Here is a 144179-nt window from a genome sequence, read left to right on the forward strand (position 1 = left end):
GATTGCGTCATATTACTTTGGTTCGCCTTTTAAATCAATATTGATCCACCTGACCGGATGTAAAATTGCAAACAGTGTGATTTAAAAAAAGAGACTGCTTGTAAGAACATACTCTGCAAGTCAATAATAAATGGATACACACAAATATTCCTATTTGTTGTCTTTATCTATGAGACACTCTTTCTAACTTAGCATCATTTTATACTCGTTTTTAACCAGAAGTATGTTTATATAATATACGTATGCGAACACACATTCATTCGAGGATATACATACTCATGCACTAGACGAAAGAAGACAGACAGACATACAGATAGGTGAGAGCCACAAATGTTCTATAGATGCATAGTGTGTCTAACATCGATATTTCTCTAAATTGTCTACTCTAAAATTTCCAACCGTTCAGTGAAATAAAATTAAAATAATCATCAAGGAGACTCGTTCATGAAAAATATAATGAACATTAATAGAAAAGCCAAGGAAATAAATTTAAAATAATCATCAAGGAGACTCGTATATGCGCCTGTCTGTTCAAGCGTGGTTGACACTTGTGCATTTTGAAAAAACTCGAGTTATTTAATGAAAAATATAATGAACATTAACAGAAAAGCAACAGTCTAAATCAATAATAACAAATCTTAAGAAATTATAATTTTTTTCTCGTTGTCGTTCAACCTCCATTAACTGCTATGATCGAATCTGTACAAAATAAACATGTTTTCATTATTCTTCAAGCGAGATAAATTGCAAGAACTTTTTACGCAGCGATACACTTTCGCACAATCGAATAATACAAACTAGAGCATAAGATAGTAATGGAAAGATAATGAAGTTCTGAAATGGGCAGATAATATTTATTTGGAAGCTGTGAGCAGCGCAAGTTAGTGAGAGAAAAAAAGGATGTAAAAAAAATGGATCAAATATTGATAGAATTTCTTTTTAAGATAGTGAGATATCGATCCGGCTTGCATAATGTGAGCGGTCTGTCACATTTTATTGATCTACATCTGCCATCTTAACTGATTGAACTATCCGGAAGTGAGTTGCACCGATATGCTCTCTGGTGTTTTCAAGGGGAGATACTAACCGTGAAACCCCTATAGGGACAAGGGGACTCGAACATGAGTGACGTCACTGTCCTGGACACTAGGGAAAAACGGCAACAGTGCTGCAAGTGGCTGACCTCAATCAGGCGGGAATTTAGTAACGGTGTTGGAGTTAACCTGAATACACGCCACTTTAGGTAGTTTTGGAAAAGGCTATGTGAAATGGATTTATAGGGACAAGGGTTTATAAAGGGGTTTTAGGGACAAACTAAAATAAACTGGTTTTTAGGGACATACATAGACATACACAAAAAACAGATAAAACATACGAAGAAACAAATACTTAGAGAAACACAAAGACAATTATTTTCGTAGGTGGGTTATTTACTCATCATTCTATGGTTTTAGTGTGTACTAGTGGGAGAATTTATCTAAAGTTTTTATATAAAAAAAACAACAATGCACAACAATGATGGATGAACAGACTGACAATTTTTTCCCACATGCATTTCTAAATAAGTACGTGAAGGAAAACATCCCTTCCAATTAAATTTTAACTAAAACATGACCCCGTGGATTGAGAGAGGTGAAAGAACATATATTCATACACTGTCAATAAATACAAAACACACTGTACTTATTATAAAAATCAAGACAAAGAGACACTTACATTGTCTTTCTGGTATATTATCTTTTAGTTATAAAGAAATTTCACGTCACACCAAGGCTAACATATTTGCCCAGATTGTCCATTTTTCCATTTCCTTCTCTTCACTGGCACAAGTTCTTCCTCATCGTCACTTTTCTTTCTCGTCTTGTTTCCTCTATTTTTCTTTGGACACTGCCCAGTGTCATTTTTTCTGACAAGGATAACATGTATCTTGACCTTTCTATCTCTTTACTGGATGAAGCGGACATGTCGGAGACAAATGCACTAATAGGTATAATAAAATTCATCAGCACTTATAAACTTTCGTATGACTCTCATCAAATCACTGACCAGAAGGGTAAGTTTTGTTGATACTTTCGCCTGTGAATTATGCAAAGTTCGATGTTCCTAAGATCGTGTCGTACTTTAGAATGCGAGGCTTGACGTGTCTGACAAGCAATGAGCAATAGGAGTAGCGAAGGAAGTTTCCATAAATATCGGCCATTATACTTGCACTTTTTCCTTGACTTCTTTCTTATTTCGTTATGGATAATGGGAAGGTGTCAATAGGACTGCTTTACCTTCCGGAAAAGGTGTTTGAACAGAGGTGGTTTGAATCTCTTCTAACTCTTCTATGTCTTTTCCTCCTCCTTTGGAGCTGCTGCTACTAATTTTGATTTAGCAGATGTATCTTATTTATCTTAGTACAACTGAGGTTACAAATGTTCGTTTTACGTCATTAATGTTTTCAAAATCAGCTTATGTGGTTCCATTAACTTCCAAAATGAGTTCAGAGTAGTGACAGCTTTAAAAGTCACATTGAAACAAAGTGATTACGTTCCCTGCGATGGTAAACTTACAAAGACACTAAATTTGTCAACCAATCCTTTAAACAAATTTAAAAGACGACACGTACATAGGTTTTCTCCTTTGAAATTCCCGAAACTAAAGCCAGTGTCATGGAAACATTTTCAAAGAATATTGAACACATGGAAATATTTGTATGCAATAGCATACTATTAAATACACTGATATATATCACGCCTTGTGAAAGCTCAAACTCAGTTGTACCCTCGCAGTATCGAAATGCCACAGAAGTGACACCTGAAAACGAACTGTGTTTGATCTATTGTTTGAAACTTCAGAATCAAGAGAAAACGATAGCATTGCTAAACAAAAAGTATGATGTTCGCATCGAATAAACCAAACGCACGTACGTTAAAGACTATTTACCAAGCTGGACGATATTGTTTCGTATCACAGAACAATTACGTGGGCGTGATCGGTCTGTTAATAAACGGGAAGAAATGGACAGAAAAGTGTTAATATAACTTATTTTTGCCCGAGTTGCAACGAGTGACCAAGGATAATAACGACGTATACAATATCAAAATCGTTGCAAGTAAAGATTACGAAAAGTGGGGAAAAGTCGTATCCAAGAATTCAAAGTCCATTGGAAATTATATACAGTTTCAAATATTGGTTTGCAACTTCACAAGTCATTGTCTACAAAAAGAAATAGATTCTCACATTATTCGAAGAACTACCGAAACAATGGATATTGTGTGGTTAGCTTGTTTCCAAAAATCTAAATTTTGTCTCATTGAAGCAGCGGTTGATAACTCAAGTTTGCAACAAGGAGATTAAACAAATGTTGACTACTTTGTTCAGTATTTGTATTCGCTATCTACTTCCCAGTCCCTCGTTGAAATATACCGACAGTAACAACAATGGTAGCCACTCCACCGCCTGTCACAACTCTTCGATTAACCCATTGGATTGCTTGAAAAGTCCTTACTTGATATTGAATGACTCCTGGGAGGTGAGAAACATTGAACTATGAACTATAAATAATGATTAAGTTTGGAATAATGCGACAGAGCAACACATTGTCGTCGTAGAAATGCTCAAGGAACACTTGGACAAAACTTGGCTTTTGTGAAAAGCAAACGACATCCCGCCCAAAAAAGTACCAAACTAACAACTACAAAAACCAACTTCAGTCAATTCCAAACGAATATCTTTAACATGAAAATTCCTTCAGGATGTTATTTTGATGTTCTATATCTCGTCGATACCATGTCAACTATTTTCAATTGCCAGTTGGCAAAACACTCGACAAAATGAAAAAAGATGTACCGATGAGTACCATCCACCTTTTCGTCGTCTCAGATTCTTTGTTGTGTTGGGGTTTCTTTAACCAAAAAACGCTCTATCTGAACACCGAGACAAATCACTCTTTGTTCAGTTCATTGGATTTGTACTTAACAAACAGATCGGCAGAAGCGTGGAGACTTAACCTTTCCGAGGTTACAGAGGTAGTCCCCTGATATGGAAAATAATCAAAGAACACACTCCATATACTTGTCTAGTGTGGAAACCTGACACTTTGGGCGAGTTTAAGAACATAGATTTGATTGTGGACGATGATGCAGACCAAAAGACAAGATTTAGTGACCGACAAAAGAATCTCAGACAAGTGTGTAGTTTAGAAAGTATGGCCCATTTGCACTTGAACCTGTGGATGAAAGACAACTATTCGTTGAATAGGGTGAGACTGAACCTAAGTAGTGCCGTTGTCCAATGGTTATTTCATGCTAACGAGGTAAATAACACAATAATGTGAAACGACATCAATCAAGCTTTGACCAAAACTAAGTCATGTGTCCCATTCGGCGAGAGCAACATATAACCTCATCAGTAATAGTTAACTCTGATTTATTATTAATTGGCATCGTCAAGAATATAGCCCTCGACGGAACTTTTGATCAAATCCCTTTCCAGTTTGCGCTTCTACGTGTCGAAGAGATTAGTCACCTGAAACGGCTATGCGTTGTGTATCAGACCTTTGACCTCTGACTATGAGATAATATCTGACTATGTTTGAATCACATGGTAATTTGGAACCAACATTACACGTCATTTCGTAAGACCTTTCTGCAGAGGGTATTTGTTGGTGGGGGATTTCACTCCAAATCAAGGCGGGCAGGAGGGACATTTCGACACTATATAATCATGTTAATTGTGTGCAACATCCATGGATTCCTCTAGAGATGAAATGCATCAAAGATTTCTTGCTACAGAGTACCAAGACTTCCCGTTTTTCGACTTTCCGAGCGAAATCACTGTTTAGTATTAACTTTGAAGAACGTAAACAACGAATGTATGAAAACTTCATTACTTCCTTATCCATTGCTCGTACACATCTCTTTGGAATCCCGTAGTGTGTGCATACGGTAAACTTCCTCATAGTGTGTGCATAAGGTAAACTTCCTCATAGAAAACCTAAAACGTTCGAGTTTGTCATCAACACGGACGATATTCATCACCCACGAACCGTCTGTGAAGTTGTTTACTTTCCCAATGCCTAGAGCGTAGAATATTCCGATTCCTATGGATAACATTCTTTTTAAGATGACATCATATACTTTAAGGGAACAAATGATGTATCCACTATGGTGAGTGAGCATGATTGTTGTCTTCTCTTCTTCAACGTAGTCATGGATTCCCATTTTAACCTTTAGTGACTTGTAAATAACAGTTTTATCTAGAATGGATGCAAAAATATAAACGTGGCTTTGCGATCATCATGATTATTTGTTTTCTTAATCTCAGAAACGAACTGTCTAAACATGATCTTCATTGTTTCTTTGTTCACGACTGAGTGAGAAGGGTATATTTTCTTAAATGTTGATCTTGAAAAATTGTGTTGTTTGATGTTTTTGAAACAAAAATATTTGCGACATGTTCTTTCATCTTCTTGCTTTCGAATGCGATGATTAAAAAGGGATATGTCTTCATCCAGGTCTGAGGCATTAGAAGATATAAGGAGGTATGTTCGCCATTCTTGTTATCTATCATGGATTCGACAAGAATAAGTTTGCCAGTATCACTGGGAAAATTGAGTGAGGTATTGGCGCTTTTAGAAAGAGTGGAACACTTTCTGAGTCGGGTAGAGATGCGTATGAAAAATTCTATCCGAGCAAAATGAACTGATGATAGATGCAATAAATGAGAAAGTGGACAAGAATAAAAGATCATGGATTGAAGAAAAAAGTTTAAAGGAGGAAGAGCAGTAACGGTGACTATCGTAACAGTGGGAAAGGGGTCAGCAAATGCTGCACCAAAGGGCATGAAATCTAGGAACTGGTGCTGGATCAGCAGCAACATATGTGAGTACATCCCATTGTCTCTCAAGTTAAGAACTGAGTACTGGGTCCAGATTCACCTCATTTTAGGCTCTTGGTTTCCACCAACGCTTGGAGTCGAGCCTAATGGAAACACTGATGTGCTGCCTGTGGAGTCAGGCCAAGGAGGCGTGGTCACTACGACCAGTGTGACTTGTACAAACCCTAGCCCTTTTCAAGGCTTAAACCGATAGCACTTTCCTTGTCACCCATATTTATCAGATACAGATATTATACTCCAATATTGCCAAATAATATTGATATGTTCCCCTGTGTATTTGTGTGCGTGTGTGTGTGCGCGCGCACTTGTATGTTTCGTAAGGCTCTCATAACTCTGACGTACACACCACACTTTTACCCTTCTATCTTTGTTCGATTGTAAATCAGAATATGTGTGTGTGTGTGTGTGTGTGAATACTCGTATTCATTACTCTCCTTACATTCCACTTTGGGATAACATGTATGAAGTTGTGCGTGTGAAATGTCAACCTGTCTACTCTATGTGTTAATCTTCCTTCATCCGCATTCATTTTAAATACCTTCTCATGTTGTATACTGCTAAGTATATGTGGGCGTTGGTCAGTATGAGTATGGGTACTGGTCAGTCAGGTGATGTGTTGGTCAGTAGGTGTATGTGTTGGTCAGTAGTTCTGTGTGTGGTTAGTAAATGTCAGGTGTTTGTCAGCATGCTTTTAACATTTCATTTATCTATGTCCCTATACATTCTTTCAACAAGGATACCTAATGTTACTTCCCTTCCCCTTGTTCTCACACAGGTCACTAGTATTAATCCTATAGACGTTTTAAACATCATCACCACCCATCCCTTTAGGTCCAGACAGCCTTATAATATTGAATCTATAGACTTTTTAACATTTAATTCCCCCTGTTGCCATATGATCCTATTGCTGTAATATTAGGTTGTATAGTGAGTTGTCGAGCAGGAAAAAAAGACAAAAGGAAAGCATACGCTGGAGCTCTTGCTATATCTTGTGATGTTTCCAACATTATTTATGCTTTGTTGACAATTTACACGGATTTCTGAGGCTGATCAATTGCATAAAATATAAGATGTAATAAAAGATGCATCTTTTGTTTCGGTGGAATCTTCACTGGTTACTTCGGCCGCAGCACTGTTATCGACGAATCTCTACAGCTAAATTCAATTGTGTACGTGTATGTAATTCATATATGAGAGAGAGAGAGAGAGAGAGAGAGAGAGAGAGAGAGAGAGAGAATTTTTACGAACTTGGAAATATAAACCATAACCTGTGACCAAATGTTTAATATGTAAATTAAATATACAATGCAGAATGATACTGTTTATTGCAATATTTAAAGTGGACATGATATAGGATCTAATTCAGATTTAGTTGAATCTCTTCTGGCTGCTCTTTCATCCCTTGCAGATTTATGACACATCTGCCACATATGGTTTAGGCACGACATGTACAGTGGCATACCCAGTACGAAGATCACCGTCAAACATTCATTGCTGACGATTAATGGAAGAGGTCAAACGTTTCTCAACCACAGTTTTCATCATAGTAAATATTTTGTACCAGATGGAAGTTGATTATACATAATCCCAAAATTCGATTGACATGAATATGTTTTGATTAAAATCAAGCCATTTTTGTTGCTTTGTACGTCTACAAGTAACAGTTGACAAATTTGTGTACAAAGTTTCCAGGGCATATTTCTCGGAAACTCGGTGCCAACAAATAATTAAACTGAGCCAGTGAATGTGATTTTATATTTTGTTATAACTAATTAAAAAAAAGCAAATCAATCTTTTGCTCCATTTTTCAGTATTTGTTTGTCTTTGACTTGTTGTCAAACTCCAAATTAATATAATCACCCAATTATACATCTGAGATTAAATTTATTTTCTTCAGGTTCAGACATTGTTTAAATGTCTGATTCATATTTGTCTAACTTGCAAAAGTGAAATAATTTTGGGTTTTATTTCGTCCATTGTAACAGGGGATGTCATTCAATGAGTAACAGAACTAGCTCAAACTGCAAAGTTTTTATTTCAGAACTTTCATGAAGGCATTCACGTCTTTCTCTCTCACCAAAAATAATTTCACCCTTGATTTGGGGCCACCTATAAATCTGAGAAATTTTCAATGAAATATCGACAGGCTTGGTCACCACAGCCCATAAAACTGTTGCCTTTTTTCACTATATCTAAACAAGTTATCATAGTATTATTATTAACAGAAAACTCGTCCATTTTCAGTATATTATAAAAAGTCTTCCATTCCTTTATTTTTCAGTGTTGCTCTCAGTAGCTTTAGGTAAAAGACTCCTCATTTGTTCCAGTTTATCATCATTAGTATCTAAATCATTCACCAAACACGAAACCAGAGTTACCCCATTTATCTTCATCGTTGCAACTCATACTTGTTGTGTGTGTACCCCTTTTGGACTGTCAGAGAATCATTCATCGTATGAAAGACTACAATTAAGGAGGATAACTCCAATATCATCCAATATCATGTAAAGTTGTCTCTTAAGAGTTATCTCCTGTTCGACGGTTGGGTGACCATTCGTTGAACCTTGGGGCCCAGCAGAATTATCGAACTTCCTTCCACTCTGTTTAATGTAGCTAAAGGAGTAGGACCTATCACAAATCATTCGCTGAAGTACGAAAAAACACGTATATTTACAAGGTCTTATAGACAATTTTGTAAGAATATGGATATTTGCAGTTATTAGAATAAATCAATATATGTGGGGTTTTATTAAGTGTGTGTGTGTGTGTGTCTGTGTGTGTGTGAGAGAGAGAGAGAGAGAGAGTTACATACACATATAAACTTTGCTCAACACCGCTCAGTATTTTTACTAGTTTGCAGAACATCTAAGCAAACGTTCATTCGTTCAACCTTTGTTACTCCATGATTAAAATGCACGTGCTACGTAGAGGGTCAGTTAGACTTTCTGCCACTATTCTTAAATCACTCTGAGCCAAATTCAGCAAGCTCTAACCATTACCATTCATTATCGTTACCATACAACATAAAATAAATCAACAAAACAACTAAAATGTGTGTTCGGCATTTGCTTCCATACTTGTTTATACTTATGAGATACTCATCCCGTCGATTTCACTTTAACATCGGTCGGAACTATACAACTTAGTCGTCAGTAAACCTGAGATTCAGTTTTCTCGAATGGTAGTTAGGAGCCCTGGCGGCAAGCGATTTCTATTTCTGGATGTTTCTACGTAGTACCACAAAAACGAGGCAATCTTCAGGGGCATGCAAAAGGTAATAAAAGAAGGTAAGCGCCCGGAAGGACAGGGCTCGATTCCACGACGAGGGCCCAGCTGGGTTCTCTGCAGTCTCGTGACGGAGATCTTAAATGTGATTGCACATGCACAGGGCACGGTATGTTGTATTTTTATTCATTTGAACATACCATGCTCAGATATGCCTTCTGCCAATCTGTATACCGTACAAATGTGTAGAAGCGAAAACACTTATGCTTGGCTTACAAAGAAATACAGTGTAGAGTGACAAGAGCTGTACAACGGAATAATGTAAAGCACACGCTCATAAGCCTTGAACCGGAAGCAGGACTTATTCCTGTACAAAATGGGGGATTGACGTCTGAGCCAGCAACGCGCAAGGCTTGTGGGTCGCAAGCGAATTTCTGAGCCTTTCAGCAATGGATGTGGACCATATACTTAAAACGCGCATCAGGGAAACTGTAAGCTAAGACATATCTGTTTCTATTTGGCATTATATAAGCTTAATGACTTGTTCAGACTGGGATTATTGTACATGGGTCTGAACACGGTTCAGGTCTCTTATCGAGTGGCAAAACCCCGCACCACATTAAATAGGCAAACGACAAAAACCCGAGCACTCGTTCGAGCAGCAGTGCAAAATGCAAGCGCGAGAGGCCCACTCTGGCACTGTGCTGCATCATTAGTGTGAAAGACAAGTGCGACAAGCCCATCTGTCACCAAGGGCCGCACAGCTTGATAATGTTACCGACTCGTCAGTCAAACGTATTAGGGTAGCGCCTACATCACATTGGTTGATGTTACGCTTAGTGTTTGGGCTAAATCTTACAGAGAAGATGGGGTTGTGCTTACGATAAAATGCTGTGGCCCGTTATGAGCAACACGAGATTGTTACTGAGCCCTTTTTGGCAACGGACAGGCTAGCGTGGTTATAAAACTATGACACACTAGAGGTGTAGATTCTGGTCATAGTCTTCGAAAAACATGACAAAATTGCTGCTGCTTTACTGGCCAAACAAAGATCTTCGGGTAGGTGGAAAAGACCATTCCATTCCTCTGTCTATACCCAGTGGCTGCATAGCTGGCAGCAGAGTGGAACGCTTCTGAAATTCACTCCAGCCGTTGTCTGCTCAGCATCTTTTGGCCCCACACTCAAATATCGAACTCCATAGAAAGACTAAAATCAAACCTATCACCCAAGAAATCCAGATGCACAAATGGACATGTGCTCCAAATACCACCCCACATGTTTACCCAGAGTCGATATCAGATGGACCTCAGATGGTCGAGAAAAGAGATGCAGACTCAAGAGGCCTGAAGGAGGAAGTAGATAAGATGAAGGAACAAAAGTGGACCTGGGGTCACCTGGAGAGATGTGCATTAGACAGACCACGGTGGCGAGCTCTGGTTGTGGTCTTATGCGCTACTTCCTGCGAAGAAGATTAACTAATTAACAAAACAGACCCTTGAGAAACGCAGCCTAAACGCCAACCAAGATTTTACATAAGGAGGTCTGTAGAAATCGCTCACAACCGACGAATCCGACAGACCTTGGGAGATGTGCTTGGCTGACGCCGAGGTTTGGCTGCTGCGCCTTCTTGGTATTGTTTTCGACATTTTGACAACTTGTTTGTCAGTTTGATTGAGACCCTTAGGATGCCGTCACATAAAACATTGACACTAAACGAGTACCAAAGAACCAGCCGATGCTACGGCCAGGCCGTACTTACTAACATTTTCTTTCGGTCCGACGCGTGCATTCTCAGCTTAGAAACGTTGATTTCCCTTAACAGACACATTTTGGTTAGTCGGTAACCACCGATATCTCTGCCAGGGAGGAACTCTTCGCTGGGTACCAGATATCTCAGTTGTGTACGTAACATTAGACAATATCACCATGGTTAGCGGAAAGTACGGAAATGAATGTGTCTGGTTACTATTCATTGGATTCAACGCAAAACTTTAGGAACGTTAGTCATCTTAACACAGATCAACCATTTTGAGACCCTGAAAGGGAACAGCGGTTAATGGAGTCGGTGCCGTCTCCTGGCCTTACGGAGGGTTACCGGGGGCTTCTTTTTCCTATGTGTACTGGTCTGCGCAGGGGATTGGCAAACTATCGACGCATGTCAAGCTTTGAATTGCTTCGAGAAACATGACAGAACTACACGCTGTAGGGTATCGGGATTCCTATTTCCTCCAATCGAAATATATGAAGCTACGGTCTATAGACGACGCCTGGTCTGAAGTTATGGTAATGAAACAAGAGAATACAGAAAAATTACCTCACCTGCTTATATAATTTGAATTAAAAAAAAAAGAAAAAGAAAGCAAAACAACTGGATTCAGACCAAGAACGTGAACTATTGGTTTTAATTTCGGTTCTTGTAGTGATCAACTGAATGCCATAAATTAACTTTAATGTAAAATCCGATATACATCAATCATATCCATCTTACTTCCCACCTCCATTAATGTTTCAGGTTTCGTTGCTAGATATACAAGGTATTTTAAGACAGATACCGTTTTCGTTAATAACAGATGAAAAGGGTGTAGGAGCGCCATGACCTATGATCGTCGTGAGAACAAAAATAAAATAAGTTGATTGAATCAGTTGACGAAAATTGATCGTTAAGGATTTAAAACTGAATTACATATTGAATTAGGTGTAAAACATCTTGGATTTGGTGTTAGAATGATTGAGTTAGAAACGGAAATCGATACTTACATAAAGGAGTTTGATGTAAAACCATGTAGCTTTCTTCCTGGTGCATTTTTTTTAGAGAAACCAAGACAACCTCAAATTGGTAATTTTTAACATTATTATAACACACACACACACACACACCAATTCCAGTGACAATGGACCGTATAAAAATATGGTTTATTCTCAAGGTTTTCAACTGAGGAAACAGTTTACAGGAGACACAATGTATTTTTTGACGAACAACAATATCATATTGTGATTACTAAGATAAGAATCGGGAACTTTTACAATGAATTTCTTAGTATCTGGATTTATCTTAGAAGTACAGATGATAACACATTGCAGTGTAATAACAATATATTAGCCAACGTTCAACCTTCTTTTTATCTACCTACTAATCAGCAGAAAAGAAGCCGTTTATGCTCTCAAACTGTATATTTGTTTTCTGTCTGATGATCAGTTAAACATTCAAAACAATCATGTTTTATGCATAAAATAAATATACCTAACAGAGCGTCCCAATATGAAAATAATTGGTGGTGTAACTTACTGTGGAAAACAGATTTGCATTAGAGTGGACAGAGACTGGATATATATACGTTTTCGACTACATCGTTAGGGCTCGTACAAATAATTAGAAATGAGCTGGGAACAATTTTCGAAGTGGACGAACATTAGACACCAAACTTAATATCTGGGACACTGGCTGCAATATCAGTGCGTAATTTTTCTTTCTGAATCTTAAGACATTTTATCAGTGCTTTCAATCTCTAGAAAGATTCTTTATGTACACCTAATCAGTTTCAAATATTTTATTCCGGCAAAATAAACTTATTATGTACCTGTCTGGTGCGAGATAAAACTGCATGATGTCATACTTATGATATAATACTTTCTTCACTTTAATGCTATAATCTTATGGTTGTAAGACCTGAGTATTATATTCATTTCGTAGTCATTTTCAATTTGGTTAAATAGTAAATTTGTGTACATTTCGAAATTTCATCACGGATTTTTTAAAATTCCCTTCAAGATTTTCGTCTAGTTTTTGTCTGTTTTTAATGAGCAGAGCTTAATGTGAAGACCACAAAACTCATTCAAACACCATTAAGCTCATCATTGGAGAATTGTTGTTTCAATGCAGATGCTTAGCGAATCAGTATATGTTATGGGTAGCGCCATTCTATCATCACTTTTGGTTTTCAAGATATAGTAGTAAAATTTTGTATATTTGCAAGTTGCTTAAGGGAGCCACTACAGAGGCTAAGTAAACTGGTTTGGTTAATTTAATTTTCATATTTTTCAAACAGACTTATATTAAGTTATCGTAAATAATTGATTCTTTGTAAATAATTGATATTTCGGCCATTACAAATAAATACCTACATGTGCATGCACATGTAATAGTTATACGTTTCCTGATAATCTATTTACTAAATACAGCTCTTACACTATAATTAATTTGAGAAACTCTTTGTCAAAATCATTTGTTACTTTTTTGTCTCAAACTTATCACCAATTCTATGTAGAATTTTAACCAAGTTTGTTTATCAAACTAGAAATCTTTTTTTAGTTTAAGCCAAATTAATTTCAATTATATTAAAATCTTAAAGTTTCAATAGCAAAGAACATATTTCTCTTTGGTTTTCAATGCAAATAATAGTGCTGGTACAATTTTGTTTCCTTTTTGTACACGTTTATTAACTTCTGAACTGGAGATACAACATTTTTTATTTAGAAATCATTTCTCTAGAGTTAATGGGTAGTTGTAGCATAGGCTTCGCCACTAGCGCTTCGCGATTCATATACACACTTGTGTTTGAGAGAGATTTTCATTCGTGTTGAAATACAGTAGGAATTACAAAGCAAATATGTTATCAAAAACCACTGTTAGATCATACGAAGGTATAACTTTTAAACCAATTAAGATTTTATAATGAAATTAATTTTAGTTTTTATATATCTGATTCCAGAGTGTTTTACGTATTGACAATCATACCCTTAGCCCTCTGGTCAAGATCACAACTTAGAATAATCCAAGTCAGTGCAGTGTGTTCTTGTCCAGACTGTTACTGTATTACCTCAACATATATTTTGATGAGTCACAGAGTCATTGGTAGGGATAAGCCCAAATAGTTACATCACAAATTAGTACAATCTTGCGTTCCTTCTTCGGTCTCTCTGTATGGTGGTGGTGAATCATCATTGGTTCCATTACAACTTCCTACGTCGGAAAAAGTCATGTTGTCGATGCCATGGTTCTTTTTCTCCTCTTTTGCATTGTGCCAGATCACCTTTTCAGTCATTTTTGGGGATATTTCACTTGTGGCTATTTCAACGTCAAAAAATGCATCGACGTCATTCTTTTGCAAATCAAGGGCTGTATGCCGGACATCGGAGTCTGAGATCTTCATCTGAAAATTGCATATATATATATATATATATATATATATATATATATATATATATATATATATATATATATATATATATATATATACTCTTATCTGAATGGAATCGTATAGCTTTTGATAAAAGTAATGTATTTTAATTTCATCAAATCCAACTAAAAACTTATGCAAATTGTTTAATGGCTGGAAAACACCAATGAGTTTAGGATAAAACCATTCATTTAACATATCTTTGATTTAAATTTGAGAATATAATTCTCTGCATATATTTTTGCATGATTGTATGTAAGTATGGGGGGGGGTAGGTAGGTATTAGATATGAATTTATTGAAATGCAAATAACTCATCAGAAAAACTTACCAGATCATATCTGACTCCAAGCCTTAAGGGCCTGCGTATCTTTTCTGGCAGAAAGGGAAAGAATATGTCAAACAATGGAACCATCAGTTTGGGATCTAGGTCTCTAGGCTTGGTCCGACCTGTGATGGGTAAAAATGTGTATATACCTTTACCATATTTTGAAACATCCACATTTAACGAGAGATCAGAATAACTAAACTGTGAAGATTTTAAGCATATTTGTAAAATACATATGAACGAATTAGAAACTGATTAAAAACTAGATAACTATATATGCTAATTTCACATTTCAACAGATTGTAACTATTTTATATATAAAGTAAAATATATTTTAAAAAATCCTTTACAGAAGTACTATTAGTTTCGTAGAGAAATCACATCGAATATTGGAAAGTTAAGGTCACTTTTCTTTCATTGAACTTGTCATGTTTTGATAATCCAAGTTCTCGTTCTCTTTCCCACTTTATGGTTTTCTGTCTCTTTTCTTTACTTTTATCTTTTCTTCTTATTTGTATTACACCATGATGACTTCTTATATTATATAACTTGGAATCTACTAGGTTGGTATACCTTATATGAGTGTGATTTTTTGAATGCCGCTATATGGTGTGAATGTATTATGGATTTCTTAACTAAGTCTGAACTGAAATTGACTTTAATTATTTCTTGTTTGTGCGGTTTAAAACCACTTTTCAGCATGTGGTATGTTATACATGGCGGCCAGTACGTGTTTGGTGGAATAAGACATAATCGCCAACTATGCGGAAGCTACTGGCAAGCTTCCTCACGTGCCCGTTGCCCAATCTGAAAATGAATTTAACTTGGAAAGAGGTACAAAAGACTTAAAACTAAAATATGCAAAATGCATGAAGATAACATGATGTCAAATGCACTTTAATTTTGATCAAATTATAGCTTGTTAATATCACGCTTTTCATCCTAATTAGTATTCTGACGTAAGTGGCGTTATTTCCTAACATACGTGGTGTAATTTAAGTAATGCGGTCATACAAGTTTTGAGCCCAGCCTTAGTCATATCTGGGCCAACATTTGGTATGTTCATAAAAAATGCATATAAACATGAAAAACTACAAGAGGAAACATCACTTGTGTGTAGATGTATTTTTTTAATAACATAACTGATATTTGAATCGGGGCAAACTTCGAATCGTACCTGTTATTAAGCTGACAATCAACCCTATGACGACTGCTGTTAAAACTGCTGTTGCGCTATACCAGATGTAGGACAGTGTGTATAGTTTGTACAGCGGCCCGCTAAAGAAAATGAAATGAAAAAAGTGAGTAGGATTTGGCCAGACATTAAACGTGTACATGAAAAGAAAAGTATAGAAAAGCAGCAACAATAACAACTAAAAATCACAGCATGAATCATCCATTAACTTTTTTTTTATCATAATGGGCGACATATTTATATGTGCTATTTATTTTGTTCATATCTATCAGCAAACATGCAATTTTTCCGTTGACAATATGTTGGATTTGGCAAGAGAGAGAGAGAGAGAGAGAGAGAGGTATTACTTTTACCATTGTGCAAACAATGTAAATTTAACATACCAAAACACAAAATCATTGGTGAAGTGGTATGTACATTCGGTAGTGAAACAGTTTAAATTCGAAATCCGATTAAGCTAGCTTGAAGCAGACACTCTTTCTCTTGCAATTTTAAATCGTACATCCATAATTTAGAGCATTTCCGGACCACTCATAATTTTTAAAGTCAAGAATAAGCCCAGGTACTTGGAATTTAGTATACACTGGCACTGTCCTATACAGTGAAGGGCTCCAAGTGGCCTATTGGTCTAAGGTGGTCACCTTTACATATCACTCCCACATTCTATCCTCGTGAGTTCAAGTCTCGCCTCGACCAACTTGGTATGCCAGGAATGTTCCTTTATGAAATATATTTGCTTCCTTGTATCACAAGACCAAACCTCTGTACCTTGATTTGCAGAATAAAGACCATTACCTTTTTTGTATTATAATCTCGTGTAGTGATACGATGTTTCTTCGTAAAACCTCTTCTTCACTGACGACGACAATCATAGACCACTCACATTTTTGTACAATGCATCTCGTGAAGAGATACGATGTTCCTTCGGAACACTTCTTCACTGGACATAAGTAAATCACCCGACCGAAATAATAGTTAACACATTTTCAAAGGATGTAATTGTCTTCAGATTCGGTCCACTTGCCCAGAGCTAACTTGTGAAACATTTAATGAATGCCACTTAGAAATCACAGATTACATAGGTTAAATACATTCAGCTTCATCAATGCATTATTTACTTAATATTGTACTCTTAACTTCTAGTATCAACAAATAATCATCAGCAAATTATACTGAAGGGACATAATCAGTTTTCTATCAATGGGAAATAATGATCATTTCAAAGCTGAACACCTGTCAGTTCGACTGTCCCACGTTTACCCAAAGCTTCAGCTATTTATGCGTCGCTAAATTTATATGGTCGGACGATAAACCAATACCAAATACAGATCCGTTTAAAAGTCAAGCATGCTCAAACTGAGTTTTAACAGTTAAAGCCAAGAACTTTAATTTGCTCTATGATGCAGTTATTTCTTCAACATTTAATAAATGTAAAGATTTATGTCTGGAAATGTATTAGGGCATAACAAGTTTGCATACAAAAACTAGACAACTTAATATCACAGGCAAGAGACATATAAAAACGGCAACCGTATATTTTCCATTTTTTCTGATCAACAGAATCACATATCCTGACATGGGTTTTATAAATGTCTATAGGAATATTTTATCACTCGTTCTAAAATATTATAGAATTATTATAATGAAAAATGGTGTTATTACTGTCTCTGAGGAATAAAGAAAACATCCTAAAAAAGAACACAAAACAGAAAACAAATTTTAAAAAAAAATACAATCCCCCCCCCCCCCTCGACGATTTCAGTTAAATTGGCACTCTTTCTCAAAGAAATATAACTCATTGACTTCAAGGTCAATCTGCATGTACTACCTGTGTCAACGGCAGTGCATATTACATTTGTTGGAACTTGTGTTTTGTACAACGAAAGTAAGATACCATTAAACTTCTAACACTGAAAAAGCGTTACTTGACTTCGGAATTGATAATACCTACTGATCAACATCAGATGCTGCAGTAGTTATGGCCTCTGTTACGTTCTGACCAATACTCAATGTAGTGGAAATGATTGACGATGCAGTCGAAGCGCTGGATAGATCGACCAAAGATGTCACAGAAGCAACCGTTGTGCTGTTCATATTGACTAGTGATGTTAAAGAAGCAGCCGTAGTTGTCAGGTTCCAGTTACATTGAGACACATCCACAAGGGACTTGGGTATAGGTGGTTTGACAATCTGAGTTCCGATGCCAATCCAGAACATGAAGGCAAGGCTAGAGAACAAACCAGCGTAGGCACCCTGTTGTCAGACAAATTGTACATTTTTCTTTCATTGCTCTGAATGTAGGGGACTTTTTAGAACTTTGAAAAGTTTACTTCCAATATGAAAAAAAAATGCTTGTACAACTATGTGCTTGGAAAATCATTATTACAGAATTTAAAGATGGAAAGACAATCCATTAAGAACTTGCTTAATTTAAATGGAGAGACACCAGGGGATTATTGCATATTCACTTTGAAATTTGTTTACCCTAGCTCGAATGAATTATTTTCAAACAACATTCACACATTCAGTTTGAAATATTGTAGATATTAGGTGTATGAATGCATCAGCGTTCCCACCCCGCAATAAAAGTCTATGAATTTCAGTGACTAATACATATAAAATAATGAAAATTTAAGAAATATAAAACGAATTACTTACGTACGTATTCGCCCAGGGGAAGAACATCCCTAGTATGAAAGTTCCTAGGAGAGGGCCACCGATCATACCGAACAAGGACAAGGCAGCCTAAAAGTTATGAAGAAAATACAGCTCTGAAACATAACCTGTTAGTCTGGCTTTCATTAATTTATTCATTCCACCTGAGATTGTATGTTTTCGTACTGCATTCAGTAGGAACCACTCTATTAAGAAAAGCACGTCGGAAATACTTCACTTGCCCCCACTGCATATTCATGTACTTTTATTGCCAAATGACGCCACGTGCACATCACACAACATCGTAGCATTTACTATGGGCAAATCGGATGAGATGACGTATTCTTGTCCTAAATATTCACACGGTTCTTTTTAAGCCTAAAGCTCATTAGAGAACTTTATTTTACTGAACTTGTGCAAACATTGTAACCAAGGCATCATATACTTTTGATATGGTTCTATTTTACCTAACATACTTAGCATGAAAGCGAGTTCAGCCGTTTTCTGGCGATTTCCTCCGTTTTACGCCGTTTCACTATATCGAAGTTTGCAAGATTGAATTTTGTGGAAAAACCACTTGGTGTTCCGATTGTCCTGCATGCTGAGTGACGAGATTATTGCTCCATACCAGACTCACAAGATACATGCACCTCAAGTGGAATACTTTGTAAGAAATATGTTACTTGGGTTATCATTATATATATATATATATATATATATATATATATATATATATATATATATATATATATATATATATATATATATATATATATATATATATATATATATGAAATCAAGTGCATTAGTTTTAAGTTCAAATACAGAACGATTGCATTAGTTATGATAGTCATTAGCTAGGATTCAAACTGTAAAATATGTGTCAAAGATTATTTTCGTTTGATGGAAATGGTTACATTTTAATGAAACTATTCCAAATTTTGTTGTAAGTGACTTTGCAGGAACCAACAGAATCACGCTTGTTTGATTTTGCATCCTACTCAAAATACAAGAAATAGAAGTCAATAAACATTTTATTTTCTGTTGAAGACTTAGTGGTGCTTTTCATGGAATAAAAAAAAAAACAAAAAAAAAAAAAAAAAAAAAAACGTCACTGGCAAGCAGATCTCCAGAAAACTCAAAAACACAATTTTAATGATTTCATTAGGGACTACAATAGGATGCAGTACAGCTAATTGGTTCAATTAGTGTGGAGATATCTGATAGGTTAAACCACCGGGTCATTCTGTTTGGTCAATACTTTAAGGCCGAGTACGAGGAAACTACCTTTAGCCAATTGATCTCTCAGCCTACCGCGGCGACTATGAACTATAGCATAACATAAATTGTTATGGCAGGCTAACTAATTTAATCATTCAAATGTTCGTGAATGTAAGTAGTAATAGGAACTGGTGTGTGAGTCTATGGGAAATACATTAGAGACAAGGATCTATGTACTCTGAGGAGAAAGTGGAATTTGATGTGGATGAGCTACAGTGTTGTGAATGCAAAATTTTGACAGGGATAAATACTTCCAGAGAAATACACACCCTTATAAACCAATGCACAAGGAGCAAGATTTAAGTTATGGTATGATGAATAACATATACCTACAAGCCATCACAGACCTTCTTACAAAATAAAGTGTGGGAAGTGGGTATGATATGGTATGGCATGGTATGTCTAGGTACGACATACGGTTTCTCTTGAAATATTTTGCGGAAAGAAACCAAATAAGTGAGAGTCACCATAAACGGAACAATAATCATTTACTTGAAAATAGGAACAGTAGATTTAAAAGATTCCGTGATCTGCTTGTTTTAAAGTTTTTGGCTGAAGCTTAATAGATTCTCTGCGACAATAGTATATATACAACATATTTTATTTCAACGTTCATAATAAGTAAGTGTCGGTATTAAAGAATAAAACTGGAGACCATCTTCTAACTGCATAGGATTTCTTCCTCCAAAACTCAAAGAGATATTTTATGAATTTTTGTTTCCCGTATTTCAAGAAGACAAAAGTCAGCTGAATCCTGTTGAGAAATATATATTCGGGAGACGGAATGATACAAAAGACGGAATGAAGCAATTGAATAATCAAGGCAATCAAATCTTCTGTTAATCAAATAAATTACACATGGGTAAATCAAACAAATATAAATAAATATTAAAAGCAATTTGGAAAGCTGATTTCAGTACATGGATTGGGCAAAATAGTATTACTAACCGTGGAGAGAGAGAGAGAGAGAGAGGAGTGAGGGATTTCTCGACATAAAAAGGGGTGTTGTTTCCATGCTATACTTTTATTCACATTTTCATACGCACACAACATGTGCAGGAGATGCAATAACACCACAGAATTAATAAATCTATATGAGGATATTGGTGAAGAAGAAACTTGAAATAACACAAAGAACAAACAAACCTGAAGCACGCTCCCAAGAAGTGATGCAACGTATGTTAGACCAATGCATATTACACCAAATATCGCAGCTGTAAATGAAAAATACAATGGCAGTCTTAGTATATTTTTTTTTAATTCATAAACAATGACAACGTATATATTTTACCAGCGAAGCATTGTCAAGAAAGGTTGGTGTTTTCGAGTGAAACAGGTCTAAATAGCTCTAAATAGTCATAGGAAATCTGCTTGTTTTTAAAACAAGATATAACAGGAATTTACATTGTTAAATAGCTAGTGGTCACGTGAATATAATGGAATTTGACTCTGTATCTATCCTTCTATAATGTACGCCCAAATGCGGACAGGTTTGTTCAAGATCAACACCAGTAGATTAGAACAGTATCAATTAATGTGACATAAACTCATTACACATAGGTGAATATAGTATGGAGCTTATTTTAAATACAAGTACATTCAAATTCACGTAGAGTTGATACATCGGTTGAGCTAGCTTATAGCATAATATAAGCAAAGATTTGCAAGAAAATGACACCAACCTTCAGATTGCAGACGACTAAATCGTTAAATATTATTTGTATAAATCTGTTAATGGTTGTTAACAATGATTCACTTGTACTTTGAAACAAATCACATACCCTCAGAACATCGAGGAGTTCGAATTACAATTTTCGTATATAAAGTTTTATGTGTACTAGCAGAAGAACATTAAAATAATGAAAGTCATCTTAATTATTTGCATCAGCAAGTTGCACAAAATCTCTTCCAAATCTAAAGTATGCTATCTTCTTTCTTCTAAAGACAACCTGTCCTTGGAGGTCCTAAATACTGAAATGTTTTCGTCGAAGGAAATTTTAGACCCTGATCTGCCATTACATGATGCACCAGCAGATCAGATTCATTGCGGTTCGCCATCGGGTGAAACTTATAACTCAGGAACTACATCAGCTGTGGCAACTGTTTCGCCATGCATCGGTGAGCAAACGGAAACGTAATCGAAAATAACCTCATGAACTCCTTTATGTAAAATTTTCCTTCATACATAACCCTTTTTTATTCTCGGACATGATGAAAAACTGATTATTGCATTTTGGTTTCTTAGTGCTATGTATTAAAGTAAGCAGGAGTGAGTAGTATGTAAAATGTTGGTCCTAGCTCATGAAACATTACCTGTATAGTGTTTGTTTATTTCCGTGGCTCCAGATACGAGTAATACTTAGAACATTTTTGAAAAGCTCTGTACCACTAAAATGTGATTATCAACTGTTTTAATTTTTTAATTTTTTTCAAAACCCATACATGGTCTCAGACATGTGACCCTTCACTATTCCTGTTTGTAAAGCGGCTCACCGTTATACAATCATCTAACAATTTATTCTTTTAAGAAAGCTGACAAATCATCAACCTCAAGCCTGTTTAAAAAAAATTAAATGCCTTTTTAAGAAAATGTTTGGTTCGGCCTGAAAGTAGACGCAGTTCTTGTACTGTCTGCTTACGTACTTCCTTAAGTTGTTTTCCGAACAGTTTTGTCGTGCCAAAAGGTGCGGACAGCAACGCCAATGAATGATCCCGCTTTAGGGCGGACAAGCGCATGCAATAGTCTCTTCTCACGAGATCCAGGTAAGCCGAAACTATCAGGGCCTTAGCCATCGTGTGACAAGTGGCCCTGTTGAAGACGGCCGTGGATTCTCATGCACGATGGCTTCTTGCTGTTTTGGGGAGTTGAAAAATTGTTAGCGAAACCAAATCTAGAATCGAGGAAGTATCGATCATGTTTAATGTAGGTCGCGTGCAAGAATTTTTGTCCACCTTGTCAAAATATGGTTTATTTTATTGCACGCCATAACGTATTTGTACAAGAACGGTAGCTCAGTGATGATCATCTATGAGTGTGTGCGGTACCAGCGTGGAGTAGAACGAAGCTAGTGTTTAGATATCCGATAAGAAAGCAAAGCATTGAAATCGCCTGGATCCCGTTTATCGGCAAGGTGGTCAGAGATTTGCTTATCTTACAGAGGCCGTGAAAGAAAGCGGAAGGATGGCTGCTTCATGTTCGAAACTTGTAAATGACCGGTCAGGGCTCTTGGAAACCGGCAGAAAAGAAGGTTGTCCTCTTTGGGCACTAAGTTAACAGCAGAATAAAACATCCCGGACATATGAATGGTACTGTGCTTTTGTGGGGGTGGGGTGGGTGCCGGGACAGTGGCAGGGACGAAGTCGTGCCATTACTGCTGTGTACGGTTTGATATATTCTTCATTCATCTATATGTAGCATGTTTCGTCTTTCTGCGATAATTGGATTCAAGAGCTAGCTGGGCTTCTTCCTAACGTAAATATGAACTCAGGGAGTTGAATAAAAGGATATGATGTTTAGAACTTATTAGTAGTAATAATATTCAAGACGTTTGAAGAAGAAAAATATGGCGCTGGCCTGTTGGATCATGTGTTGGGGAGCTTTCTCAAAGACATTTAAATGGTAGTAAGCATCTGCTGGGAACTAAGCTAGTTATTTTATATTTTTAAAAAAAAACAATCAAAAATGGTAATGAATCAACCCAGCTATTTCCAGAAAATACACCAGTGAACTAGCATTTTCGAAAAAAAAAAAAAAAAAAAAAAACGGTGGATGGTTTTGGTCAGAAGAGCTAGCTTTCCTTAAGCAAATACAAATAGGCGTGGGCCGGATTTTTGCTAAAACATTTGGAAAAAGATATAGGCGAGTATTGGAATTAATTAAAAGTAGTGTTGACTAACGTATTAAAGGGATTTAAATAAATGTTTTGAAAGCTGGATCGAATTGCTTTGCTGAGACGGACATTTTTTTTCAAAAAGATCGTAGAGGGTAAAATGTTGGTGAGTCAACTTCTTAATGTGAATGAAGAGTCACATGTCTGAGACAGGTGAGCAAAGGACATAGGAATACCGGAAAATTTTAGATGTGGATCTTAGTGGGCATGAGCTTTTATAAAACATTTTAAAGATATTAAGCACATTGATTGCATTGGAAAATATCATAATACTGGTAATTTTCTTCGAGCTTGGATAAAAATTTGACATAATACTGAAAGGGCTCAGTTTGAATTGTCCAAAAGAAAACGACAGTATAGACCAGGATAAAGTAACTGGATTTTAGTATCACCCTTTACAATTCTGAACGCAGCATTTTTATTAAATCGTCTCTACGATTTTGTGCAAGAATGATTACATTATTCGCTTGTAAATTCAACTGTACTGGGTGCAGTTTCTTTCTGGCTATGTATTATCGAACTCAACTACACAGAGTGTGATTTCTTAGATTATGAGATCCAAATCCTAATGTCTAAAAATCGAGTTATGAAAATATATATATATATATATATATATATGTATATATATGTATATATATTGTACATTAAACAACAGCATTGTAGACAATAACAAAGTCTTAAATGAATAGTGGTCCATTGTAGTCGAGTGATCTGAGGCGCTCGCCATCATAGAACACTCACACATCTAATCACTGACCGCTTGAGTTCCTGTTTTGGCACCACCAGGAGAGAAATCTTGCCAGTGCATCAAACCACACAAGACTAAGTCTTATATGAGAATTCTTTGCCTCGAAAAGGATTGATTTGCTTGTAAAATTCGCACACAACCTTTCTCAGCCGTACATCACAGAAACGACGCATTATTATTATTATTATTATTACTGATGTTAGTTCTGATCTGCTGTAAATAATTACCCGCACATTGGCGTTTCAATCTTTCCATGGAAGTGGTTAAATAAAATCAAAATAAACAATATGATTGCAACACACTTACCTATGATCTTTGACACGAACGTTGCCCTCTCCTCTCTCATGTCCTTGAAGAAGTATGCCCTAATTACATCCTGTAACACACATGCTGCAATGGCTGTAAGACCAGATGAGATCGTGCTACAAAAGATATGACTAGGAATAACTTTGATATTCACCATTCAAATAGGTGGTCTTTCATTCTATAATTAGAGAAATTTAATGTTAAACACATCATTCGATCAGTAAAAACAAAAGATGATATCAGGGACACCTTTCGCATGAGAGGTCACTTCGAAAGCAATTGTACAAGAGAAACATCTCATTGCATCTCGGTGAGCAGAATACGAATGTTTATACAGAAAAGAAAGTAAGCAAGAAGAATATAAAATAAATACGTGACCTCAACGTTAGTCTGATAACATGTGCGGATTTTGTATAAATTCGGAGTCCCACTTTTTATAATTTTCAGCCGATTAAGGTTAGTGTTTTCTTGAGGATTTCTTTAAAAACGTTTGCAATTACTACTTCAAAGAGATTTAAGGTTGTACGTAAATATCAATAACATTTTTGATTCAATAGTATTTAAAATTTGATATACAAGAAATAAAATCGTTTACAAATTAACATGATAAAACAAAGATCCTGTCTAAAGAAATTAAAATTTAAAGGACTCCAAAAATATATTATGCTACAAGTTGGACAGCTGTTTTTGTCCCTTAAGTCTATAATTTTTAGGTTTTACCCGAAACTTCAATCGGTTTTCCAGTTGTTTTTATTTTTGTATTTCACATACTTGATGACATTTCCATACCTCAGAGCTCCGCTGAATAATGCTGCAACAAACAATCCAGGAACACCAGGGACATTCCCCATTACGTCCATCACAAACAGAGGTAGCAACTGAAATTGTGCAAAAATCAAATTCGTGTATTTAGATACAGTACAATTTTTAAAAGCCGATAGTAGATGCACATCAGGAACCTAAAAATTCATTTAATCTAATAAAAGTACTCTTCACAGATATTGCAACCAGTGTCCAAATACCTGCCTACTGATGATCCTGGTATTTATTTACATGCGCCTATGTTACTGAGTTTGCCCAGAAATGTAATATTCTCTATCGTTATAGTGAAATGTGAGGCTCTGCGTATGCTATATTTATTAAGAGAAAAACTTATTTGTGATCATTTTTGGAATTTACAATTAAGTGAGACATCTACCTTTTGATGCTTAATGTTTTTTAATATGACTTTATGAAAGAAAACTGAAAATCTCTTAAGTTTGAGGAGTAGCTATCCCTTAAGAAGCGTACTTGCAATATTCATTAAAATAGAATAATTATCAGTTCAAATATTAATAATTATTAATTAATGGTAATATTAACGATTGTGAACCAGAATCTAATGAAAAATAAAAGCAAAACACAAAAGAAACAAAAACAGGATTGACTAGAGGTTTGAGTGTCAGATGACATACTCTTTTTGAATTAAAAAGTTATTTCACTATTTACTTCGTTGATGCAAGATATAAAACGTTTTTAAAACTATTCCCATGGTAAGTATTGTTTGTTTGATTAATTTACTTTATCAAAACCTGGCATGTTTCACGTAAGATGGTTTGTTAGTGTAGTAATGGTCTTGCAGCCGTCGGACTAGATTTATGAAGCGTGTATCCACTTTTGTCCAAATTCATTTTACAAACAAAATAGTATATTTTATGCAGATGGAAAGACATACCCATATATGAACAAGGCTTCAAAGTAAGATTCATGAAACAGATTCCCTTTTAATACTGGGAATTAGTTTGTATACATGTGATCTAAAGCCTGGAACATATTTATTAACAATAATTTTGCTGTGTTGTTCACTAAGAGCATAAATGTAGGTAACCTTTTCGACTTCTAAAATTCTCACTCTTAAAACTGATATAAAAAAGTCGGTTTAAATTTCCAAGAAAATAATTGTTCTAAAAATGTTTATAGACGTTTTCATGGATAATTTCACTCTTAGTCTAAAGACACAGTAATCATCCATTTTAATTTACTCTGAGCTTCAATATCATCCTGATAACAAATATAGGTCTCAAGAAATCAATGTCTCTAGAAATTTCTCTCACATCATTTCTTGTGTTAAAATGTAAATATAATATCTGTGTCAGTAGCCAAAGTTTACTAAATTGTTCCTGTATGCAATTCTCACCTACCTGTCAACCCAGATACACCGTCACGTAATCAACTGGTCGGTAGGGTCTAAAATGTTAGAATTAAAACTGCAAAGAACAGCACAGACCCAGATCTTGTAGCGATTTATGAGATGGCCGATCGGGGTCTTAGAGCCATACACGAGCAATGCAGAAAGTGAAGTTATTATATGCTCATTTGTTTCCCCCGTCAACTTTACATTGTCATAATCGTGCAGTATTACCCGATACTGAACCCGCGCGCCAATACACGAATAGCATTCACGTGCATAAAGGAACTACTTTCTATTGTAAACAAACAATGGACGCAGACGCCAGGACTTTTGATTTGTAAATAAATCATGTACAATCGCGCAAGAGGCGCTTTACGTTGTGGTTGTTTAAATTTGTTTCTGAATGAACTAAAATAGATGCTTCGTGGACTGCCAAATACCAGCTGCTTTGGCACATTCCGCGTTGATACAATGTTTCAGATTTAGGCTAGCTACAGTATACAACAGACGCAAGAAAAAGGTCCTTACAAATAACATACAAGTAACAAGTCATATATTGTCTTCTTCAGCTGGTGATAAGAATGGCAAAAAAATATACTTACAGTTTTACATCCTGAATTTCCTCAAAATGTACTTTCTTAGTTCTGCAAATCCGAATTACACGAGCCATGTCATAGGTTCTCAATCTTGGTTACACATTTCGAAATTGTACTGTAATTTCGATGACAAGTACAATCCTCCTTACTGCACTCAAAATGAAATAAGCATTATATTCCATAGCATATTTTTGATAATTGCAATTGAAAGACTTCATATTTTTAGCAGGTTTTGTTTTCAAACATTCAATGAAAGAAACAAAAACACATTTGCAGATGCCAACACGCTTATCCCTAGCTTCTTCAATCCCATGTATTTCATGTGGAATTGTCACATACAAATCCAGTCCATAATCACGAAATTTTGTAGAATTGAAAAACATACCAAAATCTATTCATTCCAGATCAAATGGAAAAGTTGTTGCAATGCACATTCATTCACAATATGACTCCAAATTTCAATTTTAACTAGACACGCCATTTTTTTCGAAAGTTATGTCGAGCGCGACTAAGTTCAAATTTACCTGGGCGGAGTTATGTGCGCAGTTATAATGTTGTTGTTGTGTAATGATGAATATGCGCTTGTGTATTTAGTTTGGAATACGGCATACATTCATTTACGTTGTTTCTTGTAGTGTATTTTGTTTATATAATTAAGCTTTAGGTAGAATAAAAAATGAGCATATAATAAAAAATTGACTGCATTTGCATGGGAAAATATGAACTCGTTTTGTCGGATGGAGATACTGCACTCCCAAGGTCGTGCAGTATTCCATCCAAGAAACTCGTTCGTATTTTCCCATACAAATGCAGTAACCTATAAATATCTTTCTTATGAAGGATGTTTCAAAAATACTTTATATCAAAATGTGAGAAGAGTAATTTTCAAGAAGCAAAAAACTACAGGTTTATCAGTTTTGGTGGAGGAAAATATATGAACGTCTTTCAATTCTTTAATGAATTCACGCAGTTCAGGTATATGCTGTCAAAAGGCCGAGGTTTATATCCATTATGACGAAGATCAAACTTTTGTTTCGTGATGTTTTTCACCCATCACATCATGTAGGGGAAACTTGATATTTGTTGTAGATTGTTTTCGAAAGCTAATATACAGAGAAGATGCCGATACCTGGTCTGCCTGGGAGACGAGTCCAAATTTAACCGGGTCACAGTGTCTGTAGAAGGCGTACATCACGATACCAATAAAACAACAGAGATAGAGAATTAAGCACAGTCCAGGAAAATTTATCCACATGGCTCTGAAATGGTAAGAGAAGATATTTCAACATATTTCTTTCGTACTCAAGAAATAAAAAGTAAACAGTTTAGTTTCTATACATATATTACAAGAGAATATATGACGCGAGCAAATTTACGTAATTTTATTTACACATTTAAATACATTTTATCACATGAATCGATTTGCACACAAAGATAAATTTGCACAATTTATGCTATTACTACACTAATTAAATTCATTATATTTTCCAGCACTTTTAAAAAAAATACACTTTTGATGAAACCAGTACATTGGTCATAAGTAAAAAAATGATGATTTTCTTACAAAATACACTAGGCTGGAATGACAGTTGATTGGCTCAATTAGTCCAGTGATAGCTGATTGATGAATTAAAGCAGTGATAGCTGATTCGTTAAAATAGTGCAGTAATAGCTAAATTTACACCATGTGTGGAGTTAGTAAAAAAGTTACATATGTGTAAATTTGCAAACTGTTGAAATTGCAGGGTGGATTTAAATTACAAAATATGTATACGTGTTGTTTCAGATGTTTATTTTCATTTAATATATCCCAGGAATGAGATAGTTAATTTTGTTAGTATTAGCTAAATTCACTTTAATGACTCTGGTTCTGCATAGCTAAAAGTTACATTAGAGATGCGTTTTTAAGACTTGCACTTATTTCTAAAGCAGGCCTTGCTATCAATTTACATTTTATTTGAATCATAATATATGAGCTGTTGAATATATGGTTGTATGCCTTCATGCATGTCATTGATAGTGGGTATGTATTTATGAATGGATGTTTATATATGTATTCTCTTTTGTTGCTTGTTCCCATAATAAAACGTACATTGCATAAACATATTGTTAATTCCAAAACTAGAGTGCCTGAAAAGAAAAAAAACTTTCAAATTTAACGATAAAAGCCTGATTTCATAATGATTTTCATCAAATGTCTGTTTCCTTGGCAGACATGGAAAATTTAAAAGATGACGAAAGTGAATAGAGAGGGCACGGAGGATCTCCCCCCCCCCCCCCGCACTAAAGAATAAGTGAAGCAAAACTCGACTCAGGACGCAAGGACATGCTTCAAAGTTAAACATGGATTATAACTCAGTCACATTTAGGCGACAGAAATAGTTAAATATCGAACATGTATGGGGTCAAATAACGTTCCGTGCAAAATGTGATTTATATCATTATATATCTTTTTTTTAAAGTTTAGTTGCAGAAACAAAAGTGTTTGTTAATTTGGCAATTTTGTAAACTAACAAAGTACCATAACTCTATCTAATTTTGATCAACACGAAAAAATGTAATTGAATTTGGTCTAGTCCTTTTATTAAAGACGTATCAGGCTCAATTTCTTTCACAAGGTCGGCAAAAAATGCAATTAGCAGAAACGAGATGTGTGACTTACACGACGTACGCATAACAGAAGGAAGGACACATTATCACAGAACATGATCTATTCGTAAAATATGAATAAAAATCAATAGCGATGGAAAAAGAAATAAAACAGACGCCTTAAATCTAAGCTTTACATTTTAAAAACATCTGAAAACATTTAAATGTCAAATCTGTTGTAAATATTCGCCTTTATTGCCCTACGTCTGCATGCATACATTAGTAAATCTACACGTGTAAATTAAACGGACCATGTGCAAATGTATGCTTTAGAATTGACTATTAATTGGGAAATATTATAATCAGTACCCTGCACACTGTCAATTCTAATTTCATGGTAATGCATAGTAACTTGTTTTCTGACTGATTACTCTAATTTTTCAACAACTTTTAACTATATTTTAAAAAGGATATTAGGAAATGTTCCGTTTCAACATTTAAAATAGTTTCCCTTTTTGCTAAACTTTATTGGAAGTAATATAGCCAACATATGTTGACCAACACCGTCGTCATTTGTAGAATTTCTAAACTCTTCATAAATTTACTGCTATTTTTTACACTTAATAATGTTTAGTATACACCGAAGCGGTCTAAGTTATTGATGTGTTGATATGTTCTAAAACCATAAGATTATTATTTTCTCTCTTGACCAACATGATTATCTATTAGACAGAGACTAATGAAAATATTATGTCCAAATAATAGTTATTTATTTTCATATGTGCTATAAAACTCACACATAATCATAACTAAATTATAGATTTTATATGCCCTGTACACGACAAAAATGCGAGCCACGAAAAGCAATTATACTATTTTGTTGAAACAAATTGAGAATATTGAGACTATTATGTACATCAGATTCAAGAAATTAACTACTACAGTACCTATCATTGTCCTGCAATTCAATTTAATGCTCCAATAGCCATAGATATTTGTAGAAGCAAATATAAACATTTAGATGAATTTTGTCAAAATTCAGGTAGGAAAATAATTAACATTAATTATTAATTGTCGTCGGAATGATGATGGTGAGACACGTTCCACTCACTAAACATTTAAGTGAAACACGTTCTATCATCATTCTAATTATTATATTGTGAAGAGGATTTTACATCAATAAGAACTTCGCACAAAGTATTGTTTATTCCCTCCGAAAAGATATACTCAATTAATCTATTATTAAATGAATCATAACGCTTTCATGTGTAATTATTTTTTAATAGCTTGTTTATTTCATCTGATAAAAAGAATACTCAATTAATGTCTTATTAAATTAATCACAAAGCTTTCCTGTGTAATTATTTTTAATAATTGATTTCTTCTTTCTACTTGGAAGACATTGTAAGAAATGATCGCGCTAATTTTCTTCGTTCATTTGTTTGGTATCGGTGAATCACTTATTGTAGTCATTTAGTATGCTACTGTTTTTGTAAAGTAACTAATGATTATGAAAATTGTTATGTGAGCAAAAAAAACCATTTACTTACAGTCTTTCCATATTTACATTTAATATTTAGTTCTTCACCTTAATACGATTTTAATTTTATCATATTTATAGGCATTATTTTACTTTATTTTTGTTTTTCAGCTGGTCGTTCATTGCTACTTTTATTAGGATAGTACTCGTTTACATGTATTGCATTTTTGTACAAACGCGTCTAGTATCTTAACTAACTTCTAAAATACATGTATTCTAGACGTCTTTGGAAACTGATTTATTGCCCTTGAGTGGAAAATTATCCAACGCCGATTATCACTGCGGGAGACTATGCAATAAATAATGCTATTTGTGGATAAGGGAATCTTTGAAGTGTGTGAGTTTTTTGGCATATCCTGACTTAACAACATCACTTAAGTGTTTATTTAACTTTATAACATTTTAAAATAATTTACAGATGCGCAGCATCTTTGGTATGTATATATACTAAACAAACTGTGCAGTTGCGTACGCAAATTTATATAAGTTGTGGGAAAGAATTTAACGAGACTTATTATTTTTTTTATCATATATCAATCCAAGAAAGCAAACAAAAATAAAGGATTTGAATTCTGGAATAAATTTAATTGGTTACCTAACAACTAATATATTTGAAACCCGTAAATTTCACGTCTTTTCAGAGTGTTACCTACCTAATTTTATACAAGAGACTTGTAAACTGAGAAAGGTGAGATTAGGCGATCCATTTATGTGCAGATTGGAAGACTTAAGGGGAAAGAATATTGATGGGATACTTTATGATGAGCGATTATCGTTCAAAGACAATATGCATAGCACACAACTAAAATATTTTGAAAACGAAAGAAGAAAACAAATGAACGGCGATACAATATCTACTTGTGAAAGTTTTTAAACAGTTCGGAAACAACTGAAAATAAAGTGTTACTAAAATAAATTTATAAAAGTTATAGCAAAGCCGCCAGTCACTGTGGTATAGGGTGATTTACCCTGCTGATCAGTTTACTTCCTCAGAAGTTAGAGAACACCTCGTCTCTTGTCCTCCTCAATTCTGTTACAGTTTTGTTCAAAGCATTAAGCAGTTACAGGACTCACAGTAATAATGCTATGGAAGAACGTTAACCAATCTAGAAATGGGTGAATTTAAAATGGAGTATATATGAGTTGGGCTTGTCATGACTGGTTGATAATGAAAGTAATATTTAAGTACAAGGAATTTACTGAGAGGGTATCCTAGTTGTAACTGACAAAAAAAAAATAGAGACAATGTAAATATGTCGGCTATGCTACTAAAAGTAACACAAAGTTGAAAAAAAATCCTTAAATTATCTGTCTCAATCTGAGTCCGCGTTCCTTGAACCTCTTGACATTAATCAATAATAGTAGTGATGGTGGTGACTTACATCTGAGCACTCCTGAGAGAAGGACACGCGCACGCCCTCTGGACCTGGGTCTGGTTCACACCATATATGGCAATCCACGTAAACAGCCCGCCAAAGACAACTGACCAAACGCTATGTCGTGTAGCAGGGTCTGGACTCCAACTTTCCGAAACAAAATTTATAATATGAAATTCAAATAATATTATAAAACCGAACGCTTAAGCACAGGAAGAATTTCATTTCCAGCATTTATGTAACTTTCTTCTTAGATTTTGCGACTGAATGTTTTTGAAAAATAGGTTTTAACACATAGGGTACTGGTAATCAAAGTTGCTTGTATTAATGGAAACTTATACGGCGAGAAGATATATTGACACGCAAGATAGTTCATTCAGATAATATAGCAAATTGGCTCTGAAATTTAACATCTTCCCTACCTGTATCCTCCAACTCTGTTTTAAAATTTATGCACTGCAGTAGCTTCACAAAAATAAGTAGTAATGTAAAAAACAAAAACAAAAGAGGGGTTAGATTACCAACTCAAATGATAGGATTTTAAAATGTACTGTCCTCCACACCAGAATCAGAAGTTCAAAGTGTATCACTTGAAATTTTAAGCCAGACAATATGCGGACGACATATCAATCACAGCATATTGGTCCTTTTAGAACATACATCAATAACTTTTAACCCAATCCAGCGAATTAATATGTTAATATTTTGTATACTGGCCAAAAAGCCAGCCTTTACATTCTCAATCAATCAATCTGAGCAGCATGGTGTCCATGAGGCTCAGCGTGTGATTCAAGTAGTTCTACTATGGAAACAACTGTACAATATTAGAACTATTTTTCTTAAAGAGACCCAAAATGTTGCGAGTGGTCGTCAGACAACATTATCGCGACCAATTGTCGCCTTTCGCGACATTAAAGGGAATAAGAGGTCAGCAAAATATCATACTCTACGATGACTGCTCTCCCACTTTCCTCCGCATAGGACCATGCTTGTGTCAGGCCGCCGACAGACTTAGCTCCTTCGACCAAGACGGCAATGAGACCAGCGATCATCATTCCTATCTGAAACGTATCTGTCCACAGCACAGCTTTCATCCCACCCTACAAGAGTAATGAGTAAATATATTATGTTACTAACTTTTTCAGGTCAGGTTATTAAACCTATATATAAAACAGATCTAACTGCAGTCGACTTATCAGAACACGTTATACCGTATTCGTTCTTCCTATGATTTGAAGCGAACAGCAAAGGCCATGATGAGACGGCACACTATATGGCTATTCGCTGCTAGTAGCTGGACATGTCTTTAATACATATACATACAGTATCAATTAGATTGAACAGGCACGATGACAGTTTCAATTCAATACGGTTTTACATCCTCTGAATTAGTTTGAATCAATGTTTTCTTCTTCATTTTTAGTAGAGCAAGTGGCCGAAAGAAAGTTTAATGTAAATCTTCATATTTTGTACATGTCTGTTGTTGTTCTCAGTGTCCGTTAATTCAAGAAAGACAAATACGTTAAAAGCCGATTGTCTTTCATGGCTTGCGATGACAAACGATATTTAAACAATGAGAACACGTTCTTTCTATACTTCGCTTATAAACCCAGTGAGTTTATGTTATGAGTGGCCTGTGTGCAGTTGCGTGTTGTACGGTTACCTGGTCGCCTATTTATTGACATCGTAAAACTAGTGCGAGACCAGCAATGACTGGGAAACACCTCACCATATTTAAATAATAAATCGTCTTTAGATGGCCTCTTCTATTCCTAATTTTAATTCACTTTGATAAACCTTTGTTCCAAAGGTATTTTCTTTTCCTGAAGACAGACACAAAATTACGTTAAGCCATTATCACAATTGTCTTTTTTATGAGGAAATGATGCTTTAAACGAGAACAAACCGAGAAACATTCATCATGTAGGTAAAATCTGCATGAAAAGATGGCACGCAAAAAAGTAGTTTAAAAGCCACAGGTATCAACCATGACACACTGCCGTACGAGTTAAAGCAAAATTATTCATTTATGATTGTCGTGGCTTGAATTAAATTTGCTTTTTTTTGCTTTACAAAAATTAATATGAAAAGTTTTAATTTTGCTGGCAAATGTTTTTGTTTTGTTTTGTTCTTTTTGATTTTTTTATAAACCCCTTGCTGTCATTAATTATCGATGTTAAAACCTTTATCTGCAATCAATGAGTCTGGAAAAAAAAAGAAGAAACCACAATATTTTTCATCAGTTTCAATTTTAATGTTTATTGTCAAATTGAACATTAATTTTTTTTTTATAAAGATACATAATAGGTAAAACTGATTTTTTTCTTGTTTATACCTGAAGTTCTTTTTATACAACGTCCAATTTTGCATTCGTGGACCATGAAAGGTTCATGAACAGTCAACCTGATTTAACAAGACCGTACAATCAAACCTGACAATAGCATTCCTGGTCGTTGTACACAGGTGACCTTTAATGCACGTTCATCTTTTAACTTGGTTCTTGAACAAGTACCAGGTACAGAATAACATTATTGAAATTGTTATTATTATTATTATTATTATTATTATTGTTGTTGTTGTTGTATTATTATTATTATTATTTCAGGTTAATAACATAATTTCCGGATCAAAGAATTCACCGTATGAAATGATCATGTTTAAATTCTGGTGGAAAACGAAATTTCTTCATGTTTTCGTACTGTATATTTATTATGATGAACGTTTTGCTTATATATACTATTAAGGCTGTAGTTAGCTCAGATGAGTACATACTGCAGATGGAGTCTTTTTTTTAATAGATGCAACATGCCTATGACAAATATATGAAATGTCAACCCAAAGACTTGTGATACCTTTTTATGTTGAAACATTGTTCATATCGTTCATTTACTATCAAATGTGTGCACCTTTTCGTCATCATTTCTGTATTCTGGCAGAATTTGGCATAGGATTCCTTGAAAATGCTAATACAATATCTTATCTGAAATTGTGACTGTAGCATTAGTCGGTAATATGTTATTGGATTAATAGGAGTAACCTAATGATTGAATGTCTGGTGACGTTTCCATCTCAAACAGGAATGGAAATGGATTGACATACACATCTACATCGTGAATATCTGTTCGTTTATCTTGAACCACAATACATATTGCGCATAAGGATTTATGCAGTCTTTTCATACCATTGTATTCAACACTTTGTTTTGGATGGATTTTGGTTATCTCTACTGATGATAAACCGGAAAATCGCATGGAATGGCTGGTTTTTCGCGTCAATCTAATGTCCTTCGTCTATCCGTCAGGAAGGTCAAGACTGGTATCGATACTACCTCAATGTATTTGAAGGACTGTCATGAAACTTTGCACATATCGCAAGGTCTAGTTGGTTTTATATGAAATGGTGACACTCGGAATTACAGTAATGCCAAAACAGCTGCCATCTTGAAACGTTTGCTATCGATTCTCCCCCTCGAAGAATGGCAATACTGACATTGTTTTATTACCAAAATACATATCTAGATTATCCTAAATGAAAATGCTGCCCATGTGACTTCCAATATGGCCGCCACAGCAGCCATCTTTAAAATATTGTGCTCGCCATTCTTCCTAAGCAAAAAGTCATATCTATTGGAGAAATATTTATGTATTTTGTGAATGAAATGATTGGGCAACTGTGTATTGCCATTAGGTACAGGCATGACCACAATATTAGACTCAGTGTCAGATTAAGACCTTCAAGGTCCCTAAGCACTGAAAATATTATGTCCCCCCCCCATCAAAAGTGAAACTTAAAACAAGAAAAGAATATTAAAAGCCAACAAGTTGGAAAAATAACAGCGTTCCACCATTCCAAATCAAAATACTCGTACATGCGGATCGAAATGGTCATATATAATTCACCCAATTTTATCATCAACAACTAATTTTAATCTTTCTGGTGCCCTGTTGGGCTGGTGCCCTAAGCACTCCTTAGTGTGCCTAATGGCACTGATTAGGCTACAAGCTAAATGGCATGTACGACAGTAAAGGATTCCATGCCAAAACAAACTTTGTTTTATGTTTTGCAATCATGCATGCGTATATTTTGAACTGACATACTTAAAGTAGTTTTGTCAGAGACCCTATTTTTTCCAACTTTTTCTACTTTGTCTAGCTATTTTTGTCAGACGCACTATTTCCCCCCACAATGACCCTACTCTCTCTCTCTCTCTACTTTAATCACTTTAATATTGAAATTATATTGCAGGAATGGCCGTAGCAAAGTGGATACAGATACTAGTCTGCTTGATGGAGCTAAGGGTTTAAGCAGATTAGGCAACCTTGACTTAACGAAAGCTATTACGTGAATAAATATGGAGGTGGATTTCTGTCATAATTCTCTGCATGTATTTTCTATTCTTCCTAGATGCATTATTGTAAATGGTTGCTTGCAAGTGCAACTTTCATAATCATATCGCTCTATATTATATTCTTCATACAATTACGAAAGTAACACTTGCAAGCAGCCATTTTCAATAATGCATCAAGGAAGAATAGAAAATACATGCATAGAATTATGGCGGTAATCCACCTCCATAAAAAGAGCATGCCTCTGTTCATATTTATGACGTTAAGTCAAGTAAAGATTATATTTTTCAATAATTTACATAATTTTAAAAATATTTGATCTGTAAAATATTATACTTACTTTTCTTAATCCAAAATGTTGCCTTTCTTTATCCTTAATTACCGATTTGCTGTATATCATTGAAAGATTTTTCACTAGAAAAAATGAGCAATAGCTTAAAATCTTCACACACATTTTCCACAATTAATTCATATGTTTTGAGTAACCAAGTGTTAAATTTCTGCCTTCTATGTGTTCATATACTGGTGTGGGGTGGGGTGATAGACACTTAAGAACCCTTCGATGGAATCGAATTAAAATTTATCATCACTAAAGAGATATATAGAAGGAAGCAATTAATACGTTTTGAAGCGTGTCGTTCAATAATGGTGAACATCATAGGTTTGTGTTTTTTATATTTTGTAATATTTTAAGGGTACTTCTAACACATTCTTTGTTTTCGATGCTATGAAAATGGCAGCTTGGTGCGTTTCCCAAGGACATACCGAGGCAGCAGACCCGGATGGGCCTGGATGGGTATTTACCGCCTGAGCTTTGGATTACGAGTACGTCGCTCCACCAACTAAGCTATCGCAGCTCCCGGAACATAGAGAATATTCATTAGAGTTAAAACTATGCTATCACTGGAGCGATAGATTTGCCTCTGAAACAAAACAAAAGAAAACACCACCCCAAAAAGCAAAAGCAAAAAAAAAGTATAAAAAAATGAAATATGTGTGTATGGGTGGGGTTTCTATCAGTAGATGCTTTTCTCCTTTGTAGGTGAATATAATGTACAATTTACCCATCTGACTGATCGCATGGTCCCAGTTCTACATGGTATCTATATCTTTCGTGCGATGAAACTTAAATGAAACTGAAGAAAAGAATCTAGTTTACCACTATTTGGACCTACTCATTCTACTCACGTAAGTTTTAGATCTACCCCTCTTGCTTTCATTCTAGTCGGATTAGAAGTGAGTTTATGCATGTAGAAAGGCGGCGTGTTGTAACGTTGTCATACAAAAATCCCCAATTCTTTGACCCAGAAATAAATTTGGTCTGGGTCAAAGTATGCCAAGATTTTTGAAAATTATCAAAAAGCTCTGATTACTAATGTATCATGATGCACCTTTATAGACTTTTTGAAGCAATACAATTCTTTTATATTGGTCTGTGTAACTCTGGTTTGGTAACGTCAATACCCATCTCCTTACCTACATAAATATGAATCGCGCTTCTACAAAAAATAAGCACGTGCGGTATTTTCACGCCTTTGTTTAGTACCATAATTTAAGGATCACCTAACTTTTAAATGTCAAAAAACAAAGAAAGGTTATTAATTAAGAATTAGTGTAACTAATATGTTGAAACTCATCATATATGATGATAAGCAATTAAACATTGCAAAAGCAGTACCTACCAAAGTTGTGTAGAAAGTGCAAACGATACCGACAGAAACAATAGCGCCCCACAGTGTGAAACCGGTTACTGTGAAAATAAAAAAGAGACAAGAAAAAGTATATATATATATATATATATATATATATATATATATATATATATATATATATATATATATATATATATATATATATATATGAATATAATTTTTATGAAATATGTCTCTTCATTCATTCAGATTTAATAATAAAATTAACAAATAACGGATACAAAAACCACCGGTAAAGTAACATTTCCTATGAGAACAAGACATGTAAGGAATATAAACAAGAATAATCTCTCTCTCTCTCTCTCTCTCTCTCTCTCTCTCTCAGAAACAAAGATATATACACAAATACTCACAATGATATGGTACTATATTCAAACTAAATTAAGTATATTTGAGATCATATAATATAAATACATTTGCACGTGGAGGTGCATTGAATGCTAAAGTATGTCCAAATTAGGCCATACCAGTTAAGAAGTGGCCTGACATTAAAATATTGCCATGATGGCATATCTGAAATTGATAGATTATGTATTATATTAGCCGGGATTGAACTATTTATTGTGTAAATTTGTTTGCAGATGACACAACTTAGACTGATCTGTTTTAGATGTGATGTAAGAGATTTGAAATCGTCACGGCCTGCGCAGATTGTATCTCCAAACGGTTAAATGACATGACACCATTAAAAGCAAAGTACGAAACAGTTTGAAGCTACAGAAACTGGATGATCTCTTTATTGTTTCATTTTAGTGTTATGGGAATATTTACAACGCATTTTTACGAAAGGATAGTAGACTGTACAATGATAGACTTCAAAAGCAAAAAGGTAGCTTAGGAAAACAGTAAGAATGAAAGTTCGAAACTGTGATCCTGATCTTGCGGGCGATGAAATATTCTAGGTTAAAAATGTTACTTATGAATACATTAAAACAGAAAGTCAAATACAGGTTACTTACAGCTAACCTTTGAATGAAACTTAATAAATCAAGACATACCTTTTAAATATGTTCATACATCAATCCAAATATAAAACAAGGCTACCTACAACTACCATTGGAATGAAGTTAAAAGATTATGATTTTCCTCATAAATCAAACATCAATCCAAAAACATTACATGTCAATAAAGGTCACGTAGAACTTGGAAAAGATCTAAAGATTTATTCACACAGTAAGTCAAGATTTCAGCGAAGAATTTGTTTTAAAGATACAAGATACACATATTAGGATGACACACACACACACACACACACACACACACATGGCAGACATGAGCAATTACAGCTATTAACTCAAACGTTGCAACGCGGAGAGGTTATTAAACACCAATTAATAAAACATGGTTAAAATTAAGTCTTTTTCTTTTGCATTAAATTCAGATACTTTATCTTTAAAATCACAGCTTGTATGCCATTCTTTTAAATATAGGGGTGACAAAGTTAATGATATGCCATTTATAGACTCCAAATTAACGGTCAAAGGGGGCCTATTCAATTGTATGAGGCCCATTATAAAACATTTTTAAACTTTGGAATCAACATATTTAAGAGCAACATTGATTAGTCTAAACATTCGCTATCTATATGGTTGGTTCAAACACAGATGATGGTTGAGGGAAAAGGAATCAGGGCAAATCGAACAGATTGAAAGAGAAATACTAAAATCATTGAATGAAAACCAGAGTTTGCTGGCCAAATCAAAGCAGAAACTTAAATAAAGGCTTAAGGAATAAATAAATAGGACAGTTTGAAAAAGAGACAATTAAAAAATATTTCTAAAGGATAAACAAAGTCTTGAAACAAGGACGTAATATTCGACAAACACAAGTAATACGCGAAGAAGTCAGTAGTATGAGATTCAAACAGGTAGATGTCAGAACAAAGAAAGATTAGAGTGTGACAGCTAAAAGCTACAAGTTTCTTCTTGGCAACGACCCGTACACCTTCTTTAATCAGGAGACACTCAAAGCTGTCAAAAAAACTCTAGAAAATTACCATGATGACCATCATGGTCAGATTCGAAAATTTCAGCCAAAGCGCAGACGGAGTGAAACTGAAGGAAATATAAAAAATTTTGAATTGCCACTCGGGTTGGAGATAAATCCTCAGAAAACTAAGTAATTTGAATAACAATTTTTAACAAACTTGCTTCTCGGTTCGACCATAATATCACTGATAGAACAAAATACACTTTACCTCAACATCAATTAATATGAACATTTGATTGCGAGCTCATGCATCGGTCTGCCAAACTGCATCAAGGACAATATGGAGTTCATGAACGTCAAAGACGATGACAATAAATTTTATTTTGCTTTGTAAAGTCCTTTGTGAACGACCTGAGCATTATACTCATCGGCCAGAAAAATATTGCCTCAGCAAGTGGAATAGCTGTTTTGGACATGTATTCCATGAAGATTGAAAGCATGGACATTTTTTAAACTGAATTCACCATCTCGATCAATATATATGACACTGCATAGGAAAATGATAAAGGCTTCAACAGACAGAACAAGGTGATCAAACTGGGGAAAAAGTACATCAACATGTTAATAACTTTTGCATGCCGCCATATGTCAGAGTTCGACGATGGAAAAAGTCCTGGACTTAACAATAATCAATTACATTTACGCTGGTATCAAGGACTTGCCAAGGTTGGTGTCCAAACAAATCAACAGGAAAGAAAAACGATTTGTCGTAAAAATGTCTCAGTCTTTCAGCGCGAGTGACACACTTGAAAATTACAAGATGTTATGTTATGACTTGAACAACACTATGAAGATTCAGTTGCAAAATTAAAAAAAACTTACACCATCAGCTCAAAGTGGCCGTCGTTGTTTGGCGGACATAGAATGCCTGTACGTGACGAAAGTAAACACTAATCCCATTAATAAGAAAATCAACATCATTGCACATGAATGATCTCAATTTTGCAAATGTTTAAAAGTTAATCACGAAACGTTCCCGCTTTGCTTGTAAGCATATCAAGTCTGTATATTTTCAAAGGTTAATCATTTAACCTTTCCGCTTGCATATACAGGGAAAAGGCTGCATTAAAAAATTGTACGTGTCCATGGTCAGCATTTCAATGATTGCCCACTCAGACATGAATCATTTCAAATAGATGGTAGTTACAGATGATGATGAGAATCATTTGAATTTCGAATGATCACTGTCACATCTGCAATGAAAAGATCGTAGACTGTCAATTCCGGGATCATTATCATGTGACTAAACAATACAAAGGGCCAGCTCATAACGGCAACTTGAAATAACAATACGCAAAATTCACTGTTCACTACGTCCTATCCGGTTAAGACAGTCTCTTTTGTCATCAAGGAGTTTGTTAGGACTGACTCTGAAAATGTTATTGACTCATTCACAAACAACGAGGGTGCGAAAATGCATGCTAAGCGTGCGATTCTATATGTGGAAATTTTTAGGTGCATTAACTCTTCAGCTTGTGATGAATTAGGTGCATTAACTCTTCAGCTTGTGATGACAATTTACATTGAGACAACAAAACATTTTGAAAACACGAATCAGCATTTTCCCCCCGAAACCTCAACAGTAAAACTGCCAGCATACGACATATATATGGCTGCTGATGACGTCAATCGGGAACTATCTACCAGAGGATTACCCTGTCATAAAATGTTGATAATAGGGTTTGGTTAATAACTTAAGAACTCGAATTTATGAATGTAAATCGTTTTACAGTGGTAAACCAACAATGATAAACAAATAGATTTTTTTTGTTCAAAACTAGTGATTATTTAAATAAGTAAATATTTGACTATGAAGGTTAAGTTTTGAAAACAATGTGTTCACGTGGAATTAACATGGCTCATGTAAGCAACGACTTAGTTTGGAACTATAAAATGTCACTAATTATGCGTGTATTGCTTGAGCTAGAGAGATATTAGCTTGAAAATGGCAATTGGACCTGGTGATTTTCCACGTTATCTTTCTATAAGAAAAAACGGACGTTTAGCAAAACATGGCCTTTATGTTCTCCAAGTTGATTACGAAAAAGAACAAGGTTGGTATCAATATAAATGATACTGGAAATATAGCTGTTGTTCAGAAATGAAATTAGAACCATAGTTTTGAACGGAAACGTTTCCAGTTTTAAACCGGAAATGACGCGGCATTGCATAGAAATAGAAGAGCGAAGACGAAAACAAAACTGACCTACGTATGGGATGGACGATGGATACATAACTATTACGACGAGAGAATGAAAGTTCGGTTATCCTGACTGTTAAATGGCGATGGTGATAAATGTGAACGGAGACGTTGATACAATATAACATTCCACACTGGCAACACCATTGATTAAATGGGTACAAATGATTTAGAAAATGCGACTATAAAAAAGATAATGTAGGGTGATGGTTAGAAAGCAATGCTGGAAAACTTTGATAACATTTTCGAAACATTTCTTTATTTTCCGCTACTTCCAGTAACTCATATATTTTAGTTGGCTTTATGAACACAAAGAGCACAATCTTTGTGCATGCGTTTTTGTTAAGAAGGTTTAATTTGCATTACCTGAAATAACATTAACAACCAAATCGCATTAAACGAGTATATATTTGGTCGCGTGCTGATTTTGTTTGAAGTCAATACGTTAAATCTACTTTCAGGTCTAGCAGACAGATAATGTAAAGTTAAAAATGTCAAGTGATTCAAGTCCAGTTGATATATGATTGCCATTCCAGAAGGCTTTGTGCTCGGCGCTGTTCTCTTTGTTATATACTCTCAGCCGCTCTCAAGAGTCATAGATCGACAGCCGGTGTCTAACCATTGTACGCTGATGACACTCAGGTATATAAATTTAGCTCCCCAGATGAAGCTGAGGATCCATTCAACGATGTGAAGTCATGGATGAAATGTAACAAACTTCTCTGTAACCTTCACTGGATATGCATTCGATACAGGGTCAAAAACAAACTCTGTTCAAGAACAGACTTAAGGACTTAATGTTTTCTTCCTGAACTATTGTCAGCGTAATTTAATTTTATAATTTCATGGTGTTCATTTCTGTAATTTTGTCGTTGTTAATGTTTTATGTGTTATCTAATGTAGAGCTTCTCAACATTAGGCGCTGTACTAAGCCCATATTATTATTATTATTATTATTATTAAATGCTCAGAATATATGCTTTAATGCCACGACAAAGTTAATGAGCATATGTAAGTTGCACAATACCTGCATTTAAGGCCAATGAAGGAGCATACAGTACAACTGCCATGTACAGGATCTGAAAATGCATGAAAAAAGATATAGTCAGTTCTTATTATACTTTTGCATGATTACTTACGATGGCTGCATCTTTGCAGAGACTCTCTCTCTCTCTCTCTCTCTCTCTCTCTCTCTCTCTCAAACACATACTTTATCACAATCCAGCACCTCTTTTGCTTGTAGCCATTTTGGTTTACCATATTTTGCGCGTCTTTGATGAAAAAGAGTCGTGTTTTGAGTGAAAAACTATAGAACATTGAACAAAATATGAACAGATTACTTCTGGCTACGAGCAGATGGAATTTGATTTCATTCAGTAAAAAAGCCATCAGTAGATAGAAAGCACAGATTCCAGCAGAAACGGTGACTGATTCAGTGACTGATGGTGACTAAGTCAATGACATTGACGGGTTAAGAGGTCACTCGAAGTCTAGGGCTTGGTGACTGAATACATAAGTCATAAAGACAAGTAGAGGTGTTCGGGCCAACGACATCGCCTACACAGTACGAATTGACTTCTGAATTATGAGTTACTAGCCATGTTGCCAGAAGAAAGTTATAAAAGACTGACATATAGTATTGACGGGGAAAAACGTTTTTAAACAAAATGGATACACTTTCCGTAATAACGATATCCCTAAAGCTTGGCCGTACAACTGGTAGAAGTTTGCAATATACCCAGTAATATTTGACGTTTCATCAATGAGTTTAATTTTACAGGAAATCGTGCGAGTTCTGTGGCCATTTTCAGTACTTACCATGGAAATTATTCGAGCATTTTTACCATTGTCAATATTTGCCACAGAAAGCATTCTAAATATGTTTCCAGTTTCAATACTTACCATGGAAATAGTTGGAGATCTGTGGCCATATTCAATGCTTGTCATTTAAATTATTCGATATATGTGGCTAGTTTCAAGAGCTAACATAAAAAGTATTCTAGATCTGCAACAATTATTCTAGATCTGTGACCAGTTTCAATACTTACTATGGAGTTTATTTGGGATCTGTGGCCAGTTTCAGTACTATCTATGAAATTTGTTCGATATATGTGGCCTGTTACAATACTTACAAAGGAAATTATTCAAGATTTGTTACCACTTTCAATACTTGCTAAAAAAATCATTCAAGGTCTCTGTGGCCAGTTTCAATAGTTACCATGGAAATTATTCGACGTTTCTGTGGTCAGTTTCAACGCTTACCATGGAACGTATTCGAGGTCTCTGTGGCCAGTTTCAATACTTACCGTGGAAATTATTCAAGGTCTCTGTGGTCAGTTTCAACGCTTACCATGGAACTTATTCGAGGTCTCTGTGGCTAGTTTCAATACTTACCGTGGAAATTATTCGAGGTCTCTGTGGCCAGTTTCACTACTTACTGTGGAAATTATTCGAGGTCTCTGTGGCCAGTTTCAATACTTACTGTGGATGGAGGAGCACATGATTCAGCATATTCCAAGCAATTTTCATATATACGACTTCACCATCAAAATTATGAAACTATACTTTAAAAAGGAAACGTCTTCAAAGTTATGAAGTAAAAGTTTTAACAAGAAAAATGTACCACCATTTACCGCATATCAAACTCAGGACCCATAGTATGCATCTGTTGCAGTTAGGTTGTTGTTCAATTCTGATAACTGGATTTTCCCAATCTTCGTCTTAAATATTGACTTCATATCCCTAGAGATCATTTCAATAACTTGGATTATATTACATGTGACCAAACCGGCAAACCTCAAAACGAAGCCGTGTACTTATCTCTTTATTTTGTTCGGTCCTCAGTGAATTAACTTGCAATATGCTGCCAAGCGTAATCTTCAATATGCGCTATTTCTAAAATATTCAGAGAAAAAAGCGATAGATCGTTAATATATTTTAATTTGTTTTGTTGGATCATGATACGAATAACTTAATTTGCAAACTTACAAATTAAGCCATGTTTTGTTAACTATTGAATGAAAAATGTGTAATATTCATTAATTAAGAGGCTTGAAGGTTCTTTATTGGTGGTTTTAGTTTGAATCCTTCAAGTTCTATGAAAAATTCTTTTCTGGTGTATATTATTGTGCTTGATATAGTAACATTTTCAATTGAAAGTTACTAATGTAAATTGTGATGGTAGGTGAACAACGTTTTCCTCCCATAATACATTCTCGGTTCATAGAGTCGAAGCTCCATTTAAGCCAAAGTTTACTGTTAGCCAATATTTACTTAGTATTAAAGTTGCACATTTGAAGAAAAAAAAAAAAACACACACACACACACACACACTTGTGCTGTAACTTGATATTGAGAGTGAACAGCGTGTTGTGAATCATGAGAGTATTAATTTCTGTTTATAGTAGGACTTTGGGGAATAGAAACTGGTCTGCTTAAATTGTACATTAGTGTGAAGGAGAAAGCAAAATAATTTTTATTTCCACCAGTGTAAGCAAATGAAGCACAAAGTATTTTATGAATAGGAAAGCAAAAATGTTTAGGGATGAAGCAGATGCACAACGGGAACGGCTATGCTAAAATACAGGAGCAAGAATTCCACCTATCTCACGTATCAAGAATTAGAAAAAGGAATTACACTGCTTGAACCAGGCATTTTAAACAATATATGACTCGATATAAAAATGTGTGAACAGAGGTTTCTGTTGGGACTCAAAGGTTGCTCTATAACTGCAAAATTACTTTCTTTACTTATGCGCCTTTAAATTGTAGCATTCATGTACAAGAACTAGAGACGCTGACTTTAGTCAACGCGAGATAGACTATGACGGATGCTTCTTATACTCTATTTTGTTAACCATGAAGAAAGATATATCTCATATTGAACATTACTTCAAATACCAGTCAGAACTAATCGGATACGATATTCCATATCCCATACCCATTTTGAAATTATTTTTTTCTCTCCATAAACTGAATCACTTATTCGTGAACGTATTCAGCTTGGAGGACAGTGAATTATTTCCCACTCGTATTATAAACAATACAAAATCGAAACACATCGCGTCAATATTTTGTATTTGACAAATGATAAGAATTCTCATTATGCATGCATTATAAATAGAAGGATTTATTATAAACTAAATTTTAGTAATTACACTCAGTTCTGACGATGTCGAGGACATATTGCAATTAATCAAATTTTTGAGATAGTTTCGCATACTGTTTTCGACTTCCTGCGGTTTTGAAACATTTAATATGGGCATCTAAACGAGTTACCAGACTTGTAGTTTTTGAGTACACCCATTGTGTTTGACTGAACTGAACTATGCTTTGTAACCTCTTTTTTGTAAACTGTCAGGTTCTGTTGTGAACAATTTGAAAAAGTTTTTTCTTTCTTCAAGTTAGTGAATAACGCCATATTTAGAAATGCTTCGAAAACCTCAGAATGGGTATACTAGATCTGCGAAATGGTTGATTATTGACTTTCACTATAACTTAATGACAAAAATCTGTAAGGTGAAAAATTACTCTTTGTGACCACAGGGAGCTTTATTTACTCTTTACAACGCGATGATGTATTTAGGGAAACGATGGAACATGTCCCATTATATACAAGAAAGCACACTAAACGATCATATCATCGTCAAATTTATTGTGCAAGTGCACTGGTACATATAATAATAATAATAATGAGGACTTTGTATAGCGCCTAATCTTTAGAAGCTCTAAGCGCTTTACAACATCAGACAACACCTATAACATAAAAAACATAATAATATTATTACAAAAACAAACAACATGAAATTAGAAAAATACTAAAAAATAAAAAACATGCTGAGAATATTTCAGGTAGGAAACATTATTAGGTCTTTAAGTTTGTTCTTGCAGTCGAAATAAGTGAGTTTTGAGAGCCCTCTTGAATGTAATCACTGTGTCTTTGTGTTTAAGTTCAGTGGGCAATTCATTCCACGTTGCTGGGCCCTGGTATGCAAAAGAACGCTGTCCATATAACTTTGTTTTCATAGTGGGAATAATGAGTATACGATTGTTAGAAGAGGAGCGTAAGTATCTTGCTGGTGTGTACACATGGGTGAGGTCAGATAGGTATGTTGGACTAGAGTTCGACAGTGAAATGTAGCACAGAGAACAAATTTTGTGTTTGATTCTGGATCAAATGGATAGCCAGCGTAGATTACAGAGCAGCGGGGAGGTGTGCTCTGATCGTGGTACTCTAAGTATGATCCGAGCAGCTGTGTTTTGAACTTTTTGAAGTTTCTGGAGTAGATATTGAGATGAACCAGACAGAATTGAGTTACAACAGTCCAGCCTTGAAAGTACTAATGAACACACAAGTGTTTTAGTGGCATCAACTGAAAGATATTTGCGAATGGAGCTGATGCGTCTCAGCTCAAGATATGCAGCCTTGCATATGTTCATGATATGTTGGTGCAATGTGAGAGTACTGTCCAGAGTAACACCTAGGTTTCGTACTGATTGTGTGAATGTAATGTTGGCATTGCTGATATTTATTGTTTGAGGTAAAGGATGTGAATGAGAAAGTCTTTGTGTTGAGATCAGAATGGCCTCAGTTTTTTCATCATTCATCTGGAGCTTGTTACATGTCATCCATGATTTCACATCAGAAATGCACCTCTCTACACCTTGGATGGTAGCATCAACTTCAGTTGGGTGGCTAGATTGGTATATTTGGGTGTCATCAGCGTACAGTTGGTGAGACACTGGATGATGATCTATGACACTTGAGAGCGAATGAGTGTACAGAATGAAGAGAACAGGCCCAAGAACAGACCCCTGTGGAACACCACAACATAGATCAAATGGTCTGGAGTGTATTCCATTTGCAGATACAATTTGTGTCCTGTTGACCATGTAGGACTTGAACCACAATAAGGCTGTATCATGAATGCCAAATACATGCTGGAGACGGTGAAGTAATATATTATGGTCTATTGTGTCAAATGCTGCAGACAAATCAAGGAGAGTGAGGACTGTAATCATTCCGCTATCCAACGTAGAGAGAATGTCATTAACTATTTTTAGAAGAGTAGTTTCAGTACTGTGGCAAGGGAGATATGCAGATTGTACATTGCTAAAAAGACTGTTTGAATTTAGATGAGATACAAGCTGGGATAGAACAAACTTTTCTAAGAAAATTAAATGAATGGGATATTAGAAACTGGGCGGTAGTTCTTTAAATCGTTATGGTCTAGTGTTTGTTTCTTCAGCAGAGGCTTTACAATGGCAGTTTTGAAAATTGATGGGAATTCTCCAGATGAGAGAGAGGTATTAATAACATCAGTTAGTGAAGGCAATACTGGATCTAAGCACTCAAGCAGCACTCAAGCAGCAGTGATGTTGGAATTGGATCAAGTTCACATGACTTTGGTGCACTCTCCATCAGGATTATACGTACGAAATCCATAGAGACAGGTTCAAATGCTGCTAATGGTTGCCGCTCAAATTCTGTATCCCAACTGTATGGTGACGACGAGTCAATTGAAATTGTGATGTCAAGCTTATCTCTAATGTTTTGTACTTTGTCACGGAAGAAATTTGCAAACATGTCCGGAAGGTCGACTGGAGAGAAGGTAGTTGGAAGTGGTGTTGATTTGTTCCTTGACATTAGCTTGTTAGTAATCTCGATGAGTTCTTTGCAGCTGAAACTTTCCTTGATCTTAGTAGTGTAGTGGGCTGATTTCGCTGCATGGACTATATTTGTGACATTCTTCTTAGCGGCTTCATAGATTTGCTTATGAATAGTGAGTCTGGTGGAAAGCCAAAGCCTCTCAGCTTTACGGCGGTCTCTTTTAGCAGCGCGAAGCTGGTCCCTAACACTGCTATACCATGGAGAACACTTTTGAATTCATACTCTGCACTTTTTAGCTGGGGCATGTTTGTCAAGCAATGAACGCAGGCAGTTATCGAGTTGTTCTGCAGTAGGAGGTAAGCAAGTTGTTAGGTTAGCTTGGATGTCGTGCATTAGTTTGGTTCTATTTATCATACGGAGGTTTCTCTTAGTAGCAGATAAAGGTGGAGGGTTAGTAACCGATACGTCAAGATGGCATATAATGCAGAGGTGATCTGATGCAAGGTCATGGGATACATATACATCTACATTAAAAATTATAATTTGCTACTTATTAGAAATTTATAATTGTATCTCAACCATTAAAATAAAACTTATTTGTGATTTATCAGAGATATTTGATCCTGAATAGAGCATTTAACCATTTTAGCTATGCACTTTTCGCGATACAGCGGGATCGTGTTATCATCTTTTGCATTAATTATACTTTTCTAACAAGGACAAGGTCCATGTCATCTGGTCAGCATAAATATGGACCTTTGATTTATCAAATGCATGATGCTGTCAAATCATCTGTGAAATGGAAAGATGAATCATCAGCCTTCTTTTCTATACATTAAGGATTAATACAGTGTATGATTCTTACTGGGGATTATCAAGTGTCTGTTAACCTTTTCTTAAACATTCCAGGCATGGCTGCAAGACTGTAATTAGATCAGTACCTGCTCCCACATGCACTGACGATGTTGCACTGGTTGCTGATGAACTTTTGTGTGCTACAAGATATGATCCATATGGCAGTAGACTGTAATGAAAATGGAATGTTATTTACTGCAACCTTGGAAGTTTTTGGTGACCATTCTACCAAAGAGTTATTCAACAGAAGTAGCTTACTAGAACACATGCAAATATGTTGGGTATAAATATAGAAGGCTATACTTAAAGTCTCCCTGTGTAATAGTAATAGTAGCAGTAGCAGCAGCAGTAATAGTAGTAGTACATGTAGTATTAGTAGCAGTCGTAGTTATATTTTTGTTGTTTTCTGTATTACTTTCGCATTTATTGTTATTTTATTTAATTGAATTGTATATTAATATTACATCGTTCAATAAAAAATCTTTTTAACAGGATGAATGGATGATGAAGTTATGATTGAAGGTTTTTGTCTATAGAAAACTCAATAGATCCCTAATGTATCATGAAATAAGGAGAGGATATTCGATCCATGGTGAAACAGAGGTAGGCCCCTGAACGAACTTAATAAGAACATTTGAAAGCTACCACAGTCTAGGGAAACGGATTACCCCGATTCTAAAGATATGGGATACCCCAGTCTAGGAAACGGATTACCCCAGTCCAAATAAATGGGATACCACAATCTAGGGGAATGGATTACCCCAGTCCAAAGATATGGGATACCCCAGTCTAGGAAACGGATTACCCGAGTCCAAATTGATGGGACACCACAGTCTAGGGAAACGGATTGCCCCAGTCCAAATATATGGGATACCACAGTCTAGGGAAACGGATTACCCCAGTCAAAATATATGGGATACCCAAGTCTAGGGAAACGGGATACTATAAGTTATTTTTTAACCTCATGCACAGAATGCCTAAAAATGATCTATTATTTATTATTGTCACTCTTTCTTTCTCTGTGCTAGGTGAAGTGTTTGTTAGTCTATGTAAAGAAGTATTTCCAGAAGTTAACAAAAACCTAGGGTACTTAAGATCAAAAATAAAGGTAAACAAAAAGTTAGATAAATGTTTACTAAACTAAAATAAAATAAAAAATTAAATTAAATTAAATTAAGTCAAACTACATTTTTTGGATCAAATTATTATTGTTTTTTTCCAATGTCATTTCAAAAATGCGTTTAAATTCCTTTTTTTTTTTAAATCAGATCTTCCCAATGCCCACTTTAATGCTCTTCGTGAAATCATGGATACTGTATTGCAAAGACAAAAAATTAAGTTTTGAGACTGACTCAACAATCTTGTGACAAATATGAGCTGTTCTAATTTGCACTTTTCTTTTTATTCCAAGCATTAGTTAACCACTTCAAGCAATTATACACTTTAAGGCTGAGACTGCAGTACATCTGTTTACTATTCAGGACAAAATAGTCTTTGTCAGTGCTACATGGTCCGTTGCAGCAACGGCAAGGTGAGATGTATTGGGCATGTAAAGCCGAAGTGATTTACATTAAACACTGATCAATTGACTGACCACATACTTTTTGGAGAGAGAGAGAGAGAGAGTTACGGTTGTAATGCAGAGAATGTATTGTTTGACTTGACAAAAGGACAAAATTAATGACAGCAATTAATATAGATAACATAGTTAAGGGTAGAAATTTATAAAGTCCACTACTCGTCTGCCATTCACTCCTCAGATTAAAATTTTATACGTTGAAAATTGAAAAAAAGAAAAGTCAATTGGAGACACTGTAGGTTTCAAATGTGGAATTGTTGCAACGACACCTGTGTTAATTCTGTTTTAACTTCTCGCCATTCTCCCCGACCCAACACCTACACACCATTTCAGTGAGCTTGACCCATGCTATTAAAAAAATAATGTTCCTCAAATAACACTTGTTCATATATGGGACTAAATTTACAGTGGTTCTTGTTCATACGCGGGTTGGGGAGAGAAAGGTGACAGAGACTGCGTCCGTAAATTACCGGTTTTTTTATTAGTTTCATTTACATCAGAAACTTAGATTTCATCTTCTGGAAAGTTGTACTTGCTTCGGGTCCGCTTCTCTTTCGCTTTGTATTTGTACCCGTGTTAGTCGATTTTGGCTAACTGTACTCGTGTACATCAGGTAGTCGAAGGCCAATTTATTATACGTGTGCCCTGAGTCGGCATAACTAAGAAACAACACATTTTGGTACGACACAGATCATAATACGTTTGAAATTCCAATTCTATTAGCGTCAAACTTTTATTTTTTTCTAATAATTCCAGAAGTTATTAACGTTTTCTGAACTATACATAGAGAGCATGTGAAGGTCTATTTTCTGTTGTGCCTCTTTAATGACTTCTGATAATATACAGTTTGGAATTGCTGAATACTATTGCCAACTATGAATCATACCCTTAACGTTAAATACTATATTCATACGTTAAATGTATTCCATTATATATATTATACAATTCATTGTTATACAATAATTTCCCAAAACAAACGCTATCAGTCGAATTCAGTGTCATGCAATCATTTCCAAAAACCAGTGGTGTCACTAGGGTTGGTGTATCACCCGGTGCAGTAACTCGTGGCATTCCCCTCCTTGGTCCTCCTTCCTGCACAACAATTCTAAAATTTTGTAGAGTCATGTGCGGTAACTCATGCTGTCACCCACATGGACCCAATTCCTGCATAAAGGTTCAAAACGTTTATAGACAGTAACCCCCTCTGATGATGTTACCCGCTGCGGACCGCACCCCCGGACCCCCCTAGTGACGCCACTGCCAAAAACATACTCTCTGTCAAATTTAGTGCTATACAATTATTTCCAAAAGAATACACTATCTGACCATTCAGTGCTATACAATTATTTCCCAAAAAATACACTCACTGACCAATTCAGTGTTATACAGTCATTTCCAAAATGTTATACTGTCTGACCAATTCAGTGTTATACAACCATTTCCATAAACATACACTATCTGACCAGTTCGCTGTTATACATTCATTTTCAAAAGCATACATTATATTACCAGTTCACTGTTATACAATCCTTTCCAATACCATATATTGTCTTATCAGTTCAGTGTGATACAATCATGTTTTTAAAAAAAACACTCATATACTCTCTGACCATCCCTCTCTTATACTGGTCTTGCTATTAAGGAAGACAGTATTCTCGACTTACACCCAAACAGTGATATCCTGTACCCAAAACGTGTGTCAGATGTGTTATTTATGCATTGTATCGTTCATTCAACAATGACCATGAATCCATTTACCCTTTTGACTCTTCTTGTACACAATTCAATCTCACACTGATACCCCCCCCCCCATTCTCTTTTGCTCTCATTTCCCCTACTTGAAAACATAAGCATCTTATTCACAAGGACTTAATCGATATTACTCGTAGTTCTATGCCAGTCCTGACTGTATATGTTATGGTCAATGACTTTTAACAAAATAATATAAGACAAATTGTATTTAGTCTACTGTCCCCAGTGTGACCAGTTTCGTTAACAGGAGGATCACCTCTTCCTACGCCCGTGACTGACGTATAATTGACCTTATCAGAAGCTAGTGTCTTTACCTTGAAATAACCTTTTGACGCGTCGAGGTCATTGACCTAGTTCACTATCAGTCACCCATTGTACTGGTATCTGTACTTTCTAGTTACCTGTTAAATACAGACCACCTTCAAATATATCCGCACATTTTTTCCCAACATAAATAACTACAAATATGTCTATAAAACACCATACCATATATTTAACCGATTTTATCTCAATAAAAGCTCTCAGGTGACTCCGCGAATAAATGCCTCCAGACATAACTATCACGACAACGTCGGTAAAAGGAAAACTTGTTCAATTGATACGAATGGTGGGTCTCATTTGTTATCATATTTTTTGCACGAAACTTAAATATCATTGTCAAAGATCTTGTGTAGCGTAAACGATTTAAAACTATATCATGATCAAATTATTTTTTATTAACATCTCACAGGCTGATTGATAAGCTTACTAAGTTATCCCGAACCAAACGAAATCTCACATGTTCTTGAGAGATATAAACTCACTAGAAGATGATCGAATGCGTACGGTTTGCGATATATGCGATTTTCGTGCATTGTGTTCAACCGATCAGTTACACGATGTGTCATTATGCAAATATAACCGTACTGTTTTAGTGTTTTTGTGACCAGTCATTCAAAATGCTAAATAAGAGGTTCCCAATGCCCGCCTTCCTTGAGTGTTGCCATTTTTCGTAGATGGTTGCCTTGTTCATATATTCTGAGTGTATACTAGATCAATGCCAGAAAAGTTTATATCGGGCCTATCACGCACGAAGATAAATGGGTAATACAGACATTATTACATAGCATACCATTTGTGTGCAGAAGGTCATAGAACCAGCTGTTCTAACACCCCGACTGAACCTCTTCTCCAAATACTGAAAAAACAAAATAGAGTGTAAATCAGTATTGCTGAATATATGAAATGAAAAGTTATCGTCCAGTTTGAAACAAATGTTTTTTTTTTTTGAACGAGAAAAAGTTCAACAAAGTATATAAGCATAACAACAGAAAGTTTTGAAGAGCATCGATCCGGACACGACTCATTCTACAATATTCTTACTGGAACTTTTGATTATTTTAGCTTAATATACACTATTTCAAATGACTTCATAATGTACCATATTATGATAAAATGGATACTTAAAGATAAATTTCGATTAGATATCCTCTCCCCAACATCCTTCTGGACGGATAATCGACCAGTCCAAACATAAATGTGTAAAACATAAAAGACGTTGATCAATATTCTATATACCAGTTTTCAAGTGGCCGCCAAACGATATATTGAAACGCTATCATATATGCGACGGCTGCATATAACATAAAGAGTTTGTTTTAGTGTAACGAGCACACTCGCGGTCCCTAGTTGCGGTACTGAATAGCCTTAAATACTTAGCCGTGAATCCAGAAATCGGTGTTACTAGCAGCTTTATCCTGTAGAATTGACTGTATCTGCTGTTTGTACAGTATGCCATTCATCTTTTGGTTTTGCCATTTTAAATTAAATTGATGAAAGTGTTGGTTTTGTTTGGTTGTTTAAGATATAATACTTAAATACTTCCAGTAAACCATATTATATTTTTGCAAAGAGACGGACATAAGGCTTATTAAAATAAAACCAGTCACACTTAGTCGTTACTTGGACAACTTTTTAAGGCTTTAGGTCAATTATTTTGGGAAGAATAGTTAGAAAATCCTTTGTCGTTTGAAGGACTAAAGGAAAGTCGTGACTCGAAGAAGCTGATGGTCATATATACCAAGATAGCTTTCATCCACGGGTTTCAAGGTCACATATAAAACATATGTATGAACTTTATTATTGTCATACTCAGTGATTTATCAGAGTAAATGCACATGATTGTATTTGATTATTAGTGTATAATGAATAATTTAGATCAGTAGGATTATGATTTTTAAAGGGAAATAAGTTCAATTACCGCATTGCCATAGCTTCTTAAAATGTTTTTAGAAAGAAAAAAAAACGAAAGAAAGAAAGATAGATAGATAGATAGATAGAGATTATATATATATATATATATATATATATATATATATATATATATATATATATATATATATATATATATATATATAGATAGATAGATAGATAGATAGATAAACAAACTTACCTCATAGGCGCTGGTAACTCTGAGTCTGTAGAAGACGGGTATAAAAATATGGGCTGCGCCAGCAACAACTAGAAAATAACTTACTCCCATCCACCAATAGATGAACGTATAGTTGTACATCTCAGCCGGATTTCCTAGCAACGTGACGGCCGACATAAAACTGGCCAGTAAAGAAAGAGCCACAGGAATGGGATTCATGTTCCCACCAGCCAGCAGAAAATCTTTAGTGTTCTTTTTCTTTCTGTCTTTGATCGCATAGTAAAGTCCAATTGCGGCCGACAATGCCAACGTAAGGGCAAATAATACATAGTCTATAACGGTGAAATTTTTTATCTTCCCTGTTTGGAAACTGTATCCACTACTCTCATCCATAGCAATTGCTTTATCGCGGATCCTGAAATTCCAAGAATAATTCCCTGAATGATCGAAATTGTAATTGCAATTACATGTAGGACCATGGATTAATTGATGCAACGGAATGTTTTCATAAATTATTACAGAACCAATGACTACCAGTGATTTTGTAAATGAAAATGGTTATCAACAGTGAAAAAAGCACATAATACGGAAAAAAGGTATTTAAAGTTCCTGTCATCGATGGGGTGCAGGTTCATTTAAAGCTGGTTGACATTAACTCCGCCTTCATAAAAGGTATGCATTACAAATTTATTTAAATTTTTATAGGATGGGTCGATGGTTCAGATAATTACGGTCATTCGGGTATCTGGCCACATCAGGGACATCCTGCACCGATTCACCTTAATATCAGGTGAAAATAACACATTAGTTACGCGTGAATTCTCTTAAGTCCGTAAACATTCTTCATTGAAATAAAGTGAAAACAAATCATGAAAAAATTATTAAATAAGTAATTGTATATTTATAGGATATAGGATCATTAGTAAAATGGTTATGGATGATGAACATAACGGGATAAGATTCTTCTTGAACGACTCGTACTTACTTTTGAAACAATTTCACGCTAAAACTACGGTATTTTAGGAAACAAAGATCAAGCTTTCGATGAGATCAAACATGTAAAATATGTTTTTATCTTTCAAAAAGTACAAATAATAAGATGGTGTGTAACGCCCTGGGAATAAGTTACGTACATTATATGCTGAAACATGTAGTACCAAAGACTCAAAGTGTATATAGAGATACAACAACATTTCGTTTCTTTGCAGTGATAGCATAAAAGATGAAAGAAAAACATACTTTAATCTGTCTATAACTATATTCAGGATATTTATTTAAGTGCAAAAGTAATGACGCAGAGTGAGAATTTACAAATGTTTACAAAGTATTAAATGACTTCAGATTTAGCTACAGCACTTTGAAAAACTAAGTCCGACTAATCCGTCAGAGAGCAATAAAGGGGAACTTAAGTCAAAATTCTCTGTGTGATTTTTATATTTAACATTTCTTTAACAATTGTTCAGTCATATCGTTACGATGTCTGCAGTGTGGCAGTTTATAGTGATGTCTAGCACTGGGGCATCATGACGCAGACATATATCATGATGTCCCACCCAGTCACATTATCCTGACACCAGGCCGATCAGTCCTAAAACTAACCTCTTCATGCTGAGCGCCTTGCGAGGCAGCTGTACCATTTTTATGCCCTTGGTTTAGCTCGACCGGGGTTTGACTCCGCGATCTCCAGCATTCGAGACGGACGCTCGAGCCACTAGGCCACCTGAGTGGTTCTCGGTGAGAGAGAGAGAGAGAGAGAGAGAGAGAAATACATCTTTAAATGCATTATGTTTAGCGTTTATTTTTAAAGAAAAGCTTCAGTGTCATTGATTATCGTCTGTTATAGATTTGATCTCCCCTAAACAGAGAGTGGAAAAGCACATCCATAGTTTCGCTCATATCACGATATTGCTCAAATCACGATATTGCTGTGACGAGCAAACAATTAAAGTAATAACACATGTCAGTATTGACCGTGAATCAGAAATAGGAGTCGATTATTAGATGTTGAAGAAATCGCATTGAATACGGATGTTTCAGTTTATGGTCAGGGCATTTGATATCAGCAATGTAACAACAACTCCACGCAGTTCAACTGGCAGTCGCGGAGTGACTTTTTATACCGGGCGAGATAGCAGAAATGACGTAACACCGAATACCAGAATCCATATGGGAGAGGCGATGACGAGCAGGGACGTAGAGAGCGATCACAGGCCCTGGGGTAAGAAACACCCGGGCTTTTCCTAGTTCTTCTTCCAAAAAAATTTCTTTTATAAAATTAAAATGTGGTGTCCGGCCCAGGCCCCCTTACGGGCCCGGGCTCTGGGGTTATATCCCCGGTTGCCCCCCACCCCTTTACGGCCCTGGTGATGAGTTCGTTTTCGATATTTTTTGCCGATAAAATGTTGATCGCTATTATTGTTATTATTATTATTATTAGTAGTAGTAGTAGTAATAGTAGTAGTAGTAGTAGTAGCAGTAGTAATAGTAGTAGTTGTAGTATTAGTAGTAGTAGTAGCAATAGTAGTAGTAGTATTTTGTTGCATTTACTGTTGCTGTTTGAGTGTGTGAAAGTAGAATGACACTAATTTCGAGTACAATTATGTACCCATTTACACAACAAAGATTTTTTCTTTTATGTAAATACGCTGCCATCGAAGCTTGCTCGTACTGTAACACAAAGCAAGATATGATCTTGGTGTTTTGCACAGTTGTTTACGCTGAAAAATTAATGCCCCAGTCACCTATTTGATCCGGTTCTGTTTTAACCAGGTACAAGCGAGATACTTTGTTTTCAGTGCCACAACTTTTGCGTTGAACTCTAACCTAGTTTGGATTATTAGCTAACCTGGCATTAAGGTAAAGTCAGCCTATGGTATCGTTGTTCATCCGTCCGTCAACGATTTCTTGTTAGAGTCTGGCCATATTTGTGGAATCTATTAAAAAAAATTGAATGATGAATAAGTTCCACACATACTAATGGGTGGATCATGTATCTGACTAGCCAAGCTTGTTACAACTCTGGAGGCAAGATTTCAGTTTCGAATTTGATCAAACTTGGGGTTTAAATCATCAGAATCATCAGAAGTCTTGGAGACGTTTCTTCTGATCTTCATGAGATCGATTTTCTTGCTTCAATGCAATATTTTTGGTAGTCGCTCATTTGACATCTTGATCACGAGATTTCATCAACTGAATGTGGATGCTTGGAATGCCTCCAGTGTGAGAACCTCATTTTTTTTACCTTAACCTGCCGTCCTATCCTCATATGTTTCATAGGGCATTCAAGAAGAAAACACTTCGGCCTATTGACATTGCTCCTGAACACTGTCAAGAGATGCGACGATGGGAACAGGAGTATCGAAAATGTCTTCTTTTTTAAAACTATGGTATGGAAGAATGATCTCCTCAGACAGTGGGAGTGTCAATAGAAAGTCACATTTTAATATCGAATACCTACTCCTCCATTAAAAATGCATCCTTGAAGGGTGCATTATTTGACATCTGTCCTTCATTGGATTTTTAATACGCTCTGAATACAAATGTCATTACCAGCACAGAGCACTGTGCAAGGAAACTGAGCTGTATATATTACCAACAATTTTCCATCTTCTGCTTTACTCAAAGGAAAAAGGAATGTGTCGTTATGACCAATCACTATCTATATACATATTTAATGACCTTATGGTCTTAAACTATGTAACAGAATGAAGCGATACCAGCAAGTTTAGTAAAATTCAATAAATAATTTATTTTTCTAGAATACAAAGTAACAATTAAAAGACAATTACAGCAATGTGAATTAAAAATTTAAAATAATTCTATATGTTCTATCACAAATCCAAAGTATAGAATAGTACGAATCAGTTCCAGTATTCGTGAATGTCCTGCTATGCCAAAATTATTGAATTTTCTGATGTGCCACAATGATGCAATCCAAAATGTCGTTGAATGAATTCACAAAAATCACAAAAAGGAAGTGTTGGTTCAGTCAATGTTCATTTAGTAATTCCAATCAATGGTTTAAAAATATTTCTTCTAGAATTTTGCCTGAACACAACTACAAACTCTGATCATAGATTCCCAAATACTGATATAAAACAGGAATGAATAACTGTTTACCAAGCCACTATATGTGCAAATACTCACTTTACCTACAACGCATTAGATTGTTCTGGAAAAGAAAAATTTCAGATGAACAATTCTTGAACTCAGATGATAATAAAGATCTTGTTTACTACTTAAAATAATGACAAAAGGTGGGCAGACAGACACCTCATTCAACACCCTCAGTCATAATCTTAAATTAAGTCAGGTATGCACAACTGTACCATCATCTAGGACAAACACACGCGATAAATTAAATATTACTAACACCTCTTCTCATAAAGAATTTTTAAATATTTATGCAATACATATTTGTTTTACAGATTAGTCAAGTATGCATATTTTACTATAGTAATTAAAATTACATAACAAGATGTATTATGAAATTCACAAAATATACACAAAATGAACCAGTATAGTATTTCTTTGCACATGAATGTGCATCTGCAACCATATAATCTTTTTGTTTTGATGTGTTTAATGCCAATATTTTATTCCTGAAACACCAAAGTCAGTCTCAAAAATCTCTTTTGTTTTTAATTTTGCTAATGAAAGTAAAGGAGGTTGCGATCACTGTATACAATAATCGGAGAAGCATCTCATCTAGCATACACTTAACCCCACTCAAATGAGAAAGAAATGGTCTGTGAAATAATTTATTTAGTGCTTGTTAAGTTTTTGTTCATGCAAAAATAGATAACACATTAGATTAACCATACAATTTCTATCATCTTTAATTAACATTTCCACCAACCTCTACATCACTTGCACCAACACACATTTTAAATAACTCACTGTAATTTCGAGCTGAAAGAAACGCCGCACTTTTAAGTATTGCATTTAATTTGTCAAACAATTCCTGACACTTCTTAGACTGAAATGAAAACACTTGGAATTTTTACTCGTCAATTTTGTCACTTTTTGAGAAATTTGAATAAAATGTAATATACAACCAAGCAGCATTATTATGTATTGGTAAGGTCCATCTGGGCTTTCATATGTTGAAATTTCTTTTGCTATTTTCCTCAGTGGAATTTGCCAAAAACACTTTTTAAAGATCAAACTTGGTGGCATATTTTGCATTCCCAGTTTTGTCAATGCAGTAGAGATTGATCTGTTCTGCTGACTGTTGACTTTTCCGTAGTCAGGACACATGCGGAATATATTATCTGGCTGAGACACAAAAACACACGATTAACTCCAGTTACTTTTATTTGGTTCTATAAAATACAGTAAAAATTGAATTTCTTGTTTGAAATATTCCTACCTGAGATAATTCATCTTGTAATTATGCTTTTGATATGGGTAACATCTACCATGTCAAAGTCATGATGGATTTTATTTGATCGTGTTGGAATATCAGGATAAAAACGATCATGTTCTCATCATAGCTGTTTTAATTTACTCTTTTCCTGTGGTTGTAAATGTGAACGTTTCCGTTCCAGATTGGTTCTGAATTCCGAAACTTGGTTAAACCAGAGTCACTACTGTCAGATTGCATTTAATAACGTATATCCTCACTGTGGGACAAGTATAAATTAATTAAATAATTAACTCGGCTATATCTACCAAAATATTTCTTTAATATATTTATATAACAAGGTTGTTTCAGCTTCCAATAAGTGTAAATGGTGTAACTTAAGTCATTCGCTTTCATTAGAATTGTATAAAGACCCAATATGAAACCCGAATAGGATTTTGTGTCATGGGTAAGAGAAATATAGAACTCTGATCACGAAGTTGAAAATTATTTTTCTGTGTATTTCGGTCTTTGAGTAAAGCGAAGGTTAGTTATCGCTTTTTCACAAGCCTTTGGGAGCTTCTATTTGAAATCAAAGACATAATCAAGAAGAGTAATCTTCGAATCTTCGTTCGGAAAAAGTAACTTTTTGTAACTTCAATGGTACACGGATAATATGTCCAAAAGATAGTTCAAAAGGACTACAGCCTTATGATTCCTGTCTCAAAGCTATATGGCCAAATCATATTTTTAAAAGTCTTAAGAAATCTTTCCAAAACACCAAGCAAAACGTGCTGGAAAATTCCAGACATAAGATCTGACTCTTGATCAGACTGGGCAGATTTGGAAAAACCATCAATCTATAAAATATTTTACGAAAACGTTTACACAGGTTTTAGTTTTTATATTTCTAAAATGAAATGTATCCGGAAATATCGTTGACGCACAGGTTATGGTCAACACGTATTTGTTGCTTGACTTGGTCTTAGGTAAGGGACAGACACAGTTGTCCATTATTCTACTAAATCGTTCGTTAAATGCATGAATAGGTTGCAAATAAGCTATATGTGTCATCTGAATGGATTTTACTACCATTTGATAAGTCTGAAACGATCTAATGTATTTTAAAAGATCCCTTTTAAATTTAGGCCAAAAGAGTGATCCAAGATCTTGTGGAAAGTGTCATTAATGACCTTCCAATGGGATTTCATGGGCTAGACTAAGAATTTTCTGTCGATATGGCATGGGAACAACAATTTGATAGCTCACTGATCCTCGTGCTCTCTATTTTCTCATTTTCGACAACGACTGATTGTCGTTTATCACCCAGATTAGAATAGAGAGAATGAATAACAAAAAGAGGATCACAGTAATCAATATATATTTATTGATCAATACTAGCAGCAAAATTGTCTCACAAAACCTGACCAATAAATCTATCAGCTCTCCCTTTCTCTTTCAACCTCTCTCTTTTTCTATCTCACTGCATTTACATTTGTTTCAGCTTTTCCTCTTTCTGAATTGTCATTTTCACCATCTCTTTTTTAAGCTGAATCTTTGTAAATTGTAAATTGCAATTCCATTTACGTTTTTTAAAACTGTAATTTTTTAAAGTTTCCATCAACACCAAAGCCCGACTTCCAAATCAAAACCCAAACCATTATCAGCAAAAAAAAGTTTCTTTACTTCCTTCCAAATACTGGAACAAAATATTCTTTGTTTCTTGTTTTTCAAGATTTTTTCGTTTCAGAAAGATCATAATAACTGATGTATTGAGGCGGTTTGTCCTTTTTCATAGTCTTTAACCATCCCTGGTATTTAAAACAAATTTCACTACGTTAGATGACACTGTGAATGCTTACTTGTTTCATTAAAGATTTCACTAAAGATTTTAGAAATGTGTAAAACTAAACTTTTCCCTTGGGCAATGAAAATTCCAAAAACAAAGTCAAAACGATGGCAAGTATCAAGAATACGTACTGATCCCAAAGAAAATATGTATTGATCAATATCTCTTGATCACAAAGAAATCGGAAGCATGTCATTATATTGTCCGTATATTGCATAACCGAAGAAGGAAAAACAACATATCTCCTCCCCTTTTCCAATCATTTCTTTTTTAAATCGCTTCCATCCTCATCAGCTTGAACGATAAAGCACGTATCAGTCACTTCGTGTATATTAGGAGAAGGGAATGGTTTTTAACGTGACGTGCAGTGCTAGCTCTTTTACTTTAACATAAATTTAATTTTCTATTTTCATTCTCCAATGCACACTGAATTAAATGACAAAACGATTCAACACTTTCTCCTGGAAACAAGTGGATCTTGACAGTTGCATGAATCGCCATATTCAGTGACAAATCAGAAAAGCTCTGGATAAAGAAGCATACATCTTCCAAATGCTGATTAGTTACAGATCCAAACAGAAATAAAAATGGATGAAAAATTTGAAGTATTGTTGATGTGTCGTATCTTGACGTGTATTTTTCAAACGTATTCAAGGCTTTATATTAAAGCATTCGAACAATAATATAATTACAACTGCTATCAAAAAAGATAGCAAAGGATAACAATCACAATACAAACCTATTAGAAATTCTTTGCGAACAATATATATATATATATATATATATATATATATATATATATATATATATATATATATATATATATATATATATATATATATATATATATATATATATATATATATATAATGTTTTTATTTGATTTCGTGTGTTTTATTATTTCTTACTTCAGTGCACCTGTTGATTTTATCATTATAAAATAAAGCTACCAAGTACATAATAACATCAGATAGAAAAACAACAATACTAACAGCATTAAATAACCACCTGAAGGTAGTTCAAATAACTGATGGTAGATTACTTGCTGAGGTTTCTACTAGACCGGTGCTTCTCAAAGTGAGCTGAGGGTACTCAAGGATACTGAGGATACTGAAGGGGGCGGCCGCCCGATGAAGTTTGTGAACCACTGTGCTAGACTCTTTAATTTATCAGCAATGGCTTTTAGACCTTTTATTTTATCGTATCATCAGTTTAAAAAATCCTATTTGCACATGATTCTGCTGTACTATGAAGATCGGGTACGTTACGAGCTCGTCCACCATCAGTTCCGCCACCAAAAGCCTCTTTTGTTAGATTTGCTATAGCATACCATGGGTAGAGGATAACGTAACTATAACATCAAACAGTGTTGCTATATTTACCCCTTTCTTTCAAATGTGTTTATAATCATTATTTCTGTTGATGAGATTCGCATTTTTGGTAATAAAATCAATGATATTATTCTGTTCACCAGTAGCAAATAATCTCTTTAAATTATAAGTCACTCGCCTTTCTGATAATACTTCTATTTTTCTTGTATCATCATATGATGTACGGGCTAGTCTCTTCTATTATATCTTCTATTTGAAGAGTCTTCACTTACTCTTTTAATGCTATATACTATGTATATTGTTTCTATGTATAACTCTAGGAGTATCAATATTCCGGCATTTTTCTCTTCACTACCAAATAACTCATATTTCCTACTTCCTGTATCTAAATAAATGTATCAGTTTTTCTGGTTGTGGCATTTTTATCTTCTTAGTTTCCTGATTTGAATCACTTCTGGTTCTGGCTCTTTTATCTTCTGAGTTTCTTCATTTGAATCACTTCAATATATATAGTATATGTCTCAAACATGCTTCTCCATTTATTGTGTCAAATGGTATTTAAATGGTATTTAGTTCTTTAATAAGTGAAGACCAGAAAAGACTTACACCATGTGGACTGCAAGAACCTGGGTCGTGCGATGAAGTCTCTAGACATGTGCATGATGGTTACATTTAGAGATAAATCAATCAACGGAAAGGTGAAACACAGAGATATATGATGAACGCAATCTTATATTTTCTTTTGAAACATTAATTATCATACTAACAAGATGATATATATAGCTTTTTAGTTGGTTTATATTGAAATATTTCAGGAGTGAAATGGAAACATGGTATACATTGTATTGTCACAAGTGACGAAGACACGAGTGACAATATAGAATGTTTGCTTCATGAATGAATTATTTCCGTATGTTTGCTGTATAAAAAAACGTTGATTTATTTTTATTATATGTTTATTACAAGCAACCCCCCGCCCATTTGAGCTGATTTTCTCTATTCTGTATCAATGCGATAACAGCTGCATTAATACATCACTAAAAGATGTTCCTAAATTATACTTTAATTTTGGTACATCAGCGTTCATCAAATTTATGTTGTACATATGCTTTAAATAATGTAATTTATCAAATTTTCACCGCATTAGTACGAAAATGAAGAGATGTTAACGCATTCCATCTGCTCTTTGATACTGTTGGGTGGGGTAACACAGAATCATCAATGAGCAGTTATACTGAGTGGTGTCCGATCGTAACATATTTAAACAATAGATTTTAACGATTGTGCGTTTACTTGTACGAATTTTGATTCTATATTCTGTTTTTTTATGTGGTCCTAGCAAGCGTGCAGTTTAGTTTGGTAGCAGACGCTCCATCCAGTCTTCTATTTTCTTACTTAGTTTCGTTTGCAATCAATACAAATCAAGACAGACCGCGTATCTCTCCATTGTTTTCAAACACGATTCTGAAGCGACATAAATTGCTACTGTATTCGTTTTTTAAAATACCAATATTAGTCATAATGTGAAAACATGAACTAGTTGTTGTCAGCTATACTGCATACTGCACGACGTTAGGAATACATTATTGCTCAGAAGGAAAACAAATACGAGTTCATATTTTCTCATACAATTGTAGTAACCTTTTCATTATATACTCATTCTCCTTTTCTGCCTAAGAATGAATAATATAATGAACACACTGCAAGAAGCAGACGTTTTTAACTGTTCAGAAAGCATGCCAGATAAAGCTCCATTTTGGGGGTCAGCATATTGTCTCTCACGGGTGTCTGTTGTACTTTAAGCTTAATTATCCCACTTTATGTACAGCTTTTTTATATTAAAGTTTGCAACTTCTATAAATGTTAGCATACATATAGCAAATTTATTTACTATTAGATAATTTCGGGGACTGGATAAATTTTAATTTGAGCTGAGATATTTTATTTTATTTTATCTCAAGATACTTATTGTTTTTATTTAAATAATTTCACAGATATAATACGTTTTTATTTTGCTATAAATCAGCGCAAGATATTTTTTCCATCTATTGACAAAAGGAATGTCTTTTTATAAAACAAAAGTTTCATATCCCTGCCCCAAAACATGACATTGGTGGTCTCTCGTATAATTACGCCATACCGTATTACGTATTTGCCGTATGTTCAGAAATACCTCTTTATACCGTGGTTCAACTTATTTCGTGGTACGCGACCCTACTGTATGGTATGTTACTGTAGTGTGTGTGTGTGTGTGTGTGTGTGTGTGTGTGTGTGTGTTCAATATGTATGTAGACCTACAATACTCAGTATGAATGTAGACCTACTCTATTCAGTATTAATGTAGACCTACACTATTCAACATGAATGTAGGCCCACACTACTCAGTATTAATGTAGACCTACAATACTCAGTATGATTGTAGACCTACGCTAATCAACATGAATGTAGGCCCACACTACTCAGTATTAATGTAGACCTACAATACTCAGTATTAATGTAGACATACAATACTCAGTATTAATGTAGACCTACTATTCAAACTGAATGTGGACCTGAAATATTCAGTATGAATGGAGATGTATACTATTCGATAAGAATGTAGACCTATACTATTCAATATGGTTATATATGAACTTAGACATGCATCACTCGATACGAAATATGAATGTAGACAAAGAATATTCAGTATCTTTTTTATATAAACTTAGACCTAGAATATTTAGTATGGTTAGATATGAACATGAACCTAAGCATATTTTACCTCTGTGTGTTCAGATCAGTCAAAAACAGTGAACTATAATTAATCATTATACTATGTTCTGTCATCAATAAATATAAACTGACAAGTCTGGTTTGCAGTTTTCTTTTCTTTTCTTTTATATTCATGCATATAAATAAATATTTATCATGTAAATTTAAGTCATGTTGAGATATGGTTGTAAGGATGGCGACATGTACGAATTTATGTCATGTTGAGATATGGATGTAAGGATGGCGACATGTATGAATTTATGTCATGTTGAGATATGGATGTAAGGATGGCGACATGTACGAATTTATGTCATCTTGAGAAATGGATGTAAGGAATCGGGTTACAATTAATACTTCCAGTTCAGTACCCACGAATGTAGTTCTAGTCTATTTTTAGAACATTTTTCCCTCTCTCATATTGATGGTGATAGAAGAGTTTTATTTATGCACTTTTGGTAGGGATTTAAAGGTAACTGTTTATTCTTGATACTATGAGTTCAGGGTGTTGTTGTCTGTGTGTATTTCTGCGACAGTGCACAGTGAGTAATAAGGCCTTGGTGATGATCCGGAAGTGAAATCTGTGTTCCGTTTACATGCTGCTATGTTGACAGTCCAGCATTTCAAAAAAGAGCAGGTCAACCTTTAACGAGAACTTCACCGTGAAGTCATCTTTGAAAGTATTTTAGATTAACATATGATTTGTATTGATTGTCACACAGTGGAAAGGTCAGTACTGAGAAACAAATGTAGAGAACATATAGTAAAATTAATCGTGTCCTATGTCCGTAAGGATAGCGACATGTACGAATTTTTGTCATCTTGAGATATGGTTGTAATTATGGCGACATGTACGAATTTATGTCATCTTGAGATATGGTTGTTAGGATAACGACAGGTACGAATTTATGTCATCTTGAGAAATGGATGTAAGGATGGCGACACGTACGAATTTTTCGTCTTAGGTTTTCACATGCAAATGAGGTAAGTCTACATTGCGGATCTATTTATTAATTTATTAAACAATCTCTTCTCTATGTCTCATCTTTCTGTTTTTGTTTCTAACATGCAGCTGGTAATCGTCATAATTACAGATGTAGAAATGATTCACAAAAAGTATCATGAAGCTGAAAGAAATTTCGATTTAATGTGTAATTTGTACCGCATTTATGATTGATTTCCTGACCAATGATCTTTTTCTTCAAAACTGTGAGATCAAGTTAAAATTTCTATAATATTTAGTATAGCTTCTCTGGGTGTAATATATATGACTACATGTATTGAACTCCATCTCTCATATATATATATATATATATATATATATATATATATATATATATATATATATATATATATATATATATATATATATATATATATATATATATATATATATATATATATATATATATAGTTAAAGTCATGCATTTGCCGGCCATATTCTGACAAACCGGACCCTCGGTCCATATATAATTGTATACAACTTGATTTGTTTGTCCATTAAACTGTCACATTAACTCAAGAGTTGAGGCAAAATTCAAAGGTCATTGTTTTATTGTTTACAGATTGTTTCTTTGTCGGTCGATCAATAGAGGCATCAACAACTAGACGTGTTACAACTCCAGTGCCTGAGGGCGTTAATATTCACTTAAACAAGTAAATGATTCGTTACAAGAGGGAACAATGGCCCAGTCATAAGTACTGATGAAGAATGAGTGGGGGGAGTATCAAATAAAAAATTGTGTACAAAAATTACAGAGGACTGTCCACCGCTGAATGGACATTTCCAATCTGTCAATCAAACTGGGACAGTGACCAATTAAAAGTTGGTATCGATTTCAATGCGTAGTTACGCGTTGCTATCCACCATATTGGCTCACTAACGAGACCACGAATGATTACTCGTATCTCATTGTAGAGGAATTTGAAGGTCTACACAGAAATCACTGTAAATTTATCAGAAATATCCTTCGTCGTGGTGATTTGGGCAGATGAAATACAGATTGTCATTATTATGAAAGGATTCAAGAGGGAGTTTAAAAATAAATTCTCAACCAAACATCAACATGTAAAAAAATATGCATTGGAAGTGGTAAATTATTTATAATCATATTTCATATATAAATACACACAACCGTTTTAAAATAATGATATTATTTGTTGTGCTTGTGAAAGTGTTGAATACAATTTTATGCTAATTGTATGCTTATGTTCAAATTGTTTATCTTATTGGAGCCATTATATTACATGCAATATAAAAACTTTATGTATACGTGTTGTTTATTTTTGTACTTTTATTATTTTGTTTCGTTTTTCTTTTAAAAATTAAACTTGGAATATTGGAATCCTGCATCTTGCTTCATTAGTGCTGACTTTATTCAAATTTTTAAACTTGAGCATTTACTTGTAACTGGTGTCAAACTATCTGACAAAATACCACCCTAAACTTGCAATTCTTGATTGTCTCTAATGCTATTCATATATATAATTACAAAGTTGGATTTTGACATCAATTATTTCAAAATTTTTAATTCAGGTATTTTAAATACAATTTTTATTATGAAAGGTTTTCAAAAAATATTTTTAATTTATGAAGAGGTGAAATAAAATATTTATTTTATCTTTTATTAGGCTTGGGACTGTACATTAGCTGTATCCTGCAATTGATATAGAGTTTTGTCCTTTTGACTTGAAGTAAAACTAAACTCTCACAAATTATTGATTTTAAAAGTACCTGCAAAATCTTATAACATCAAGATAGCAAAATAAAACGAGTCACACTAATTAGCGAACAAAGGTCAAATCGGATGCAACATATCCTATCCACGTGCATTTGGTTGTTTATTTCAATGTGACCTATTCTCACAAGTATGTCAAGAGTTTGATCTTGACATACTTGTGAGAATAGGTCACGTTGGAAATGATACAAAGAGTTTGATCTGATGCCAACAGTCATTAAGTTCAAGGCTCATCTCCAACAATAAAACAAAGATAATTATTTCGCCAAATTTTATGAACTTTAAAATGTGTGGATTTACCAGTGTGCACAATTTGATCTGTGACCGAATAATATGTAAATACGTTTTGTTAAAATATAAATGAAACAGAAAATATGGAAATCAATAGTAAATCATGCGTCAAACTTATGTTCTAATATATATATATATATATAAAATCTCAAATAAAAAATATAAAAATCAACTAACAAACAATGCAAAGTATATATATATATATATATATATATATATATATATATATATATATATATATATATATATATATATACATACTTTGCATTGTTTGTTAATTGATTTTTAATTTTTTTATTTGAGATTCGTTATATGCGATGGAAAACTGTATATTGGACCTGAACTGCATCATTAATTTTAGCTTTGTAAAAAAACATGTTTATCTCAACCTTAATCAAGAACATTGGAAATTCCAAATGAAATACCGGGACTACATGTTGTTTACCACATTTTATATTATAATGTTAGAAAAAGACCCAGTTATAATTAAGATGTTATCATGTAATCATTTGAAACCTTCCAGAATGAAATTTTCCATTAGGTAATAGTTTTGGGATAGAGAAAAGGAAATGCTAAATGTGACCTGAGATCAAATAGAGAATTACATAATCTTGTTTATCTAGAAATTATTCATTCGTGCTTGGCACGTGTTTAGGCTCAAATAAACAGTAACACAAGAAAGAGTGAAAACAACAAGCTTAGAAAAAATACAATAATTTATTTCCTTGGAAAAATTATGTAAAACTGAAAATTTATGAACGTACGGCTTTATAGAATCAAATCCAAAAATAATCCCAGAATAATCCACCAATAAATATGTTGAAGTCCTAATAACAAAATGTTCTACTGATTTCAAGTTCGAATCCAAGATGGAAGACAATGACATATGGTGCAATCTGAAGTGTTGAAGTCTACAGTTCCTTGTAGAAACAAGAATTATCACTCCGGTTTTTGATAGCTGAATAAATTTTTATATAAAAATACTGTCCTTGTCCAACAATTTTACATGAGCACATGTATTTTCCAGAAAAATAATAGAATTAATCCTTTCGAATCCAAGAAATTTGAAATAATTCCAAACAGCACAACATACAACTTCCAGTTTAACAGCCCAGCTTCTACTGAGAATAATTCTCCAAAACAGACCCTCTTGTCGAAGCTTATAGAAACTAAGTACTTGTTAAAGGTCACGTACACCCAGTGTGACCCTGACAAAAACCAATCATTTTACTCTAAGAAATAATATTAAGAAAATTGTTTACATATTAAACACGAAATCCCATCATGACCTCGACAACAACCAATCATTTCAAAATAAAGATAAAACTTGTTTATGTGGTTGCAACACATTTTGAAAGAAGGTCAGTGTCACGGAATTAAATTATTTTATTTATTGAATACATGTTCTCGGGTTTCGTTTTTCGTGTACAGCGATACCTGAGGGTGATTTATGTATATTGTGTCTTATTTCGAAATAGTGAGTTCGGTTCATCCCATGCCGCACGTGCGAAGTGTTCTCGATGGGACGAACCGAATGCCTACATTGCACAGACTGTATGTGTATAAATTCCTCACCGTATGTACATTTTTTAAAGTACGAAATAGTCTTCTCAGCGGGCAGTCTGCTTCAATGACCTGCAACAAAAGGACATGAACATGGACAACGATTTATGACTACGGACTACAACCAACAGATGGATATTATTCACTAAATAACCCACTGAAACAAAATGGACTACTAAAAACAATGATGATTTGGAAATGGATTTGGAGTCTGAAGTGAACATGGATATTATTTATTTTAAAAAACCCACTTAAACAAAATGAACTGCCAAAACAGAGTACATTTAGACATCGTATTTATTTAAATTTCGGATATAAAATTATTTTCCAAAATATATAGGATTAAATAAGGAATACACTGAAAAACAATTTGACCTAGATAGTGACATCCAAACATAGAAACGGGGACATGAAACACCACATCCACCATCAACAACACACACTGGGCAATTAGATTCTGGCAGAGTCACTATTTTAAACAGAACATTATGGGGATAAGCAGGAAAAAAAAAACTACCTCTGGACTTGAATAGTCCTTAAAGGGGCTAGTACTCTCCAAAGTTCGAAGTATGGAGGGATAGAAATCAGGCCCACTGCCAGCCCCGGCAGAGGGAAGAGAGTATATCTCCCCAAAATTCAATGGATAACCAAAACTCAATAATATGATGAACAAAAGAAAGAGCAACCCTGCACAATTCTATTTATATTTATTATTTTTGGAGACAACAACATTTATAACTATAATGGGTGGACAAGAAAACCGATAACACATAACTTTTTGGAAACCAGGGTGTCACTTCTAAGTCTTAACCAACCAGATGTGTTGGGATGAGGCTAAGAGGTGTCAACAAAGCTTCAAGGACTTGTACACTACGGAATTACAGCTCAAGCATAAGGTTAGTTTTCTTTAAACTATCGCAACCACGCATACAACAGTTTAATTGCTGACATTACAAAAAACACTGACATTATTGTAGTCATATTTTTTTTTTTATATGCATACAAAAGCCCTTTTGAGAGCTACTAAGCCAAAAAAATGGCTACCAATGCCACGCCGAATGTGAACGGTGAGGCCTTCCTTAAAAAATACTTTAAAACTGATGAGGAAGAGATAGAACAAGGGAAACTTTTCAAGGCTTACCGTGATCTGTGGGCACAAGCATTGGATTTCTCAGAAATTCCAGCACAGGAAAGACCAAGTGCTGTAGAAATACTTGCAGCACTAAATGCACGAGGAATAAGTGCGCAAAATATGGACACTTTTTCAAGTACTGACAAAGGAATATTTCTTCTTTATCCCAAAAACAAGTAAAAACTGTTACCAATGGGTCACATGCTCATAGATGAGAGGATAGATAGGGTGATTTCACCCCCACCTTTTACCAAATTATTCACAGGAAATTTGTTCATGTCTATGTATCCAAATTTCCTACAGAAATACCTTTAGAAATATTTCAAGAAGGGTTTGAAAAAAGAACAGGGATAAGGTACAAAATGAAAGGTATGATACTTATAAAGTAATCCCAGGAGTACTCACAGGGAAGATAGTCGTCAGAATTAACATTCATGATTATCATAAAGTACCATGATTCTCCAAAATCTATAGAATGCCAATACAAACTTGGTTTTACAATTGCCACATGTCACGTCCATGTGGTGCATGCGGCACCATAGGACATGACAGATGGAAATGTAACAACAAAAATAAAAGACCACAAGACATAGAAGATTTTGAAATAGAATTTAGAAGTAGAAACTCGGTCACAAAACGGACAAAACCAAACATCCGCTCAGGTAACAGCAGGACCGAGCCACATTGCACAACAAATAACGCAACAAATTACAATAATACCAATTCAAACAGAGCAAATTCTGGAGCAAAGAATAACACCTACACAAAACAGCACACAAGAACAAGAACACAATACTACACCACAAGAACAAACACCACAAACCAGTGACAGAGGTTATGTAGAAACTTATGATGAACAAACATCACAAACAAGCGACATGGAAACAGAAGATAATATATCAGCAATCAACATAGAATATGCTTTGACTCTCGGGAGAAAGAAAGGGAAAAAACCCAAAAGAAAAGCAATGTCACCACCACACAACTAGAACAAGAAAAGACAAACAGAATCACCTACTACACAGAAAATCAAAGAAATCTTTCAAGAAATGATGTTAAGAACCACAACTGTTACGACCACTACTAGATCAATCTCGACAAGAAACAACAAAAACAACACATGTAACGGATCACAGTTACACAACACAGAAACACCAAACACCACAACTGGATTCAAAGAAACAAACAGTATCAGAAGAAAAACGAAACCGAAATCAAAATGTGAAACAATCCAAACAGAACAACAAAATCACAACCAACAGTAAAAACAACAACAACAACAACAACAACAACAACATAAAACGCTTCTAATAAGTAAGAAAATGCATTACTTTAAATAGTAGAAATCAAGAAAATAATCAATAGTTTAGAACATAATATAAAACATGAACCAACTAAACAAACTCGGTGTTACGAAATGCCCGATATGGCTCATTTAGTCTTCCATACTTTTCATTTAATCAGGTTGTCTTGTTTCACGTGCCGTAATATTTCTGTAAATGTAATTTTTCGTCGTATCGCGTGACGCTTTTATTGCTCGCGCGGCACGTGCGAAATAATGTATTATTGCGCACTACTATATATATCGGGTAGAGATATTGAAGGGCACAGCCAATATAGAGGGAAGCTCTTAAACATATTCAGCTGTCGGGCAGGTGCCATTGTAATTTCGTTAAAGCCAAACAGTTGGGTGAGTCGAATGTTTTTATAGTCAACTCTTTTTATTATTTACAATAATTATTCAGTTTCGTAAAAGCACGTTCATTGTTGTATTGTGGTCACATCGTTTATCGTATTTGCAATTCAGTTTATTAAGATATAACCTAGGCAATGTAGTAACGAGTTAATTTCATCTAGTCGCTATCACGACTAATTTCGAAAACATATTATGTATGTATTAATGTCATAGCATTACGTATATTTGTTTTTATTGCATAGCATTCCTATGTCATACTTCGTGCCTATCGTATATTCTTAAAGTAGTTGCAACAAAACCCATTCCAATTAAATTAGACTATTGGAAAGGTGTGTTTATTTTCCATATTCAGCTCGCCAGTTATGAGCATCCGGATGGGCTTGTGAACACCATGACGTCTGGTGTACCATTACTAGTATAACCCACCAATTCAGTGCCAACGTACGGGTACAAGTGCGGAGGGGAAAGTGACCGTGCCAGAGAGAAGGCCGTGTCAACGTGTATTTTCCAAACAAGTAGTGTTTTGACTACAAGTAAAGCACAATAACAAGTAGTGTTTTGACTACAAGTAAAGCACAATAACATGTAGTGTTTTGACTACAAGTAAAAGTACAATAACAAGTAGTGTATTGACTATAAGTAAAAGAACAATAACAAGTAGTGGTTTGACTACATGTGAATTATGACAGTAGTGTCTGACTACATAAATGTTTGCAACCAGTAGTTGATTATATGGGTTTGCAACAAGCATTTTATATGAAAGTTTGCTAGAGATATTTGTGTACATGAAGTTTACATGGCGTTTCTAGAACTTTTTGACTACTTGAATGTGACATAGTAGTCAAAGTATATTTCATATGTGTTTTATATTCATTTTATATGCTTTTGTGTTATTTTCATATCATTAGTACCAGTGTTTAATATATTGTCATTTGTCATCCACGAACGTGTTGTTTCTTTAAAACCCTGCCCGGTCTCAAAGGGTCAGCTCGATTACGTTACACTCGGATTGAAAATATATACACTTCTAATATTTCATTTTTTATTGAGAATTATTAAAATGCATTACTTTAAATAGTAAAAATCAAGAAAACATTGAATAAATAGTGATCGATGATGAGAAGATGCATCTCTGATGAAATCCAAACGAAGAATGACCAATTTAATATTATCAATCCAAATAACTATTTCAATATATTATACGCATGCGCAATTAATAAATAATGCAGTAGGAAACTAAACGAACTTATAATACATCATAATATGACAAGATGTGAAGTTTATCATATATATTTTAAAAAATGAAAAATTTCATAATGCATGCAATGTATGAATATGAATTACCTATATTACTGGAAAAGCCTTTAAGATGAGCTAGCAAAAGAGCACCAGTCAATACTCCAAGGGAAAGCCATAAATATGAGCTATCCTAAAAGAAACCAGGGGAGTAATTTTTATTATGAAATAAAAGAAAGCATCCTAGCTATCACCTCACAAAACTATGACTACAATAATAAAATCTTTAATAACATAAACAGCTACAGGCAATCCAGTTCATGCCATTATAAATGTGCACTCCAATGAGAGGACTGAAGGAGGGCTCTGTAACTGCAACTAATAACAAATTTTAAGATGCAACAGTAAAAATAAACATATCTAATAAATATTTTGCGTGATACCAAGGTATCATACAACACAAACTATACATAAAAAACTTCCGGACACGGTGAAAAATAATATACAACTATTCAAGGATGTTTTTCATCAATTCAACGTGATGGAAAATCACAATCCACTTTAACTGCCAAGATCATAAACAAAATCAGACTTTATTATGCCAAGGCATAAAGAATAAATACTTCCCACACAACCATAACGCAAACATGCACTCATAATACAAGAAATACAAAGTAGATGGACAACTTACTATTTTATTTTATTTCGGTTAAAAAATTATTCTTCAAAAAAGAAAGGTAGAATTAGATAAGGAAACCATGTATACTATGGCACAGATAGAGCCGTCCATGCAAACAAATGAGACACAAAACAATACATACACTTCTAGCACAACACAATGGACAAAATGACTCTGGCAGAGTCACTACGTGAAATAACAAACAGAGAGGGAACAGGGAAGGAAAATATCCTGAGACTAAATAGTTTACCAGGATAATTAGTACTCCCCTAAGTTTAAAGTGAGGAAGGATAGAAACCAGGCCTACTGCCGGTGTAGTGTTAAATTTTGACCCTCGTTGAATTCTGACCCTCCGGGTCTGCTTTTAACGTTGAAAGTTGACCCAGGGTCAGTTCTTAACGTTGAATTTTGATTTTCACAGTCGTTGAAAACTGATCGCAGCGTTGAATTTTGATGAGATTTCCGGGTCATTTTTTAACGGATATTGTTTTAAGTTATGCGTACATGGGTTTATGAATCGTCAATAAGGAAATGCTTAGTATGTATAAAATCAACAAAAGCAATGTAATGCAGTACATGTAGTAATGAAATTATGAGTATAGTTATCTTCCATGTTTGAAATGGATATAATGTAATTTTGTTTGTACTTCGCCTGCTGCGTTCCATCAAACAATCAATGACCCTCTTCGAGCCTTAACCAAACAAAATCAACCATGGGAATGGAGTGAAAAACGATAAAGCGTTTGAAAAACTCAAAGAGAATTTAATAAAATAACGCAATAATAGCGTAATTCGATCCTAATAAGGAAATTCAATTACTTGTACATGCAATTCCTGTCGGTCTAGGCACATTATTAACTAATAATGGAAAGATTATTGCCTACGCCTGTAGAGCACTTTCAGATGTAGACCAACATTTAAAGAAAGACATGAGAGTAGTATAGTGGGACGATAGAGCGATAATGGGAATTAGCATTACAAACCACCCTGGGACGATATGGAGACAAGAGTTATAGCGACAATGGGAATTACCAATACAAGGTCCCGTGGGACGATATAGCAACAAGTACTTTGAAGTACAACCTGGGCCTGTATAGCGTCAAGGGAAAATTAACATAGGAATATATCATGGGCCATCCTAGCATCAAAGGGAAATAAACATGGGAATATATCGTGCATTATAAACACTGATACCACATTTAAAAAAATTTTTTTTGAGGGTTAGGCATGACAGTCATTTGGTTCTTCTGCTTTTTCTTCTTCTACTTTCTCCATTTCTTTATCCATCTCCTAAATTTTCCCAAAATTCCTTTCTTTTTGTGTTCCGACTCAGGAATCCAGTCTGGATGACCTATCGCTCTATATTTCTCCTGGACATTCATCCAGTTTTTGTTCATTCTCTCAAATGCTTCTTTTTTCTTTCTGTTCTCTTATTCTTTCCTATATTTTGCCCATGTGTCTTTAACGTTCTTGACTTCTTCTTCCAAGACCCTTTTCATAATTTCTTCTGCTTTATGGACTTGGTCCCGTCCCCTTTGACAAAAGCCCACTGTCAAATTGAAGATGTCATTCAAAAAAACACCTGACTTTGATAAAAATTTCAAGAGACTGCTTCAATGTTCCGACTCTTACATATTCAGGCGAGATGAAACCTCTCAACTTCTTTACCTCTTCTTCTATCACCCCTTCAATGTTCTCCCTGGCTATTTTCAGATTGTTTGCAAAGTCCAAGCTGCCTGGGAACTTCCATTCTCTTTCAAGTCTTTCCACTACATCCTCCGGATCTATCATCCAATACCAACTCTCCTTCAACTGGTTAAACAAGTCAGATACTGCTACCATCTTCTTTTCGCTTATTCCGTTGAATGGCGCTAATGACGGGCCCTTTTTACATTTATATCTAAAGCACGGACGTGAAGGAAAACATCCCCTACTTTTGTCTTCTCATATTATCTTCTATTCACACAAAGATAATGAGACAAAATCTAACCACATTATATACTATCCACACGCAGAGATGCCAAATCAAACCCCAAAATCTACCATCCACACACGCCAAGAAACAGAAACAAACCCACCATTTACTATCCACACACGCAGAGATGCCAAATCAAACCCCAAAAGTTACCATCCACACACGGGAGAAGCTAACAACATAACCACAATCTACTATCCACACACGCTGTGAAGCAGAAACATAACCATAATATACTGTCCACACACGCTGAGATGCCAAATCAAAACCAAAAATTTACCATTCACACGTCAAAAAGCAGAAACAAACACACCATTTACTATCCACACACACAGAGATGCCAAATTAAACACAAAATCTACTATCCACACACGCGGAGAAGTCAAATCAAACTCATACTATACTATACACACACGGGGAGAAGCCAGATTAAACCCTAACTATACTATTCACACACACCGGGAAGCAAAACCAAAACCTAATTATACTATTTACACAAATGGAAAGTTAAACAACCACACACTCTACTATCCACACAAACCTACGTCAGCGTTTACAAATCCCTATAATCTACTATCCACACACGGAGAAGCAGAAACATAACCATAATATACTATCCACACACGTTGAGAAGCCAAAACATAACCACAATCTACTATCCACACACAAGAAGAAGGCAAATCAAACCCAAAATTTACCATTGACACACGTCAAGAAGCAGAAACAAACCCACCATTTACTATCCACACACGCAGAGATGCCAAATCAAGCCATACAATCTACCATCCACACACACCAAGAAGCAGAAACAAACCCACCATTTACAACCCACACACGCAGTTATGCCAAATCAAACCCCAAAATCTACCATCCACACACGGGAGAAGCTAAAAACATAACCACAATCTACTATCTACACACGGAGAAGCAGAAACATAACCATAATATATTATCCACACACGCTGAGAAGCCAAAACATAACCACAATATACTATCTACACACGAGAAGAAGCCAAATCAAACCCAAAATTTACCATTCATACACGTCAAGAAGCAGAAACAAAACCCACCATTTACTATTCTCACACGCAGTTATGCCAAATCAAACCCCAAAATCTACCATCCACACACGGGAAAAGCTAAAAACATAACCACAATCTACTATCCACTCACGGAAAAGCAGAAACATAACCATAATATACTATCCATAAACGTGAAGGTTTAAAAAACCATACTCTCTAGTATCTACACAAACGTACTTCAGCGCTTACAAAACCCAATAATATATCATCCCCACAAACGTACGTGAGCGCTTACAAACACATAAACACACACACACACACCAGGAAAGGAGGGAGTGTTTATATAAACACTACTCCACATTGGCAAATTGAATAGTGTTTCTTTTCTAGAGTTTTTGGTTAGCCCTGAAAAGGGCTGTTTTTTGGAACTCCACGTACACCTGTTAGTGATGGTCCAGTAGACTATATATTTGGTTTCCGCTCCATACCACCCTTAGGTGTTGAGGGATTTTGAACAAATAACACATAATACTAGTTTGAATGTTGCAAAAACTTAAGAGATTTTGCTTGCTTTTTGGAAACTTGATTGCTCCCAACTATTCAATTATATTCGTCAGAATTTAAAAAATTAATGGAATGTTCGCTACCCAAGCACAATATAATTTAATTCCAAGTGAAGGAAGCCATTTTTGGAAATCTTTTAATACAGGTAATCGTGCTAAATTAGCGATATTTTACGGCCGCGGGTTTTACGTTTTTCTTGTAATAAAATTAAGAAATGTATTTTTAAAATTTAAATATATATATATTGTTTACATTTGGTCTAAACGTAAACATTGTCAATTGATCTCTGCTTCTCTGTATTGTCGGCCGATAGTTACATGATAACCGTTATAAACATTGGTGTATTTATTGGGAGATAAGTTATACCCATGTATATTGATAACAGTTGAAATGATTCGCATTAAAATGCATGCCATTGTAAGCTTTTTAAAATTTTGTTTATCAAGAAAGGGTCATTGGTTCTATTCCCAATCGATATGATTTAAAAAAATATATATATTTTGCATAATACATGTCGATGCATATCTGAGATTTTTATTTGATGTAATATCATGACAAAACAGTTAGCATTATCGATTTTAAGAGTACCGGTGTGCAATTTTATGATCGTATCAAAATGTCTTAAATGCACGTATATATAAACCGCAAGCGAAGGCGCGGTCACTTCAGAAACATACACGGCATATTAGGTCTAACAAGAGTTACATCGCCACGCCTTTTTTGTCGTATCGCTTGAATATTATTTTGTAATTTAAAATGCAGAATGTTTATGAAAATAAAATAATATGCATTTCCCAAAAATAATTTCAAAAATACATTATAAACTAGAAAACGTTAGAACAAATTGCATATCAATACTTCAAAATTCGATTTGAAATAAATTAATAAAAGAGTGCCCTCACAGGGATTCGAACGCTTATACACATACTATATATATGGTTTTCTTAAATAATACGCTGAACCGCCTAGGCAATTGATCCATCACAAACTTTAAACTGAACGTTAATTGTTATATATATATATATATATATATATATATATATATATATATATATATATATATATATATATATATATATATATATATATATATATATATATAACCTGCATTTTCATTTAATAAAATCCTAATTTTACCCGATTTACCTACAGTAACAAATAGTCGATCATTAGTATGCATCTTTAAACCGACTGTAGATGGTTTATTCATTATTCACGGGTTCTTATTTACTGTTATAATTATCCTCAGTGACGTAGCTAGTATATGATTGATGATTAGGCATGTTGAACGGCGAAGCCTCGAACTGCTAGAGGAGTGGGGGTGTGTGGGTACGGGGAAACATTGTTACAATCTAGAGACTCTGAGATAGCATTTCATGCATCTTGTTGAGACTTTCTGAACCTTGGTACTGTTTTAATACTGTAAAAATAAAAAGAAAACATCAAATTCTTATGAACAGACTCAATAAAATCGAGTTTGCTACTATCTTGGTCGTGTTTTTGCTTCTAATGAATCCTCTTTTCCGTATGCATTGTATTATATAAATATAGATTTCATATCGGTTTCGTGAGTGATACTTAAACCATTGAAAAAAATCGTCAAAATTCTGTGTAGGCAGCTGCCTTGTAGGCAGCAACGCTAGTAGTTAAGTGGGGCACATTAGGGACAATGGGACTTAGCATTAAAAAGACCCCTGGGTCAGATTAGGGACAATGGAAATTTAACATGGAGAGAAATCGTGGGTCACTTTAGGGACAATGGGAATTTAACATAGAGTTTGGGTCTGTCTAGGGACAAGGGAAATTAACATGGGGAATAGAGTTTGGGCTTTTGGGATTTTTTTTTTTTTTAAATTTTTTTAAATTTAAATTTAAATTTAAATTTAAATTTAAAAAAAGGGGTAGGCAATGGAAAGGCTATCTCTTTTCGAGAAATATGGCTGGCCCTGAAAAGGGCCTTTGGGTTTTCTTCTTCTTCTTCTGCTTCTAGTTTCTTCTTTTTCTCCACCAAGTTCTTATTTTATCTCCAACACTCTTTCTCTTCTTTTCTTTCTTTTTTTTCTCCTGCTCTTCTTTCTTCTTCTCTTCCTCCTCTTCTTTCTTCCTCTTTTCATTTTCTTCTTCTTTTTCAATTTTTTCATTCCATGCTCTCATCCTTATCCTTTCCTCTTCATCCTCCTTCTCCTCCTTTATTTCTTTCAACAGATCACTGATGATTACCTTCATTTTTCGTAAATTGTTTATCTCCATCTTCACTCGATGGGGACTATAAGAATAGTGATCCTCGTTTAGGTTAACCAACATTTGCTCTATCATTCCTAAATTGTCGAGGACGTTTTGCAATTTTTCCATTTTGTCCATTTGGTTAGAAGCCATCTTCTTTTTTTATTCTTTGCAGAATGGTTTGAACGACGAATACTATGGGTTCTTATACGAAAAGCGCGGACGTGAAGGAAAACATCCCCTACTTTTTCATTTCATATAATAAAACCCAAACTATACTTTCTCATTTCATATAATAAAAACCCAAACTATACTCTCCACATACGCTAAGAAACAATAAACAAAATCCATAATCTACTATCCACACAATCTTACGTGAGCGCTTACAAAACCCAAACTATACTCTTCACATACGCTAAGAACAATAAACAAATCCATAATCTACTATTCACACAATCGTACGTGAGGGGGTACAAACACAAACACAAACACACAAACACAAACACACAAACACATACGCTAAGAAACAATAAACGAATCCATAATCTACTATCCACACAATCGTACGTGAGCGGTTACAAAACCCAAACTATACTCTCCACATACGCTAAGAACAATAAACTAATCCATAATCTACTATCCACACAATCGTACGTGAGCGCTTACAGAACCCTAACTATACTCTTCACCTACGCTAAGAAACAATAAAGAAACCCATAATCTACTATTCCCACAAACATACCTTAGCTCTTACAAGCACCAACACACAAACACATACCCTCACACTATCTTAAAAAAGAGTTAGTGTTTATAATCACACTACTCTACCTACACACATTGGCAAATCGATCGTTATTTCTTTTCTAGAGTATTGGGTAGCCCTGAAAAGGGCTGTTTTTTTGTTTGGAACTTCATGGACACCTGGTTAATGGTGGCACCTTCCAGGCCTGGCGCCGCATACACATCTTGTCCCCCAGTTACTTTTTACCTTTTTGGGGGAGAGAGCAGAGGCAGGATATGTCGCTTCAGAATCCCAATTTTCGCTCTCTGGGATTCTGAAATTTCTTCTTCTTCTCTCCTTTTCCTCCTCCTCCTCTTCTTTGTATCTTCTCTCCTCCTCTTTGTATCTTCTTTCCTCTTCGTCTTTATATCTTCTCTCCTCCTCTTCTTTGTTTCTTCTTTCCTCCTCCTCTCTTATCCTTCCCTCCTCCACAATGGCTTCCGCGGCCAGTTCATTTAATATGCGCCTGGCATATTCCAGATGCACATGAAGTTCCAACAGTTTCTCCAGTCTCGTGTTCATTTTTGGTGTTGATCAATCAACAAGGGTAGCTGGACTGCCGAACGAGTTTCAATTTATAGTGAAAGCGCGGACGTGAAGGAAAACATCCCCAAAAAACATAAAATTGATCTTACCTACATCATGACCAAAAAACAACAACGCGTGGACCTAAAAGAAACACTCACTCACTTTTTATGCTACCCATCACTATTTTAAAATTTTTTATAAATCACTTCAATAGACTATCCACATACGCAAAGCAATCCAATCTAACCCCAAATTTACACCTCAAACACCAAAAAAAAAAAAAAAAAAGACATCATTTTAATCTACTATCCATACCAACTTACTTAACCACTTACAAACACAAACACACAAACACATACCCTCACATTTTTTTTAAAAAAGAGTTAGTGTTTATTTTCACACTACTCTACCTACACACATTGGCAAATCTATTGTTATTTCTTTTCTAGAGTATTGGGTAGCCCTGAAAAGGGCTGTTTTTTTTTTGTTTGCTATGGCATTCTTTTTAGTTTCTAAGAATGCGATGTCCTCTGAGGATAGACTTTCTGGCGATAGGTCTGCTTCTTCGGAAAGAGAAGAAGAACTCTTTGGTGTCGATACGACAATCGACAAAGCCTCTGTCAGCTTCAGGTTGCTGCTGCTGCTCTTGTTGTTGTTGTTGCTGCTGTCTCTGAAGTCTGTACTTCTCTGTCCATTCTTCTTTTTCCCTGTTCATTTCTTCTCTGAAGAGCTCTTCTATCAGGTCTTCAGTGATTTTTAACATTCTCACATTCTCTATTTCTTCTGGCTTCGGTATCAGACTGTGTCTGACCCTATGCAAATTCACGTAGGCTTCGTTGAGTTTAGCTAGTTTGGAGCACATCTTCTTAGGAGGATGAGTCGACAATGGATGGTTAGACTGGAAACAACCCGGTTCTTAAAGTCAAAGCGCGGACGTGAAGGAAAACATCCCCCACACGGTTTTTGAGTCGCAACGTTTAGTGAGTGTCATGAGAGGGATAGTAAGAAATGAAAGAGCATCAATCCAACATTCTTATAGCTAAACAAAAGACAAAGGCATTTTTTTTCAAAACACAACATTTTTTATTCAAAAATCACTTAACACTAAACAACAACTCTAACATTTTTAACAATAATCCAACAATATATCATCAAACAATTTTTTCAAAACACAACATTTTTTATTCAAAAATCACTTAACACTAAACAACAACAACTCTAACATTTTTTAACAACAATGCAACACTAAAAGTTTCTCCACTAGGTAAAGAGGGATAACAGTCTTCCATGGTTTCTAGTAATCTAGGATGACTTCTCTCAAACTGTTGATTTCTATGGTATTATCGAATTCTGCATACAGGATGACGTTCACCGTTTCATCAGGGTCTCGGTCTTTAAACTGAATTTCCACACGAATCTGGCCGGATTTTATAGGGTGGAAATGTCCCTCGTCGCTGCCTTGGTCTGGAGTGAAATCGAAAGCCCACAAAGCGTAGCCTCCTGCATAATCCTCGTACGTAATACCGTGACTGGTATTGGTTCCTAACTGTCCGGTGGCTTCGTACAAGGACAAGTACGATCTCAAGTAATTCTTCTTTTTAAAGTCAGGTTCGAAAGGTCGGGTACACAAGGTCTTGCCATCGCGACTGACTTCGATTTTGGACACGCCAAAGTGTTGAAAGTAGAAAGGATTTTTTTCGGCAGCTCCGTTGAAGGTTGTATTCTCGACGATACCAACGATCAAACGTTTGGGTAACTGTCCTTGGAACAGATGATCTTCGATCATGGATCGCTGTCCCTTGGGAATGGTGAAGGTTTTCACTTCCACGCGTCGTATGGGATACTTGGCGGTCGTTCTGCTCAACGTCTGACTGATGTCGTTTCCCACTTTAGGTAACACTTCCACACGTCGAACGTAGAGTCTGGCTTCTAGGATTTTGGTTTTGTAACCGTCACTATCAGCCATCAAATGGAAAGCGGCACTGCTACGATTCAGTCTCAGGCGGACATCCACCCCGTTCAGCAAATACTTTTCTTGCAACCACATGTCCAAATGCAAACGATCCATCAGTTCTAAACTTGTGTCGGCTCCCGTGATTCTCTTTCTTCGTTCTACAAATCCATCATTGTTGTCTTTCTTTTCATCAGTTTCCAATATTTCAAACTTGGTAGGTTCGTCAGCTTCCCATACCACACAGGCATTGAGATGAGTGTTCTTGGCATCTATTCCGTACGTCAAGAGATTTTCCAGGTAGGCACGATAAGGGTAAGTATCCATGCTGCTACTGACCAGTTTGTTATTCAAATACAAGTCCACTCCACTGAACAAGGAATGCATGAAATTGTTGACGGGAGCTACTGCTTCATCGTCTATAGCACCTCCAGTCTTATCTAGAATTTTGACTTTCAGGTACAAGTAACTGCTATTCAGATCGATGTAATCTTCGGGCTGTCCTTTGATTTCAAACTCGATGGGAGCGGAATCGGTCAGTGAGGAGACGGGGTGAAATTCCACCCACTGGGATTCTTCCATCGTCATCATCGTGGGGGGCATGGCAAACAGATCCAGTTCCGTCTTGGAACAAGCGCAAGATTCTCGGTGCATCATTTTTTTGTCTCTTTTCTCAATAATCGAAAACGTCTAAGTCTCGAACGGTTCTTCTTTTCTTGGCCTTTCTCGCTTGAAGTCTGGTGAAAGGGTGTTTTCTTCGTCGTCTCTTTCTGCCTTGTCCTTGCTGAATGCTTGACTCGGTAGCGTGCAGGGCATTTATAGGTGTTTCTCGTTGGCCTAAAATGTCTTTGCCCGTTTGCAGCAAGACATTTTTGCCTGCCCTCATGAAGGCTTCTTTAGGGTTTTGTTTGTCGATGATGACATTTTGGAGAAATTCTTTGCCTTGCGTCAGTGCCGCATCTTTCAAGGCGTGCAATCCGCGTGTCACCATCGGTTTCAACACCGGGGCCACCGAACGAAAGGCCGATTTTAACATATCTCCTAAGCCGTGTCCTCGCTGTCGAGCAACCCCTCGGTACACTGGATACATGACTTAAGAGTCGTGAGAGAACCGTTTTCGAAAATGGAGTTTCACCGTGACTTTTCCTTTGGTGAATGGAATATTTTGTCCCAGATCTCCTTTTATAGCAATGTTGACCGTGTCCAAATACGACTTACTGACAGGCAAATAGTGAGGATGGACAAATTCGCGGTGGACGTGGTAAGTGTTTCCACCTTCCTCGTCAGTGTTCGTGGCAGAATCCACTTTGAAAGGAATGACACGCAGTAACGGTACGGAGGTGTGTCCCACCACGTTGTACTCCACCACATCGGAATACACGAACATCAAATTCAGTCCTTGGTTCAGTTCTACCGGGGCACGAAATAACTTGCTAAAAGACTCGTTGTCGTAAACGATGGGTAATTCGTTTTTCTTGATCATGGTCTTTCTCATGTCCATGTCTCCGCCCAACATGTCAAACAATTCAGGACAAAATAAAATGGACACGATTTTACTCCGTTCAAATTTCATCAAGAAGCGACGAGCTGCTTTGTGGTACTCCATGGTGACATTTTTGTTGACATGCTCCAAAGCTTTCAGAAACACGACATTAAACCTGGAGGTTATGGTGCTGACCAAATGTTGACCACTAAAATAATAGCCTGGGGGAATGAACAAGTGATAGGTGGTGTACTTTTGTGTACGGGTTTTCTTGTCATATTTGACATTGCTATCCATCCACTGTTGCATTTGCTCGTCATGAACTTCCACATCAAAAAAATTTTGATTGGGAAGGACATTGAGGACTTGGGTCGGGTGAATCATTTCTACTAAAGCCACTTCCCAATGGGCTTTGTGATCTAACTGGATGGCTTGAGGTAATTTGGCCGTGTAACAGCACAACGTGTTCTTGGGAAACACCTCCATGGAACTGTCACTGGGTAAGGTTAAGTAAAATTGGTTTTGGTGACTCATAATTCCAGAGTTCTGTGGCTGTCCGAGGGGTTACTGGACGTCAGAGGCGTGTCTCCGTCTAAAATGGGGTTCTGGTTGTGATTGAAGTGGTGACTGGCACTGGCACTGGACACAAGGTTCCCGGGGTTCCCGTTCGAGGTGAATTTCAGGGAGGGATTAGGAAGCAGGTAACCGATGCAACTGCTCAATAAAATGGTCCACAATTGTTTGTCTCCTTGTTGCAAACTCAAATTGGCGATGGCTGCCCCGATGACACAATACACCACGAAGATTTGGCAGAAAAAGACGATTTGCGTTTTAGGCACACGTTCTCCACACCACAGCCACAAGGGTTGTTTTTGTAAATCTTGCACAGAAGAACTAGGTGAAGGAGGAGTGGTCGACGTAGCTGCGTCTGCTGTGTGAAAGGGCATGATGGTCACTTCTTTTTATAGTCGATGACTTGCGAAGCGTCGATCCAAGAATCAAAACTGGGTGGATATCCTTTCCAACGTACTTTGACTTCTTTGATACGTCGTTTGCCCACTTTACGGGTTCTGCGTTCGAGAATGCTTTCGATGTCGTACACGTCGTCTTCTTTTTTGGTGACACGTTGTAACTCGGGCAAATAAAACGTTCCTTTGAGCACTTCTCCGTTCATGTCTTCCAATTTATAGACGGCAGGATGACGGCCATGCACTCGTCCAGTGACGCGAAACAATTCGGTCGTCCAGTTAGGTAAGTAACCTTTGTCGAAAGTGCGTTTGGTTTTGCCAATGCGCACCCAATCTCCTATGGCCAACACTCCACTTTTCTTGGGGACAGCCCTCGTCGGGGACGTACCAAACAGGCGCTCAAACACCAGCACTTCGTTGTCGGGAGTCACGTCTTGCGGGGCACGTCCGATGCTTCGATGGTAAGATTGGTTGTACGCTTGCACCAGGTGCGGTAAGATGTCGATGTACTTCAGAGTGTGGTGATGCGTAAAATATTTCCACATGCGTTCTTTCAAAGTGCGTTGAAAACGTTCCACGATGCTGGCTTTGGTTTCGGGATTCTCGGTGGTAAAAAAATAAATGTCACGTTTCTTTAATTCTTTTTGGAAAGCTTGGTTCAGAAATTCGGTGCCTTTGTCCGTTTGCCATCGAAGAGGGTGACGACCGCTTTGTTTCAACACCCGTTGCAGGGCTCGCACTAACTCGCTGCTCGATTTGGAAGTCAAGGGTACGACCCAAGCAAATTTGGAAAAGACGTCGATGACACAAAACAAATATTTGTAGCCACGATTGTAGCTGACCAAATGAGAGACACCGGCTAAATCGGCTTGCCATTGATGATCGATGCCTTCCACTCGGGTGCGACTTCTGGCAAACTTGCGTCGAATGGGTTTGTGTAAAGTGTAGGTAGCTTGTTCTTGTAACCATCGTTGCACTTGAGGTAAACGGAGACTTTTCAGTCGCGTTTTGGCAGCACGATACAATTTTTGAACTCCTGCGTAACCTGCAGGATGGGAGGGATCGTAGTAAATGCTGGCTAAGACTTTTTCCATTTTTTTTGTGTTGGTTGGTGTGTTAATAAGACACCCACTCTTGGAGGATGCTACTCTTTTTCTCTTGGGGTACTTTCTTGGATTGCAATGCTTTGCGTGTGCGGCCAGCAATAGGTGTCGAAGAGGAGAAGGATGTCTGAGCGGGGGATATCGGTTCTTGTTTCACTTCTGTCTTCACTTCTGTCTTCACTTTCTTTTTCTCTTGTGAGGAAGAAGGGGTGGCCATCATCTTTTTAATCCATCCAATTCTGGAGGTAGGTGGTGTTGTTAACTTGCGTACTTTTTCTGGTGGAGTTTGAAACCCTTCCTCTTCTTCTCCTTTTTCTGTCTTGGTCACGGGTACTGGTGGTACTGGTACTGGTACTGGTACTGGTGCTGGACTTTTCATCAAGGTCTTAAAATCTTTCAGAGTGGGTAGAGCTGTTTCGTCTAAAGCTTTCTGGTGAAAGAGTTGCAGTCGTTGCAAGAGTTGACCGTACTTTTGTGATTTTTCTGTTTCGGACAAATCTTGGCGATCCATCAAGGACTGCAATTCGTGTTGTAACTGGGACATCTCGCTCAAATGGGGATTGGGAGGTAAATGCGGGGTGTGTTGTTCTTGCCACCGATGGTATTCCATCCATCGTTTGTAAGGCACTAAAGCTAGTTTTCGTCCTTCCATGGGGTTGTCAGGGGTCGATTCTGAGATCTTGGAACTTCCGAGGCCTTTTTATCTTGCTCCCACCAGTCCTCCCAACATGGTTCCCAAGACTCCTTTCAGTATGGGGCCTAACAAGAAAGGTAAAATACCTCCACGTTGCACTAACATCTCCTTTTTTTGACGAATGGGAATTTTCTTTTGAACCATTTGGCGAAGAACGTGACGATGTTTGCCTAAGCATTGTTTCTGGTGTTTGGACAAAGGGATCGTGCCTTTCAAAACGTTCAAACAACATTCGCACACGGTATCGATGACCTCTTTGGAGGCTGTTTGAATGAGTTTTTTTCGTAGGGGTGGAGAAGCTTTGGACAGGACAGATAACATGTCCCCATGTTTGGCTAAACGTGGTGGCAGTCCTTTCCTTTTCTTTCCTTGGGGTTTTCTGGAGGGTGACATCTTTGAGTCTTCAGGAGCACCAAAAAACACTGATACCCGACTTGGTCACAGGCCTTTTTTATACTGGAACGCGTCGCCACTGATTGTCTTGACGTCGTATTAGTTTGAGGACAGGCATGACACGTCGTGCAGGGGTACGTAACGGACTAAATCGAGCCAGTTCTTGCTTGGACAAATCCAGTAAACTTTGTAACATGCCCGATCTTTCTTGAACTTGATTTTGGGAGAAGGTACTTTGTGAGCAGCAGCCACTGCCACTAAATTGGAAGGTCCTGCCACTGGGGAAGTTCTTTTGGGGGTCATCAACGGAGAAGTTCTTGGTGTGATCAACGTCTCCAAGTACTCTTCAGTTCTGGGTGTCATTAACGGAGAAGTGGACAAACGTGAAGCTGCCGGAGACGCAGTCACTGCCGTGGCAGGTCGTGGTTTGCGAGTGTAAGGTTGCGTCCTGGCCGAAGTGCCTCTCTTGCGGCTAGTTTTCTGTGGACTTTTCTTTTTCTGGGGGCTTCTTTTCTTTTTCCGGGGTGGTGGTGGTGTCTGGTCAGAGGAGGGTCCTGCCACTGGAGAAGTTCTCCTTGGGGACCTGGTCTTTTTCTTCTTGGGGATTCGTTGGACTTTTGTCTTGGGTATAACTTTGGGGGCATTAGGATCCCATCTTAAGAGTGAGCGAATGATGACCCCTCCTAGAGTACCGCTCCCTCCAGGTTTCAAAATGATTTGTTTTTTGGTTTGAGTGTCGATGCGGGGATCGGCCAGTTGGACCAAAGCGACTTTGTTTCGATCGAAAAAGCGTTTGGTTTGATGAGGAATCTGAATGATTCCTTGGAGTAATTGACGTGCCGTCACCGTGAACCATCGTAAGACTTCTTTGAGACTAGCTTCTAAGACACGAGCTCGTGTTTGTGGATCTTTTTCTCGACTGATGCCATACAAGGCACGAATCAATTTGACGGGAAGATGCGACTGAAGGGACGTCATGTTCGCACTGAGAGTGAGACAGACGAAAAAGGGTCTGAGGTTTTTATAGATTTTTTTATGGGGAGTGAAATGAAGTCGAGGACGGAGACGTGTACAGGACAGGCCCTCCGTCTTGGCACCAGTGGTGAAACAAGTGGGTACGAAATCGCAAATCCTCGGGAGTCGTAGGTTTCAAATCGACGAGTAAATAGGCGTGTGGAGTTTGAGTGGCATCGTCGTACGCCTGAGTCAGCCAAGGCGTTCCTAACTGTTTGGCTAAGACTTGCACTTGCGATTTATCTCGAGGGCTTTTAAACAAGACCACGTAATGCACATTGAGACTGATGGTGCGATGGGCTTTACTTTGTTGAAACAAATTTTGGGTGATGTAAACGACACTGGCATTACGGTGATGCCCTTTGCGCGTGAACCACAGTTTAATTTCTTCTTCGTCTTCTCCTAACATGTCGTCGAAAATGACCAAATGGGTTAGACGGGAGTCAGAGACGATGCCGTCGTCTTCTTTAGGAATGCCTTCCACAAACACGATGGAATCGCCTTGACTTTCTCGCAAGAGGCTGTGCGCCGATTGCCACTCTTTGTAACACCACACGATTCGTTGAGGGGGTCGATCGATCAAATGATGTTTATGTTCGATCAAACATTTGACGAATTCGGTTTTGCCTGAACCGCTAGGTCCAGCAATGAGCATGTTAAAGGGATGGCGAAGATACAAAGCCTCCCAACTGGCACGATCTAAGTGTTCGTCGATGACTTTGACAGTAGAGGAAGAGGGAGCAGAGACAGCAGAGGTAGCTATGGTGTGAGAAATGTCACTTGTGACACGAAAAACAAACAAGACAAGAGTTTATATACTTTTTCAGAACACGTTTATTGAATGTTTCAAACATGAATACGAAAGACAAAAATGCATAAAAGCCAAAGGCTTAAGTACAAGAATAAAAGGCACATGATAACCATGAACGTGGAATAAACACAAGTGTCTGTACAACATGTTTTGGGTAAAGTTCTAACCAGTTCTATAGTAGGGGTAAGGTCACACAAGTGTCCTCCCGAAAGGGTCTTTCAGGCCTGTCCACGACAGTCCTGTCCTGGGTGACGGGTTCTTCTGGCACCGTCACTAACACAGGTTGAAAAGTAACTTTTTTCCTTGAATAACTCTCGTGCATACTGGGCCACCTCTTGTGTCCAAGCCTCAAAACCCTGGTCTCGGTGATGTCCACCATTTGACTCCTAACCAATCTGGTTTCTTCTTCGTCAACGACATGGTAAGTTACTTCAATGAACAATGAACTATCGATCTTGCCTAGGGTTCCTTTTCATATACAGACCAATACCGACGTGACCGTACGGTAAGGTGAAGTGATTGGGAAGTCGCACTCGCTTCTGGTATACAATTTGATAGACTTTTTCCAAGGGTCGACTGACGATGTGGTGAGTGGGTAAACGTACAATCTTGTTCGGTTGATAGGTGGTCACTTTAAAGTTTCCATCTTCTCCCGATTGCAAGGCTTCTTTCAATACCCCAAAGTTGACCACTCGACTGGTACGATGATTCAGAGTCAGTCCTTTCACTTTGCACGTCGTGTGCACTTCTCCTTGTTTGTCCCGGTATTCGTAGCCGTAATTTTTGGGACCACCACTGACGAAACTTAGAATCTTGTCGTCGGGATGCTCGTCTGTCCAGGCTCCTAAACGGTCTCCTTCGATGTCAGGGTGCTGTTGAATTGGGTGATGGATGTAAATGCAACTGTCCGTGTCAAAGTACAGGACGCGTTCTTCTAACAGTTCTAAAGCTTCGTACAATTTTAAGCGAGCATGAGCTGTCACGTAAGCCGCAATGATGACATTTCCAAAAGGGTCGTCTTGTACAAAGTCCAGATCTTCTTCGTAATTGACCAAGATCAAATCCTCTCGAACGACGTCCACGTGTTTCATGTATTTGGTTTTGTCGTGAATCATCTGGAAGTAGCGGGAAGGTTCTGTCAAATATTCCGTCTTGGGTAAACACGGTCGTTGTGCCATTTTACCCCACAAGCAATTTAACATCACTTTGGCAAACGATCGCCTACCTTCGTTTTTTTCGATGTGGTCTAAAGAGATGCCTTCTTGTGCGTAGTATTTCTCTTTGAATTGTATTTGGTCTTCGGGAGTGTGACACCAGGAAGGATAGCCGCTGGCTTCTTGTTTCAGTTTCAAAAAGGCATCCACGTAGTCGGCGAAAATGCCTTTCTGAGTAGGGTCACCCTTGTGGTACTGTTGTGTCTTGGGAAAGTGGCAAATTTCGTACACTTCTAACAGTTGGTATCCCATGTCCAGAGCTTTGAACAATTCCACGCTGACCCAGGTTCCCGTCAAGGCACGTTCTTCCTGGCTGTGATGGCAAGGTTGGTCCTGGTTGCACGTTTCGGCACAAGTACGGCACAAGGGAAACATCAGTTTGCCTTGACAATGGTGAGGTAAGACGGGATGGTATAGGTTCGTGGGAGGCAAAACTTTACCCTTGATCAAGCCTTCGTATTGTCGAACGTTTTTCAGGTCGATGTGTTCCGTGAACAATTGCGGGTGCCCTACAGGAAAGCGACAATATTTGCACACGTAGGGATACAGCGAACACACGTCCAAGTATTTGATTTCTTCTCCTTTCTCTTCGTCGGCTTGGTACAGCAAACAGGTGGCATTGGTCCTTCCTCCGTACAAACTATCCCTCGGGTTCAGCGGGTCCATGAACTGGTAACTTTCCACGAGGCGTTTAAACTCGGGATCGGTTTTCAAACGGTGATCGTACTCGTGTTCCCACATTTCCACCACTTGGTATCCTTGCTGTTCTAACTTTAGGCGTCGCTGACAAGTGTCCTGGTACAAGTCTTCCATGGTTCGTTGCAAAAACTGATTTTTAGTGTCACGGTCAGGGTAACAGACGGGACATCCGTGAAATAAGCAACCGTTAAACTCGTACACGATCTTGGGGTTTTCTAAGTCCCAGCCATCTACCGAATACGTTCCGATGGTCTTTTCGCCTCCTCCGTTGCGGGCATGCTGAATCCATTTGTCTTCCTTGTCGCACAAGTAATGTAACCAACGTAGGGCTTTGACCGAGTATTGACGCTTGACATAGTGAGTCGTTTGAGGACTGATGACAGCCACGGTGTTTTCAGGCATGAATCGTTGGCGGTACACTAAGGAACACGCTTTGGCAATGGTACAAGCTTCTTTCAAAGGATCGACCCCTCCGTGTTCCATGAACAGTTCTCGAAATTTTCCACAGCAACGTCGTAAAATGTCCACGTCGGAACGACAATACTTTAACATTTCTTCCTGAAAGTCGAAGGGGTCAGAGGCATGAGCCTGGTACCAAGCGTAGAAAGCTTCTCGTTGTTCGGTACGCATGTTGTCGGGGTCGTAATAGTGAGCCTCAGGCAAATGGGGTAGAACGGCGTGTTGATTGGCTTCGGTATTGAAAAAGTGTGGAAAGTACCCTTTAGCCATTTCTGTCATTCCAAACGTTTTAGGCATTCGACTCAAAGGCATGGCCAAGTAACTCATCGAATCTTTAAACTGCACTTGTCCCACTTGCATGAAAATGATTTTGGCTCCGTTCAAAATCACTTTAGGACGTTCGGTGCCATGTTCCGTATAGTACCTCAAAAGAAACTGTCCATCGTATCCGGAGAAATTGTGAGCCATCACCGTGGCATGACGATGACAATCTCCGTAACGTTCGATGTCCTCTTGGCTCCACGTCTTGTCGATGGGGTTTAAGACCCATTGGGCAAAATCGGCTAACGTGTTCGGTCCCCGAAAGATTTTTTCACGCCCTCCAGGAATCTTGCTGCAGTGAGGGCAATGACTGAAGATAGGTTCTTCAATGCACTTCTCGCACGCTCGATGAGCCACGCAGAAATTATGAATGTGAATGCCAGTCTCTTGCATGCATTCGAAATCGAAAAAGATGAAATTGCCTTTCTTCTTGTGACCGTCCTCTTTCTCTGGTGGGGGTTGGTATTTTTGCACGTAACATTCGTGTTCCAAGTCCACGATGTGGTGACAAATGTGACATTTTTTCTTTCCTCGACATACGTGTGCCTTGGCATTGTTGGTAAGTATGCCTTGTCCACACGTAGGGCACAATCTCAGGAGTTGACAAGCACATTTCTTCTGTGAACCTTGTGTTTTCAAATGTTGCTGGTAACAGGCAGGGCTGACAAACGTGCGCAGACAAGTCGAACAAGGCACTGGTTCTTCGCTCAGACAGGGTGGAGAGGCCAAACATCCTGGGCATTTCAATCCACAATTCTTGTGTTGCTCTCGATTGTTATAACCATAATCACATTTCTCACAATAATAACTGTATCCCAGGAATCCGGTGATACTGGTAATGGTATCGAAATGGTCATCGTGATAATAAAGGTGAATGTATTTTCCGTCCTTAAAATCCTGGCCTCGAAACAACAGTGACCCGCGCATTTCTTGAGGGTGCACTTTCAAGGTGTAGCGTGGAGCTAGGGCATCTTGCAATTTTTGCATCTCAGGAATGCCACAGGGTGTGTCTTTGGACAGGCCAGCTTGTTGCAACAGGAGTTCTGCTTCGTTTCGTTGTTTGGTTCGGTTCGATTTTCGAATGTTCTCCCAGGTTCTTTTCCATTCTACCGTGTCGTTCTTGTTGGCATAGGTTCGTCCCACCACGATGGCACGGGCTAAGCACATCTGGTCTTGAGGGTTGTTAATTCGGACGAGACTCTTTTTGGTGTTGCGAAGGTCGTTCACCAGTAGGACCTTTTTGCGTCCTGTCCCTTGAGGAAGAGAGACGTGAGCCATTTTCAGTGTGGCTTTACCATCGGTGATGTCAAACTGGTCATTAGATTGTTGTACGTGTTGAATCTTGTCCATGACTTTGGAAGGGGTTAGTTCTGCGGGTCTGCTAAACTCGATCCAAACAGGGGATTTCAAACCGTCGTGATCTATGGATAGTGTCAAGCGATCGTCTTCTTTGGGTTGACATTGTCGCTTGAGTGCGGTGAGCAAAGAATCCCACATCTCGGTGATAAACACTTCTGCTTTCTCTAAGGGTACGTCGGCCTTGAAATCTTTAAACTTCACCGTGTAGGTGTAAGCCGTGGTTCTAAATTTTCTAGAGGAGCGCTTTTCCGTCTCTCGAATGGAATAGTACTTTTCAGGGTTGACTAAGGGTGGTGAACTTGGTTTAGAGGGTTCGGATTCTGGTTCACTCATGTCCTCTTCAAAATCACTGGCATGAATTTGTGCCAAGATTTCGGCCCTGGTACGAGGCGATAGATCACGTTTCTGCCTCTTACTTTCTTCTTCTTCTTTCTTCTCGAATGAATGGGATCGTTTCATCTTGAGTGCAAAACGTCAAATGACTCAAGTTCAAACACCACAGACTAATTTATAGTCATGGCAAACCAGCGTATATAAAAAGTTTGTGTCTTGTCCTTTCACTATTCATTTCACTCTCAAACCGAGGAGAACGATGGAAGAGACTACCCAGATGGAACGTTTCGTCAGAGCTTTGCGAGGGGTCATTAGAAAATTCTCTTCAGACCAGCCGACGGACTACTCTCCTTCCTTTCGAGATAAGAGTCAGGATACTTGCTATATCTGTCAGAAGAAAGGGCATTGGTCTTCAGAGTGTCCAGACCGTCAAAAAAGAAAAAAAACAGGGGCTAAAAAAGACAAAAGTCAAGATACCTGTTATTATTGTAAAGAAAAAGGACATTGGTCTCCAGATTGCCCAAAAAAGAAACAAGAGGAGTCAGAAGAAAAGAAGGATTCTTCAGAAGAAGAGAGGGATTCTTCGGAAGAAGAGAGGGATTCTTCGAAAGAAGAGAGGGATTCTTCAGAGGAAGAAGAGGAAGAAAGAAGACAATTCTATTTAAAAGAAGCAAAGAAACAGGAGAAGAAAAGAAGAAGGGAAGAAAATGAGGAAAAAACGGTGAAGAAATTCAAAAAACAGAGAGACTAAACAAGGAGAAAGAAGAAGTCAATGAACTTTTAATTAAAGTGTTCTGTGGTGAATTGTGAATTGGATTGTAAAAAATGGATAAAAGAATACATAAATGATATAAGGTAAGTGTCTTTGAGTTTTGATTTTAAAATAAGAAGCTACACTCACGCACTCATACACAGACACGTACTATAAGGGTAAAATGGGTGGGGTTTATTTTTGAGTTATTGACAAATTGAAATTGTATTTCTTTTCGAGAAATGTGGGTGGCCCTGAAAAGGGCCTTTTTATTTTGGTGTAGGGGTGAGTTTAAGCAATGAACTTTAACTGCCTTAAGCCTTTGCCACGGCCAAGGCCTACTTCTGATGATTGGGTTGAAATCACTAAGGGTGGTACGACAGGCTTAGTCACAGGGTTGGCGTGTTTAGCTCGGGAAGGTCGTATTCTCTTCGGTCGTGATAAAGAAGTCTGATACATTTGTTTCAGACTTCTTAACTCCGCTAAAATGTCCAACAGTACCGTAGCCGTTTGATTTTCACCCTCTTGTTTCTTTGCTGCTACTTCTTCTTGCTGTTGTTGCTGTTGTTTTTTTCTTACCTCTTCTTGTTGCTGCTGCTGTTGCTGTAGGAGAAAAGCTTGTTCCGCTTCCTTTTGTCGTTGCATAAATTTCTCCAATTCTTCTTTCTGTCTCTGTCTAAAATTCTCCACTTGCGGTAATGAAGAAGGTAACGAAGGTTCCGGAACAAATTCTTGCGAGGTAAGAAAATCCACAAAATCCCAATGTACCTCTTCTGAAAGTAAGTCCGGGTTCACTTGGGCAGTCTCCCCTGCTGGTGCACCCCAATGGATCGTTTTCTGAGTTTCCGTCATGTTGAATCACTGTCGCATAGATTGACTGCACACAAGCGCTAGCGAATCTATATAGACCAACTGACGTCACAGACTACTCTCTTCGGATTGGATGCGGGCTGACTGAATTTTGTAACGCGTGTTTGGATTGGTGAATGAACTCAATCCGTTTCAATCCTGCCTCTACCTATAACTAAGCGCAGTTCAGTGCACTGATTCACTTGTTCTCGTTGCTTCAAGATGTGGACCGATGTGCAATCTTCTACGCTTGTGTCTTCCATGATGTTCCGGACGGACATACCCATGTATGTCCGATCCAAGTGGACCGTTGTCCACAGGACAAACACCAGCCTGTGGATACGTAGGATCTACGTAGAAAGACAAGGATGCCTGAAAAGAGTGCTGATTTACGGACCAACAGTGAGACGTAGCCTAAGGACAAGAAGAAGACCAATGCGGTACCATTTATGTTAATGAATACATTAACATAAACCCAAAGGCCCTTTTCAGGGCCAGCCATATTTCTCGAAAAAAGATAGCCTTTCCATCGCCTACCCCTTTTTTTTTAAAATTTAAATTTAAATTTAAATTTAAAAAAATTTAAAAAAAAAAAAAATCCCAAAAGCCCAAACTCTATTCCCCATGTTAATTTCCCTTGTCCCTAGACAGACCCAAACTCTATGTTAAATTCCCATTGTCCCTAAAGTGACCCACGATTTCTCTCCATGTTAAATTTCCATTGTCCCTAATCTGACCCAGGGGTCTTTTTAATGCTAAGTCCCATTGTCCCTAATGTGCCCCACTTAACTACTAACGCTCCTGATCATCGCTAATATACTGTTCAGTTGTTTACCTGCCCTGTTGAACCTTGCGACTTTACCGAAGTGAAACATAGTCATTCATTTATCAGTTTGTCCAATTTGTCCAAAGCAAAGTTCAGCTATTTTGAAAATGTTCCGCATTTTGGGACATTTAAAAAAAAAGTATAACTGAGAGAATTACGATAGTGACAGATCAACAACATTCTATTGCACACAATTGTTTCCTTAAAAGAAAAAAAGAAAATTAAGAAAGACACAGCTCAGTGAGTAATAAGTTGATTTCATTTTAGAAGTGGTTCAAAAATCAACGTTGAGTTTTGATAACAGAACATTTTACCCTAAGGTCATAATTTCACCTGAACGGGTCGTTATTTAACAGGACATTAAAAAAGGGTCAGTTTTTAACGTGAAATTTTGATCACGTTGAAAAATTACCGACCGGGTCAGAATTCAACGAGGGTCAAATGTGATACTACATCTGGGTCGTTATTTAACAGAACATTTAAAAAAGGGTCAGATTTTAACGTGAAATTTTGATCACGGTCGTTGAAAAATGACCCGGCGGGTCAGAATTCAACGAGGGTCAAAATTTAACACTACACCGGCTCAGGCAAACGGAATGAAGTATATATTTATTTTGGAATACCACTAACGTTTATTCAGAACTTTAAACATCAGGACATGTACCGTATGTTCTCTTGAACATTTTTCACTTTTATATTCTAGGGAAATCAATTATTTGCTGAATATTTCAAAACTGGTTGGTTTTCGCTCTGTTATATTAATTGTAGACCAAAGAGTCGTAAGAAAGATCAGTGTTGGAAACTGGTTGAAGTTCTGATCAGGTAAAAAAACGATACGTTATACACCACCTGCATCTTGCTGATATATTTGTAAAGAAATATTTATTACTGATATTGCTGTTCTGAGTATAAATTGTCGTGGTGTCAGTGAAATTTAACACAAAGATTGCTGTTTTGAGTATATATTGTATGGTATCACTCTGTTTAACACTGAGATTGCTGTTTTGAGTATATATTGATACTCTGTTAGAAGTCCAGTCAAAACTCAAACAACAAAGATCATGATCTGATATGCCTTATCATAATACGCCTGAAGATCAATTTCCCTGTTGTATGTTTGAATACTCCTAATGAATTGCACATACCCAAATTTGCCGACTCATTATATGACGGCAGATCTGGATCTATGCAGTTTGCAGTCGGACTAGTTTTATAAGCCTGTATGTACTGTGCTGAACTCGTGATTCTCGGAGTTCATGTCTTTGGCATAAATTCCACCTGTTTCAAATTTCATATATAGTATCATTTACAATTTTAATGTACGTACTTGTCTTTTAATAAAAATCTATTTATCTTTCAATTGTCCCTTACCTCGTACATTTTCTTCAAATATCTAAAATGAATACTGAATCATCGGATCTATAACCTGGCACAATGCAACTACTTAAAACACAGCCACTTAAATCACTTGAAATCAAGCACAAATTCACATTCTTGTACATTACTTTTTAAGAGTATCTTTCATTTTTTAACACCAAGTGACGCCTCAAATGACATTCATATGTCAAAGTAAAGCTCATGATTAAACAAGCCGAGACAATGGGAACAAATGTAATCAAGTTATCAGGTCTTCGTTATGACTTTACAGTTTAAGAAAATTATTTTATTTTCTTATTTTGTGTGTGTTTAGTATTTCTTCGTCGGATCTTCTCAAAATTGTCATATCATCGGATACTGTACCTTTTGCGTCTGTTAAACTTTGCAAACTCTGTAGAGTCTAAAAAAGAATCACTTGCTTTCCAGATTCAACCAAAATTTTGATAGGATATATATTTTTCCGTTCTGACATTTGCAAATGCTCAAATAATTACAAGTCAAAGATTTCATCATAAAAATCACTTTACCAATTTAGACGAACATCGTCAGAAAGCACACATGCACCAGGACCATGTAAATTTATATCAAGGATGTTGATTTACTCTCGAATATAGCTAACGTTGCCAAAATAATAGGAAAAACTGTAAAATAATTCCGCTTCAAAACTGCTTGAGAAATTTAATTTAAATTTGACTTGCAGTTTTCTCTGAATATGACTCGTAGTTTCAATTATGATGCCAGTCTACAACCAGCTACGACAACAGTTTCTTAAAGTAAAATCTCCTTAAATGACTTCACTGAAGTCCGAATCAGCTTGAGAGCATTCTAGCATTAAGGATTGTCTAGCTATATGTAAATGTTGATTCGTCATCAAAAATGTCCCAGTTATTAAAACAGACAAACAGTAGTGCGTGCCTACCTGGACATTTTGTCTAAAGTAGGCATGCATTATAACTTTATTCTATCAGACACACACACATACACACACACACACACATTCTGTATTGATGTTTTAAAAGATTTGTTTTAGGAAATAATTTACTCTAGTTGGAAAGTTCTAAAACAAAAGCGTCGAAAGACCGTCGCTTGGGGCTGCCAGTAGACTCCTTGCAAATTTCGTCTCGCTGACAATTGTCAGTCATTTCTGCCTGCAGCGCTCTAACGAAATAATATTTGCATGGGCAACCGCTACACCCAGGTATTGAAACCTCAGCCTCGTTGTGGAAAAGTTTCAGATAATGTTCGGTACCGATGCGAAAATGTTTTGGTACATTCATACAGAACACATTCTAAATTAGCGGAAGATGGGACCATGTTAGTTGTGTTGAAAGCTCGGTTGTCAATGGTATTGTAATTATCTGCTCCAGGGGGAATATTATCTTTGAACATGCCTAGGGCTGCGAAAAATGGGATCAAAGTTCCTGAGAGACCAAACCGGAATATCCCAGCTGTGTACCTGAAACATGAAAGAACAAGTAATGAAGAGTCTGAATAGAGAACTGAAATTATAGCAATAAAACACTGTCTTTGTTGTTTTCAGTTACAACTACGATGAGCACTCAACGCATTCTTTTTACGCAAATCTGACTGTCATTATCAACCAATCATGGCCAGCTAAACCCACATATACTCCACTTTATGTTCACTCATTTATAGACGTTTTCGCATTTTTCCATATCATTAGTACAGTGAGTTCAATATCCACCCTTGATTTACTTGAATACCATTGAACAGTAGTTGAATGCATAGGTAAACAGTGCGCATAGTTCTGCTTGTCAAAGCTTACATTAGTGAATATTAAATAGTATTGAAAGTTCAAGTACACCAAGAATAACAATCGTGCATTTCAAGCAACATTTAAATATTTGATCTACATTTTAGAAAATCAGAAATATTATGAAGTAAGTCTGTATAATCAAGAGTTACCCTTTTGCTATTACCATTTATCTCTATTCAGTCTATGAAATGAGTTACCAACCTTGTCATATTATACAATATACTAGTAAAAGGTCAAAATGACAATCTATAGGCATGTAGTACTTCAGAAAAGGAGATTTAAATGACACAGTTTCCTAAAATTACCGCAGAAGACATATGATTAAAACTAAAGTAAGATAGGCATAAGCCAATTAAAGTATCAAATACGAAGTTCAAAAACATTCTCTGAATGAAATCGGTGGGACACAAAGTCATGAGGGATCACCATCGTGAAGAAAGGCGGAAGAGACCTAAATGATCATATCTGAAGCATGATGTCTCAATACACAACTAGGAACTAGTACATTGCGGACCAAAATTGCTGTGCAAATATTGCATAAACTCTACATATCTGATTGCAGAGATATTAACCAATGTGCAAAAGACCCCACCTGTCATAGTCAAATGTACACACTCCGCACTCTTCACCATCTACCATTTCATGGCAACAGTGTGTTTAATAGCTCAAGTAAAGTCACTCTAAAGTTTACAAAAGGTATTCATTTTGATCGGTATCTACAAATAGAACCATATTTTTTGCATTATGGTAAAATTATATATGAGTGCTACAAATGGGAATCCATATGCTGAATAACGGTATATCTGTTTTTCTCTATAAAACTCAAAGTACTAACTTATTTCCAAATATAAACCTATGCAAACACCATGCTATTAAAATACAATATCATTAAATGTATGAAAGCTCACCATCAAACCTATATTTATCATTATAGACACATCCTTGGTCAGATCTTCTGTGCAGAGAAAAACACATGAGCCATGGCATTTCATTGATCTACTTGTGTTTCAAAAATGTGGTTTTAATTCCGTATCAAAGAGCCATGTGCTAATTTCATTAATGAGTTTTCCAAACTCGTCTGTAAAAGGACTCAAATTCCATTAATAATACGTTGTCTTTTTTGTTTTTAGTTACAACTAGGACGAACTCTCAAAACATTACTTTTATTCTAATCCAACTTTTATCAACAAGTCCCGGCGACCAAACCCATATATACTTGATTTTATGTCCATCATTTTCCATATCACTAATCCTTCAAGAGAGGTGACATTGTTCATCGTTTATGAAAAGTTGTGGATAATTTTTATAGAGTTTTTCTAGATATGATTAATCCATGTTTATATTAAAATTCAACTAACCATTGATCAGCGCATTCCTTGAAAGCACCAGCAGCTAGGGTTAGATCCTCAACAGTACTTGACTACGATTATCATCATTTATACTAGACTGAAGACCAACTACAATATAATTAAAAGGAACCAACAACAATGCTGTAGGTATATATCCTTGAGGCACACCAGCCCTGACATGATGATGGTCTGAAGTGCATCCAGATATGTATAGATCTTTGAGGCAAACCAGCCCTGACATGATGATGGTCTGAAGTGCATCCATATATCTATAGATCTTTGAGGTACACTAGCCCTGACATCATAATGAATTGAAGTGCATCCAGATATCTATAGATCTTTGAGGCACACCAGCCCTGACATGATGATGGTCTGAAGTGCATCCAGATATAGCATCTTTTTGCGTCTTGTCTGATGATAATTTTAATACGATCCAAATAGTTCATCATCAATTCCAAAGTTTATATATTAAACCTTTGCGTCAGACTTTGTCGAATGCTTTACTGATATACAAAAAACCACACTTATTATTTTGCCTTTGTCAACCACATTACGAAAAATAATGTACGCATCATACAGTTGTAAAGAAACCAGCTATTTATATGCGAAACCAGATTAAATGAGAATAATGAGGTTGTTGGCTGTACGTCAGCTCTTGTGCGTACTCTTTTGAAATAGTTTACCCACACAACTCCCTTGTTTGCTAATGTCGACATTTGAAATGCATTTTTTACATTAAAAAAATTATAGAAGGCAGAGCAGTTGAAGTATGCTGTACAAAGTATTGTTCAGAAAATATTTATTGAATAAATTTGCTTTCTTCATTGTTTATTATGAGTAAGAAATGGGTACTCTGGTTTTGGATTATCTTTCAAGACTGTATTGAGTATATTCAATAATGCATATGGGCAAATATTTACATCTTGGAATTTATTAGCTAATTTTTCAAATATTCGAGTTCGGCTCTTCTTACAGTGCTTATAACGATCTTTAATATCCATGAGTTTAGCTCAGTACATCGAATGATTCGCTCTTTTCCCCAAACAGTTGATTCATTTCCATTGCCAGAATAAATTTGCTCTTATTGTGCATTCAAGGATTATTTCTAGAACGAATTCGTATTATTTTACTGGCAATAGCGGAATGGGCGGCCACTAGGATATTACCAGATATAGGCCTGTTCATCTAAGACTATTGTTAGCGAGGCGAGAGCACGAATTGAGCTGATGCTTTGCTGTTCTGTGTTCTATATCTCTTGTTTGATTTGCATATGATTTCAGTGACTACTTCTGTAATTAAAGACACTTTAAATCAAATCAAACTTTCCTTCTTATACTTTTTATGATATTGGGAAATACCCGAGTATGACCCAGCAATGTTATTGAAAGAGCATTGTTACACACTCATAAAAACTATGGAGGTAGAGCATGTCTGTTTGAATCGGCTACTGCAAGACATTAAACACGATTTTAAACAATACCATGACCGCATGATGCTATGCGATATTGCTATAATATAACAAGTCCGTTAAAATAGATTTAGTGGAATTTAAAGGTTCTATTGAACACAATAAAAAAGAGGCCCACATTGAGACGTGCTTATGAAAACATAGCTATTTCGTTACTTCGTTCGCCTATGATGACCTGAAAAGGTTCAGTAGCCCTAGTCTGCTTCCCTGCTTAGTATGCTCCCTGCGTTGCCCTCCGCAACGCAGGCAGCATGCTAAGCAGGGAACCAGACTACAGTAGCCCAACCTACTGCTAAATTTTCAGTTTCATGCAATTGCTTTAGCTAATTTATGGGGAAGATCAAAGTCATTGTTATGAACCCTATTTGTAGTTCAGTCAAAATAGTAGTTTCACACTGGACAAATTGTAACAGCCTGAAAGCGGTTGAATTTAAGTATGAAGACTAATCATTCTCATATAAAACGTCTCCAAAGTCCAATGGTGAGAAAACTAGTTAATTAGCCTTACTTAATTAAGTAATAAATTCTCAGTCACAGTTATATGAATAATGCAGCGTGTGAAAGATAAATCAAAACATATGATCTGAAACAACATTTGAAATCTCATTTAATTAACTTTCCAGTGCGGTATATATATAACCGTAATCTGGTAATATTTCATGGCAACAACACATTCCATGAAATGGGTATAATTACTGCAAAAACACCATGGACAAAAAGCAAAAGATCCATCCGCAAAGTACGATGACTGCAAGGGACATACATGAGGTGGAGTGAATACATAATCATTTCTGAATGAATGACCGTATCATGATACATAAGCTGATATAGATGGCACCAAAGGTTTAAATGTGACAGACCTCACATCATCTTTTGCTCTTTTGTGTAAGTCATATGGCATCTCACATCCCATCGGCCCTTATAACCCGGTATGATGCATGCAGTTCTTTAAGAAGAACACCCTGGCAAGTCATCAATTGCATTTTTTTTTACCATATTAGATATGGACCGAATCATATGTCATAATGGTGGAAGCGCAAAGATAATCAAACTAGAAGAAGGAAATAAAGATAGACTTAGAGACATAAATTTAGAGGTTAGGTGTTCCTCATACGTTATCTTGGAAAATTGAACACATCATGGCAGGTTTTTTTTGCATGAAGTTCTAGAAGATCTTTATGACAGTACTGGAAGGACATTGGGAAGAGATATTCGCGCGAATTTTCTTGTGGAAACAGTGTTTCATGCTACATTGCTTGCTCACGTTACCTGGAAGGTACCTTTACCTAATATGGATCGTCAGTTGGAGGGAAAAAATGATGAAATTGCGTTTGGAGCTGATTGGGACATGGTAAGATTTGAAGAGGAAGCTACAGAAAGCGATAATCAGACGAAATATGCAGAGGCTGCTATTGAAAAAGACAATCATGAAATTTGACGAAGTCTGCGACAAAGTCCAGAATCATGAAATCAGTTAGAAAGATACTCTAATTTCTTATATCTGTCAGAGAATTATTTTGTAAATTAGAGGACGCAAAATGCAACCAACAAAGCGTAACTGCAAAGCTATGGATTGATTATATGAATATGTTGGATTTCCTCTGTCGTCTTATTGAAGTTTCGAGAACGGGCAATCAGTAATTGAACCTAAGCTCTCTTTCAGTGATGCTGCCTAATTTTGCCGGCTCTGGACATGCTTATATAAATTCAGCCAGAATATATCTTCAGTATTTCTACGAGGGCTTCCTTGTCATTAGAAAAAGAGAATATTTCTGGTAAAGATGTTGTCCGATTTGGTCGTTGAACAGGTCGTTGATTTGAATCCAGAAAAATACCACTATTTAAGAGTGTACTACTAAGTCAAGCAGTGTCTGTGTGTGTGTGTGTGTGTGTGTGTGTGTGTGTAACAAACGTGAATCCAGCAAAGTAACTCAGATTAAGAGTGTACTATCAAGAGCAGAACTGGATGGGTGCTACAAATGTGAATCCAACATAATGGCGTTTAAAAGTTGATAAGACTGGGGTGTTTCCTAAAGAACTGATTTACCTCAAGCACCAATGGAAATTCTGGAGATAGTACGATGCAGCTGCCAAACAGATTATAGTACCTTGAGGTGTTGTAAAAAAGAAAACACAATTTAGAATGTACAATTTGTTTCAAACTCCACACATCCAACATTGGAAGGAGAAGATGACAATGATTTTGAATAATATATTTGTGCAATTTCAAGTGGTGCTTTAATGTGTGCTGATATAATCATACATACCAAAGAAAAGACTGTAACAACTGGATTTTATATGGTGTCTTATATGACTATGTATCTATCACAGTTGTGTAAATCTTTGCGCAAAGATGAAAAACGAGCCTAAGTTCTTAAGTCAATAAATTAAAGTAATTTTTGATCGATTTCCCTTCATTAGATTTTGGAGACCTTCCATATATCAGTCTATCATCCGCACCAAAAATCATACAATCAAAATCAATTTTCTTGTAATGTATCCTGGAACAAGCCACTTATCCCAACCATTACGGCTATTGGTAATGTACAGTTCAGTGCCCGAGGGTAAGCGATGGTACTCTGTGAAAAAATGGCTAAAATTATGGTTATAGTGATGTCCCATTTCTTTCTGTTAAGTATCATGCACCATTTAATAGTGAGTGTGTGAAAGAATAACTTGTAATAAAAACGATTCCATATCTTTGTGTCCGCAGACTTTGATGCAGTGTACAGCAATATGTAGTCTGGATGTGGTGAAATGAAATACCACTGACACTTAAAACACTTAGTGGCAGGGAGAAATGATTCTTCAATGCAACTTGGGGAAATTCAATATGAATTCCTTTTCTGCACACACTGATTGCAATTAAAAGGATTATAGTTAGTCCTGACCAGCCATGTCAGTATTTCCTGTAGGAAGGTCTGTATTGACCATAGGCAGCATTTTATAATGAAAAATGTAACGCTCCTTGAATCTTGATTAGTCTTCATACAACACGACAATTACAATGCCATAGTTCAATACTTTCTCAATTCAGTGATCCATTGCTCATAAATACAATATCATGTTGCTTACTGCAGCTGAAATAATAACCATTACTCACAATACAGATTATACGTGGACATTTAAATGACACTTTTTAAAGTTAGTAATATCTAACTTTAAACTCAGTATGTACTATACGTGATATTTGACTATACCACGTCCACCCACCACCCACCTCCCGTTAAGTCAACTCGTATTAATAATAGCCCTCAAGGAAACAACATCTAGATATTTCATAATTAGCTCTTATCACAGTACAGAAACTCGCGCAATATTACTTGAATCAGCAACTATCAGGTCTGTGAAATAATGGATTAAAATTAATGTTCATAGTATAGTAAAGATAAGCAAGGGTCATCAAATACAAGTATCTCGTTAGTATTTACAATAACTGGAGCCCCAACTTAGGCCCGAATTGCAATCACATAAGTTCATAATAAACAAGTCACACATCGTTGCTATATGTTTTGACGGGCAATTGTTATTATACAGCAGTGAGGGTAGGGGATGGGTTAAAAGCAAAATTCAGTACATTTTTACATCGTTTCTATTATTGAGAACACCGTTATTTCCAAAGCTCCAAAAGATTCACTACTCTGATGAAATGCCGTTGGAATTAAATACAAAATATTAATTCTCTTTAAATATCAATAATAGTGAACACTTGATATTGGGTATATTTGTATAAATAACTGTGGGAAAACCAAGAAGTCTGGTGGCTTGGCGACATGGCAAATCACGCCTGCAAGAGCTAAAAAAGGCGCAAGGCTCCGTAGTCTGACGAGTCTGACAAACTGTCAGAGGATACGGTTGTCCCCATGGGCTTCATTGTCACAGGGTTGAGTGAAATGTTGAATGAACACGCCGTGGCACTGACAATAGATATATGTTTAGTAGAAAACAGCACGTAGGAGGTGATTCATCCGGTAGACTGCTGGTGTACTAAAATAACAATCAAAACCATAACCCAAATCAATAGGTTTGGGCTTATACGGTCAAGAGTTACAAAGTTAAATGTTATAATCATTACAGATATATTTATCTACATCTGTAAAATGTAGAGGTCTTCATATATTCCATTATGTGTACCTGTAATGTTTTTAGATGTCTTGTCTATTTGTTCTCTACTTTAGCGATCAGCATATAATGCATGTTTAAACTCATATTCACTGTAATACAACAAATTTATCACATTATAAAAACTCGTTATCTTTATTAAAAAAATCTCACTGTTTTATGGTTCTTATACTTTTATATATGTGCACTTGTCTATGAAGATGCCGTTTATGTAACGATATAATATTTCCAGATGCTTTGATCCAATTAAACGATTCATTAGATTCATTATATAATAATAATAATAATAATAATGAGGACTTTGTATAGCACCTAATCATTAGAAGCTCTAAGCGCTTTACAAGATTAGACAACACCTATAAGATAAAACACATATAATGATATGACTACAAAAACAAACACCATGAAATTAGAAAACATTAAAAAACATGCTGAGAATATTTAAGGTAGGAAACATTATTAGGTCTTTAAGTTTGTTCTTGCAGTCGAAATAAGTGAGCTTTGAGAGCTCTTTAGAAGGTGATCACTGTGTCTTTGTGTCTAAGTTCAGTGGAAATTCATTCCACGTTGCTGGGCCCTGGTATGCAAAAGAACGCTGTCCATATGACTTTGTTTTCATAGTGGGAATAATGAGTATACGATTGTCAGAAGAGGAGCGTAATTATATTGCTGGTGTGTACACATGGGTGAGGTCGGACAGGTCAGGACTAGAGTCCGTCAGTGAAACGTAGCACAGAGAACAAATTCTGTGTCTGATTCTGGATCGAATGGATAGCCAGTGTAGAGTACAGATCAGCGGGGAGGTGTGCTCTGATTGTGGTACTCTAAGTATGATCCGAGCAGCTGTGTTTTGAACTTTTTGAAATTTCTAGAGCAGATATTGAGATGAACCAGACAGAATTGAGTTACAATAGTCCAGTCCTGAAAGTACTAATGAACGCACATGTGTTTTAGTGGCATCATCTGAAAGATATTTGCGAATTGAGCTGATGCGTCTCAGCTCAATATATGCAGACTTGCATATGTTCATGACACGTTGGTGCAGTGTGAGAGTACTGTCCAGAGTAACACTTAGGTTTCATGCTGATTGTGTGAATTTAATGTTGGTGTTGCTGATATTTATTGTTTGAGATAAAGGACGTGAATGAGAAAATCTTTGTGTTGTGATCAGAATGGCCTCAGTTTTATCATCATTCATCTGGAGCTTGTTACATGTCATCCATGATTTCACATCAGAAATGCACCTCTCTACACCTTGGACGGTAGCATCAACTTCAGTTGGGTGGCTAGATCTGTATATTTGGGTGTCATCAGCGTACAATTGGTGAGACCATGGACGATGATCTATGACACTTGAGAGCGAATGAGTGTACAGAATGAAGAGAACAGGCCCAAGAACAGACCCCTGTGGAACACCACAACATCGATCAACTGGGCTGGAGTGTATTCCAATTGCAGATACAATTTGTGTCCTGTTGACCAAGTAGGACTTGGACCACAGTAAGGCTGTATCATGAATGCCAAATACATGCTGGAGACGGTGAAGTGATATGTCATGGTCTATTGTGTCAAATGCTGCAGACAAATCAAGGAGGGTGAGGACTGTAATCTTTCCGCTATCCAACGCAGAGAGAATGTCATTAACTACTTTTAGAAGAGTAGTTTCAGTACTGTGGCAAGGGCGATATGCAGATTGTACATTGCTAAAAAGACTGTTTGAATTTAGATGTGATACAAGCTGGGATAGAACAACCTTTTCTAAGATGTTTGAAATGAATGGGAGATTAGAAACTGGGCGGTAGTTCGTTAAATCGTTATGGTCTAGTGTTGGTTTCTTCAGCATAGGCTTTACAATGGCAGTTTTGAAAAATGATGGGGATTCCCCGGATGAGAGAGAGAGGTATTAATAACATCTGTTAATGAAGACAATACTTGATCTAAGCACTCAAGCAGCAGTGATGTTGGAATTGGATCAAATTCACATGACTTTTATGCACTCTTCATCAGGATTGTACGTACGAAACCCATTGAGACAGGTTTAAATGCTGTTAATGGTTGCCTCTGACATTCTGTATCCCAACTGTATGGTGACGACGAGTCAATTGAAATTGTGGTGTCAAGCTTATCTCTAATGGTTTGTACTTTATATATACAAACCATTATATATATACATATATAATCTACCTTAATTGTTGTATCTTTTCAATCCTAGATGGATTGGGATGCAATTTTGCCTTTTTACTTCTCGCGAAGAGAAATCATTCAATTCACAATGACTGTAATGTTAATTTTTGGTCAAAGTCTATATTTTATAACAAGACCCGCAAACCACACTTGCATCTCAAGAGGAATAATGAAATTAATATGCTGCGCTATTCATGTTTGAGAAAAGTTCCCTTGATAGGGCCCACTGTCAACACCCGGTCCGGTGAAATATCCCGTTAAAGATGTTGTAGTACCTCTGCGGTGACAGTGATAACATAAAAGTGGTTTCAGGGCCACATTCTCATATTAATTACCCTATTGTTTCCAGTAATTATTTTAAGCTAATGAACAATTTTCATTATGTTTCAATACTGTATTTAATATACCGTGACACATAGGCTAGTACATAGGCTAATAAAATAATTTGCTTCCTGCATCAATATGCTCGCATGTCAACAATATTATCTGCCGCTGGTGATTCAAGTAATTAAATAACTCTTTTAGTAGGGAAACCCTTTTCCAGCTTGCTTATTGTGAAAGCAGATTTCTCGCTTAACCATTAATTTGATTAATTTTATTTTCCTTATGTCTTGTTCTAGTCGTTGCCATACTTGATTAATATTTGTATAAGTAACTGCAGGATAATAATAAAGTAGCCTTAATCAGTGCCTTTTGCCAGTCATTTAAAACAGCATAAAATATTCAATGTGCAATTATGTTACTAGCAAGCGAGAAGAGATGCACCACATGCACTTATTTCCAACAGTTCGCAGCGTTTCTTCATTCCTGGCAATGAGTTTAGATTGATGAAAAAATATATATACGGGTTGCTGACTTTGCTATAGCTATTTCATATACTGTGTCAACGTGATTTGCTTCACATCGAACGTTGTTCTTCATAAATTATCTCTCTGTTTCTGTCTCTAAGTATTGTAAATTGACCTTGTAAAGTTTGTCTTCTTCAAATTTGCGTATTTACCAAAATGGTTTGTATGCCTGACTCACCGTCATAAGAGTGTGGTTTTAAATCCTACCAATGGATCATTCTGGATAGTCTACCTTTGTGTGTCAATCAGCAAGATAATTTTCTGCAATGATCTTGACACCTAACAACATACTTGTGCTGCTGTGCCGTAAAACGTCAAATGGAGCCAATCATTAAATGCAATCTGCAAATCTGCATTTTATCTGGAATACTGGACCCTTTTTGGTCCTTTCAAATGTTTTAAACCAACAATAATATTAACGTTTTTGATCTCTCTAATGCTATTCTTTAATGCAACTAGCCTTGATTACATTTTCAACCCGTTCGAACTCGAAACAAAAAGTAAATATCTGTAAATTCCAACATTGTGACTTTTATGTTCAACTCATGAAATGTTTACTTCACCTCTCTAAAAAAAAGTTGAGTTCAGTATAGGGAAGATTAGTTCTTTATTATTTATGATGTGCGCAAATTACAAATTATTATTGTTTTGTATTTGCTTTGCTGATTATCCATATAATATGAATGGTCTTTTAATTTGCGCAGTTGTGTAGATTGTGAATATCAGTTTTCCAGATATTAATTTATTATGAATTGCACATAGGCGATGCCCAAGGGAACAAAAAAGTGTTCGGCATTTTGTTATTGCATTAGGATCCAGAACATTTTAATACCTCAAAATACCTGTATCAAGTGATGCACCGACCACTCCAAGCTTCCGAATAATGCTGTCTCTCGTGTTTGTGAAGAATGTTCCATTAAGAAAGTCATCATACTCTGTCAGTAAATCATTATTCTCTTTTATTTTTTTAAAATCCTTTCACACACCTTATAATAACTAAATAGTGTGTTATTTATCTCAATCCTTCTCAGTTCAGAATCATGTCCCATGACAACATAGCTTAAAAGCTTCGTAGAACTCCTCATCACTCTTTTTGATCTTTGCTTGTTTGAGGAGATAAACTGCAGATGACTCATTTTATTCTGGAGAAAATATTGCATTCTTTTCCCAAATCGCCCACCTATTGTTTCCATCTCATGTGCACCAAGTGTTATCGGTTCCTTTGATTTTTACACGGGATACGAATTCTGCCAGGTCACGAGGAATTTATAAGGACTACTTTCTATGTAAGGAATATATTGCATAAGTTTATTCTTGAGCGAAGTCATTTGTTCCATAGAATCTTCACCAGGCCTAGTCGAAAAAGTTCTGATACATGGGTGGCATTGCAGGTCATACTACCTACCCATCTCAAACGTAGTCCACTGGTTATGTTTAATGCTCGTGCTGTTGTCATAAACCTATAACTAGGGCGTCTTGTTATTCTAGGAATTATAGTCTGACTTTGCAAGTGTTCAAGGAAGAAGATTAAAAAAAAGATTTTGGTAAGCAGAGAAATTGTCAGAAGTAGAAAAATGACAGAGTCGCTCTTTAGCGTTGTTTTCAGACCGACCTGAAGCAAAAGGATAAATAGCTCTAACATGGCGAAAGAAGAGTGATCAAAAAGTCAAAATGATGAGTGTTATGACCCTCTTTAATTCTGAGGAAAGTTCCCATGAGTAGTTGATCAATAATAATTCAGGACAGAAGTAACCAGGATAGATAGTTTTTCCAACATTATATTATATAACTGATGAATTTTGTATTGAAATTTTTAATTACCTGCTAAATAATCCTTCCTATGCACTATATGTCTGTCATCCAAATTCTGAAAACTATCATCGACATAAGAAAGCTTACAAACATGCATATACAGTTAGTTCTATTTTATCTTTGACAAGATAAACTATTTTGTCGCAGTCCATTTAGCAAGGAAAATTCTTTAAATGAAGCATGGACCTAGCATCTTTCTTTGGGTTCATTTTTGCCGCAGAGTATTTAGTTTTCTAATGTTGCATGTCCTAGAGAAGAGAAATTATTTTTGGCATAAATTGGGATATAGAAAAGCGTTTGAAAAAGTTCTCAATAAATACGCTTGCCGAAATATATTCGATGTATGGGGAGCGAGGCTGGCAAAACGTTTCATATTGCACTGCGACATACTCCATTTTAAAGTGTAGCAAAATTGTATATATTGTACTAATGTTTTAAACAGGTGTAATAAAAAAAAGTAAATGCAAACTTATTGCATTGTTTATGTTATTTACATAAGTTTGATTTGTATTTGAATTTAATTTGTAATATTTTGTGGATAAATGAAGTAATTGGTGACATTGTGATTGAGTTTGAAGTCCCAAGCGTCATTATAGCCTAGTAATTTTTAATTCTCTTATATTTGGCAATTCCGTTTTTACAAGAACGATGGTTTTAAATCTTTTGTTTTGATAATTAAGTGCACTTAATTAATTATCTGAATAACTGAATTAATAGTTGACTTTAGTGTGATTCCAGTTATCGTCATTTTCAGTTTAGCCAAGAATTTTAATTTCTTTAATGTTCCCAATAACTGATCTCTTTAACTCTCTTGGGTTAGTATTATTTAATTCATACTTAAATAAATACCACTTAATTATTTTATACCGAGCTTCGTTTATGTTTTAATCGTGTTTACTATTTTCAATGTATTCATCAACTATATATAGTCGTGGCTGTTGATAAGTTTAAAGCTCACCATACGCTATCGGTACAAAGATATATTACAACCGTAATCTGATCCTCCCATTCGTCATTAAATTCTTCATTGCGAAGGTAGATGTAACATTCCATTCCGATACCATTTGACATTATACAAATATAAATCGACCTCAGACATGATATAACATGATATACGATACTGGAAGCGACATCTCTTATTGGCTAATTGCTTCCAATTGACAGTTTAAACGAATTACATACTAATTAAATGAAGATTACTCGACAACAAAAGGAAAACTATTCTTTCATGGGCTTTACCATTTAGGCTTAGATTATTTCTGTGCTCCTTCCATGCTTGATAACTTTGTAACATATACATCTTTCTTAGTCAACTGATCATACACAACACTGATAGTAAAAACACTGAATATAATTCATTGGTAAATGTGTACTGGATATTTTGTAATGTATGTATGCATGTATGTATGTATGTATGTATGTATGTATGTATGTATGTATGTATGTGTGTGTGTGTGTGTGCGTGCGTGCCTGCGTGCCTGCCTGCCTGCCTGTATATATGTATGTATGTATGTATGTATGTATGTATGTAGCAAGATCGAGCTTATCCCTTGATCTCAATCCTCTAACCTGACCTCTGACCTTCACCATAACTTATTGCTTCCTAAAAGTATACTAAAACCTGCCTCATTGGTTATCAAATTGTTTATGAGAAAATTCTGTCTCAGTAGTAAGAAAACTGACTTTATACTACACGGTAAAACCCGACCCGGCTGGGCACCTGGATAAATTTCCCTACCCGTCCGTCCCTAATGAAGACCCACTGAAGTATCTAAATATTTTTGCTGTTAAGTTGTCTTCTGTCAACTGTTTCTGCTCTTAATTTATGTTATCTAATTGGAACAAATTTACTTATAGAAGATTCCATTCCTATCATTATTGTATCTGACAGTGGCTAACCAATATGTCATATTCGTTTTTGATTCGTTCTAACGTCGTCTTATCTAGCACATTTAGAACAATGTGTGCTCAGGAAATTACCGTTTCATATTAATATAAGTCTGAAAGGTTCAATGATATCTTTAAATAAGTAAAAGAGAATAATAATCGGGTGACAACCGTTGCTAAACCTATGACTAGTGACCTAAAAGTTTAAATCACATGTCATAAAAGTTGCAGACACAGGCCAAAAGTAGGATGCAGCTAGAAAGGTTTTGCGCAAAAAACAAATTAAAGCTCATATGAGCAAGCTATTGGTTGATAGCAATCCGAACAACATCAAGATAGAGAGAAAGGTAAACAGTTAGTAGACAACAATAGAACAGAGTTCAAATGAAAGACAAAACAAACAACAACAAAAATCAGAGCGGCAGAAATAAATAGAGCACAAGAATGTAAATACTCAAGATATATTCATCCAGAGAATAAATACTCTATCCAGTCCGTTATAATCTTTACAATCTGTTAAAATTAGACCTGGAGAAAATAAAACATTCGACATTATGTAGAACCCACTGAATGAAAGAATCAGTACTTAAAAATCTGACATTTCGAGTGACATGGGGAAAATACAACAGATGCTATAGGACTACATTTAGATTTAAACAAAGAGGAGAAATAGAATGATGAGATTATAAAGTTCCTTGATGGCTTCAAAGCTGGTGTGATAATTTTTCGAATATACTGATAAAGATTACAAAATTTCGTAATTACAAGCAAGGAATATTTACAATGACAAGACAAAAATGATTTTTAAAAATCAAAATAAGTGCGAGTAAAAGTATAATCAGATCATGATGTACCGCTTATGATTTATATATTATTGACTTAGGCGACGAGATAAAAGCATTAACAGATTAAGAAGTCTAAAATATGAACACATTGCTAAAAATTACAAGAATAACAAGGGATATGTTGACCGAGTACTGTATAATAATATTTGTGTTAAAATAGGAAGTATTGACGAATCATATAAACGAGTGAAGGAATCAAAAAAGATTTTAATGACATGAAGCAAAATTTCAAAACCTTAAACATTCTCAATAAAACAGACAGTGAAATAAACATATTACAATCAGTACTAATATTTATAAATTGACTAAGAATTAGCTTAAAGAACTGATACCGATAAAACAGAAATAAGAGGAAATATAAATAAACATGAATGGAACACAGGAACTGGTACAAAACAGTAGTGCTATAAGTGTAAAAAAATTGTTTCCTTTCCAATTTACCTTTTTATACTTTCGGGATACCGTTGAGAGGGGTGTTAATAATGTTATAAATAATTTATTATCAATTTTTAAAAGTCACAAATTCATTTCTTATGGTAGAAATGGTATTTTAAAGTTAAATGATTATACATTTTACATGACATTTATTTTTGCCGATCCTTGTGAGGACCACACAAAACTATGTGTGTTATTTGCATTTTTTAACGTAGCTTTAACGATGTCTGCAGTGTGTCAGTTTATAGCGATGTCTAGCACTGGTGCGTCTTGCAGCTGACATGTATCATGATGTCCCACCCAGTCACATTATCCTGACACTAGGCCGACCAGTCCTAACACCATTGTGATAAAAGTAACGTCTAAGTAATGTAATTAAATCCAACACTATAAACCCATTATCATTTGTTTTAGTTATTTAAAAAAACTGTCATTTAAATTACTCATTAAAACAGTTTTTGGAGAGATATAATTTTGGCAGTTTCGAATTGGAAAGAGGATCCGCAAAATCCAAATGAGTATTTATCACTGAAAGTTTCATCAATACAAATCCTGGAAAGATGTCTGCATTGAAATTATTCATGATTTAGTTGATGATTTAATACCTTTTAAAATGATAAAACAAAAACCGGATGCGACAATTTTTGAAATACTTTTCATTATTATCCAAGATTTCATAATCTTGGAGAGATGCTAAGATCCTAAGCAAGAAACGTGGATGTTATTTCTAAATAAAAATATAAGTAGCAAAGAGTGGTCTAAGATTTATAGCCGGGCGAAACTTTGTACTGAGGATACAAAGTTCATCTGTTCTAATTCAAATTTATCCATAGAATAATTGTTACTAATAACGTTTTGATGAAAAACAATGTTAGTATTAGATGACGACAAATGTACTTTCTGTAAGAGTGAAAACGAAAGTATAAACATCTACGACTGCAATGTTACTTCAATGTTTTAGTACTCTTTTATTAAAATTTTTGCACCTTGTTTTTCCAAATATTGTTCATTTGTCCAAAAAAGAAATTTGAAATATTTCTTAGCTAAAATTAACTAAATCTTAGCTTTATATTTTTCACCTATTATATATTTAGGTGCTCCATATGTACCAATTTTCAGCTAACCAAATAAGTTAACTTTAGATCTGGTATTACCTGGTAGCATATCTATTGATATGTGATAGAGTATTATTGTTTCCTGATAAACAAAAATTATAGTATAACTTGAACCAATATTCTGGCTTATTTTCAGTGAATATTTTCACATTCTATTCTTACAAATTTCATAATATCTTATTTAACAGATGCATTTTGTCTGGGTAAATCGAAAATTATTTTACATTTCCTTATTTCCTTCTTCCAAAACTTCTTTTACCTTTTTCTTTTAAACGATTTTAAATATGACTTCATTTAATGAAGATTAAGAGATTAAAGAGCATAAATTAGAGACAATGAAAATATTACAATCTAATATGGATGTCGATGTCAAACGCGCCCCTTGGGATTGTTACTCTTAGAATCAAATTCCTTTCTCATCTAAATTCAAAGAAACCATTCATCATTTTTATTTTAGTATTAAATGTCCATGATATATGCCCGAGATCTCACAAATTATAGCATCAAACCACATCTGGAAACGCAATATGAAGACACGCTCCTTGCGGTAGACTCGCAGTATGACTGTCGCTAATGAACTCTCCCTTAATCACACATCGCCATTTAACGTCAACGAGAGCCTTTGATATGAAGATCAGTTTGCATTCCTTGTATTATATATGATTCTACTGACAGGAATAAATCGGTCTGTATTTCATATGAAATTGTGCGACAGTATCTAATTACATATCCACTGAAGGCTCCGGTTGGCCGAGTGGTCTAAAGCACTCGCCTTTATCGACTACTGTTATCTCACCTTTATCAGCATGAGTTCGAGTCTCAGGCTCGGCCAATGTCGGTCTGCGAGAAAGGCTGCCAGTAGCTTCCCATGGGTCGATTTGTCTTACCTGGGTTTTCCCAGTTTCTTCCTCTACCAGTTATAATTGGATCCATGTAAAAATTATCTTGCGTGGAGAAATGGCCTTAAACCCCAAACCACACTACATATCAACTGAAAACGTACTGGGCAAATTTGCTCAGAGAACTTATGAAAAATTTGGGATTCTATGAATCTTGGATTTATTAATGAGACTGCAGGGGATACAGTAAAACATTTTTAAATATTCAAGGTTGGCAAATTAGCTTATCTTCATCAACAAGCGCTTGTTTGAATGTATATCACTCATATTGTTTAGAATTTAATCGTACCTTGATAAAGTGTCAGAGTTAAAAATATTGCAATTGTTCAGGTCTTTAATAAGAAATTGAATAGAAGGTGTGAGCAGCTTTTAATAAACTACAGCAGTTAAAATAGAAATTTCCAAAGGCAAAGTTCAGTTCTAGTTACAATTAATTTAATATACAAAGGCAAAGTTCAGTTACAACTAATTTAATATACAAAAGCGAAGTTCAGTTATCGATATTACTAATTTTGCTTTTTGCATGCAAGTCCACACGGTCAAGATCACTCAGCAAATTCACATATTTTTTTTTAAATTACCACTTTATCTCAACCTTGTTTTTATTATACAACTCCTTATGTAACTGTTTTGTTTGTAATATATGACATGGAAGGTGTGAGTTCCTGGCTTGGAAGATGTCAGGTTGCTTATTCTGTTCTGTACATGCATTATATCGCGGATGGTATACGTGTACATACCATACAACTTAAGAATATTTTCAATTCGTCCCCGACTGAGATACGAATATGTTACCACAACCATCACCTTGCCTGTATACACCAAACCCCATACCTTTCCGACTAGGCTCCAATACCCCTACCCAAATAAAAAGACTTAGTATTATCGAGGAGACAGCTATCTGTGCTTAACTAAGAAACTCGTCTGGCGACCAAGTAATTACAGCTCCTTTAAATGCAGATCACTTGATAAAAAGGACCAGTAGTATTTTGCAAGGCGCTGGAAGATGAGTATCACTTTGTATTAAAATGCAAATATTACTTGCGGCAAAGAAAGACCTATGTAAACTCGTTTTTTGGGAAACATGCCTGAATATGTTAAAATTTATTAAATTGCCCCACTTAGCAAACCCTGGCAGAGGTTAGAACTTGGATAAGTATATCCATGCAGCACTATCTCAAAGTAATAATACTGCGAACTCTACTTAACTTTACATAAAAATACATCATTCGATTATTAATTAATTAATTAATATTTCGCTCTTAACTTTGTTGCTACTTTTTTGGTTCGTCTCGTGTCAATTTCATTGTTTGCTACATGCTTTACCATCTATCTTGTTTCGTGTGTCCTATTCTTACGATACTACTAAGAAAAGCTTCTATTTATGTACAAGCATGTGCTTGAACAAACATATTATAGTAGTGTAATAGGTAACACACACACACACCCACATACATATACCTGTGTGGTGTGCTTAGTCGTAAGGGAATATGGGCTCGAGTGTGCAGTCAAGGCGATGTGTGCCGTTGACCCCCGGACTTGGGTTCGAATCTCCGCAGAGTACGAATTAAAAATTATCTAACCTGTATGATATTATTATTCATGTTAAAGTAATATATATATATATATATATATATATATATATATATATATATATATATATATATATATATATATATATATATATATATATATATATATATATATATATATATATATATATATATAGTCCTTACACGAGATTGATTTTTCTGTGCTGTACATAATTAATGTCACCATCTTTTTAAATAAGAAATTTAAACATATATGTATATACTTGCTGATGTACATTATATGTGTGTGTGTGTGTGTGTGTGTGTGTGTACGTGATTTTTCAAAGGTAAACAGTCCATAGCGAACGTTCCTGAGATGTACATAGAGCAAGATTTAATACTAGCGATTTATACATTTGGTACCTTTTTGTATATTTGCACCAAATTTGTTGCAATTTTTTTACACTTAGTCCCATAATTATCTAAACTGGCAAAAATGTTCGCATTAAAGGTGCACTTGATTTGACCTCATTGGAGTGTAATGGGAGTGGATACAAAAACTATTGTTTAGTAACTTTCACCTACAACTGACCTGACTGAAGACAAGCCAACAAGTCATGAGCCGGTCGTACAATGCAGGCAAGTACACACATTGTATCAATGACAAATTCAAATAGTCGTACAATACAGACAGCAAACACACCGTGGCAATCGTAAATCCAGCCGGTCCTACAATACAGGCAATACACACCCTGTGTCAATGGCAAATTTAAACGTGTCGTACAATACAGACAGTAAACGACCGCCCCGGTGGCCTAATGGTTACAGCGTCCGCCTCGGATTTGGCAGGTCGCTGGTTGGAACCCCGGCCGAGTCATACCAATGACTTGCAAAAATGGTACTAACAGCTACCTCGCTTGGCACTCAGCATTAAGAGGTTAGTGTTAGGACTGGTCGGCCTGGTGTCAGGATAATATGACTGGGTGGGACATCATGCTACATGTCTGCGGCATAATGCCCCAGGGCTAGACATCGCTATAAACTGCCACACTGCATACATCGTAGCGATATGACTGAAAAATTGTTAAAGTTACGTTAAAATTCTAAATCACACACACACACATACAGACAGACATACAGTAAACACTGTGTCAATGGTAAATTCGGTTAGTCGTACAATACAGGCAGTACACACACTGTGTCAGTTGTAAATTTAGTCGGTCGTACAATACAGGAAGTATTGTACAACAATTCACTGTGTCAATGGCAAATTCAAACGGTCATACATCACAGACAGCACACACACTATGTCAATGGCAAATTCAAACGATCGAACATCACAGACAGTACACACACTATGTAAATGGCAAATTCAAACAGTCGTTCAATACAGGCAGTACTCATATTGTGCATGGCATAAAGATTCTGGACAGAACTATCTAATATGTCAAAATGTACTGACGAATATTTGTTTTCACATGCATTAATTTGTACATACAAATAATCAGATGTGAATTTTGCTAAATAAACTTTAAATGTACTGCAGATTTGGTTTGCGCCAATTTCTGTTGATTTACTTTCTCATGTAACTTATGACAAATCTAAAAATTTTACTCCAACTCAATCAACATTGACAGGGATATTAGAACTAATTATGCGTGTCACAGAATATTCCCTTCAGTCATTTCCACAACGCCAGTTTAAATGACCTTCGTCCGTTTGACGGCATTCGGAGAAGAATTCATTGGGGGTGTGTCATTGTTTTATTGTCAGTGCACTATATTTATATTAGAAATCTTGGAGCTGATTCAGACAACTATATGGCTAAAAACGGCCATTAAATCCAATGGATTGTTTGTTGGTTGTTTGGGCCTTGTATTAGAATCAAAGGGCGACATATGAGTATTTACCCTAGCCATTGCTTGAAAAAAAATATTAAAAATAAGTATGATCAATACCTTTAGAGTTGCATGCCCCTCTCTCTCTCTCTCTCTCATACCTATTGGCCAATATGTCAGTTATCATATTTTGTTTTATTTCCATACGTTACACAACATAAGATGTTCAATGTCACTTTTTGATTCCTTGCGTTGTAAAACATGAGATCTAAGGACAGAGCCGTATCCCGTCAGGTGTTGTTTTTTTTTACCCCAAATTTCAAAAGGGCCATAACTTTATTGGAAAGGGCACAAAAGCAAAATTCTCTCTCTATTTACTCTGAGTGTGCATAATACCCAATAAAGGTGCGCAAGAATAAAACAATGGTCAAGTTTCTAGTGACAAGTGACTGTACCTTTGTTTGTACATTTTTTAACCCTGGAACCTACCTCCCCACCGAATCGGCCCTGAAGACTGTTCAATATCACCTTGGTTGAAGAAATTAACACGTTAGGAAGCGTATTATATTCACAATGAAATTGGCAATTGCATCCTAACGATTTAGAAAGTTGACGAAAGCAAACAAAAAATGAAAAACTACTCTCTCTCTCTCTCTCTCTCTCTCTCTTACAGACACAACACAGAAAACAGTGTGATGGATCCGCCATCAAACGTTTTCATTTATGATTCGTCAATTGGTTTGGTGGCTGAATAATTAGATTAACACACACAAAAGGTATATATATATATATATATATATATATATATATATATATATATATATATATATATATATATATATATATATGTGTGTGTGTATATATATATATATATATATATATATATATATACATACAATGGCATCCGCACGAGGAACCAGTCGCCACAGTATTAAAATACAGAAAAATAACGTTGACAACTTATTTATTTCCAAATCTGTGTTTCACTTTTGACTTATCAAGCATATACTTACTGTTTCTAATCATTCAAATAATATGATAAAAAAACAGATGTATGAAACATGCTACGAAAGCAGAATTTATCCGGTGAAAATAGTATCGTATACAGTCCTGAGTGTATCAACATTAGAATCAAAAATCTACCATTTGGTGGCGGTTTGCGAATAGACTTCCGTTGTTGGATTTTATGGAATTAATAGAAATGAAAATTTATATATAATTGGTTGGTTAGATATCGAAATTTCAAATTACATAGGATTATGTAATTATTTTTTAAGAAAAGGGAAGACTTTATAATAAAGGAAAGAAGAAAAAGAAATTCCAGGATAAAATAAGTAAAATGGTGACACACTTGTCAGAATGTTTCGATGAAAATGCTGCCATGTTAATGGACAGGATGAAAAAAAACCTCTATTGCTTATAAAAAGATAGTTCAGGTTATTGTTTAAAAATTGGGAGAAACGTTTACAAGTCTGCACACATTTAATTACCAGCAGTTTCAAACATAAAGAAACTGAAGGTAGTATTTAGTTACCTATATAACTATTATTGATTTGTGCATGTGAGTCCATATGGCCAGAATCTCTCAACAATTTGTTTTTGTTGTTGTTAGGGTTTGTTTTGTCTTTTTGTGTGCAAAAAATAATCTATTGAGATCTACAATTTCATTTGTTTTACTTCTCCTCGTGAAATTGTTCTGTTTGTAATTTATATAATGAAATTCGTGAATACCAGACTAGGCAGATGTTAGGACGTTCTTTGCTCTATTGATGCACACTATCCTGTTGCTGTGGCTCGGTGGATGTCGGTTACAATTTGCACTGAATGAAGAATACAAGCATATTTAATATTTTAATAACTGATTAAGCAACTGACAATAAAAACTGAAGAGTGCAAAGCGCATGAAAAGCTATTTCAGCGAACTTACTCATACGTTTTGCTTATTTGTCCCTCATTTTATCGTCTTATGTGCTTCTTTCTTTCTAGTCATTTCCTACAATCTACATGATGGTTGCAAAATGTCAAGCGTACCCTACCGTCATGTAATAATAATAATAATAACAATAACAATAACAATAATAATGATAATAATAAGAATAATGACGTTGTATAGCGCCTAATCTTTAGAAGCTCTAAGCGCTTTACAACATTAGGCAACACCTATAACAAAAAACATATATAATGATACGATTACAAAAATCAAACACCATGAAATTAGAAAACATAAAAAATACGCTGAAAATATTTAAGGTAGGAAACATTATTAGGTCTTTAAGTTTGTTCTTGAAGTTGAAATAAGTTAGTTTTAATAGCACACTTGAATGGGATCACTGTGTCTTTGTGTCTAAGTTCAGTGGAAATTCATTCCACGTTGCTGGGCCCTGGTATGCAAAAGAACGCTGTCCATATGACTTTGTTTTCATAGTGGGAATAATGAGTATACGATTGTCAGAAGAGGAGCGTAATTATATTGCTGGTGTGTACACGTGTGTGGTCGGACAGGTATGTTGGATTGGAGTCCGTCAGTGAAACGTAGCACAGAGAACAAATTTTGTGTTTGTTTCTGGATCGAATGGATAGCCAGTGTAGAGTACAGAGCAGCGGGGAGGTGTGCTCTGATCGTGGTACTCTAAGTATGATCCGAGCAGCCGTGTTTTGAACTTTTTGAAGTTTCTGGAGTAGATATTGAGATGAACCAGACAGAATTGAATTACAATAGTCCAGTCCTCAAAGTACTAATGAAATTACATGTGTTTTAGTGGCATCAACTGAAAGATATTTGCGAATGGAACTGATGCGTCTCAGCTCAAGATATGCAGCCTTGCATATGTTCATGATATGTTGGTGCAATGTGAGCGTGCTGTCCAGAGTAACACCTAGGTTTCGCACGGACTTTGAATTTAATGTTGGTGTTGCTGATATTTATTGTTTGAGTTAAATAATGTGAATGAGAAAGTCTTTGTGTTGTGATCAGAATGGCCTCAGTTTTATCATCATTCATCTGCAGCTTATTACATGTCATCCATGATTTCACACCAGAAATGCACCTCTCTACACCTTGGATGGTAGCATCAACGTCAGCTGTGTGGCATGATTTTTACATTTGGGTGTCATCAGCGTACAATTGGTGAGACACCAGATGACGATATATGACACTTGAGAGCGGCTGATTGTTGTTGTTGTAGGGTTTAACGCCATTTTTCAGCACAAGATAGGCTGTACATGGTGGCCAGTATAATTGGTGGAGGAAGAACCCTGGAAAACCCCGGGAAGAACCACCGACCCACGAGAAGCTACTGGCAGGCTTTCTCACGTACCAACGTTAGCCAAGGCTGAGTGCATAGAATGAGGAGAACAGGTCCAAGAACAGACCCCTTTGGAACACCGCAACATAAATTAACCTGGCTGGAGTGTATTCCATTTGTGTCCTGTTGACCAAGTAAGACTTGAACCACATTAAGGCTGATTCATGAATGCCAAATACATGCTGAAGACGATGAAGTAATATAGTATGGTCTATTGTGTCAAATGCTGCAGACAAATCAAGGAGGACGAGGACTGTACTCTTTCCGCTATCCAAAGTAGAGATAATGTCATTAAATACTTTTAGAAGAGTAGTTTCAGTACTGGGGCAAGGGCGATATGCAGATTGTACATTGCTAAAAAGACTGTTTGAATTTAGATGAGATACAAGCTGGGATAGAACAACCTTTTCTAAGATTATTTTTTATCTGAATGGGAGATTAGAAACTGGTCGGTAGTTCTTTAAATCGTTATTGTCGAGTGTTGGTTTCTTCAGCAGAGGCTTGCTTTACAATGGCAGTTTTGAAATAATTGGGAATTCCCCGGATCAGATAGAGAGGTATTAATAACATCAGTTAGTGAAGGAAATACTGGATCTATGCACTCAAGCAGCAGTGATGTTGGAATTGGATCAAGTTCACATGACTTTGGTGCACTATTCATCAGGATTGTACGTACTAAATCCATATAGACAGATTCAAATGCTGATAATGGTTGCCGCTGAAATTCTGTATCCCAACTGTATGGTGACGACGAGTCAATTGAAATTGTGGTGTCAAGCTTATTTCTAATGGTTTGTAATTTGTCACGGAAGAAATTTGCAAACAGGTCCGGAAGTTCGACCGGAGAGAAGGTAGTTGGAAGTGGTGTACATTTGATCCTTGACATTGGCTTGTTAGTAATCTCGAAGAGCTCTTTTGCAGCTGAAACTTTCCATGAGTACTGTAGTGGGCTGATTTCGCTGCATGGACTATGTTTGTGACGTTCTGACGTTCTTCTTAGCGGCTTCATAGATTTGCTTATGAATAGTGAGTCTGGTTGAAAGCCAAATCCTCTCAGCTTTACGGCGGTCTCTTTTAGCATGGCGAAGCTGGTCCCTAACACTGCTAAGCCATGGAGAACACTTTTGAATTGATACTCTGCACTTGATGGCTGCGGCATGCTTGTTGAGCAATGAACGCAGGCAGTTATCGAGTTGTTCTGCGGTAGGAGGTAAGCAAATTGTTAGGTTTGCTTGGATGTCATGCATTATTTTGGTTCTATTTATCATACAGAGGTTTCTCTTAGTAGCAAATAAATGTGGAGGGTTAGGGACTGATACGTCAAGATGGCATATAATGCAGAGGTGATCTGATGCAAGTTTGTGGGATACCAGGGAGGACCGTAGACTATCATCATCAGGTCTGTGAAGAATCCAGTCTAAAATGTGACCATGTTTATGGATTGGTTGGTTAACTGACTGTTTGAGGTTGAAAACATTAATGTAATCTATGAGTTTTAATGTGTATGGGTTTCTGGGGCAGTCAAAGTGAAAGTTGAAATTTCCAAGAATAATCAGGCTGCCACCTATCGAATTTCCATACTCCATTTGATTCGTAAACTGCTCCAAAAAGATAGAATCAGATTGTTTTTTCTACTAGGAGGATGGCGGTATAGGCAGAAAAAATGGACTGACCTTTGTTCCAATGTGAGTGTGGTTTGGACTAGTTTAAACGATGTGTGGTCGAAATTGAAAGTTATGGTGTGGTCAAGACGTTTGATCATGGATTTCTTTGTGATGACAGCTATTCCACCTCCGCGAGAGTGGCGTGGGAACGACTTGATGGAGTAACCGGTGGGTGTTAGATTCGCGCACTTGGGCTTATCGCCTGATGTTTTTAGCCATGTTTCTGTCAGGAAAGATACGTCGATGTTCTGATCGTTTGATAAACAGTGGGCAGCGTTCGGTTATTACTGTTCAACATCCAGATTGATAGAGTGTGGTTTCTAATGATTTCTCTAACTCGAAAGTCGTAAGTAAAATGATATTTGCACATCATTTTAAAGGTTTCATGTTCTCAAAGTAACCTTCGCAAAAGATATTATTGTCCTTGCTGTTTGAACTCGATAAAACACATTTCATGCAGTATTCTGATGAATTAGTGGGTAAATTCTTTAGTGATATAGTACGCCATGTTTGGAGTAAGCGTGGCTAACGTGGTAACAGTGGTAATCTTCCGAAGCACACGTTACTATGCCCGAATTGACGAATCCTCATTTGTTAAGCATGGAAAAGCTGTACGGATGAGCTTATGTGAAGATATTTATACATCAATGGCACCATCTCACTCACTTGTGATATCAGATCAAACGCCATTTTAGAATGCATTTCGTATGGTTTGGTACTCTCACTTTTGCATTGCCTTGGGGAAAGGCATCTCTCTTGCTACATGTCTCATGGTACGTGTTTAGGCTCTAATAAACAGTACCAAAAGAAAGAGTGAAAATAACAAGCTTTGAAAAATATAACAAATAAGTTATTTCCCATGAAAAACATTCTCAAAGTAACAAAAAAGAACTCACAGTTTTAAGAATCAAATCCAAAAATAATCCAAGAATAATCCACGAATTAAATTTTAGAAGTCATTGTAATGAAATGGTCTAATGAATTCAAGTTCGAGTCCCGACGAAAAGTCCGAAATGGAAGGCGATGACATATACTGTAGCCTTTAATGTACAGATGTATCTACAGTTATTTTTAAATACACAAACAATAATATTCTGGAGTTTGAATTTCCGAATAAAACTTAAATAAATGTCTTTGTCCAAGAATTCTGTATGAGCAGTGAAATATTTCCAGGAAAAAGAATTAATCTTATAGAATCCAAATAATCTGAATAAAAATTTAAATATAACTCCAAACTGGTCACAAATAAACGAACACCTTGACATCAAGTGTTTTAAGCCTAAGCTGAGAAATATCTCTCTAAACAGCACTGATAAATCTAACTACTGCGTAATTTCGGAAAGTCCAGAATTACGAAATAAGGCTGTTTACAATCTAAAATCGCTTACTCCTAGTATGACCTTGATCAAAAACCAATCATTTTACTCGAGAATAAAATAAAAATATAAAGTTGTTTACTTGTCTAAGTGATTCCTAAATCAAATTCGGAAACTAAGTCAAGAATAGAAACAGTGTTTCTATTATTAGGTATTTATGAAATGATTCAGGTCAAACTGAATTTTCTGAAAAATACCAAATTTCTAGTAACAAAATTACATTACATTGACATTAAATGAAATGAAAAGAAAACAAACTAAAACTTACCAACTGTTAACTAAATTACATCAAATATAAATTAAATAAAATATACAAAACACTTCCCCCATAAAGAAAAAGAACAATTTATATGATAATGCTTTATTTTTGACGTATATTAATTATACATTATTATAAAGAACTCTTATAAGTTATATAAAGTGTACATCAAATAATACATTGCTATACACGGGAAAGTGTATCTGATATTAAATTGTCTTTCCCTTTGATGTTCCTGATGCCAATATAATATTCCTGTAACAACAACCTCTATCTTAGTAGTCTTAGCCGATCAAAATAAGGGGGTTGTGGTCACTAAACACAATAATCGAAGAAGGAGCTGAACTTATGTAAACTTCAAAATGTTGTAATACCAGTATCAAAGCCAAACATTCCTTATCGATTGTTCGATAATTTCTTTGGTGCTTATTTAATTTTTAGAAAAACAGCACACTGGGTGATCAATATCATTTTCTTCTTCTTGAATCAAAACTGCTCCAACTCCAACATCACTTGCATCAACAGACAGTTTAAATGATTGGCTGAAATTTGGAGCTGTAAGAACTGACGCGTTTTAAGTATGGTTTTTAACTTGTCAAAGCCTCCTGACATTTTTCAGTCCAATGGAACTTTATTTTTCTTACTCAACAAATTTGTGAGGGGTTCAACAGTTATTGAAAAATTGGAACAAAATTTCCGATTGTATCCAGCCATACCTAAAAATCGCATCAGTTACTTTTTATTAATAGACACGGGAAATTCAGAGATTGCCTTGACCTTAGCATCTATTGGTTTAACTTGTCCATGTTCCACTATATGTCCTAGAATGGTTACACTAGCACGAGATAACTAGCTTTTGGATAAATTAATTGTCAAACTTGCATCTGTGAGTGTGTCAAAGAATTTCCGAATTGTTGCTGAATGTTCTTTCCAGGTGTCGTTGTAGATGATGACATGATGGATGTAAGCATCACAATTGTCTAAACCAAAGGTAATTATTTTCATGAGACGTTGAAAAGTACTTGGCGACCCTTTCATCCCAAACGGCATTATTTTGTATTGATAAAGTCCATCTGGAGTCACGAAAGATGAAATTTCCTTTGCTCTTTCCGTTAGTGGAATTTGCCAAAGTCCTTTCAGAAGGTCAAATTTGGTGACTTTTTGGCATTTCAGATCTTATCAATACAATATATATTCTCAGTAGTGGAAATGAATCTGTTTTTGTAATACTATTCACCTTTCTATAATCAGTGCACATACGGAAAGTTTTATCTGGTTTTGGAACAAGTATGCATGGTGAATTTCAGTCACTTTTACTGGGCTCTATACAATCATTCTCCAGCAAATACTGAATTTCTTTTTTCAAATATCCCTGTTTGAGAGGGTTCATCCTGTACGGGTGTTGTTTTGCAGGTTTGGAATTTACAATTTCAACATCATTGAAAATTGTATTCGCTGTTGTAGGAACATATGGAAATAAGAGGTCATATTCAAATAATAACTGTTTAAGTCAATTTCTTTCTTGCTCTAGTTTAAGGTCTAGAACTTTCATAATTTCTGAATTCCGAAGATTGGTCACTCCAATATCAGTAGAATCCAATGATATTCATTCACTTAAATCTTCAATGAGTGGGACAGGTATAACTAAATTAACTGCATGTTTAACCATGCATCTCTTTCACTATATTCCTTTAGCAAGTTTATGTGGCAAAGTTGTTTTTGTTTTCGCCTCCCAGGACTATTTATGATGTAATTTAAATCATTTTTTCCCGTCAACTGTGTAGGTACCATAATACTTGGCCTGAAGATGATTTTGTGGTATGGGCAAGAAAGCCAGGACCCTATTACCAGATTGAAAACTCCTTTCCTTTGAGTTCTTTTTATCATATCTTGATTTCATTTATTGATTGAGTAGAGTGCAGCTTTTGACAAAATGTGCTTAAAATTGGAAACATAATCAAAAAGATTGATTTCAGTATCTTCATTAGAAAGAGGTTTCTAATTCAACAACTTCAATGGTCCACGCACAGTGTGTCCAAAAACCAGTTCAAAAGAACTGTAGCCTAAAGATTTTTGAATTGATTCCCTAACAGCAAACAATAGTAAATGAATGCCTTTATCCCAATCTTTACCCGTATGAAAACAATGTGATCGAATACTATTTTCCAAAGTCTGATGACATCTTTCTAATGCCCCTTGGCTCTCAGGGTGACAGGCAGAAGATTTGAATTGTTGGTTGCCTAATTCGCACATAACTTGCTGGAAAATTACAGACATGAAATTTGAGGCTTGATCAGACTGGACAGATTTGGGAAGGCGTTTTAAATTTTTTTTATCAAAGCTTTTACTTTTGCTTTAGATTTAATATTCTTCAAAGGAATTGCCACTGGAAACCTTGTTGACGCACACATAATGAACAAAAGGTAGTCGTTAACTGACTTGGTTCTAGGCAAGGGACCAACACAGTCTACCATAATTCTACTAAATGGTTCGTCAAAAGCAGGAACAGGTAGTAGATGACACTTAAGTCTCTTCTAATTTTTATTTCCTACCATTTGATAAATATGACAAGATCTAAAGCATACACCAACATCACTTTTGATTTTTGGCCAATAAAAGTTAGTCAAGATCTTACGATAAGTCTTATTAATCCCTACATGACCAGCCAAAGGAGTTTCATGGGCCAGAGTAAGTATTTCCTGTCTAAAAGGTTATGAGACTCCAATTTGATACTTCACTTACCATTCGTCACCAGCAGGTACCTCGGGAGGTCTACGTTTTCTCATACGAATTCCATTTTTAATAAAATAACATACATGTACTTCAGTGGCTTCAATTTCACTAATGGCCATTTGAAACAAACAGGAAATCTCAGGATCTTTTTCCTGTACGACGACAAGTGATTGTCGTTTGTCGCCCTGGTTAGAATAAGGAGAATTAGTAGTAAAAAGAGGATCATTGTGATCAATACCCTTTGATTGATCCAAACAAGGAGTGAAAGTGACCTCATCAAAAGCCTGACCAATACAGGTGTCATCTAAATTAATACTTTCCTTACCAACATCATTCTCAAGAGCTTTCTTTGCCATAACTCTATTAACTGCACAAGCTGGGAATAAATCACGGAATTCTTTTTCAATATGATCGACTTTCTGATCCAAACAAGGTTTGTCAGTTACAAGTAGATTAACCACAACTTTGTCTCCAGCTAGGAGTTTGCCTAGTAATTAATTAATGTCATCAACGTATAAAATATACACTGTTCCGACTGTCACAGATCATGAGACTAAGTCTGATGACAAATTTACCCAATGAAGAGGGACATTAACAAAGCCGCACTCTACTCCCTGAATAAGACACTCTCATTAGAAAAAGAGTTCTTAGAAAAAGGCAAAGTACCTGACAATAAAAGGCTCTGAGAAGCTCCTGTGTCCCTTAAAATTTTAATAGGGATAAGATTGGCCGAATCATTCAAGAGTGATATAGAACCCTTCGATGTGAATGTTTCATAATTCTCCATAATAAAATCAGACTGGGGATTATTATACCCAACAAATATATTGCTTTCAATACATGATCGTGACCGTGACCTCTTAGAAATAAGAGCATTTGGAATAGATCTGTCTTGATTCTGGTGACTATTTTTCAGTTTGTAGCAATCAGAAATAGCTTATCTTTTCTTTTTGGAAATGGTACACGTAGGAAGAGACAAGGTTATTTGGTCAAGCTTCTCTGATGCTTGATTTTTAAAAGTTGTGCTAGCTTGAGATTTAGAAGGACTTTATTAGGCTGAAATACTTTTCTGCCAGAAGACTGTTGAGTGAAAGTCTTTTTTTCAAAAGGAACTTTAAAAAAATACTCATCATTGGCATGAGCAGCATATTCCAAGGTTTCAGTCTGATGCTCGACAAGATAAGTCTTAATCTCACTATGGACACAGTTCTTGAAAACTTCAAGTAATATATGTTGTTTGAGACTTTCATAATCTTGTTCAACTTTCGTGGTAAGCACCATAAATCATATAACTGCTCTTTTTCTCTAGTAAATTCGACATGAGTTTTATAGTTTCTGAAATTTTGCCGATAAGCTTCAGGGGCTAAATCATAACCCCTTAAGATGCATTCCTTAAACGTACGTATCATAGTCACCACTTTGGTGAAATGACAGTGAACGTTAAATATCACTAGTTTTACCAATAAGTACACGTTGTAATAATTGAGTCCAATGCTCCCTTGGCCATTTCAAATTTTCAGCAACTTTTTCAAAATAAGGAAAATATTTGTCTACATCTTTTTCTCTGAAAGGGGGCACTAACCTTATATTCTTTGCAACATCGAAACTTAAATTTGTGTTTGAAGTGGTAATGTGATTTTCACTTGCCAGCTCCATATCTTTTATTCTATATTGATATCCCCTCTTTTCCTTCTCTCTTTGCATTTGCATTTGCACCTCTCTCTCTCTCTTTCTCTCTCTCTCTCTTCATTATTTAATTGCATTTGCATTTTTCTTTCTCAAATTGTAATTGCATTTGTTTTACTTGTAACTGCATTTGTCTTTCTTTTTCTTCCTTATCTAACTGCATTTGTTTTTCTATCTCTCTTTCTTGTCTCTCTCTCCTCTTTCTCAAATTGTAACTGCATTTGTTTTCTTCTTTCTGTAATAACATTTGTTTCTCCAATTTCATTTGTTCTTTGTCTTTCTCCAATTGAAACTGCATTTGCATTTGTTTTTCTCCTTTATCTTTCTGTAGTTCCAGGTTCCTCAACTCCAATTTCATCTTGTATTTTAATTCTAATTCCTTTACTTTTATGTCAGAGTCTGATACAGACTTACTGATCAAAACCAAAGCGAAATACGGCTGTTTACAATCTAAAATCATATACTCCCATTATGACCTTGATAAAAACCAACCATTTTGCTCGACAATAAAATAGAAACAGAAAGTTGTTTACTTGTCTCAATGATTTCTGAATCAAGGTCGGAAACTAAGTCAAAAATAGAAACACTGCTTCTATTGATAGGTATTTATGAAAAGATTCAGGTGAAACTGAATTTTCTGGAAAATATTATATTTCTAGTAAACAAAATTACATTACATTGACATCTAATGAAATTAAAAATAAAAAAATGTGAAACTTACAAACAGACAATTAAATTAAATCAAATATAAATTAAATCAAATATACATAACACGTGTAGGATTGCATCTAAGTTACACATTTCCCCCAAAGATGTATCTCTTTAATTCAAACTCCAATGCCATTTACTCATCAAATTAATTGTTCTTAATAAATAGTCACCTACCCAAACAACGAATACCCCGCGATACAAGCTTTACAGAAACTATATGAAACTAGGTTACATTTACTTACACCCATATCTTTCTGATTTCAGATAGGGTTTCAGCAATGAAACCTCGCTATTTGACGACTTGAAGGTTTGACTTCAACCGTAGGCCAAAAACAAGTATGCTGGAGCTATTTTTATTGAATTGACTGCTTATTCAAACAAAGGCCTCCTCGAGAAACAAGCAGTACAGTGACATTAAGATTTCGTCAACAAACAATATGGCAGAGTACCTCTCAAATGGAAGACAATGTGTCAAAGAATGTAACAACTAGTTCGTGGCAAAATATCTATAAATGGTACCTCAATGACTAGTTGAAGTATTATTTTCTAATAATGTTATATCAATGATATTTTCTTTCTCGTAAATGATTCAGATTTACACAACAATGCAGATGGCAACACTCTTCATTATGCTCACCACGAAATTAATGTTTTGATCTAAACTTGACACAGTGCACTAATTTTTTTTTCTTTTTCGGACGAAGAAATGAACGCAAATCCAGATAAGTTCCAAGATATTTCACTTGTGAATAAAATAAAGAATGTCTTAAAGCTTTCTCCATCAAAGAGACTGAAATATTTTGTAAAGTCGGTCAAACAACATAAGTCACATTGAATCTTATGCTAAATATGATATGAAAATCAATAGCATTTGTCGAAAAGCATATAAGCAATTAAATGTGCTTAAACATCCAGACATTTGCTAGAATCTTTAAGTATGCAGCAAAGCTCTGGAATTCTTTCCCAAACCATCAGAATACGTATATTATTTTTACCAATTTTAAATCTCTCTTCAATACTTGGGCTGGGAGCGATTTATGGAAATGCTCTATATATAAATATAAGTAAAGAAGTTGCTGCTTATGATGATTAATCTTCACTGTGTATAATTGATGTTTTAGTATTGGATGTTTGCTTTAGCTATTGTCTCCAGCTTGGCTTATGTTGCTTTCATGTACTTTTTTATTTGTATATTCCTTAACATTTAGCTGCTTATTAGATTTGAGCTCTGCTTCATGTTTAGTTTTCTAGATTAAGTTTTGTAGTTATGTTTAAATCTTATAGATTTTTTATACTTTTGTTTGAAGGTTTAGTTACTTTTAATGCATGTGTTGTTCTTATAAATTTTGCTGTGTGTTTTAGTTAATAGTCTGTCAATGTCTTGTAATTCCAAAGTTATGAAGACAGTGCCTGATAGGCTTATATTTGTAAAATTGTTCAATGTCATTATATAGTAGATATCCAAACTGAACAACCGTTTGATTGTAGCATTTTAGTTGCATTTTCTTTCTACTTCCCATGCATTATCAAAGTATATCAAGTAGATTTGTTTAAAATAAAGTAAAACTGCAGATAGTTCTTACTTCGTTAAATGTGCAGCGACAAAGTTTTAGAGCCACCACTACATGTTTGAGCACTGTTTATATTGTTTTTTTTAATAGCCGCTTACATGGATTCTACATTGCGTTACTCTTGATCACAAGGGCATATCGAGTTTATGGGTTTGTCGTAATGTGTTGTTTTGTTTTGGCTATTTGCGTCTGAATGTCCAGGAACTCTCCCAGGTCACGTAGTTTAAGTAGTTAATCCTCTTTCACTTTGTTCAGGTTTGGTATCTATCTGCCTATCAGCATTTTTAGATCTAATTTTCAAACAACTGCTCCAAGCACATGTGGAGTTCGTGAACCTTGTATGACGTGTTTTCACATTATATTCAAACCTTCAATGAAACTGACCTTCCTGAGGACAAGCCATCTAAGTCCTGAAATGGTCGTGCAAGGTAGGAAATGAACAGGTAGCTTCCAAGGCAGGAATTGTCAATGCAGATATTATGCTACGTAGGGCAAGGTTATAATAGTAAATAAATTGGTCTGCTGTGTGTATGTAATTGTACAAGAAATGTGGATTTTACATGTATTAAGGTTTATGAATTCTTTTTCATATGTATCAAAATCAGGAAAAAAGTGATCCCAGCAAATGTGGAATTGATATATTTCATTTGATGCCATTGAATAGTATACCAATACTATTATTTTTACTAATATTCATCTGAATATGTACTGATCAAGGACAAGTCTTGCTAGTTATCATGGTCTTATGAAGAAGTTCAGACGTTGTTTCAAAGGCAAATAGAATCTCTGTCCGGGCCAATCTTTGTTACGTTCGCATCAATCTGTCTTTCACGAACAAATCAAAGAGGTTACTAGACTCCGTAACAAGACCTAATTTAACGTAGTTTTCTTAAATAAGGTTGACCCAAGAGGGCTGAGTCAAATCTTTTTCATTTATTTTGCGATGTGATTTATGCAATCTTTGGTAACCATCACCCCGATTCAAACAATCAGAGGTGGCGATATTTTAACGTAATTGCATATTACCGAATTTTCCTTTTAGCAATTTTCGCTTCATCAGTTGCGCTACCTTATTCAGATTCGTGTCGTTTGGGGAAGATTGCACTCAAAGGAATGTTAATATAAAACGGTTTTTAAATCACACCGAATGCTTATTTCATGTTAAATCCGTCTTATATACCACATCTGCAACGTTTGGTTGTGATAGCAATATCTATCTTGACTAACACACACACACACACACACACACACACACACACACACATAGCACAACCTCTCTCTCTCTCTCTCACACACACACGCACACACACACACATACAGACACACACACACAAGTTGCTAAATCATAGAACATTGACATTTTAGACATTTATTGAAGATTTTTTAAAGACTGTTGACATATCAAGCACAAGTGATATAGTTACACCAGGGATGTATCCAATATGAGCTTTATATGTCTTTAATTTACGATTTTCCGAGTTCTACAAACCTTTATTTAATACAAAATAAATCTCTCATGCTGTGTGAACGACTCAGCATGAGCAATTTAAATGAAAGGATATTTCATATTTCCTATTTTAATAAATACTTTACAAGTAATTACAATATAAAATAGAAAGCAGATGAAAACTTGTCATCAAGGAACTTAGAATTTGGAACTGAATAATTCTACTCATAAATACTTTTTATTAGTCTCAGTTTCTATTATCTTATTCGTTTCTTTCATTCTTTTCATTTCCTATTATTTAAACACACTTAAAAATAAATCACTTTTACCCACCGTTCAAGAACAGTACCCTTAATTCCCTTAGTCCGTTTCAAGCAGGGTTTCTAACCATTTTGCAGACTCCCAAAGCACTTAGCCGATAGATGAATCACATCTCCATAGCACGTGAAACGTTTCACATTCTGAGAGAAGCATCATCGGAATAAGCGGGTGTGCACGGTCACAGTTAATTCGTCGATACGGATGACTTTTAATCTGCGCCATCTCCACCAGCTGTCCTAACAGATCATCTGCTTTCACGCAATGCATATCTTATTGTTTGATAATCTAGTGCCTCCATTAAATTGGTAGACGGTGTCACTCTAAACGTAGCTTTATATTTTAGTTTTAGCTTTTTCCAAAAAGGTGTGTCTGTTCCTTTCAAACACGAAGTAGAAAAACTGGGTCATTTCGCAGACTTTGAGTAAGTTGTCTCCTAAATGAAAGCGCGTCGTTTCTGGATCTCATGAAAAAGAAGAAATGTCAGTTTCCGGTTGATTTAGTGGATGGACATTCAAAGCAAGGCCAGTCAACGACATTCGAGATAATCAATAGATAATAAAATACTGAAATGTATGATATCGTATAAATCAAAGAACATACATAGTATGTTTAATTGCCATGTTGTAAAAATGTATAGCATTATAATGCAAGGAAGAATCTTTAATTACTGATCAGCCTGTCGGCCTTTCGCAAAACATGTACATAATACCACATTAATTAATACCGTAATGAAGTAATGGCAGACAAATATTAATCTATACAAACTATGAATCGGTAAATTCAAATCGATCACATAGTGTAGTATAAAATATAATAAAATCACAATCAAAACTGTATAGGTATACATATAAATATGAATCATTATGTTTCTTGAATTTTGTTAATTACCATGTACCAACTAGATAATAGACTGCGAAATATAAAAAGTAGAAATGAGAGAAGAAAAAAATACAAACAATCACATTACAAATAAAAGTATAAAGGGACGATATTATCAGCAGCTGAAACAGTTAAAGCAACAAATTTGAAAATATCTATAATTATCACCTTATATAGCTCTTAACTGATGTGAGTTGGAAAAGTATCAATTTTATTAAATGTTAAATAAATTCATTAAGGATTGTAGTACAGACTTCAATAATTCATTGTGAAGTTTGAAAGTCGAAAAATAAAATTGCTTAAATTTCGTATAATCTTCTGATTATCGAATGGTGTTAATAAATTTAACCATATTTGGATGCCTCTGATTTTAGCTAGGTATATACTTGCGTCCATGTAACACTAAAATTCTAATACAACGTGAAATTTGTCCTCTATCACGTTACGAAAACTACATATTCTATTTCTTATGATATTGCCTTCAACGCGGTTTCTATTAGATGATCTTCTCGTATCATATTGCATTCAACACTTAGTCTATGAGATCATGCTCTCATTTAGTTAGTGCGCTTCTTAGATTCGTAATATTAATACAGAAAAAATATTCAAAAGAAAAACAGTTTAAAAGATGAATATTTAGCCTTGTTCTACTAGAAGATTGAATGCTAAAATTCCAAATGTGAACAAAATGATCTATCCATATTTACTTTACTAATGATAGGAGTACACCAGCATAAGATGGCAGGACAGGATCCCAAACACTGGTGTCCTCGCACCAGCATGCATTTCTGGCACCAGGATGTCTGACGAGAGACTACCAAATAGCATCTGCTACGACGAGTTGAATGAATGAAAGCGGTCTTGTGGTAGTCAGAAGAAATGCATCAAAGTTTCCCTCAAGTCATCATTGAAATAGTTGAGCACTTACCCTGAGTCCTGGGAAGATCTCACACGGGATCGCTCCACCTGGCAGAGTCTAGTCAATATTGGAGCTACAGACTTTGAAAGGAGAAGGACTGGAGAAGCACTGTTGAAGTGCGAGCAGCGGAAATCTCAGAACTGCATCATATCCTCTACTGTTTAAGAAACCCCAAGTATCAAGTGTGTCACAGATAGTGCATTCGATTGATCAGCCACTCACGTACTCACAGAAACGAAATGATTTAGTGATGCCCAGGTCATCTTCAAACTCGAAGGACTAATAGCAATGCATAAGGAAATATCATATAATCTTATATTTCCAGTAAATACAGAAGGACATATCATACTCTTGTTGATTTTGCTCTTTTTATTGTTAGGTGGTTTAAGGCTCTAGGAAGTAATACTGGTAATATAAGATTTATGAATGTGAATGTTGCTGTTAGACTCTCATGTCCTCAATATGGCAGCCAATTTGTTTATCAATGTCTGAGGATAATAATTAGCACATAAGTCTTTTCAAATATGTTTTAAATCTGCAATATCTTGTTAATCAGGATGTAATGTTTATTCCAGCACTGTTATCTTTATACAACCATCGGAATCTTTTATTTCGTCATTTTCTGTGCAAAGGGTGAACGGAAAGAACAAGTCTCTTGTACATGTACTTAAGTCCAGAATATTTCTTATACTTGTTAGTATCTTCTTTGACAAGGCAACTGCAGTAATATCAGACACTAATGTTTGCTTGAACAGTCTTAAGTAGTATAAAAATATGGTTTATAATAGATAATAATAAAATTGTATTGCACCTCACTGTCCAATAATATAAAAAAGTTAAAGCTATGATGTACGAAGATGGTATAAAATTATTTATCTGATACAAATATATTAGGCCTAAACATGCTATTTAATTAAATCTAAACCGCATTATAATTTTTTTTCTTCTTCAAAACCTGCTAGTAATGATTCGTCTAATATTGAACTGGAATTAGCAGAAATTTAAGTTAGATTTGAAAATGTAGGAATTTTGTCTGTAATACCTTTAATTAAATCAACAAGAAAAGTTTTCAGATGTTCTAAGCTGCTTTCCTATGAATCATTTTTATGCTCTAAGAAGGTTAGAAAACGATAATATACAACACTTATCTGTAGAGTAATAGCAACTAATGAGAAATCTGGATAATTAATATCACCTTTATCACAAGAAATAGTTGTTTATTAAATACTGTATTCAATTTGTGTAAGGTTATTTTAAATATAAGTTAATTTCATGATTTATTTCAATTACTGATGAAATAAGTTACGTTTGTGACCATGAACATCGCATGTATCCAAGATAATGTTATTTATTTCATGCTTTTGTACAATTTACATATCCTCGACAACGATATACGAAAACACATCGAAAGTAAAATAAACAATATTAGCTCCTTCCAAGGCGAATGAGGTAAAGGCTGAGGTGAATGAGGTAATTCGAGCGAAGAAAGGCTGAATACTAAAAGCATAATCCTCTAAAATTAAACCTCTGCTGTTCATGAAAGTAAAGTCACTAAACACTTTTATTATTACATAACGTTACAAGTCGCTAATGTGTCCTTTTGCACAAATCTGAAACTATATCATCATTTTCATTCGATGCACATGGAATGTAACAATCAATAAATTAATAAGCAACTAACAGTAAGCGATCTGTTCTGTCATCTTGACGAGATCAGAAACAGAATGGGCATTCAATTCACTGCATATGAGAGAATAACAGGTAATTAGCGGCGACATTCTCCATTTTGGTATGGGATTATAATGTATGTGTACCATGACTAAAGCAATTGGTTTTTGATGCGTTTGATACAACATAACATATATATAACTTTATTTTAATTTACATATATAATATTATCAGAATCACTATAACAAATTATAAGCCATCTCTAACTGATTTTCTATCATATATGACTAAGCCCCTCCCTTTCGCGAGTACTTTTCAGGCAATTGTATTTTTAAAAACTATTTGAAGTGACAAAAAATCAAACTGTTAAAACGTATGTGTGCTAATTCCGACGTCCAAGTTTATGTTAATAATATAATATTCTTTTTCTAATAATTCATACAACGTTTGTAATTCCAGATTAGGTATATATTTAGTAGAACGTCCAAGATTGTTCTAAACTGCGAATAATCAAAGGTATTTCTTCTTCACATGGTTCTTGCACTGAGTGGCATTAACACGCCGTTATCAAGAGAACTTTCGTGCTATCACAGGTAATTCCTCCGCCATTCGGAGAACTTTCTCTGCCATTTCTGATTTTTGAGCAACCTTGAATAATCTTAAACTGAAAAGTTTTTTCTTTATTTCTGGTTTGTTACAGTTACACTAACACTATACACCATGAGACGTTTATTTGCTACCTGTGACCTAGATGTTTCATGTGTCTTTCCACCGATATCTATATTCATCCCTGGATGAAATAATTTCTGCCTTATTCCGTTCCAATCTACCCCGTATTAACTTTCCCACTTGATGTTGAACCAACATCTATTCTTCTGTTCTCCAGATTCAGAATTCGAACGCTATCATCCTGCTGATAATGGTGCTCTTCTTCCATTGGTAGTACCGTAGAATCCCATGTCACCGAGCTTGCTAATGCACAGAATAGATTCGAAACAACTTTATTCGTGTAATATTTCTCAGGCCACTCACACGCGGCATTTAAGAAAACACAAATTACATTTAAGGTGGTATTTTGCATTAATATTAGGATGGTCATGGTTCGTGAGTGTGAAGATCAGTGAATCAGTGGAGGGGAGGGGGCGGCACAATAAATTAAAATACATTTTAAAAAACAGTTTTAGAACAACAAAACGAATGTGTTAAACACTATAAGAATGAAACACTACCACATCATTCCACTGTTGTTCTTAATAAAAGGCTGAGATAAAAAATGCAAAAATTACAGTGTGTATAGTAAATATGCGTTAATATATATATATATATATATATATATATATATATATATATATATATATATATATATATATATATATATATATATGTAAGTAACTAAGATAGAAAGTGGCAAAATCCAAAGAAAAATAAATGCATTATAAAAGCTTTTTTCATTCGTTTAAGCAAAATTGGATTATATATATATATATATATATATATATATATATATATATATATATATATATATATATATATATATATATATATATATATATATATATATATATATATATGAGGGGGTGTGTGTAAAAATATTAAGTACTGCTGTGTACTATGACGAATAAAAAAAACCTCAACTATCTTTTTCAAGAGAAGGTTTTATGTATACTAGACATATGTTCGTGGTGTTTTTTTATACCAAGTTAGATAGATTAATATGTTTTGATTTATTACTTGTTGAGAGTAGATCTCTAGGCTTCACCACACAGGAGTCCAGGTTAGCGACTATCTCTTTTAAGGAAATGTGAGCAGACAAACACAGAGTGAAATTCGTCCCCCACTTCTGCCATTCCACGTAAGTTATATAATCGGTCTTCATATTTTCTCATTGCCCTGACTCAGCATGTAACTTTACGGTTACTTGTCCAAAGTCTCAGTAAAGGAATGTATATCATTTTCGGTAGCGGTATTAGGTAATGTTCAAAATTTAAGTCTTGCTTGAATGAGTAATAGTTTCTTCCCTCGAAAGAATCTCATACTTTAAAAGTCAATTATTAATCAAAATATAATTAGAACGCAGGCTTTAATAGCTCTAAGTTTTTCTATTCGAATCTTCGTTTGAATCTTCATGGTCCAAACAAAACGTGCAAAAGAGAGAATGTCATTTATCTCATCACATGTAAGATCTGTAGCCTTCAGTATGTCGGAGAAACTGAAAAGCTACACAAAAGACTTAACCTTCATAGATCTGATTCGATGACAAAGAAGCTGTACAGAAGCCCGGTCGCAGAACACTTCTCCTCCCCTGGCCACACTTTCATTGATATAACACTTATTGCAATTGCTCACAACCCCAAATGGAGTCCCCAAACCAGGAAAGAAAAGGAATCTTACTGGATACGCCGCCTTAGAACATTGAAACCAAGCGGTGTAAACCAAGAATACTAGAAATAGACAACCATGCACCAAATAAAATTATCTTTTGCAGCCAACACATTTTCTTTTAAATAATTCTCTAAATTCGCTTTACAGCCGATGACTACTATAACAATGAAATATCCGGGATATATAATATAAAATAACATATGTCGTTAAGGCTCATCAATTTCTAGGTCAATACAAATATTTCCCAGTATCAGCAACATGTTGAAATAAACTAGTTGACACAATATAGAGTTAAACGGTTGAATTCCTGTAGAATCAGCCATGTAATGTTTCGCAAACATGATCGTTTTTCTATTTTATTTGTTTATCTTGTCTGTTTTGTATTTGCCTTTGAAAAAGACTCATTAAAAGAGTCGAAAGCGCTCAGCTA

At 35.8% G+C, this 144179-nt stretch overlaps 1 protein-coding gene across 1 annotated transcript; it reads right to left on the reverse strand.

The window, feature by feature from the left end:
- Window positions 1–13986: 13986 nt before the first annotated feature.
- LOC149803552 (sodium-coupled monocarboxylate transporter 1-like) lies at window positions 13987–56805 on the reverse strand. The gene is made up of 15 exons (XM_089953943.1): window positions 56434–56805; window positions 55114–55179; window positions 44234–44285; window positions 38988–39055; window positions 33905–34059; window positions 32966–33106; window positions 28584–28713; window positions 25478–25566; window positions 24689–24804; window positions 20891–20958; window positions 18467–18553; window positions 17760–18061; window positions 15791–15891; window positions 14617–14735; window positions 13987–14259 (listed from the first exon to the last, which is right to left on the reverse strand). The coding sequence occupies exons 1-15, from the start codon at window positions 56803–56805 to the stop codon at window positions 13987–13989; spliced, it is 2139 nt and encodes a 712-aa protein (XP_089810069.1).
- Between the last annotated feature and the right edge of the window lie 87374 nt (window positions 56806–144179).

Source organism: Sinohyriopsis cumingii, chromosome 3 (assembly GCF_028554795.1).
Source record: "Sinohyriopsis cumingii isolate HCF-2022 chromosome 3, ASM2855479v2, whole genome shotgun sequence".
Lineage (NCBI taxonomy): Eukaryota > Metazoa > Mollusca > Bivalvia > Unionida > Unionidae > Sinohyriopsis > Sinohyriopsis cumingii.

Coding starts and splice junctions, on each gene's coding strand:
- LOC149803552 (XM_089953943.1), bottom strand. CDS start 56,805: ATGGATGAGAGTAGTGGATACAGTTTCCAAACAGGGAAGATAAAAAAT. Junction 39,056..44,233: donor TTCATTGGCCTTAAATGCAG/GTATTGTGCAAC, acceptor TTATTTTCACAG/TAACCGGTTTCACACTGTGG. Junction 18,062..18,466: donor TCCCCTGGGCGAATACGTAC/GTAAGTAATTCG, acceptor GTCTGACAACAG/GGTGCCTACGCTGGTTTGTT.